The sequence below is a fragment of the Notolepis coatsorum genome (genome assembly GCF_963971535.1).
Source record: "Notolepis coatsorum genome assembly, chromosome: 2".
In the NCBI taxonomy this organism is placed as follows: Eukaryota; Metazoa; Chordata; class Actinopteri; order Aulopiformes; family Paralepididae; genus Notolepis; species Notolepis coatsorum.
Genome location: NC_140166.1, coordinates 182,006,157 through 182,147,314, shown reverse-complemented (window position 1 = coordinate 182,147,314; position 141,158 = coordinate 182,006,157). Strand labels below are relative to the sequence as shown.

General features: G+C 41.4%; 14 protein-coding genes across 17 annotated transcripts in view; 6 read left to right on the top strand and 8 right to left on the bottom strand.

Moving 5' to 3' along the window:
• dhcr24 (24-dehydrocholesterol reductase) overlaps nt 1-1,500 on the top strand; it is a 42,521-nt gene extending 41,021 nt beyond the window's left edge. Inside the window, exons 8-9 of the mRNA XM_084307443.1 lie at nt 1-12; nt 137-1,500. The exon at nt 1-12 is cut by the window's left edge and continues 167 nt beyond it. Of these exons, the coding sequence (XP_084163569.1) occupies nt 1-12; nt 137-290 (166 nt within the window). The 3' untranslated portion in view covers nt 291-1,500. The remainder of the gene's footprint in view (nt 13-136) is intronic.
• Nucleotides 1,501-1,996: 496 nt separating this feature from the next.
• Nucleotides 1,997-9,671, bottom strand: LOC311223635 (ciliary microtubule-associated protein 2-like; the record flags this gene model as incomplete). The annotated part of the gene is made up of 10 exons (XM_084308409.1): nt 9,578-9,671; nt 9,057-9,182; nt 8,825-8,926; nt 8,328-8,483; nt 6,549-6,668; nt 4,768-4,908; nt 4,520-4,663; nt 3,585-3,755; nt 2,290-2,403; nt 1,997-2,128 (listed from the first exon to the last, which is right to left on the bottom strand). Exons 3-10 carry the CDS (start codon nt 8,837-8,839, stop codon nt 1,997-1,999), a joined length of 993 nt encoding a protein of 330 aa, XP_084164535.1. The 5' UTR covers nt 8,840-8,926; nt 9,057-9,182; nt 9,578-9,671.
• A 1,635-nt stretch (nt 9,672-11,306) lies between these two features.
• LOC311248849 (transmembrane protein 205) lies at nt 11,307-17,891 on the top strand. Its single transcript, XM_084338079.1, has 4 exons — nt 11,307-11,366; nt 13,112-13,376; nt 16,982-17,145; nt 17,270-17,891. Exons 2-4 carry the CDS (start codon nt 13,277-13,279, stop codon nt 17,570-17,572), a joined length of 567 nt encoding a protein of 188 aa, XP_084194205.1. The 5' UTR covers nt 11,307-11,366; nt 13,112-13,276; the 3' UTR covers nt 17,573-17,891.
• A 6,124-nt stretch (nt 17,892-24,015) lies between these two features.
• On the bottom strand, nt 24,016-36,682 carry LOC311248598 (nucleotide sugar transporter SLC35D2-like). The gene is made up of 12 exons (XM_084338020.1): nt 36,535-36,682; nt 36,009-36,042; nt 35,576-35,662; nt 35,410-35,477; nt 35,230-35,301; nt 34,994-35,062; nt 34,665-34,767; nt 33,194-33,286; nt 32,320-32,387; nt 30,050-30,128; nt 29,877-29,959; nt 24,016-26,023 (listed from the first exon to the last, which is right to left on the bottom strand). The coding sequence occupies exons 1-12, from the start codon at nt 36,642-36,644 to the stop codon at nt 25,918-25,920; spliced, it is 972 nt and encodes a 323-aa protein (XP_084194146.1). The 5' UTR covers nt 36,645-36,682; the 3' UTR covers nt 24,016-25,917.
• A 10,695-nt stretch (nt 36,683-47,377) lies between these two features.
• aqp12 (aquaporin 12) lies at nt 47,378-48,786 on the top strand (the record flags this gene model as incomplete). The annotated part of the gene is made up of 3 exons (XM_084309351.1): nt 47,378-47,972; nt 48,431-48,547; nt 48,659-48,786. The coding sequence occupies 3 exons, from the start codon at nt 47,378-47,380 to the stop codon at nt 48,784-48,786; spliced, it is 840 nt and encodes a 279-aa protein (XP_084165477.1).
• A 32-nt stretch (nt 48,787-48,818) lies between these two features.
• On the bottom strand, nt 48,819-55,311 carry rpp21 (ribonuclease P subunit p21). Of its 2 annotated transcripts, XM_084309134.1 has the most exons (6): nt 55,138-55,311; nt 54,921-55,021; nt 51,945-52,027; nt 51,692-51,826; nt 50,087-50,227; nt 48,819-50,047 (listed from the first exon to the last, which is right to left on the bottom strand). In XM_084309134.1, the coding sequence occupies exons 1-5, from the start codon at nt 55,192-55,194 to the stop codon at nt 50,130-50,132; spliced, it is 474 nt and encodes a 157-aa protein (XP_084165260.1). In that variant the 5' UTR covers nt 55,195-55,311; the 3' UTR covers nt 48,819-50,047; nt 50,087-50,129. The 2 variants fall into 2 exon arrangements, with proteins under 2 accessions (XP_084165260.1, XP_084165261.1); XM_084309135.1 differs by lacking the exon at nt 48,819-50,047 and having other exon boundaries at nt 50,083-50,227.
• Nucleotides 55,312-58,078: 2,767 nt separating this feature from the next.
• pak2b (p21 protein (Cdc42/Rac)-activated kinase 2b) lies at nt 58,079-75,805 on the bottom strand. Its single transcript, XM_084308739.1, has 15 exons — nt 75,143-75,805; nt 73,401-73,766; nt 72,703-72,809; nt 72,075-72,225; nt 67,290-67,321; nt 67,073-67,186; nt 66,822-66,954; nt 66,642-66,705; nt 65,379-65,427; nt 64,821-64,933; nt 64,235-64,352; nt 64,015-64,114; nt 63,664-63,860; nt 59,348-59,485; nt 58,079-59,179 (listed from the first exon to the last, which is right to left on the bottom strand). Exons 2-15 carry the CDS (start codon nt 73,588-73,590, stop codon nt 59,093-59,095), a joined length of 1,593 nt encoding a protein of 530 aa, XP_084164865.1. The 5' UTR covers nt 73,591-73,766; nt 75,143-75,805; the 3' UTR covers nt 58,079-59,092.
• Nucleotides 75,806-76,437: 632 nt separating this feature from the next.
• On the bottom strand, nt 76,438-81,913 carry pigx (phosphatidylinositol glycan anchor biosynthesis, class X). Its single transcript, XM_084308838.1, has 6 exons — nt 81,791-81,913; nt 80,137-80,218; nt 79,401-79,536; nt 79,076-79,289; nt 76,952-77,052; nt 76,438-76,820 (listed from the first exon to the last, which is right to left on the bottom strand). The coding sequence occupies exons 1-6, from the start codon at nt 81,906-81,908 to the stop codon at nt 76,683-76,685; spliced, it is 789 nt and encodes a 262-aa protein (XP_084164964.1). The 5' UTR covers nt 81,909-81,913; the 3' UTR covers nt 76,438-76,682.
• Nucleotides 81,914-82,211: 298 nt separating this feature from the next.
• cep19 (centrosomal protein 19) lies at nt 82,212-87,213 on the top strand. The gene is made up of 2 exons (XM_084338065.1): nt 82,212-82,344; nt 83,705-87,213. The coding sequence occupies exons 1-2, from the start codon at nt 82,215-82,217 to the stop codon at nt 84,049-84,051; spliced, it is 477 nt and encodes a 158-aa protein (XP_084194191.1). The 5' UTR covers nt 82,212-82,214; the 3' UTR covers nt 84,052-87,213.
• Nucleotides 87,214-88,029: 816 nt separating this feature from the next.
• Nucleotides 88,030-95,704, bottom strand: ing5a (inhibitor of growth family, member 5a). Of its 2 annotated transcripts, XM_084338018.1 has the most exons (9): nt 95,284-95,704; nt 93,402-93,473; nt 93,064-93,230; nt 92,807-92,918; nt 92,605-92,704; nt 90,371-90,506; nt 89,891-89,952; nt 89,236-89,307; nt 88,030-88,659 (listed from the first exon to the last, which is right to left on the bottom strand). In XM_084338018.1, the coding sequence occupies exons 1-8, from the start codon at nt 95,318-95,320 to the stop codon at nt 89,268-89,270; spliced, it is 726 nt and encodes a 241-aa protein (XP_084194144.1). In that variant the 5' UTR covers nt 95,321-95,704; the 3' UTR covers nt 88,030-88,659; nt 89,236-89,267. The 2 variants fall into 2 exon arrangements, with proteins under 2 accessions (XP_084194144.1, XP_084194143.1); XM_084338017.1 differs by having other exon boundaries at nt 88,030-89,307; nt 95,284-95,703.
• A 4,723-nt stretch (nt 95,705-100,427) lies between these two features.
• On the top strand, nt 100,428-108,040 carry plekhb2 (pleckstrin homology domain containing, family B (evectins) member 2). The gene is made up of 8 exons (XM_084309111.1): nt 100,428-100,514; nt 101,143-101,193; nt 103,015-103,167; nt 103,276-103,378; nt 103,582-103,621; nt 105,541-105,627; nt 105,972-106,086; nt 106,788-108,040. The coding sequence occupies exons 2-8, from the start codon at nt 101,157-101,159 to the stop codon at nt 106,925-106,927; spliced, it is 675 nt and encodes a 224-aa protein (XP_084165237.1). The 5' UTR covers nt 100,428-100,514; nt 101,143-101,156; the 3' UTR covers nt 106,928-108,040.
• Nucleotides 108,041-108,742: 702 nt separating this feature from the next.
• On the bottom strand, nt 108,743-119,867 carry LOC311223140 (vacuolar protein sorting-associated protein 4B-like). Its single transcript, XM_084307889.1, has 11 exons — nt 119,681-119,867; nt 119,249-119,360; nt 118,638-118,782; nt 118,483-118,541; nt 117,971-118,090; nt 115,925-116,081; nt 115,677-115,825; nt 115,473-115,554; nt 115,083-115,302; nt 113,937-114,077; nt 108,743-110,115 (listed from the first exon to the last, which is right to left on the bottom strand). Exons 1-11 carry the CDS (start codon nt 119,693-119,695, stop codon nt 110,014-110,016), a joined length of 1,302 nt encoding a protein of 433 aa, XP_084164015.1. The 5' UTR covers nt 119,696-119,867; the 3' UTR covers nt 108,743-110,013.
• A 501-nt stretch (nt 119,868-120,368) lies between these two features.
• Nucleotides 120,369-127,628, bottom strand: ankrd29 (ankyrin repeat domain 29). Of its 2 annotated transcripts, none has more exons than XM_084309128.1 (10): nt 127,497-127,628; nt 126,700-126,810; nt 125,264-125,362; nt 124,836-124,934; nt 124,263-124,361; nt 122,861-122,959; nt 121,944-122,042; nt 121,463-121,558; nt 120,879-120,977; nt 120,369-120,731 (listed from the first exon to the last, which is right to left on the bottom strand). In XM_084309128.1, exons 1-10 carry the CDS (start codon nt 127,506-127,508, stop codon nt 120,648-120,650), a joined length of 897 nt encoding a protein of 298 aa, XP_084165254.1. In that variant the 5' UTR covers nt 127,509-127,628; the 3' UTR covers nt 120,369-120,647. The 2 variants fall into 2 exon arrangements, with proteins under 2 accessions (XP_084165254.1, XP_084165255.1); XM_084309129.1 differs by having other exon boundaries at nt 126,632-126,810; nt 127,497-127,513.
• A 538-nt stretch (nt 127,629-128,166) lies between these two features.
• On the top strand, nt 128,167-137,037 carry cts12 (cathepsin 12). Its single transcript, XM_084308987.1, has 8 exons — nt 128,167-128,288; nt 130,233-130,381; nt 131,433-131,555; nt 131,768-131,938; nt 132,079-132,300; nt 132,412-132,580; nt 132,966-133,071; nt 134,015-137,037. Exons 1-8 carry the CDS (start codon nt 128,261-128,263, stop codon nt 134,112-134,114), a joined length of 1,068 nt encoding a protein of 355 aa, XP_084165113.1. The 5' UTR covers nt 128,167-128,260; the 3' UTR covers nt 134,115-137,037.
• The last annotated feature ends 4,121 nt before the right edge of the window (nt 137,038-141,158 follow it).

The following is a 141,158-nucleotide window of genomic DNA, read 5'->3' as shown; positions in this document are numbered from 1 at the left end:
AGAAGTGCACGGGTGAGTCTCACGCACTGCTCAGAACCTTCTGATCAGCACATCACCATGATGTAGCATGAGCTGTGAGAGTTGTTTTTACACCGTATCCTCTCCTGTTGTTTCCATGGCTACGGTCTTCCCGCAGGTTCCAGATGCTTTACGCAGATGTGTACATGGACCGGGAGGAGTTCTGGGAGATGTTTGACGGACAGCTGTATCACCGACTGAGGGAGGAGCTGGAGTGCAAGGGGGCGTTCCCTGAGGTCTATGACAAGATCTGCAAATCGGCTCGACACTGACCCCTCTCGTGGGCAATAAGACAAACCGCCAAGCCTTGTTCCTCAATCAGAGATAGACTGACCGCTGGTGCCTTCAGCTAACAGCTGGTGGTTTAGAGGGGTTTGCTCAAATAAAAAAAGGCAGCTCCTCCATGTGGTAATAGAAGGTTAGCTATCAGTGTTGTTGGGGAAACAGTGCATACAAGGTGACAGGTTTGCAAAATTAGAGTTTTACCCAGGGGGCTGTCTGGGGGTTAAGTTCTGCACAACCATCAGCTCAAATACATATATATTTTATTGTTTGATAAGCGGACTGTTTCTGCATTTGCTCTGTCTATTATTATATGTATACGATCCAATCGGCGTGAATATGGAGAGATATGAAGCTGTGGGGCCGTGCAGAGAGGGACCACGTCTCTCACACGATCTCCAGCACCTACTTCACACCAGCCTTTTCATGACGCCAGCCTTAACACCTTTACCCAGCGTTCTCACTGGCCAGTGCCTGTGAAGTACTCCTTAATTTAAGCACATTTTGGCAAATTCTAAATGTTATTTTTCCATGTTTTAATCATCCTGTCCTACTATTAATATTAATATGACTTGTGTGCTTTCCTTTGATCTGTTTGATGCATTACATTTGAACATAAAACCTCTGCTCTAAACATGACTGTTGCCATTTACCAGACCCAGTAATAGTGTGGCTCACCTTAATTTCTGTTCCACTGATTAATGAATCACTGATAATTATATTATTATAATTATATAATCATAAATGGTAGCCTACTTATATATTCCTTTTCTAGAACTCAAAGTGGCTTTACACTAAGGGTGGTGGTAGTGAGACAAACATAACACCAACACTCCAGGATGGATGGACTCCAATCTAATGTCTTGGGGCAGGGAGTTTATAGAGCCTGGGAGCTGCCCTGGAGAAGAGCGCTGTCCCCGCAACGGTCACAGGAATCAACCTATCAGGTCACCTGCTAAGAATTGGGAGTTATTGGTCAAATGGCCATCATGTTGTCTGTGCATCCTGACCATAAAGTAAGAGTATGTCTGTGTCCAGCCTTCCCCGGATCTTGTGTTTACCATTCACCTTATATTTACCATTTGATCTCATGTTTTCCATTTGATCTTATGTTTACCATTTGATCTTAAGTTTACCATTTACAGACGTTTTATGACTTTTTTTTATGTCTCTTGTTTATTAAAAGTCTCACCCTTCGAATCACGTGCCATAATGCCTATGAACACAACTCTTTTTTTCATCAACATCAATTCCTGACATAAATGTTTGTATGAAAGAAAAGTGTTAAAAGAATACTTGTGTAGGGTGACATTGTGTTTTGGTAGGGGAGAGGAAGGCAAGCAACCATCATGCTGTCATAACTATGGCTTTATTGATGAATGCGTGGATACAAAAAAAGATATCTTCTGTTTTTGTTTTTTTCAATCCAGATTTTTCACCTTGTTGACAAACAATTGGATATGTGTCTATCACATCGTTTCCATTTGTCCTCGACTCGGTTGCTGAGCCGATTCGACCAGCAAATTCCTTCCAGATTGTCCATTAGGGCCTACCCAACAGGAAACTATGTCTGTCCGTCGGGACATTAACCGCCCGCAGCCGCTCCCTGAAAGAAAGACAGACACACACACACTCTCGGAGTCAGAGCTATAGTCTGCTGCGACGCATGTATAAAAAGGCAACAATTTGACAACTCTTACTGCATGTGTTTGTCCCTGAGGAGAGATGGGAATCTCTGTGTTTGGGATTTGAAGACGGTTGTGGGACCCTTGAGATATTTCTTCTGATCCTTTAGTTCAATATTATAGTGACCAGGGCCAACAGTGATCTGAGGGTGGGAAAAGCTACTGCAGCCATCACATTCACAATATAATACCATGGCATTTCTTCTCATCTAATGTGATCCTGATTATGTACATAGGTTTTACAAAGATAAAAGATAAATAAGAAGTGGAAAAGATAGGAGTTATGTGAAGGCGATTCACCCACGTCGTTTCTAGCCGGCTGCGCATTGCGGGGCGCGGAGGAGAGGAAGGGTGGTTGGGTGTGACTCGCGGTGCGGCTGGAAACAGTCACTTCATACGTCCCTGGACCAAGTGAGGTCTGATGGGGCAGGGAAACCAGAGTAATAGGAAATTATTTAACATCTGCAGAATGGGTACAATACGAATACGGTACGGCTCAATACAAACAACTGTTAAGAGGATGCAGACCAGAAAAATACTTTTGTCTTGTTTACATCAGGGTCCCCATTTCCAATTCATCAAGACATTTATGACATACAGATATACAGTACTGTTTCATCAAGACATTTATGACATACAAATATACAGTACTGTTTAAGAGAAATCATAAAAAATATATATACATTAGAAGGGGAAGAAACTACATTGGAGGGGGGGGGGGGGGGGGGTGGACTTACCGGGCCAGTTTCTAATGGGTGCTCTTTGAGAGCAGTTTTGAAGGAGGGTAGGGATTCACATTATTTCAAGGCTGTGGGTAGGGCGTTCCACATTGTTGTGGCATAATTGCTAAACGTGTTTAGTCCCTTGTTTGAGCCGAATCTGGGTTGAACATGATTTGTAGAACTCCCTCTGGTGTTGTGGTCGTGGAATTCACTGACCTTTGGGAAGTATTTCGACATGTACATGGGTATCTTAGTGGTGTAGTGTATCTTGTAGACCAGGCCCATTGCAAGTTGCTGTACTGTTGTCTACTCTAAGCCATCCTAGGTTGTCAAAATTGGCAGGGGTGAGGTGGATTTTAGGAGGGGAGAGACTGATTATGAATCCACTGGATTCGAATGTATACCCCAACTTTCCCTCAATTTTTTTTTGCAAAACAACTTGTCCCAAATCCGATGGATAAAGTCAACCAAGCTCCGGACCTAGTGTGACAGGGCCTTTTCAGTAGCTGCTCCCTCCCTCTGGAACACCCTCCACGTCCACATCAATCAACCACCCTCCCCTCCTTCAAACAGGCCCTCAAGACCCGCCTCTTCTCGACTTGCTTTCACCTGATCGTCAACTTCCCTCCAAGACTCAGCTTTACATATTAATTACATTTTATTGTTGATAATTCTTTGTTATGTTTTACTCTATTGTGTATATATTAAATTATTGTGTGTGTGTGTAAAGCGACTATATAAATTGAATGTATTATTATTATTATTATTATTATTATTATTAGTAGACTAGTAGTAGTAGTAGTATCTATCTCAGAAAGCCATGTGGATGACCTCTTCTGAATGGGAAAAAGGCCTGATGTGTGTAATGGTAGCTCACCAGGGGGCGGGGACACTGGGCCAGGGTGCTGTGATAGATCCTCTCTGTGGGTTTGGACGGGTGCTGCTCCAACCTGCTGAACACGCCGTGCTTCTCCTTCCGCTTCAACCCGTCTCCAAAGCCGTCCACGTTGTTGTTGTACTGTCCAGGAAACGGGCCCATGCTCCTCTGCTGCCGAGACACGTGCAACACACACACAGACACATTACCAATGATTATTGCCACCAACAACAAGATATGACAATTTTTTTTATGTTCCAAAAATATCACAAGGGTGGATAGAAAATTTGAATTAGAAGTGGAGAGGAAGAGAGTGCTGTGTGTGTTTTGATTGATTGATTGAAAACTTTATTAACAGATTGCAGAATGGGTACAGTACAGTACAGCTCAATACATACAATTGTTAAGGGGATGCAGACCAGAGAAAGACTTTCGTCTTGTTTACATCAGGGTCCCCCATTTTCAATTCATCGTAACATATATGACATACAGATAGACAGTTCTGCTACATCTATACATTTATGACATACCAGATTTGCAAATACAGTACTGTTTGTGATACGAAAAGAGTCCAGAAAAAAAGTATATACATTTGACGTAGAAACTGTACATTGGGGGGGTGGGGGGTACTGTACATTGGAGGTGGGTGGGGGGGGGGGGGGGTTGGGTAGGAGGAGGGGTGGGTGGGGGACACTGTACAATTGTACAAGCAAAACTGTACATTGGAATATTGACAAGACCATATTGTGGGTGAGAGAGAGAGCTCGGTGTGTGTGAGAGAGAGAGCTGCTGGGTGCACGTGTGAGTGTGAGAGAGAGAGAGCTGGGTGCATGTGTGAGAGAGAGAGAGCTGCTGGGTGCACGTGTGAGTGAGAGAGAGAGCTTGGTGCATGTGTGTGTGTGCACGCACATGTGTCTGCCTATAATGTGAGTTACCTGAGTGGCAAAGTAGCCAGACTTCTGAGGTTGGTCTCGTGATCCAGTGAACACGTCGTAGGGTCCCCTGTTACTGACGCGCCGGCTCAACAACGTATCAATGTTGCTCTTCAGAGTGTACGTACCGGGACCCGGCCCACAGTTCTGCACATGTCAACAACAACAACTCTCTGATTCAGCTCAGCGTTCGTACACTTCACATGGTCAGATGATTTGTTTGTATTTGTTGTACAACAGCGTATTTTTACCACTGCAGGGATGCGTGGGCAGCGACTCTCTCTGGTGCTGTGTTCCATTTTGATACATCCTGCAGAATGCACCTTCTTCTCTTCCGAAGCTGCCCAGGGTATACCAGCCTTACCATAGCTGCCAGGGCCTGGAGTACAACTCTACACACACACACACAATTTATTAACTGGATGATAGTGACAAATACTATTTTCTAATTTGTGTTTCATGTTTGAATGAATGAAAACTGTATTTAACAGATTGCAGAATGGGTACAATACAGTACGGCTAAATACACACAATTGTTAAGGGGATGCAGACCAGAGAAAGACGTTTGTCTTGTTTACATCAGGGTCCCACATTTTCAATTCATAGTGACATTTATGACATACACAACATACATGACATCATGACATTTATGACATAGGGACATACATGAGTAACATGACATACAGGTACTGTTACATTTGTGACATGATATGCAAATATACAGTACTGTTACCCAGAGATCCTAACAGAAATATATGATGGGGAGGAGACTGTACATTAGGAGGGGTGGGTGGGTGGGAGAAAATATATACATACGGTCAGGGGCGTATTTGACGCCGGGGACGGCGGATAGTGTCCCCCCCACGTTTTACCGTCCAAAGAGCTGAGTCTGACTACCTGTTCTATTATTATGCAAAGAGCAGTAGATGGGGGTCGCATTCTTGCCCTGCAAGGGCCAAGTACCCACTCGCTAAAGTACTTGTCTTTGCATAATAATAGCTCGGGTCGTCAGCCTAGGTGTGTGTTAAAATACGTCAAACATATTGTTTACACTGTCTTTCTTCTATTATAACCCTCCCAAATCATATTCAGAAAGTATCACAGAGACTTCTATTGACCAAGGAATTAGTTATTATTTCGCGGTTTATTCACATAACGTTATATTGTTTACACTGTTTTTCTTCTATTATAACCCTCCCAAATCATATTCAGAAAGTATCACAGAGACTTCTATTGACCAAGGAATTAGTTATTATTTCGCAGTTTATTCACATAACGTTATATTGTTTACACTGTCTTTCTTCTATTATAACCCTCCCAAATCATATTCAGAAAGGCACACACACAACATATTCCAGTTAACGGTATATTTTTTTAATGATTCGTTATGGCGTAATCAATACTTCCATGCGTATAAATTGCGTTCGCAACCTCCGTGTTTTGGGGGTAGTCATCAGAAACCTCGGATCCGGGATTCGCTCCCATCCGTCGGGCAAGAACTGTGGGTTTTCAGCCTCTCTCTCTGGAGCTTAACGGAGTTTCTGGAGGAGTTTCTGGAGGAGCTTGTCGCGGCTCATGCGCATGCGCACGCTCAACCAATCAGAGAGGGGCTTCGCTCAACCAATCAGAGAGGGGTCTGCAGAAATAGAGTTCAACCAATCAGAGAGGGGTCTGCAGAAATGCGGCTACGGGCCCTAACCCCCCCCCCCCCATCGACGTCACTCGCCACGCCCCCAAATCTGTCCCCGGCACACATTGAGAGAGAGTTACGCCAGTGCATACGGTAGAGAGTAGACTGTCTATTAGGAGGGGTGGGGGGGGTTGGACATTTACGGTGGCCAGTTTCGAATTGCAGATGCTCTTTAAGCGGCTTTAACCCGTCTTTTGTTTGTGTGTGCGCAACCAGATTTTCACTCTAGAGTCGATACTATTTATTGTGACATGTCAGCAGGTAACTATGGAGTAGGCCTACTTGTAGCTGACAGAATGAGCCAGTGTGTGCTGCCCTCTAGTGGAAGGAACATGTTCACACCTGCACATCCCTGAACCTCTTCGCAACGCTGTCACACACGCCTCGGACGCTGCACGGCTTCTTCTCCAGCTCTCGTATAAAGTCTGTGCTCTCATAGGTGCCAGGACCCACTTTGGTTTTCTACAAGTGAAATGCAAGAACCATAGAGATACATCTGTTTGGTTTGTATGGTAGAATCATTATTCCAATTAGCCAATGGCGAATCAGCCAACCCTTAATGTAATGTAACCGTAAATGCCCAAAACCCCCACCACCTCCTAATAGACAGTCTCCTCCCCACCGCATGTATATATTCCCTCCCCGCCGTATGTATATTTCTCTCACACCCACCCACCCCCCCCTAATGTACAGTCCCCTCCCCATCATGTATATACTCTGTCAGGATCTAGGGGTAACAGTACTGTATATTGGAATACCGTTTATGTCACAAATGTATCAGTACTAAATACCTATATGTCCCTATGCCATAAATGTCATGTATGTTGTGTATGTCATAAATGTCTATATGAATTGAAAATGGGGGACCCTGATGGAAACAAGACAAACGTCTTTCTCAGGTCTGCATCCCCTTAACAATTGTATGTATTGAGCCGTACTGTATTGTACCCATTCTGCAATCTGTTAAATAAAGTTTTCATTCATTCATTCATGTAGTCGAGTAATCTTTATTTATTTATTTATTTATTTTATTTTTAAAATAATACATCCACAGAGCTTCTAGAAAGGTGTGGGATAAAAGTATTGCTTTTCCAGCAATTTTTTTTGATTGATTAATGAATTTATCATTTAAAAAAATTTGGCGGGTCCAAAATGAATGTTAATGAATGTCCCCTCCCTACTTCCTATTTCCCCATGTGGAATGCACCTGATTGGATAAATGACATGCTGGTGCTCTAGTGCAACATCGAATGGCTGAATGTTACCTTTAATGTTACCGTGTTCGCAGACCTTGTGGAGAGAATGCTGTGTGTAAGACTAGCGAGTTTCTGAATGAATGTAAACTTTATTTAACAGATTGCAGAATGGGTACAATACAGTAGGCCTACGGCTCAATACACACAATTGTTAAGGGGATGCAGACCAGAGAAACGTTTGTCTTGTTTACATGATGCAGACCACATTTTCAATTCATATGACATTTATGGCATAGGAGGGACATACATGACATACAGGTATATAGTAGGCCTACTGTTACATTTGTGACATATACGATATGCAAATATACAGTACTGTTACCCATAGATCCTAACAGAAAATATATACATATGATGGGGAGGAGACTGTACATTATGAGGGGGTGGGTGGGAGAAAATATATACATACAGTGGGGAGAAAATATACGGTGGGGAGGAGACTGTCTATTAGGAGGGGGGGGGGGGGTTGGACATTTACGGTGGCCAGTTTCGAATTGCAGCCTCCCGTAGCGTAGGTGCTCTTTAAGAGCGGTTTTGAATGGATTCACATCTTTTTACAGCTGTGGGTAGGGCGTTCCACATTGTTGTGGCATGTACATGGGTACCTATGTGGTGTAGTGTATCTTGTAGACCAGGCCCATTGCAGGTTGCTGTACTCTGTCGTCTACTCTAAGCCATCCTAGGTTGTCGAAATGTGCAGGGGTGAGGTGGGTTTTAGGAGTAAGGTCAAGCAGTAGTCTGACCAGTTTGTTTTGTGATGTTTGTAATCTTGTTTTTAGCGCCTTTGAGGTGCTTTGGTACCATGAGGTGCAAGCATAGTCGTAGTAGTACCCTTCTGTGGTTCTCAATGCCAGCAATGACCCACCAGGAAATCTTTGTTTGTCCAGGCCTCTCTGTACAGGTGTGCAGTTTCAAGGGTTCTGCGCCAACCTGGTCCTTCTGCCCTCTTGGCCACAGCTCGGGCGCTGAAGTCCACTCTGTCTGTGTCGGCATTGTATGTCCCTGGGCCTAGATTCCTTTCCTGTGCCAGACAAACATAAATACAGACTTTTCATGAACAATCTTTCACAAAATAATGAACATGCTGGTGAACACACAGTGAACTAAAATGTCCATCCATAACCATAACGCTGTAAAATCATTGCTGCATCAAGACTCAGCTCCTTCCTCATCAGCTCCAATTCTGTCCTCCACAAACAAAGCAATTTCTCATAGTGCAGTACCCCTTAACCCCTCACCCCGCACACCAGTAGAGTTGACGTTGACACACACCACCACCACCAACAACAACAACAACAACAACAACAACAACAACAACAACAACAATCATGATAACCACGGTAAACCACCACCACCACACACCAAGTCGCTGGTCATCCTCCTGCAATAGGGAATCTGTATGTAGGTTCCTTCCAAGTCCAACTCTCTTGTTTGCTGGATGGACAGCCGGCCGACACATCAAACCTGCCCAAAATACAACATTGTTCAAATTGGTCCAATTACATACATAGTTGTTGTTGGTAACAGGCTAATTAGGTGCACCACAGAACTTTGTCAGAAGGTGGATATAGTAGCCAGTAGGCTAGCCCCTTACGTGACTGCTAGCGAGCCTGGGAGCCTGTAGAGAGGGGGCTACCAGTAGGCCTACCTCGATCCCCTGGCAAGTTCCAAACGGAGCTCCTTTACATTTCTTCTCAGTCATCTTTTCAGATTTATTTTTCTCTCGGGGACAACAGAAAATAACGTTAAATGCTTTGTTTTTAAAATACGTAACTATGGTAACAATGACGTTGCCATTATGTTGATGTCGATCCTAGCAACCCGTATGTCATTTAATTGTACCACAGCTCGGTTGTCAGTCCGAGCAATCCAGCATGCAGAAATTATAGGTTTGCCAAAGTGAACCCGGTCTCCTCACAACTGGCCAAAGTAAAATGTAGATCTAAACAGTACACTACAGTAGTAAATATACACCGACCGCCGCCTAGCCTACGCATACACATACATTAGGCGATGTAATAGTAATATAGTTATAGTTAGACAGACGTTATAACTTATAGCGTTTTTATAACATGAAGGGCTCCACTAACTCCACTATGCTAGATCATAAATCACCTTTTTGTGAATTGCATTCAAATTAGAAAAATACAACTAGAGCAATTTGTTTATTTTTCCTGAGCAAGTCTGGCATCATGTCACCCGCGGCTGCGCCCCACTGAGCCACCCTCTTCAGCTTTTGGAAAGTGAACGTAACTAGTAGCGTGCTGGAAACTGTGTCAAGCTTGCTTAATTAAACTAAAATAATACTTCCTTTGCCTTCAAAATAAAAGTCTGGAAATTGACATTGATTGATTGATTGATTGATTGATTGATTGAAAATTGTATTAAGAGATTGCAGAATGGGTACAATACAGTACGGCTTAATACACACAATTGTTAAGGAATGCAGACCAGAGAAAGACTTTCGTCTTGTTTACATCAGGGTCCCCATTTTCAATTCATAATGACATTCATGACATACATAACATACAGATATATATCATGACATATACAGTACTGTTACATTTATGACATACAATATATACAAATATACAGTACTGTTTAGAGATCCTGACAGAAACTATATACATTCGAGGGGGAGGAAATTGTACATTAGGAGGGGGTTGGGTGGGTGGGTGGGTGGGGTGATCAAGTGTCTGGCAGTAAAGCACAATAACAATCATATCACAATATTCTGGGGTGTGTAGAAAAAGCTGCAGAACATTTGTGAAGTAATTATGGTGACTGTTATCATGTATACTAGTCTAAGGCCCGTTACTGCTGGTGTGCTAGATGTAGAGGCCTTATGAAAAGTGGAGAAAAACAACACTTGGATACAAAACATATACCAAATGATACAGGAAGCTCTCTTATTTCATAAACATCATAAATTTGATATATATGTTCTGAACCAGTTTAATACTTTTCCAGATGATTAATTAGGATAGCATGGTTAATTGTGCCGAATGCTGCACTTAGGTCTAAGAGGACACGAATTGAGACCTTATTTGTATCAGAGTTTAGTCTGAGGTTGCTATTATTTTAGTAAGAGCAGTTTCACTTTCTGAAGCCTGATTGAAATTCCTCCAGGATGTTGTTTTCTTTAAGAAAATAGTTTATTTGGACTGAGACTGAGACTTACTGTCTAGGTTTTTTTTTTAGTAAGGATTTTTAATGTCTTTAAGACATGACTTGAAAGTTGAAACACTGTCAAATATCCATTTACAAATGCTGTAGATATAGTCAAGAGGTGGAGGAGTTACACTCCATGACCATTTTATAGAGCTCAGTTGATGTAATGCACGTGCATTTCCCCATGGTTACATCTTTTTCACATGTTTTGCAGATGTTATCTGTGTTTGCATCAGAAGTAATGCTGGCTCTGATTGATGTTATTTTGTTATTGAAGAACAATGCAGAGCACTGTGGAGGGGTGGGGGCAGTGTTGAGTAGTTGGTAAATAAGCAGAGAACAATATTCTAGAATTTCTGTGATAATCTTAGAAAATGTATCCTTTCTTGCCAACAAACTCAAATTATCTCGTAATATTATAATACTATTATTATATAGGCTTATAACTGGGATTTACATAACATATTAAATTAATATACAATATACATAGGTATCATTATATCATGATTTAACAGATCTGTCATCGTTCATTTGCTTTCCTTTTCCTTTTAGTTAATACATTTCACTCAGAAAACGTTCTATAATATAATTGTGATGGCGACCTTTATTTTTATATTTCTAGTCCATTTCAGACCGGAAATAGAATTCCTTATTTTAACCTGCCTCGACACTGATGTGGTTTCTTGATTCGAAGACGCCAAAAATATCGTGCAGTTTCAAGTTACAAAAACAGGTAGGTAGGCTAGCCACGTCCTTACATTTAACGTTGGAAAATGTTATTGCTATTATAAAAGTTATTGGGGCACGTTGTTGGGTTGATTTCGTGTTTTTTTTTATCAAGACTGGGTGAGATTTGATGTTTAGACTTCATCTCGTCAAAAGCAGGATCTAACTTCATCAACGTTAACTTTACTTCTCCTCTTGCTGGTTTAGTTTTGTAATCTGTCAATTAACTAACGTTCGCTAATCCTTTTCGGTTTCCATATAATGTTTTAGCTAACGTTAGCTAGGAAGCATCTTTGCTGTATTGACGTTAGCCCGCTCTCTTTAGCTGCTGGTCGGTGCAGCTGACACTCCATCGCACTAGAGAGTAACGCGTTACATGAGCAGCTCTTTTAAAGTTTACTTTTGTGAAGGTGACTTTGAAGATCATGTTGTCTTGAAGCAGGAGGTCAACCTAGGTGGCTGGTCAGCTGCAAGCAAGTCAGTGAGTCGGAATCGGGGACAGGTGTTTTTTCAATGGCTATCGCCCGGCTAATGTTTATTTAACATACTGATGGGACATTCATTTCGAAACGCTTGCTATAAGTTATACTCGATTTTCACCCTGAAAAAGGTCAAGACAACCAGCAACCAAACCAGGTTAATCAAAGTTTCCTTGATGACAACACCGCGGAAGGTCTGCAACCTTGGTTGCAGCTCGGACATGCTTCGATCACCAAAGCAGTAGAAATAAAGGCCTGCCAATGAATGAATCAAATTAGTGCTGGTCCCATGTCATCGCTTTATTGCTTGACCTTTCTAGCTGGTCTACCTGGCCATGGCACCTATAATTCATATCATAATAATAATAATGCAGGACCTCTTGGGTCTTTAATGGCACCTATAATTCCACTGTCTACATAGACCTGCTATGCCAGGGAACCGTTGCCCTCTGCCCCACTAACCTCAAAACTGCTTGTAAGCGATAGGGCATGGAGTGCTGTGTTTGAAAACTACACAAATATCTTTAGTAGGCCTATACCTGGTATGGTCTGGTTATTGATTAATAACCACTCTGAAGTTGGGAGGAGCAGGTTTAACTTTTTCTGTAAAAGTGAGCTAATTAGGCATCTTAAATGAGACATGGCTATATACATGGCTCCAGGCTACTATAACTATCTATAATGGACAAAGAATGGATTAGGCTATATCTCAAATATCTTCTTGGAGTCTTGTGACTCCAAATTAATGTTCTCAAGCTTCAGTAAAAGCAACAGATCAGAACGATACCACCAATCGATATCAGCTGATACTTAGTTTAGAACTCTGAATTGTGTCTGCAGTGGACGTGGCCCCATATTTACCTCAGCACTGTCCAATAAAAGTTACGGGGGTGTGAGGCATACAGTACTGTATATTTGCATATCGTATATATGTCACAAATGTAACAGTACTATATACCTGTTTGTCATGTATGTCCCTATGCCATAAATGTCACAATGTCATGTATGTTGTGTATGTCATAAATGTCACTATGAATTGAAAATGGGGGACCCTGATGTAAACAAGACAAACGTCTTTCTCTGGTCTGTATCCCCTTAACAATTGTGTGTATTGAGCTGTACTGTATTGTACCCATTCTGCAATCTGTTAAATAAAGTTTTCATTCATTCATTCATGCCCTGTTAATGTACATGCAGTTCAATGGTACCACAGTGGATGGTGCGTTTGGACATGGATGACATTGCAGCAAACTGATCTTTTCTGTCTTTGCAGAGACTGGAGCAGGAAATAAATCTGGATATTTAGAACCCCCGCTGACGTCAAGACCAGAGAGGAGGAAGTGGAAGGAGACGCAGAGTGAGAGGCGTTGGAGGAGCGAGTATTACTGGCCTGGGGAGGGACGGTGGAGCGCAAAGGGAGTGAGGAGGAGTAAGAAGCATGTCCACTGACCGGGATCCCAGTTACACAGCGAAGCTACTGCAGCTAATGCTGCTCTCCACCTATTGGGGCATGCAGATTTGGGTCACCTTCATATCAAGTTTGTACCACACACACCCTTCCCCCTTTATAGGATATTGAGCAAAACAACATACTTCTAATAAGTGGGGCCTTGGTCGGACAATGTCAATATTACCAAATGGGGAAATGAGTGACGCCATCGATACTTGCGCGATATTTTTCAAATGGAAAACTGGCTGCCTGGGAGCCAACAGAGAGCCATTCACCAACTGTTTTAAGTTTGTAAATATCGTCTCTAAGAGTGATGATGACGCCATTTTGATGTCGTGAGTTCTAAGGCCTATAGTCCACACGTACACAGGTATTTTTGATATACAAATTTAAAAAGATCCCATCCACACCAATGTGTTTTAGAAAATGTCTCTCCATGCAACAACGCAAAAACACTCGCATAAAATGAGCTGGACGGGAGGCTGGAGGGAGCTCTCCGTGGTCCAGATTGCAGAGAAAATACCCAGGATATGTGTGGAGTCTGTGGACAGGGCCATTAGTCATGATGTTAGTGTTTTCCATAAGCTCCGGTTTCACCCGTCCACACGAAATACACGGTATTTTTAGAAAACGGGAGTTTCTAAAAAATCTTCAACCCGGCAGAAAACGGGAGTTTTAAAGAAAAGGTCAGGTTTCAGTGACCGAAAACGCAGTTTGCGTTGAGGACAAAACGACATGGAAAAAGCTACGTTTTCAAAAATACCTGTGTAGGTACAAGATCCAGACTGCAGAAACATCTGCACAGTGTCTCTATTTCAAATTTGTAGTACTTCCTGTTTATACTTTTACTTAATCTGTAGTTTTGACACATTTTTGCCTAAGGCTCTATTACAGTGGTTCTCACAATTTCTGGTTTGCGATCAGGTTTAAGAACTATAAAAAGGCAGCATGTGAGTTCACCTGTCTTCAACCAAAATGGAAGGAGAGTGAAGTACACAGAGAATGTGCAAATATACAATACATTCACCAAACACTACACAAGACAACCAATGATGCAGACTGATGAAAATAAAAAATGTCTCTCCATATACCCAAATCAGTCAACATGGAGAATCACTACAAAACATGTCCCAGTTTCCCCATAAATTCGCTGGCCAGATCCAGCTAGGTGAAGAGATAATGTCTGATATTTGCTGATCTTACAGTGTTATGCACACTACTGTAGTAGCATGAAAACTGGGAGATGTTTTGTTGTGATTCTCCATGTTGAAATGTTGACTGATTTGGGTATATGGAGAGAAATAAATTATATTTTCATCAGTCTACAGCATTGGTCTTGTGTAGTGTTTGAATTTATTGTATATTTGCACATTCTCTGTGTACTTCCCTTACGGTACTCTAATCACTGAGAAGTAGAATAGCTAAAAGTGTTTTAGGTTAAGCACAGCAGTGTGTAACTGGTTCAAACAGAATTAAGTCATATGAAACTAAATGTGTTTTTTTTTTTTTTTATAAATTAGTGTATCGTATTTACAGAGTGTTTCATTTAGCAAAGGATCTGAGGTGTTCTGCTAATTGTGTGTGTGGTTGTGCTAATTGTGTGTAGTGTTTTGAAACACCGGGCCCCGTTTTCAAAATTGGGTCCTGTTTTCAAGCAATCAAAAAAATATCCCCAGCAAATCTCTTAAGTACATCAATATTGGAGGTATTTGTAGGTTAAGTATTTAAAGTTTGCTATTGGCCATTTTTGCACACTTGTTATCAACCAGGAAATGCTTGAGAGATTGTATAAGTCAAGCAGTGTTGTTGTGTTTGTATAGACCAGCGCAACACTTCCGGGATTCTGAAATCATGGAGGAGAGAGCGGGGGGGAGAAAATGAATGAATGTGGATGAGAGCCTTGACATTAAGTGGTTGTAGCTAGCTACGGCTGTGGGGGTGCGGGAGACATGATCCAATAGACTTCAATACTTCAATAGACTTCCAATAGACTTATACGCCTGAGATTGCCCGCCCATCAATCTGCGCATGCATAGTTTGGGAGTAGGTGCGAAAAAGTGACTAGCTCGGCAGAGAAAGTGCCGATCGACTTGGGATTGGTCGTGCTGTGTTCAGGAGACTCGGGCATATAAAGGTCTATTGGATCATGTCTCCAGCACCCCCACAGCTGTAGCTACAACCACTTAATGTCAAGGCTCTCATCCACATTCATTCATTTTCTCCCCCACGCTCTCTCCTCCATGAGCTCAATGTAACGCGGAAGTGCTGTGAAGAAATGTTATTTTCAATGTTTGCTATTTGGACAAACTGGAATGTAGCCAAGCTTGCTCACTACAAGCCCAGCCACTGTTCTTCTCCGGGGAAGGCAGCGCCGGCAGCAGAAGCACGGTCGGCTCGTGTCACTTCAGCATTCCTATAATAGGCTACTGGCAGTGCAAATGCAAACATTAAAAAAAAAAAGCCCTGAAGGTATGTAGTTGTGGGAGGAGCTCCCCGGTTGATAGTTCCTCTCAAAGAGTTCTTCGAACCGTTTGGTCCAAAAACGCCTTTTGACAACTGATAAAGATTTTTATTTAACTTGATTAATTATTGGGGTGAGGGCTTAAGACTTCAAATATTAATTATTTCATAAGAAAAAAAAGCACATATTCTAAATATTAATATCTTCTCAAGACTCCCCAAATCATGTTGCCACCCCCTTGGGGGTCCCGACCCTCAGGTTGAGAATCACTGCTCTACTAAATGAGATCTGTGTCGTTTTGTGGTGTTGTCTTCCTTCATCTCTGATCCTTAATGCCGTTTCATAGTCCAGACGTAGCCATACATGGACTGGAGGACATCAAAACAATGCAATCTTTCTGTCTGAATCTAGAGTTTGAGTACTGGTGTCATAGAAAACATGGCTCGGCATGCACCAAATATCTGGTATGGCTGGACTAGGCCTGTCCCCGACTAAGGATTTGTATAGTCGACTTTGATTGGCCAAAATGTGCAGATAGTCGACTGGTAGTCGACTACAACCCCCCCCCCCCCCCCCCCAAATGCAAATTATTTTTTATCATTCCATTTGGGCTGTGGGGGGTGCTTAATGTCTAAAGGAGTCGACTGAAGGCTTCTTGTCCTCTGCAAAAGCATGCAAGTGGTCCACTGATGCAACTTAATATTTGTCTACTCGAATCTAGTGTATAGTGTATTCATTAGATGGGTGAAATCCTCTTTCTGTGCCCTCTTTCTGTTTAGTGAGGCAGTTAGCCTCACTGGTATGCGCGCCATTAGCATTAGCCACGCTTCTAGGCCTCTTTGCTTTTGGAAAGAATAATCCCATTCTTAAATGTTTTATTATTTTTTGCATTCGCCTAAGATGTTGGCAGTTGACTACGGCTCCTTTTGATCGATTAGTCGACTATTTGACTAATCGAGGTCAGCCCTAGGCTGGACTATGAAAGGCAAAGGACTGTTGAGCATCCGTCCACATAATGTGTACTATGAGCCCTGTACTTTAGTCCCTCCACCCCCCAACTACCTGTCTGAAAGGAGCACCCTGCCTGCCCTCATCTCTGACCCTCATTGCTTAAACACAGAACAGTCTTTACACCTACTGTACCTCCAGGCCCTACAGTAACCCCCCTGACCTGTCTAGCTCTTTAATAAGACTAACAATATTATCCCTGTATCTTCACTATCTCTGTGCAGGCTTTGTGATGGACAACCACTTGAACAGACATACATATGGGTTCATTCAGAGTCGTCTGGTCCCATTCTACCTTCACTTGGGTTCAGCTTGTGCCTTCTTGAACCTCACTATGTACGCAGTATACCATCCCAAGGACCTGCTGGATGATAGGGAAGCCTTTCAGGTGTGTAAAGTTGGTACAAATTGATCATTTGCAAAACGAGTTAATGTATACAGTATGCAACTGTGGTTCTATGGATTCTAGAAGTTTGTTCAATCTTTGCCAATTTTTCCCCCTGCCGCCCCAGATCTTCATCTTATTTGTGTCGGTGACGGTGGCTGCCGTCAATGCCCAGTGGTTTGGCCAGATGACCTCAGAGATCATGGCAGACATGCATCTCGTCGAGCAGGCGTGCGGGTTGGGCCAGGATATTGGCTTGTCGTCCAATCGCGAGGCTTATGCCAAGCTGTGCGAGACGGACGTAAAGTACAGATACCTCAGCGGTCGCCTGTGGCTGTACAGACTGCTCTCCTCTCTCTGTAACCTCTGTTGTATAGCCTGCAACTTCTATAGCCTCTGTTACACGGCTGAGAACCTCACCACCTTATAACAGCTGCTAGGACGGTTATCCCATCAACAAACTAGTCACTCCTCCTCCTATACATCTCCACCTCAGCCAAGCAAATGGCCTGGAGATGTTTTTATTTTATTAAGTACATTTGAGTATATAGAAACAATATATTCTAGTGTACATGGACATAAAGATCCTCTTTGATAGGAGGTGAATTTACCCATCTCAAACCCCGCCCTCGCAAGTGGAGGATCATGAAAAGAGGGGCAGGGTTTGAGATGAGTCAGTTGTTTTGTTGAAAGTGCACAAAAGCCTTTAATTTTTCTACAAGAAGGGAATACTGCATGGAGGGATGTAGAGGGGAATACTGTATGGAGGGATGTAGAGGGGAATACTGTATGGAGGGGTGTAGAGGGGAATACTGTATGGAGGGATGTAGAGAGAAATACTGTATGGAGGGGTGTAGAGGGGAATACTGTATGGAGGGATGTAGAGTGGAATACTGTATGGAGGGATGTAGAGGGGAATACTGTATGGAGGGGTGTAGAGGGGAATACTGTATGGAGGGGTGTAAGAGGGGAATACTGTGGAGGGATGTAGAGGGGAATACTGTATGGAGGGGTGTAAGAGGGGAATACTGTGGAGGGATGTAGAGGGGAATACTGTATGGGGGGATGTAAGAGGGGAATACTGTGGAGGGATGTAGAGGGGAATACTGTATGGGGGGATGTAAGAGGGGAATACTGTGGAGGGATGTAGAGGGGAATACTGTGGAGGGATGTAGAGGGGAATACTGTATGGAGGGATGTAGAGGGGAATACTGTATGGAGGGATGTAAGAGGGGAATACTGTGGAGGGATGTAGAGGGGAATACTGTATGGAGGGATGTAGAGGGGAATACTGTATGGAGGGATGTAGAGGGGGATACTGTATGGAGGGATGTAAGAGGGGAATACTGTGGAGGGATGTAGAGGGGAATACTGTATGGAGGGATGTAGAGGGGAATACTGTATGGAGGGAATAGGGATGTAGAGGGGAATACTGTATGGAGGGAATAGGGATGTAAGAGGGGAATACTGTATGGAGGGAATAGGGATGTAGAGGGGAATACTGTATGGAGGGAATAGGGATGTAGAGGGGAATACTGTATGGAGGGAATAGGGATGTAAGAGGGGAATACTGTATGGAGGGAATAGGGATGTAGAGGGGAATACTGTATGGAGGGAATAGGGATGTAAGGGGAATACTGTATGGAGGGATGTAAGAGGGGAATACTGTATGGAGGGATGTAAGCGGGGGAATACTGTATGGGGGGGATGTAGAGGGGAATACTGTATGGAGGGATGTAGAGGGGAATACTGTATGGAGGGGTGTAGAGGGGAATACTGTATGGAGGGGTGTAAGAGGGGAATACTGTATGGGGGGATGTAGAGGGGAATACTGTATGGAGGGATGTAAGGGGAATACTGTATGGGGGGATGTAAGGGGAATACTGTATGGAGGGATGTAAGGGGGATACTGTATGGATGGATGTAGAGGGGAATACTGTATGGAGGGATGTAAGGGGAATACTGTATGGAGGGATGTAGAGGGGAATACTGTATGGATGGATGTAGAGGGGGATACTGTATGGAGGGATGTAGAGGGGAATACTGTATGGGGGGATGTAGAGGGGAATACTGTATGGAGGGGTGTAGAGGGGAATACTGTATGGAGGGATGTAGAGGGGAATACTGTGGAGGGATGTAGAGGGGGATACTGTATGGAGGGATGTAAGGGGAATACTGTATGGAGGGATGTAGAGGGGAATACTGTATGGAGGGATGTAGAGGGGAATACTGTATGGATGGATGTAGAGGGGGATACTGTATGGAGGGATGTAAGGGGAATACTGTATGGAGGGATGTAGAGGGGAATACTGTATGGAGGGATGTAGAGGGGAATACTGTATGGATGGATGTAAGCGGGGGAATACTGTATGGGGGGATGTAGAGGGGGATACTGTATGGAGGGATGTAACTTGGGTTTCACTGCTACTTTATGCCTTTATGTTGCAAGGGATTTCAGAGGGAGAAATGACATGAGCCCTGCTTCTGCAAACACTGCTTCATCTGGTATGACCAGTGGTGTGGTTGCCCTGCACTGTGGACTAGTAGCCTAGAGCGATTTCCCAGTTCCAAGATGTCTGTATGGTATATTGCAGAAGCTTAAAAGGTGCTATAGATGACATTCAGCCACTAGAGCACCAGCATGTCATTTATCCAATCGGGTAGTGAAAGTAGGGAGGGGATACATGCCTGCAACATGTAAATAACATTTATTTTGGACTCGCAAAACATTCTTAAATGATACATTTGTTAATAAATCTTTTTTTGGGGGGGTTACTCTACTGATTACTCTACATAGAAATGTTATCTATAGCACCTTTTTAAATTGAATGGGATGTTTTTTTTTTGTTGTTGACAATGTTGTTTTTCTTTGACCAGAGACGGCATACTGTGAAATGTCATAATGCACACTTTTTCTCTATGGATCAACAGTAAGATTTGTAACTAGTTGTTACGTCCACTGACTTTCCTCTGGCCTCTTTTCTTTTTTTGAAGAGATTCTCTCTCTATGTTTTCAGGTTTGCCACACCGCTCTTGAGTGCTTGGATCACCCACACCTGAACTTCATTTGCTCGTCAGTGGAGCCTGTATATCATTCCCCAAAACCAGTGATCGTTGCCATTTGGCCACTGGGCTATTTGTTGGGCTGGTGCTGTTGTTGTGGCGGCTAGTGTTGAAACTTTAGTACCTTTATACAGCTCGGTCTTTGCTGACTAGTTGGTAGAGCTGCCTGTTTGGACTAGTCTTGGTAACTTTAAGGAAGCCTTGTATAGGTTTTCTGCCTTAATTTAGCTTACCCCTTTTCCTCCTGTTTTGATGTTGGGGAGTTTAGTTACATACTGTTTGCTGCTGCTCAGCCTGTTAGAATAGGCCAACCTCCAGCCACACCTGGATCCTGCGTTTCCTGCTTGTCTGGCTTGAGTGGTTACCATAGGACCCTTTGTGGTCCCAGGTCTGAACTGTGGGGGAAAGTTACTTACTCCTTAATCCCTGTATACTGGAAGCTTTATGTACCCTAGATACTCCTGTACATTCGAAATCTCCTGTAAATTCTATCTAAAGAGTTCAATTGTTCAAATATTGTTTTGTTGTTGATAAAGAGGCTGATTGTAGTGTAGACAGATCACTGTGATAGTGGGTATCTATGATGGGAGGTGCCCATATGATTAACCCCAATGACAGCCGTATATCATCCAAGCAAGGGTGTCACATTAGTGCTCGTCTATACAACTAATACATGGCCTGCAAATCAAGTTATATAACAGTATAATCCATGATTACTAATCATGGCACGAGGGCTAATTGCGTTAGATCTTTAGTGTATTGATATTTAAATGTATACATTTAGGAAAGTGCTTAACTGGTATATATATTTAATACATGTATAGTATTTGGTATATATAAATCGTTTTAGCCCTGTTGGCTTCATTAGCACTGCTAATAACCTTGTTATATCCAGTCAGAACATTGAGGAGTGAGCTTTTGTAGACTGAAAAGACTCCCCACTTCATGATGAAGCATATAGGCTGAACTTAAAATACTTTTTTGTGTTTTTCCTTTTGACTTAGAATAGTTCAGCTTATGTTAGTAAATATTCATAATTGTGGAGCAGGGTTTGTCACGGCACCTGGTTTGCATTCTTATATATAAGGACCATGGTCAGCAGCACCATTAGCACTGGAAAAGCAAGTTAATTTGGTGTGAGCGTGAAAAATCCTTACATTCAGATCCGGTGGGGCAGTTCCAAGCCATCAGTTACATCTTGCCAACACCATAGATTAATCTTTGTTCACTGGTTTCTACCAGTGACTCTGGTCATTTTGACAATCGGATCCTTAAACGGAGTGGTGTTCCCCATACCCTCGGATGTCAGTGCTGAGTGGTGTTCCCCATACCCTCAGATGTCACAGTGCTGAGTGGTGTTCCCCATGCCCTCAGATGTCACAGTGCTGAGTGGTGTTCCCCATGCCCTCAGATGTCACAGTGCTGAGTGGTGTTCCCCATGCCCTCAGATGTCAGTGCTGAGTGGTGTTCCCCATACCCTCATGTCAGTGCTGAGTGGTGTTCCCCATACCCTCAGATGTCGGTGCTGAGTGGTGTTCCCCATGCCCTCAGATGTCACAGTGCTGAGTGGTGTTCCCCATGCCCTCAGATGTCAGTGCTGAGTGGTGTTCCCCATACCCTCATGTCAGTGCTGAGTGGTGTTCCCCATGCCCTCAGATGTCAGTGCTGAGTGGTGTTCCCCATACCCTCATGTCAGTGCTGAGTGGTGTTCCCCATACCCTCAGATTTAACTGTGCTTGTTTATTCCTTTTAAGGGTTGAGTATTTTATGGTTCCCATTTGTTTCTCAGTCAACAGAATCCGCTCAGTGATTTTGAGTACTAGTAGAAAGAAACCACTCCCTTCTGTGGAATGCGTGCTCACTCGCTCCGTGTAGCCTGAGGACTAAAAACCAATCTATTGGTGGATGCTTCGTTTTCTTTTGTTTCTAGATTTGTGTATGTAGGCCAGTGAGACCTATTTTATAGTATACATCTGGCAACTGAACACATACTTGGTAGCAGCACTGTATGCTTTCTGAAGCTCTTATTTCTCATGCTAATTTATTTTAAGTATGGATGTATGACGATTCTTACCGATCGTTCATGCTTGCCCTGGGCTGCCTTTGGTACATGATTGTACCAGCAAAGACAATGCAAGAATTTCTTGAAAGAAACCGTATCTATCCACCATTATATTTCTTAGCCTTTCTGCCATCAAGATAGTGAATTTTATTTCACATTGAATCTAAATGTGCCTTTCCCACTTAGTCTTGTCAATTTACATGAAAGCCATATTTATGTATAACTTAGGTACTGTAGCTTATTTCCATGTTGGGTGGACTTGCAGACAATGTATGCTAGATTGATACTTGAGTTACTGGTTTATAAGGGTTAAATTGTGCCTTTTTGAGCACAACTTGCAGAGTTGCAGCTTGAGAATACTAATATCTGGTTAAATATTAAAGACACTGTTAGGATCAAAAGCTGTTCTATCTGTTATGGAATTGGTTTTGTATCAGTGATCTTTGACTTGTCTTGATTTATTTTTGTATGAAATAAATGTTTGCACAAAATGACTACAAATCCAAATTTCTACGCTTCAGGCTGGGTTTTCAGTTGTGTAATATTTAACCATAGCAGCAGACTTTTCATTGCAAGCTAAACCATCAGATGTGGATCACACAGGGTTAATACAAACCAGATGAGTTTGATTAATGTGTAAATCCCAGCTGGAACATTAAACAAGATAATCGAATCGCCAATCTAACCATGTCATTGTGCGATGCATTCCATTCCGTCCAAATGGGTCTGACATACTGTAGGTTACGTCGCTGAAGCTCCTCTCTGTAATACGGAGACGGATCCAGAGAGTCGCAAGGACGGCAGAGAAGATCATTGGCTAAGAACTTCTGTCCCTTTCAGTCCAGGTGCAAAGCCCACTCAATCATCCCGAGACCCCAGGCACCCTGGACCACAGCATCCAAACACACAGGCTGCGAGCCTGCTGAACACCAACTCCTGAATACATGTTCTGGTATCCCATTCACACTTTATCCAATCAGGATAGAGAACTCAACACTGCAAAAATAAGAAATGGAAACTAGTTTTTAAGCAAATACGAGCTTGAAACAAGTAAAATAATGACCAGTGCAGTAAGCAAATTTAGCTTGGCAAGATTTCTTAGTCAAATATATCTAGGGTTCTCTCCTGGTTGGATAAAGTGGAAAATCGGAATGTAGAGCTATTTTACATTTCTTAAAGAAAATACCACTTAAATCACCTTTAAGTTGTACCTTCAACAATAACTATACTATACCATACTGATAACTACGCTCTTGTTTTTGCCACTGTAGACTAGTAACTATACTTTCTTCCTGCAGTATTAATAATTGTTTTGTATATATTTATTTTTCTCCCTCATATATATAAATAAAGGTAACTTTATCGTGTTATCACTATTGCTTTTTGTATTCCATTGTGCTGTGGCCATGAGCGGCGTGAGCATACCATTGTACTCATTACATATGGCAAAACATATTTAAATCTTTAATCAAACCTGTGCTGTTAAATCAGAATCCCAGATGAAGCACTTTGCCGTGATTCTATATCTAGATGACGGCCCGGGAGTACAAGCAATGCTCTTGTAAGTTCCCACACATGGCCTGCAAATCAAGTTGTATATTATAACATCTTACGTTAAACACCACCCTTAAAGTACAAACTAAATAAAAAGCTATGTCGACACATTATATATTATGCAATATTCAGTAGGATGGGCAGCCCTAGTACAAACCTTGAAACGCATGCAATGTCAACAGAGGAGCACATCAGACGGTCTTTTTTTTAATGTAAAAATAATTGGAAGAAAATCTGCTCTGATCTCATGGCTATTTACGTTCAGGACAGGTTGGCATCACAATTAACTCTGCTTACAATATTAACATCAGTAAAAAGAATAAATACAAAAAAGTATGAAGTACATCCATCAGTAATGTGATGCAGACATGTCTGATAGAAATGTAGAAAATGTGAAGATACCCGACTACTCAGGGACAACTGCTTGTAAAATTGTAAAAAACCCTGAAATGTATATAGACCATTTCTTGAAAGTACAGTAACCTCAGTCTCTCAACACTAAACGGAACCCAAGAGCTGCAGCACATACGGTTTTAACCCTTTCACCATCACTAGCTAGAAAACAGTTAAAAGTGCAATAGAAACATTAAAAGTTATACACATAAAACATAATTACTGCATGTTGTCTCTGCATAGAGAAGCAGTTACAGCTTGTGATAGAATCCATGACAAACATTCTGTAACACTGAAGGAAGACCAACGTAAACAGTTATTTCGGAACATGCCCCGAACAGACATGGGCAGCAAATACATTTAAAGCCACAATCCTTAATTTGAATTGGCAGCCTTCTGCCCCAGCCACTTTGCCTATCTGGAGGATGAGGTTATGGAGATGTTTGCATTTCAATCTAGTACCAACAGTCTGTGGTTGTTTACAACATGTTCATATTTTTTTAAGGTTGTAAAACAGTGTTTACAAAACACGCTACATGAAAATGGAGTGACACAAAAAGATATTATTAGGTAAAGGTAGGTTAAGAGCATCTCCCAGAGCTCGGAAGGTATTCTTAAGCTACATTCCTCAGGAATAAGCTGAAATTGGGTATGCAATACTGTATTTAAAAAAAAAAGGATTGTGCCTTTAAATGATCGTAATTTTTTATATTTGCAAGCCTATCCAATCAAAGCACACATGTGATCCGACAGACAATTCCAGCTGACCATTCCCATTTTCAGGAAGCATTCTGTTCAACATTCAAGTTGAATATTTCAGTTTGTTGACGGGGTTACCCGTCTCCATGACACCGGTACCGTAAACAATGTAACATAGGCTCCATTTCTCCCTTCTTATGACTACTCACAAGTACAGTAACTCCACTTAGAGAAAAACAACAAACACTAATTGAAATTGATCCACGTTATAGACCTCTCACGGTTAACATATTTCCGCTTGCTCCCATCTCTAGAATCTCCTGCAGCCATAGAAAAATTAATGGCCCATTAATAGATCGCTCCTAGCTTCGTCTGTGGTTCATACAGGCTGGTTCCAGTGAACAAGGCCTTCTAATATACATTTCTCTCTCCAATAAGGCGGGTGATTTGGAATTTCGAAGCGGCAGTTAAAAAATAGCTAAGCATTGCAGATCAGGTCACCAGCGTCAGTGCATTCTCTGCAACATCCGGTCATTTAGCGTTAGCAATTTGGCTTTAAAAAATTGGAACGTTACAACAAAACAAAGTCCTTTGGTGAAACACAGTTTACCCAATAACCCCACATGGAGCATCAAGGACAAACTTACTGGTAAACAGGAAAGGAAAAGACAGTTCATTTTCGCCATAGGTGAAAAGAAAGGCTCGTAAAAACGCGTGAGAGGTCTATTGGACCGATTCAAGGTATAGAAACTGAACCTTTCAGTTGCCAGTCCGGACTCCTCCCTCTTGGGAGGATTTTGTAACCATGGCAGCTTGGTGAGCGTAACCATGGCAGCTTGGCCACGCCTCACACAATCAAAGAAGAAATCAGCAGGACACCAATCCCATGGTTTCCAAGCCACGGCTGCTAAAATACCCAATAAATATAAACTGTACCAAAAAATAAAATTATCTCTTGTTCATTGGCATTAAAAATAAAAAATAAAAGAAATCCAGTGTCTTGGTCATACGACGACCTTGCCCTTAATTTCCAACTTTGTGTTTTCACTCGGTTTACTGCACCGCTCCTCTGTGAAAGTGATGTACGAGTACACCAGGCTCCCTGCAATACTGAAACGACACAGACGGCACCCGTGTTAAGACAGTTAAAAATACAAAAATACACCTGCATTTTGTTTGTACATGGCACAAACCTGCATGCATTAGCGTGCACATGTTTCATCAAGCCGTCCCGATGTGTTGGTAGTCAATCTACAGCTCATGTGACAAGTGACAACCCGCAATTAACCTGGGATGTCAGGGTAAACATGTCACAGCAAACAGCTGTCATAACTCAGGACATCGGGGTGAACGTGTCACAGGCAATAGCCTGGCGATAGTTCCAAACAAGACCCAGCATGCACTTAACACTTTAAGGACCAGCCACGAGTTTATACGTGTTACGGTGCCATGCGTTGTGGACCAGAGCCACAAGTTAACTTGTGGCAAGTTGTTATTGTTTTATTCCATATTAATAAACGGATCAAGGTCCCCGATCGGCTCTGCAGATTTACCCGCCAGATTTAAATCCGCGACATGCAATACCGGCCAGATCCTCTTAGGGGCGCCATCGCTCCACTGCAGTATCATTGAGGCCGAATGGGGAAATTATTTTTTTTACTGTCTGTGGGCGTTTCATATGAGCCTCGATCCCAGCCGAACATACTCCATCTTTGATCACGTTACCGAACGCAGATTTCAGCCTGGAATAATGGGATTTATGATCAGCCAATGGACATATCAATCTACCAGATTCCGATGACTAATGACGAAATGCTGCCGGCGGTCACATGGGCTGACGGTAGGATACTATTCCTCCAAATTACAGCTGGATTGGACATTGTTGTAACACGCAAGTGATCGATCAGTGAAAATGGCTACTTGAACGCACACTGTATTGCTAATCAATAATACTGATCGGCATCCCCCGCCGCCCCCATTTCATCCATATATGCTCTGTAATAGTCCGGATGTTACGCAGTTTGTTTTATTTCATTCGTATATATACAACAGAAATGGCGTTTGATATAACGTGACTAGCCTTTAGCCTCATATCTAGCTCCCCAGAAAAAAGACGAGGCGAAAACTGCGATAAACCTTATATTCACGGCGCTATAAAATGACAACCAACCGATGGATTTTTATTTTCTTTAAGCCATTATGAAGGCACGGTTTATGCACTCAAGTGACAATGAGAATGGACAGATAGCAATACTATAAAGTATATATATAGCTGTTAGAAAGTACATCGGTTTGTTGACAAAGCTCGGTCCTCTGGACTATAAAACGCCACGGGACTCTGGTCGCCAAAGTGTTAAGGATACCTGCAGATCTACGGATGATAGGCGCGATAGCCTGACGTAGGGCTGGGCGATATGGCCAAAAATGATATCGCGATAACGATATCGATAACAATATCATATCACTCGATATTCAATATTATCGATATTGTTATAAGTATAGTTTTTTTTTTTTTTTTAAACAACATATGTATGTTTATTTTGCAGCAATTCTTTGTTGTTGCCGCCATCTTTAATGTTACATCCCCTCCCACTCCAGTTCTCAGGCTGCAGCTGGTTTGAAAGCGAAAGTAAACCGGCTTCTCTGCTGGCTGTGGCTCCAGGGGAGTTGAACAGTTCTGGCTCTGCTGGTTTCTTTTCTATCTTTTGGCACTTTTTGGTGGACAAACCACCGCACATGTGCACCGTGACTGGAGTCTAGCTCTACTAGCACACATAGCCTACTGTGTACAGACGGTTTCAAACTGTATTTTATTTTTTTTATCTCTTTCTCCGATTTTTTTTCTGTTTTCTCCCCGTCCCAATTTAGTCGTTGTGCCAATTCCCCCCCCTCCCCTACCTGGTTGTTGTGCGCATGTTCTCCTACTGGTCGGTACAAGGGAACCCTGAAGTATCTGCACGCTTCCTCCGACACGTGCGGCGACAGCCAGTGGCTCTCTTCTCACCTGGCAGCGAGGGCTCTCATTGGTGAAGTGTAATGCGTGGGAGGTCACGCTGCCTTCCTCAAGTCCTGCCTCCGCTGAGCAAGCGCCCAGACCTGACCTGTAGGCGTCGCTGTCCACAACGCCAGTTTCCCACCCACGACTTCCCTCCCCCTAACCCAGCCAAACGAGTTAGTATAGCGATCAGACCAAGCCAAGGCAATGCTGACTCCGGGAGTCGAGACCGCAGCCTCTTGCATTGCTGACAAGCGCAATCTCCGCTATGCCACCTGACCGCTAAAAACTGTATTTTAAATTAGAAAGCAAACTAAATAAATGGACAAGAGAAAAATAAATCTCAATTTGGTCAGTATTGTCATTTGGACAAGCAAAGCCATTACTTTAAGTTGAAGGCAAGAAAGACAAGTCTGTCCACTGTCTCTGGTTTTAAAACTGCCCTGTTGCAGGTCACAATTTGGTTTTTTTTTTCCGATATTTTTTTTCCCGATATCGATTATTAAAATATATCGCCCAGCCCTCCCCTTAAGTTACTTCTGTAGAGAGCCTATAACATCAATTTCCGTAGGAAGTGCTATGATTTACTGAATTACTCTAAAGGAACATACCAAGCTTATGGGAAATGTGCTTAGTCTTCTCTAGAGTCAGACATGAAGATAGATACCAATTTCCTCTATGCATGGAGTAGAAAGCTATCCGTCTGCAAGCTAGCCTAGCTTAGCACAAATCAGTGGAAGCAAATATGGACCAGCTAGCCTAGTTGTTGGTCAAAAACAGCTCTCCCAGAGTTTTAACACTTTGAGCGCCACTCACGGCTAATCTCGGGTTTACGATTGTGACGTTGAAATTAAATTAATGAATTAAAAAAAAAAAATTATTAGCGATCTGAAATCATATTGCATCACGCGAGTCTATCGTTGGAGATCCAGGGGCCGCCGGCGATCAGATGTGAAAAAAGCGCCCCCTAACGTCTCCCAGATGGTAAATCACACTTTTGGAATGGACTCAATGAAAATGGATGGGGAAAAAAACATTCCAGTCCACATTTCACTTCTCACCCATGCAGCCGGAGTTACCAGAGTTCATTCTGGAGCCTCTGAGCCGCGGCGATCATGGGTTATACTGTACACACGTTGAATCAATATACTTATAGATTTTTTTCGAATGGTGATCAGGAATTGGAATATACCATTTAGATACCATCTGATGTCAGGTAAGGAATCTATGTTATCAGTGTTAAGATAATCAGACTCGTTTTCATGGAGATATAAGCGTTTCCACTATATGTGATATGGCTGTTTCACTGTAAAAGCCATGAGGAAATAATAGCAGCGATTATCAGCGCACGGCACGAGCGTGCGTGCGCACACATATACTATCGACCATCTAGCGTTTATTTGAAAACGATTCATAAATAGACTGACAAATGATAACGTTCTGGAATATTCCAGTAAAAGGCGATTATCAGGGAATGTGTTGTTTTTTCTATGAAACCGAGTGGTTTTCAAAATGCTATAAAAAGGAAATGAAGCGATAAAAACACAATCTGCTTTGCCAATGTTGACTGGAAAATAATTTGATAAGCGATGGGCAGATTAGACACATAGCATAAAACATAGATTAGGCGATATTAACGTTACATGGGCCGTGGCATCAACAGGGTAAAAAGGAAAACACGGCCCGGCACTGAAAGTGTTAAGCTAGACTAGTGGTCCATATCCGCTTCCATTTATTTGTGGTAAGCTAGGCTAGCTTGCAGACGGATAGCTTTCTACTGAAGGCACAGAGAGGAAATTGTTATCATATCTTCTTGTCTGACTGTGGAGAAGACTGTAAGAGAATTTTCCCATAATGTTGGCGTGTTCCTTTAAGTGGCACAAAGGGAATGTTGATGAGAGAATTAAAAAACAGACCCATAATATTGATAACAATATTGTTATAATAATATTGAATATAGTTCGGTACCTGATATTCAATCCGATGAAGTTAGTCCATGAGAAAATGTAGTCCACACTAAACACCATTCCGATGTATGTCACCAGGATATTCTGCAGAGAGAGAGAGAAAGAGAGTATGGGTGGTGGTACAACAAATGCCAGTTTTACTACTTCACTCCGACACACTAACGGGAGGCTCACCTTGATGCAGCCCACGATGGTGGTCGTAAGGGCAGAGTTGTATTGTGTGCAGAGCACCGTGGAATACATCAACACAAAACTGCAACATAAAATGGAAGCATATTAACCAAATGTACCGACGACCCATGTTTGACCATGACATGGCATTACAGCACATGGCTAATGTGGCTCTTAGGCAAGGTGGCTAAACGCACGATGACACGGACACAGTGATAGTACAGAATTACCCTGATGATTTTGTGCATACAAACCTTTGTGTATCTAAGGCCATGTCTACATGTTATACAGGGTTCCCACAGACATTGCATTTCAAGTTCTTTTCCAAGCACTATTTTTTATTATTGCAAAACAAATTATTAAAAGTCAGTACTCAACACACAATGCAAACTAACAATCAAACTATTTTTCATTTTAAAAGGATACAATTAACTTTTAAAACCGTTTTTTTTTATAGACCGGATCCAATATTTATGGCTTAAAACCAATTTCCGACAATTAGTTACACTTTAAATTAAAAAAAATTAATTTCTTGATTCAGAACAATTTGATCATGGATGAACAAAACTGTCAATGTGAATGGTTGATTTGAATTTCAATGGCTTTTTAAGCACCTTGTTAAAAAATTTGCTGTTTTCAAGGAATTCCAGGCCTTGACTTTCTTTTGTAAAAAATCAAGCACCTAAGCACTTCCAAGGACCTTGTGCGAACCCTGGTTATAGCATTTTCTCAGCCTCTTGGCCTTCAGTCCACACAAGAATGTCAGAAAGCTTCCTTCCAGGATGGAGATTTTAAAAACTCTGTTTTGCCTGTATATACATGTGGATGGGTGAAACTGAGGTTTTGGAAAACGCTAACATCATAACCGGCGGCCTCTGTCCACACACATATGGATATTTTTTTTAACTGTATTTTCTCTGCAATCAGGACCACATAGAGCTCCTTGCAGCCTGCCATTGGGTCTGTTCATGTGAGTTGTTGTTGTTGTGAGGACGGAGAAGTCTTCTAAAACACAGCTGGTGTGTAGAGGAATTCCTTTTAAAAAAAAGGGGTGAAAAACATCTTTAGAAATATCTGTGTATGTGTGGACATGGCCTGAATCATTCATACCAGCTTGACCAGGGCAGGGATACCCAAACCTTTTGACACGTAGGGCCAAGGATGAAACATAACATGAGTGGAGAGCCATGTGGCCAAACATGTCAGAAATATAACGAGGAATTTGTTTCTTAGGTCTTATGTCATAATGGCATTTATCAATATGCTGTGTAATAAGCAAAGTGTATCAAATATAGTTAAACTGCATCAAAAATGGACCAATCAATATCTTTGAAGGGCAAAAAAGGTGGTGGTGGGGAGTGAAATTTGGCCCTAGTTTGAGACGCAAGACAAATTCTTGATTGCTCTCTCACACACACCCTTTTATTAATATACTTGGCTATATATAATAACCTTATATATAATAACCTTAAACCATAACCCTAATTCTAACCCCGACCCAAACACTGCCTATTTCTCTGTTGTTCTTGTTTTGATGTAGGTATGTTACTGTGTTGAATGTATTGTCTTGTTCATTATGTCTTTGTTCATATTTCCTTTTTTTTGTATCTACTTTTTCTCCCATTTTCTATTTTTCTCCCATCCCAATTTCGTATCGTCCAATTCTACCCTCCCCTGTCTCGAACGCTGTTAGGCCATGCCTCCCACAAGCCGGCTGCAATGTGGACGAAGCCTTACATCACGTGTCCCCTCCGGTACTTGAGGAAGCAGCAGTCGCATCTTTTCACCTGCACAGCGCAATCTCTCAGCGTCGGGGGTCTGCGTGGGAGGGCACACCGCCCCCGTCGCTTCCCGATTCTGCTGCGCAGGCGCACCAACCGACCTGTAGGAGTCGCTGTCCACAACGTCCAATCCCCACCCATCAGCTTCCCACCCCCTAATACTGCCAATTGTAGTAGTATGTAGTAGTATGAACGACCAGCCAAGCTGATAGCAATGCGGAGAGCTGGGCTCGTCTTTGTTCATATTTCCAAAAAGAAAAACGGCCTATTTCAAATTGAGGACAAATTGTCTTCACTTCCCCAAAAAGTCCTCACTTCTTATGTCTGAACTGTCGACAAAACTGTATCGGGACCCTTTCGTACCAGGTAGGTGGAGAGGACAGATCATTGGACACACACAATAGCCATAGCCTATGTCTCACCCCACAATACAGGAGGAAGGAAGGAAGACAGACAGAGACAGACCGACAGAAGCCATAGCATATGTCTCACCCCATGATACAGGAGAGGATGAATTGTGTGAGGAAGAAGGCATCTGACCAGCCATCATATTCCACTGCCTGTTGAGAGATCAATAGTGAGCTTAGAAACAGAACCCCTGCCATTGTCATGTGCACTACACACACACACACACAGACACACACAAATTAGGGTTGCACTGATATCAGCAGGCCATCAGTATCAGCAAAGTGGGCTTTATAAAGCACAAATCAGATATCCATCAGATATCAGACTTTTAAAAAGATCAGTGCATCCCTAACACAAATGCTGAAATAATAAGTAATGCTACAAAGGTCCATAACCAGGCATGCAAGATGGTGTCCATAATAGGCATGCTAGGTTAAGTTAAGACAGTCTGCATCTCCACCGTGGCTATTTAACCTAGCAAAGCTGGAAGAGCCACTGTAATAAGTCTGCATGCTACATAATAGAGGCTTTGTGACTTTCTGGCTGCTGGCCTTCCACCTCTGGGGTTTGGCAAACCAGAAGGTTTCTACCCACTGTGCCCAACAAACATGACTAGCATACCATGCGCGCACAGACCAACACTGAGAATAACATTGGCAAGAACTGAAATACCAAAGCCATTACATCTCCATCTGTAAGGCCATCAAGCAGCAATGTGTAAATAGTATTACCACTTAATTTCCACTCACACTGAAATGTAAGGATGATCAAATGAATAACTATTTTGTTTCATACGTCTCGTATTTTCAGTGTAGCTTAGTAAATCAACCATAATGTGTATTTCTGTGATTAAGAGGTGTAGAGGTTTGAATAAGGACAGACATCCAGAGACAGATGTCAAGATGACAGATAAGACTGTTGACAAGACGGAGAGCACAGATATAGTGACAAGACTCACCCTCTGTATGTCTCCAGTAACATGTGCCAGGAGTAGTGTGGGAATTATCATAAATAATGCATTATAATACAGCAACCCATACTTCCCCAACTCCTACGAGAGAGGGAGAGGGGGGGGTGAGAGAGGAGGGGAGATAGAGAGGGGGAGTGAGAGGGAGAGAGAGAGTGAGGGGGTGAGAGAGAGGGGGGGTGAGAGTGTGTGTGTGTGTGAGGGGGGGGGGGCAAAAGGGGCAGGATAAATAAGGGAAAGAGGGGAGAGAGAGAGAGAGAGAGAGGCAAAAGGGGCAGCATGAACAGGATAAATAAGGGAAAGAGAGAGGGGAGAGAGAGAGGCAAAAGGGGCAGCATGAACAGGATAAATAAGGAAAGGAGAAAGAGAACAGTGTTATTCACATGGTGTGGACATTCCTCACTAACCAGCATACAGATGTCGTGCTGTATGCTTTACTACAGAGAACTTCTCACTAGCATTCAACTGTGTGTCTTTCTCCTTTCACACACTCTCACTCACACACACATCCCTGCCATGGGCGGAGGCATGGGGGGGGGGGGGGGGCTACCTGAGCTCGAGCCCCAAATGTTTCTCAAAATCCCTGAATGTTTTCATTTGTGTACAATTTGTGTAATTTCCCATCAAGTCTCTCTCCTGACTGGACCGGCAAATCAATGGAGCAAAAATTCTATTACTGGGGAAACAGTAACCATCCAGAGAGCCTGTGTTCCCCAACCCCCCCCCCTCTATTTACATGAAATGGTTCAGTCCCGCCCCCCAGAGATGCTGGTAAATCCATTTGATCACTTGTTCTCACTCGCCTCTGATGCACCTTAAACTATAGCCGTTTGTCTATACAACACAGGTGCATTGATTATTCATGGCATGCGACAGTACTGCTTTTCAAAATATACAGACTAGAGCCAAGTCGATACTACATACACGTGCTTGGGACTTCTATTTTGAAGAGCAAGTGCACCATCATGTGCCAGAAATAATAAAAGCGCCCCTGCGTTGCATTGACAGGTAGGCGCACTCTACAGCCCCACTCAATAGGCAACAGAGAATAAAAGTGAATAAAAGTGATCAAATAGATTCAATCTATGGACCTAACAATTTCCTATGGATTTATCCCCAACCGTGTATGACCAGGGGGCCACATACAGAAGGGTCTACTGACCAGGACAACACAAAATGATTATTCATAAATCATCAATAAACACAATCTTCACAAAGTCAAATAATAACAAAACTGTCTCACAAAACACTGACCAGCTATATTCAACAGCTAAAGACAAATAAGAGGTCAAAAGAACGAAAAGAAGACCGAGCTACAAAATATTTGTGTTCACAGTTAGTTCTCTGAAGCTATTCAGTCGAGGACAATTTGCTTTACTTATAGTCAACATCCATCCGCTCAAGGCCAAGATTCCTCCGGCAAGACAATGGCATCATTCATCTGCCGGCACAAATCACATACCTTGGAATCTAATTTCTGTTTCACATAGGCTCCGTTGGCTGCAGTCAACACGTCATTCATGAGAATGAACACATAGCCTTGCATGTCGAAGGACAGGTCTGCGCTGTGGAGGGTGAGATAAGAGAGAGAGAAGAGAGCCTCAGGGAACTAAATGTGTTTTACTGTTTAATTAGCCAATTAGCTTTGGGTATGCAGCAGGGAGTACCTTTGACAACACACACAAAATGTTTCTAATAACGGCTGTGAAGACATCACTATAGGCCGGCCCTTTGTAGTAAAGGTCATCTGGGCTCTTTACAGCTGGGACAGCTGGATGTAATAGAACTTACCTTGCGGCCACAAACGCCCCCAGGATCATTGTAAATACTGTCAACTGGACTGGCCTGGAGAATTTCTTCCTACAAAGTCCCGGAGGGGGGGGGGGGGGGGGGGGGGTTAAAAAAATCAATTTGATGGCATGACTATGCATATAACATTGGAGTGAGCTTTGACATACAGGATTAACTTCTACAGGAGCTGTAGCCCTTTGGATGAAAATGCAGTGGGCTACTTGTAGAAAGCTTACTTTAGTAGACAGCCCTCTGCCATCATGGTGAATAAGATGGAAAACCTCCTCAGGACAGTGAACATCGGCAAACTGGCGAGAGGAGGAAACAACAGCGACATTTAACAGGACGTCAAGAATTCGCTAAACTTCCGTAACGCGATAATGTGAGCTTCCCATTTTAGGGAAAAGGTAACTTACTTCAGCCGTTTAGTTCCAAACAGGCCGGTGATTTGATTTCCCACAAAAAGCAGAGGCAGAGGGAACGTCTGTGATGGCATAGTAAACACATTGTTTCAGTCAACATTTTAAGTGAGCTGGGGATATACATTTAAGAAACGTGTCACAGGGACGAGAGAGGCATCACCTTGCCAAGTATGCTCTCATCGAAGTCCGGGAAGCTGATCACCCTCGCAGCCTTGCCCACCCACAGCACGACCACTGTGGCCAGCATCTGCACACAAGTTTTATGTTTTATTTGTCACATAATATATACATTTATATAATAATACAGTACACCATATGATGGACATTACAGTGAAAGGGTTGGTTCTGTATGAGCCCCCTGAGATTGTGCTTCAAGTTCATATACAGTAAAAAGTCAAACGAATAAAGGCCAAACAACACTATACAAAATATACAATACTTAAGTACAAAGAAGTGAAGTACAAATGCAAGCTTTTTAAAATGCTAATAATAAATAGATACACATTTAATAATTGGGACTTTTTGGGGGAGCGTGTGATGCAAAATAAAAATATAAATAAAAAAAAAATCAAATGAAAAGGCACGTAACTTACCTGCCCGATGCCCACACAGATCGAGGAGGGGAACCTGTAACAACATGGCAGAGTTACACGTTAGAGCCCAACTTGTACCCTGTGTGTTAATACACATTACTGCCAAATCAATGCACATTAATATGGCATGTTGTTAAACTGGTCACTTAGATCTAACCAACACATATGTTGTCAAGAAACGTTATGCAAACACCGGACTGTCCGAGAGAGAGGCGGGTACAGTTAGGGGCATACAGTTACAACAACAGATACAGCTGCTAAAAGTTGGTGTTGTTGGCAGCTTGCTAGCAAGTGGAAAATTGGCAACAACAGTCCAACGATCGCTCTTAAAGAAAAGAGGAAGAAGAAGTATATTATTAACGACACTAGACAGGTTGACATGTCTGCTGAATATACGCCCGGCGCTGTGGAACACTCGATGGAAAAGTTAAGTCTCCACTCTCTGCTCCAGCAACGGGCCAGCAGCACAGCTAAGCTAAGCTAGCCAGCTCCTCAAGTAGCACAGTTCACAGTCCAAAACATTTACCCATAGTTAGTCAGGACGCTTTTGTTCACCACCACGATGAAAAATGAACTCAGGCCGTAGAATCCTGCAGCGAATAGCTTCAGAAACACCGGTAAAGATTTGTCCGCCATCCTCCCCAAGACGCACTCATTCCTCCCTCTCCACTCCGGTCTCTGCCATAGCTCCGCGTCGAGCACCGCTCCTCTCTGGCGGCAGCCGTCAAGTCAGGTGGAACAAGCATTGGCATTTCCGGTGTAGAACGTTCAAAACAAAAGTCCTCATAACTGGCCTGGGTCAAATTAATTAACAGCGCTCATAATGCTGATGACGAAGACTTAAACTTGTATGTGATGCATGTATTACATAACATCACATACATGGTACATGTTTTGTATCCTATTCTTATGCTCTGAGTATTTAAAAGGTCCAATCAGTAAACCAAATCTCAGGAGGCTCATAGTTACAGTCTAACTTACAGAACCAATTATTTCACTGTAATGGACATGTAGGCCTACGTACCTATATGTGACAAATAAAACAAAACTTGAACAATTGTATTCACTCACTGTATTGTGAATCTACATTGATAATATTAGTGAATTCTGAAGTCAAATGTATCAATATTCTAATTTACAATGGGTTAAGAAAGTTCCAAATGGTGTATTTTCCAATCTACAGATCAAACTCTTCAAGAATGTATACCCCACATCGATATGATCAAAACGTCACAGACTGTTTTTAACAGTTCAATATATCTGGCATACTGGGCGGTGAATGGGGTTAATTGGATTTAAACTGATTGTGAAAACTGAAATCCTCCAAGTTTTGTGTCCAAAATATATTACTCGTTTTTCTTGTGCTTGTATCTTCAGGTACTTAACCTAAGTTTTCATCAAATTGAGTCACGTTCCACGATTTTATTTTGAAGGCAAAAGTTCTTGACAGGAAGTCTTATTGTAGCTTACAGTTGGCACTTTGAGTTTCACAACTTCCGCCCGAAGCATGTACCAAGAGGGATTGATTGATTGATTGATTGATTGAAAACTTTATTAACAGATTGCAGAATGGGTACAATACAGTACAGCACAATACACACAATTGTTAAGGGGATGCAGACCAGAGCAAGACTTTCGTCTTGTTTACATCAGGGTCCCCCATTTTCAATTCATCAGGACATATATGACATACATGACATACAGATAGACAGTACTGCTACATCTATACATTTATGACATACCAGATTTGCAAATACAGTACTGTTTGTGATACAAAAAGAGTCCAGAAAAGGGAGTATATACATTTGACGTAAAAACTGTACATTGGAGGAGGTTGGGTGGGTAGGAGGGGTTGGGTGGAGGGGGTTAGGTTGGGGGGGGAAACACTGTACAACTGTACAAGCAAAACTGTACATTGGAATATTGACAACCATACGAGGTAATTTACTGTACATTGGAGGGGGTTGGGGGGGGGGCACTGTACAAACAAGCAAAACTGTACATTGGAATATTGACAACCATACTAGGTAAATTACTGTACATTGGAGGGGGTTGAGTTAGGACATTTACAGGGGCCAGTTTCGAATTGCAGTCTCCCGTAGGTGTTCTTTGAGAGTGGTTTTGAAAGTGGGTAGTGATTCACATTCCTTTACAGCTTTAGGTAGGGCGTTCCACATTGATGTGGCATAATTGCTAAACGTGTTTAGTCCCTTGTTTGAGCCGAATCTGGGTTTAACATGATTTGTGGAGCTCCCTCTGGTGTTGTGATCGTGGTATTCACTGACCTTTGGGAAGTATTTTGACATGTACATGGGCACCTTGGTCGTGTAGTGTATCTTTTAGACCAGGCCCATTGCAAGTTGCTGTACTCTGTCGTCTACTCTAAGCCATCCTAGGTTGTCAAAGTGGGCAGGGGTGAGGTGGGTTCTAGGAGTAAGGTCAAGCAGTAGTCTGACCAGTTTGTTTTGAGATGTTTGTAATTTAGTTTTTAGCGCCTTTGAGGTGCTTTGGTACCATGAGGTGCAAGCATAGTCGTAGTACCCTTGAATGAGTGCTCCTGCCAGAGTCTTCAGGGTATTCTTGTTTACCAGAGAGGAGATCCGGTACAAGAATCGAGTTCGTTGGTTGACTTTTTTTATTACATTGGATGCCATTTTGTCACAGGAGAGATTAGCCTCTAGGATGGAACCCAGGTAGGTAATTTCATCTTTCCTTGTGACAATATTGTCACCCACTGTAACTGAGAAGCCGTCGGTCTTGCTTAGTTTGTTATTTGAACAGAAGAGAATGGACTCTGTTTTGCCCATGTGTAATGATAGTTTGTTATCAGCGAGCCATATGCTTTAACTCCATCTAGCGTCAACCCTATGTAAAATTGGCCCCATTCACTTTGAAAATTATGAATGGAGTTTACACCAACAGAATGTATTTGGAAATTATTACACAACACAGGTCTAAATGGTATCCATTATATTGCAATATAACAATAGACAGTTCTCTGTCTCCGCAGGTTGGGATGCGTATGGCATGGCATGCCTGTTGGGCAGTCGCTTGGTGGAATCAAACAGATTCCTGTTTTTTTTATTGCTCTGCAGGGGCTTGGGAATTAACAGGAAGTCCTTCTTATTGCCATGGCTGTTGCCACTAATTAGGGGTCTGAAAGATTCTCGAGGGTTCATCCCATTTAGTACAGGCCCTACTGCCTTGAAGGGGTCGCGCCTACGCGTGGGGTGGGGTGGATCATTGTTAGGGGAGTCGTTAAGGGAATGCCTGGGGCCTCCAGTGGTTTGTGAGGGGACCTGCCAGTGGGGGGTGGAGTGGCTGGGAAGGATGAATTAATGAAAACTTTATTTAACAGATTGCAGAATGGGTACAATACAGTACGGCTCAATACAGGGGATGCAGACCTGAGAAAGACGTTTGTCTTGTTTCCATCAGGGTCCCCCATTTTCAATTAATATAGACATTTATGACATACACAACATACATGACATTTATGGCATAGGGACATATAGGTATTTAGTACTGATACATTTGTGACATAAACGGTATTCAAATATACAGTACTGTTACCCCTAGATCCTGACAGAGTATATACATATGATGGGGAGGGGACTGTACATTAGGAGGGGGTGGGTGGGTGGGAGAGAAATATACATATGGCGGGGAGGGAATATATACATGCGGTGGGGAGGAGACTGTCTATTAGGAGGTGGTGGGGGTTTTGGGCATTTAAGGTGGCCAGTTTCGAATTGCAGCCTCCCGTAGGTGCTCTTTAAGAGCGGTTTTGAATGTGGGTAGGGATTCACATTCCTTTACAGCTTTGGGTAGGGCGTTCCACATTGATGTGGCATAATTGCGAAACGTGTTTAGTCCCTTGTTTGAGCCAAATCTGGGTTTAACATGATTTGTTGAGCTTCCTCTGGTGTAGTGGTTGTGGTATTCACTGATCTTTGGGAAGTATTTTGACATGTACATGGGTACCTTAGTCGTATAGTGTATCTTGTAGACCAGGCCCATTGCAAGTTGCTGTACTCTGTCGTCTACTCTAAGCCATCCTAGGTTGTCAAAGTGGGCAGGGGTGAGGTGGGTTCTGGGGTTCAGGTCAAGTAGTAGTCTGACCAGTTTGTTTTGTGATGTTTGTAATTTTGTTTTAAGCGCCTTTGAGGTGCTTTGGTACCAAGAGGTGCACGCATAGTCGTAGTACCCTTGAATGAGTGCTCCTGCCAGAGTCTTCAGGGTATTCTTGTTTACCAGAGAGGAGATCCGGTACAAGAATCGAGTTCGTTGGTTGACTTTTTTTTATTACATTGGATGCCATTTTGTCACAGGAAAGATTTGCCTCTAGGATGGAACCCAGGTAGGTAATTTCGTATTTCCTTGTGACAATATTGTCACCCACTGTAACTGAGAAGCCGTCGGTCTTGCTGAGTTTGTTATTTGAACCGAAGAGAATGGACTCTGTTTTGCCCATGTGTAATGATAGTTTGTTATCAGCGAGCCATATGCAGATTTTGCCTAGTTCCGAGCTGAGGGTTTTTTCAACCTGCAACTTGTTCTTGTCAGAGACCAGCAGGGCTGAGTCGTCCGCAAACAGGAACAAGTTGCAGTCACAGGCTGACGACATGTCATTTGCATAAATTAGGAAGAGTAGCGGTCCTAGTATGCTTCCTTGTGGAACACCACAGCTCACTGTGAGGGGGGGGGGATAGAGTACCGTTTACCTCTACCATCTGTTCTCTCCCCTCCAGGTAGGATTGCATCCAGCTCACTGATAGACTATCAAAACCAATTGCTTTTAACTTGTCAATCAGAATGGAGTGATTGACAATGTCGAAGGCCTTTTGTAGGTCCAGCATGACCATGCCGCAGTATTTGCCCGTGTCCACCTCTTGTTTGATGTGGTCGTTCAAATAGAGGAGGCATGTGTCAGTGGAGTGGGACGTTCTGAAGCCAGCTTGTTGCCACACAGGGCGAATCGTCCTGGCTCTGTGACCTTAGCAACATTTGCGTCAGCAGACAGAACTCTGAGGTTCATGCTATGAGTCTGTGAGACCTCTCCCAAGGCCCCAATAGACAACCTTTCCTCCTCCTCTCTCTCTCCTTCCTCTTCTTGTCTATGGCCTTTGCCTGGAGGGATTCTGTGATGCAGACAATAGCGGAGTGGACAGTCCTGCTGGAAGCAGACGGCTGAGGGTGGTTTTGGGAGTGGAATCCAGATGAATTGTTATTGAACAGCACTGGTTACGTCTCACTGATTATCTGTGGGAACACACAATTACAGTATACAATGTTGGAATTGTTTAAAAGTACAGGGAAGTAGCCTACTGTTCAGAGCAGGGGGGCTGCCCACCATTATGTACAAAAAAAACATGTTTTTATCACTATGGGGAAACAGTCTTAATTGAAAACAGCTACAATCCAGGAGACCTGGTCATACAGAAAACAATCTGTTCTGTTACTTCAAAGTGTAATATACAAATTCTACTCACTGGAAGTGGGGCATAAACCGAGGTGGCCCTGGGTGTGAGTATTTTCACCGTCTTCCTCTCCAGCTCATCTGAGAGACAGAGAGGCACTGGTTCTGTGGTGGCTTCATCTCCATCAGAGACCTCGCTCACGGAAGACTCCCCATTTCTAACAAAAGAAACAGTGTAACAATTACCCAGGAATTAAACAGTATCAGATATACCTTATTATTATTATTATTTATTCTTTTAAGACTGGTGGCTTGCCTCCTCGGGTGACTGGTGCACACATGTACAACATTCCCCTGCTGTAGCTGCTGGCACACCACTCTCTGCACAGGCTCAGGCAAAGAAAACTCAGAACCATCTTCTGTAGAAACACAAACACTGCTTCAGACCAGGGTGGTCAAGTCAACAGGAAATATGCCGTGAGGCTCATTGTTCCTGGGAGAGCATGCCGGGCAGTACCTGTGAAGGCAGTGAGCGGTGCGTCTCGGGGGGAGGGCGATGTGCACCAGTTTGATGTATTTGTGTAGCACAAAGCGCCACCCACCAGAGCTCTGCTGTTGTCTCCGCCCAATCCCTGTGGGGAGATCCCTTCCACCTTGAGGGATGCAGATACACAATCGACACAAACACCAGAAACACATCATGACACAAACACACCACCAATCTGGCACACAGTTACACTATGCATACACAGGGATCAACTATATATGGAGGAAATAAGAATAAGCAAAGACTTATTCATGTACAGTAGATCACAGGTTTACTATAGTCCCTTTTTCTTCTTCTTTCTGCATATGCTATTCAATAAGATTGTTGTTTTATTTTTCTTGTTTATGATGTTACAGTTGTAATGGTAATTACATCAGCTGTTACATCATTTGTACAGCTTATTGGGCATGTCCATAGCTCTGTTTAAATACATATTCTCTGTACAGCCTTGACTAGTTAATATATAATATCCAGGAAGAATAGTCTTCCACCCATGGGTGTAGACTAATGGGGATCCATAAAATAAACAAATAAACAAATAGTATACAGCTCAGACACTCGTGTACCTTTACACGAGTAGGGGTGTAAAGGTACAGCCAAGGCCCAGGACAGCTTGACTTAGATATGACAATTGGCCATGTCTCCAGTCTTTGATTGATTGAATTGATTGATTGATTGAATTGATTGATTGATTGATTGATTGATTGATTGAAAACTTTATTAACAGATTGCAGAATGGGTACAATACAGTACAGCCCAATACACACAATTGTTAAGGGGATGCAGACCAGAGAAAGACTTTCGTCTTGTTTACATCAGGGTCCCCCATTTTCAATTCATCAGGACATATATGACATACATGACATACAGATAGTCAGTACTGCTACATCTATACATTTATGACATACCAGATTTGCAAATACAGTACTGTTTGTGATACAGAAGGAGTCAAGAAAAGGGAGTATATACATTTGACGTAGAAACTGTACATTGGAGGAGGTTGGGTGGGGGGGGTTGGGTACATTGGGATATTGACAACCATACTGGGTAATTTACATTGGAGGTGGTTGGGGGGGACACGACAAAACCCCTAAACCCATCTTTTGTTTAAATTTTTTCATCTTTGTTTTCATTTGTCATTCCCAGCTGGTATAATTGTAAGTCTGACCAGAGCTCTGGCTCACTTTCTGGTCAGACGCTTGTGTTACACTTGTCTCTGATTGTAAGGATACTTTTCTGTGGCCAGAGAAATAAAACTATGTTCTTTTTATACAATTTGACTCATCTGAATTTCTACAGTTGACTGTCTTGGCTCCTTTAAAAAATTCCACAACACAGTCTTTGCTTCTTTTTTGTGTGTGAGTGCATTTCTGTACGTGCGAGTGTATTGGTGTGAGTGTTTGTGAGTGAATCTGAATGGCTTCTCTATATTTGTGTACCTCTCTTGACCACCTTTGTCTTCGGGGAGAATTTTTTTTTTTTTAAACTTTATTTTTTAGCGTTTATCGCTTTTCTGGTCAAGCATGACCGACAGAAACAGGTTGAAATGGGATGTAGAGCAGGGGAAGACATTCTGAGAAATGACGGCGGGTCCGGGAATCGAACTCGTGTCCCCCAGATCCGTGACGAGCACGGTTTTCCCCGACGCAGAGATAGCGCCGAGATATGCGGTGAGCTACGGGAGCTCCCCTTCGGGGAGAATCTTTACTGGTCTTGGAAGGCATTTGATTATTTTTCACCGTAACACTCTCTTGGCCTGTCAAAACAGTAATGGTGAATGATGACGAGTAGGGGTGTAAAGGTACACGTACAGTATCCGTACCGAACTGTTTCAGTACTGGACCTTCGGTTCAGTACGGCTGTGTACCGAACGAATACAACGGTACGTTAACCACTAATGAACGCACATGCAGAACTTTTTTTTGCGTGCAGAATTTTATTCAAAACTCCCAAGTTCACCCCTTCCCAAAATATAATTTGCGCAAAGGGCCGCGTGTTCATTGAAATTAACAAGTCGATTATTAATTTCAATATAGAATATTCGTTGACAGCCCTACAAGTACAATTAGTTACTGCACACTACATCACCCCTGAGTGGAACATGGAAAGCCAAACTTTCCCCCACTGTACCGAAAACCCGTACTGAACCGTGACTTCAAAACCGAGGTACGTACCGAACCGTGATTTTTGTGTACCGTTACACCCCTAATGACGAGACAGGTTCATGGCTTCAAGTTCTTCTGCTTGAGAGAAATAAAACCCACAACAGTGGCGTTTGCAGTGTATGCCCGCTACAGGATGTGCCAAACTATTAGGCTGCCTGAATGAAAACGAATACTAATCTGTCAGTGAATAATAGATAAGAAGGTGAGAACAGGACAGTATCAACAATGGTTAATTTACAAATGGAAGCACCAGACGACAAAGGCGGAGTTGTACTGTTCTCTCTGGAGGTACTAAAGACAAACAATTAAATGGTGCTTCCTCTTCGATAACTTGAAACTAGGCATCTCACATACTGTGCCCAATGAGGCGTGAGGTCCAATGAGGTTAAGGTTAAGGCTGGGTTTATACATGAGATGCCTGGCTTTAAGGAATCAATAACTACAGTCCTCTCAATACCCCCAACTGATCTAATCATCTATTAAAAGAGAATCAATCGAAGATCATCAAATTGTCAAAAAATGTCTAGCCTGTTGTGAGTGAAAATATTATGTTAATTCATTCTATAAACTCTAACCTACTTTTCAACAGTTCAATCTCCCTAGCCAGGTCTTCAGGGTCACTGAAGGGTCGCACATTTACTCTGCTATGCCTGGCTTTGTGCTCTGGCCTGCGTGTGGGGTCTTCTCTTGAGGTGGCTGGCCTAAGACAGTCCATAAATATTAGTGAACATGAACAACTCTTTTCTAAATCCCCAAACTAGAGTCCTACTCAAATTTGTAATGTCATCAGGTCTAAAGTCTGAAGCTGCTCCATATACAGTGGACTGGGAGATATGACACTGTGAACACACATGGGGGAAGTTCTGAATATATGGGTACATGTTCTGTTTCAAAACTGAGAACACTACACTAATAGAATAAAGCTCATTTGGATATAGACCATTTCACTTGGATTATGTTGCTACTGCTATAGGGAACAGTTTGGACCCAAGTGTATTCCTTGTCAACTATTGCATTAGAAAACATTGCAATAGGAAATAAACGTTGGCGAATTTAGAATGTTTCTAAGAAGTTAAAACATTTTGTGTGTCTACTTTTCTATGGAGCAGCTTCATATTTCATCACAAGTTTGATTATTTTACTTCTCTGGTTTCTGGCTTTGGTATAGGTCATGTTGACAAATTGATTGAACATCCCTTGGTTATGGGAATAACATACAGTATTTTAATTCTTAATGAAAATTCTCCGCACAAGAACCAGCAGGTTCAGGGACAGCTTTTTCCCACAAGCCACAACTTCCACAAGACTCCTGAACAAGAACAAGAACGGAAGATAGCCCTATTAAAACACACACACACACACACACACCTCACAAACTCTTGAACATACACATACACACACGACACATGCACCTTAAGATGCACATACACTTTTACACAAGACACTTTCTGTAGAAATGTACTATTTTATTTGACCGTACCTCATTTTGATATCTTGTTTTATTTATCGTACTACTACTACTTATTGTTATTGGACACACACACACACTGCACCTCATCATGCACATACACTACACTTGACTCAAGACACTTTCTGTAAATAATTGATTATTTTATCTTCCTCATTTTATATTTTATTTTGATGTTACAACTACTACCTATTGTTACCATTCTTGTATTCATTGACGTTTCTTAATTGTGCACTGTTGAGTCTGAGCTCGAAACACAAGAATTTCATTACCTGCAATGTCCCCTGTATTGTTGTGTATTTGACAAATAAGGAACTTGAACTAATGCAGGTAGTTCACTTTAACCCCTCCCCTACAGACAAAAGAAACTCAAGTGCAGGGCTAAAACTGTGTACCTTAATTTGTTATTCTGAAGCTCTTGCTTCTTTATCTCAAGATTTCGTTTCATATTTGGAGATGCTGGTTCCTATGTCACCGGGGAGGGCAAAGTCCCCATCACAGTTTATGGACAGAGTCTCTGGTTTCTGGCTGGAGGTGCAGTACACCACAGGCAACTGACCAAGAACTCTATTCTTCTAATGGAAACAAGATTTTTTAAATTAATATCAGTGGACACTTTTAAAATGTAGTGTGCATCATAGCTAGCAGATAGTGATCTTACAGATAGCCTAGTCACCCTTGCATGTTTATTCCTGATATCTTTAGAGTAGTTGTCCAAGACATTGAATGAAGCGAGAAGTCTGGTTGTCATTTCAGCACATCCTGATGGTAGCTTCGATAACTTATATCTATCATCCCGTTAGCCCCAAACAACACTAGCAAACCACGTTAGATAAGACACTAAAATAAAGGTACATTTACGGTAAATTGACTTACTTGTGTCGCGAGGTTAGATTGAAAAATGTCACAGTAATAACGTTACCTATTTATAGTAAATTATTCCAATCTTACCTTCAAACGTTGCAAAATTATGTAACGGTATACTGTATATGGAAGGGGAAAAACAAAAACTCTTTTGTTACCATAGGAACATCTGGGGCGCGCTTATTTATAAGGGAGGGAATGTAGTATATCAATGTCGTTTTTCCTTTCAATATAATATTAGTAATTGTATTTGCATTAAACTTTTCCAGGGACAAACATTTAACACATAATTCCTGACCACAAGATTTGTAAATCCTTGCTCTATAAAGCAAAACAATTTAAGGGCACTGTCCTGCTTTCGCCATGAACAGTGAAATTAAAGGAATACTTCACCAATTTCAAGAAGCTCATCTGATAACATTTGAATCCGTTCAAAAAGCATTTGCACAAATCGTTTTTTGAAAAATGGTTAGTACAAAATTCTCATTTAGTTGGAAATGGTAGTGGAGGTATTTTCACGTTTTTCACAATTGCTCACACATAGCAGCACCGTTGGATTTGGTGACAAATCAGATAAGCTTCTTAAAATGGGTGGAATATCCATTTAAAGCCAAAATACAAAAACAACAAAAAATTACAAGAGGTTTCACATAAGCCTTACATATAATAAGGCCAGTAGATGAGGTACAGGACTTTCCCCCTCAGACCAAGGCCAATTTTCTGACCTGACCTTGAAAGGGCCAGTGTGTATTTTGGCAGGTGGCTATAGGATAAAAACCTGGTGTTTCTCTGATAAGAAAGGTGCGTCTCCGTGTGCCACGTTGTCATACAGAAAGAGAATAGTCAACAGCAAATTGATCCGTCATTCATTCTTCGCTGCAAAGTGTATAGCATCTGGTCTGAGACATGTCTGGGTTGAATGCCTCCCTTGGTTACTTCCTGGCTGTTGTGGCTTTTGGGGCCTCAATTAGAGTGCTGCTCAGGAAGTGGCCACGTTTTAGCTTTGTGTTGGAATTCTCTGCGTCCTTTGTACTGGTGGCATGCTGGCTGGAGGTGCAGACAATCATAGAGGTGGGCCAGTGGGCTGGGGGCCTGGGGCCGGATGTCACCGTAACCATCCTGTTTGTGGTGCTTCTCACCCAGGGCATGATCTGTGGTACTGGGTCAGGGAATCCCAGCCTGGCCCTGATGAAGTTCCTGCAACTGGAGACCAACAGCCTGGCAACTTTGCTGGCCGTCACTGCTCAGTTTCTAGGAGCCTACGTTGGTATTCTTGCTGCCGTGTACTACTGGGACCTGGAGCTAACGGACATGCACATGATCAAAAACCTGATGTATAGACAGTGCAGCACGTCCCTGCAGGTGTCTCTGCTGCAGGGGTTCTTTACGGAGGGCGTGTGCTCACTCATCTTTCACCTACTCTATCTGAGCCTTCGACGGAGGTCGGCACTGATCCGGGCGCCCCTGGTTGCGGTCTTGCTCACCTTCCTGTCCCATACAGGTAAGCATCTTCATAATCCTCGACAGATTTCAGTGAAATTAATTAACATGAGTATTTTATAAAATTACATTAGAAATGCACTCCACTTCTGTATTAATCATGTCCACTCTCTCCATTTCATTAAGGCTCACAGAGGATGAAATAATGAGATTTGAGCCGCACCTTAAATCTTATATTGTTCTGGCTGATTTATTTTCCTCCAAAAAAGAGTAATTTAATTATTCTGAGGAAATGGGCTAAAACACAGTATGAATGGTTTATTACAGGCTTCAAATAAGGGACAAAACAGGAAACATTCATGTCAAGTCTCTAAATTAGTAATATTGTACTTTATGATTCAGGGCCATTCCATTTGAGAAAAAAGACAAATTCAGAACTCCTACCCATTTCTCTTCATGTCCATGGGGACATGTCCACCTCAGTGGGAAACATCTAAATGTCCCCACTTTGTGTTTCAGCCAGCAGCTACACCTCCGCTTACCTGAACCCATCTCTGGCCTATGGTCTAACCTTCAACTGTGCTGGATTCACCTTCTTGGAGTATGCACTAGTCTACTGGCTTGGACCCCTTACAGGTAAACCCACATCAAAATAATAATAAATGTATTCATGCCCTTCACCATCTGTAAATTGTTTTGAAGCAAGCATATTGGTAAAGTGACTTTTTGTCTTTTCTTTTTTGGCAGGCATGATCGTGGCCCTTCTTTTGTATATGGGCCACATTCCAAGACTTTTTGCCAGGAACTTGCTTTACTCTCAGAAGACTCGTTTCAGAGTGCCAAAGTGGGACCAAGGAGAGAAAAAGAAGATGTGAAAGTATAACAAAAACTGTATTCATATTTTTTATTGACCAATCAGGAAATAAATATTTGACAAAGAACGGGTGCAAAATGTATTGCTTTATGTCATATGTACACAATCACATTTTATAATTTAGGAAAACTGTTTAATGATCAATAATAGGCATTTACATAGCATGAGACACATGAGTTTTAATTCCACTCCTATCAATTGTTTTCATTTGTGCCGTTGCAACATACACCCCTCTCCTTGACTTTATTATTACAGACCCAAACCAGCTTCCCTGAGTAGTAGAGGAAATGGGCTGAAGAAAATCAAGAGCACACATTTGCTGATTGGCAGTGTGGTGGAAGGCCGTCTGGCTCTTCCCTCAAATACACGTTTCTCCACCTCCATCCCGTCACCCATACCCTTTCTCACTCCCACCTAGGCAGGGCAGGGCAGACCAGACCCCCCCCCCCACTCCACTTCCCCAACCCAATCAACTAGTGATGGGTCGGTCATGAGCGACTCGTTCATAAGAGCCGAGTCATTGCCGTGAGCGTGAGTCGAATCGCTCACGTCTGATTTTCATCTAACATTGTAGATGATCGCAATGTTTATCCTTTGTATATAAGGAGGAGGACCTTGAAATCAATTCTAAATGTTACCGATGATTACTGATGTAAACAGGGGGATCCTGATGTAAACAAGACGAAAGTCTTTCTCTGGTCTGCATCCCCTTAACAATTGTATGTATAATTGTATGTAATTGTATAACATCGGCCAAATTTTTTTCCCGTGCGCGCTGCGCGCTCACGCTTCATATCTTGGCTTACAGAACTTCCTCCGGAAGTGTCAATGATCCGTGAGCCGTGAGTCGCTTACGTGAATCGGTTCATTGCGGTGAGCGTGTATCGAATCGCTCACTCACTGAAATGATCCGTTTGGCACATCACTACAATCAACCCATTTGACCTGGACCTACGGTTTACTGGATTCTTGGGGCTCTTTGGAGGGATACTAGGGCATGTCACTCCTGGAGTCATCAAGCAATAACTCTAGTCTCAACCTATTTGTACTTGATACCCTGAGCTAAATAAACCTGTGTTCTACATCTGACTGACTACATCCTTACTCTTGGTAAATTCCTCCACAGCAGCAAACATAATAAGCAATAATATATAAAATCCAACGAGAAATGCTGACAATGATGATAACACCGTAATTATAATTCATTTAAAAAAAGTAAATCGTGTAGGTGAGGTGTTAATACATAAGGATTTTTTTAATATTATATATATATATATATATATATATATATATATATATATATATAAACTAAGTCTTTCATATTTTGGGATTGGACGGAGCCAATCACTGCTTACTAGTGGAAGGGCCCACGTTGGATTTTGGACAGGGGGTCTTCACCTGCTGTGGTCTTTTGCAGTTCGTAGTAGCAGGGCCTGGTGGATCTGTGAAAGAAACAATGAAGGTTAAATGACAATACCAGCATCATAGTCACGTGTTACACCATTCTTGCTGAGATAGGAATCAATATACCTATCATTATGTGGAATTTGATTGCCATTGCCAACATATCAGGTAGCTGGTTTGTGCCAACTCATAACACAATAGGAGTCATCTAAAGATGTATTCATATCACTATGGTGTACATTGCAAAATTCTCATTTCCTTTGAGTGCTCTGAATGGCCCACGACTTTTTTCGTCTTGATTAGTCTGTCAATTTCTCAGTTTTCTGAAACATACCACAAAGAAACTACACCCATTCACAGGTGTTGCCTATTGAAGTGATGTCACCCAATCATATATGGACTGTCATTACATGTATAAAGGTCTCTTGGGACCGATATGTTGCACTTTAAACTAGGGCTGGGCGATATGGCCTCTAAATGATATCACGATATTTTTTGGCTATGTCACGATACACATCACGATATTTTGACATTTCCTCTAAAGTCCTTAAAAATGCTTGATTTAAAACCCTTTGAAGTCTACAGTCACGCCAACATGACGATTAAAATAGTCCCTGCAACATATGTCTGCATTAAACCATGAAGATTCTTTCAAAAATAATTTAATTAAACATTTCAAAAAATCTAAAAGAGTAGTCTACTGTACTGACACACTAATACAGAACAATGTTCTAAGACAATTTATATAAATACTCTTGGGTGCCTAAGACTTTTGCACAGTACCGTTTTCTATCCACTTTAGCCAAAAACACACACACTACTGTGAGAAAATAATAATCTTGTAACCAAGGAATGGTCCGCCTATACTTTTAATATATAGTAATATAAAATCACAGGAGACTTGATAGCTTAGACTTATGATTTTTATTATCAGCAATGTTATAACATCCTACTGGTAAACAAAACACTGTAAATGTGTGTGTGCATCATCATATATATATATATATTTACTTTTTAATTGCATTAAACATTATGAAGTATTCTCTTATGCCGCTTTTCCACGGTCTGCATGGTCCCCTACTACCTACTCGACTCGGTAGTACCCCCCCATAGATTAGATAGATATAAAGACGGTATCCCCCCCCCCCCCGTCATCATCATCGTCAACGTGACACACGGATTTCGATGCTAGCTAACAAGCTACTGTATGAATTCAGTGCCTTATTAGCTCATTTGCGCCAGCCGCAATGCTAACGGTTAGAATGCGAGGCTACTACCAGTTCATCCACCTCGGCGCCTCCATGTTCAAAAGTTCATTGGTCCTGTCTGATTGTGAGAACAGCGCCGAAATAGATTTATATTCAATAAATCCAAATCCAAAATACCATTATACCATGTAAACTAAGACTTGAGATATAATATTTTTCCCATATCGCCCAGCCCTAGTGTACATGTAAACATACTGTAGCCATTGTGTATAGCAGTGAGTTGCCATTTGTCACCTGGCTTAGGCTGGTTCTCCAGCTGGGCCTCAGACTGGTCTACCCAAAGACGATGCTGTGAATTATTCAGAAATGTCCTGGTCTGCCCACAGCTGAGGCATCTCACCACAGTAAAGCGGTTGTTGCCATGTTTCCCTTGCAAGACAAAAGAGTGCATAAAGCAAATTAGTCACATCCATAAACACAACACCCTAAATGTTAATGATGTTTTGATTTCGGAAGCAATGATTTGTCTTTGGTTGTGTTGACTTACTTCTCTGTCTTGATGTAGCCGTTACACCCGGGACAAGCAAAGAGCAGCACTTCTTGCATAATGTTCTTTTCACTGAGGGGTCTCTGCAAAAATGATTAACCAATAACAGACATGTAAAACCCTATTTATACCGAACTAGTGTTTCATGGGGACCTAAGGGATTGAGAATTCCCACCTATATACTTTTTTTTTTTTTTTTTATTATCTTTTTCCCCCTCCTTTTTCCTCCGATTTTCTCCCATCCCAATGTTAGTCGTTATGCCAATTCCCAATCCCCTTCCTGGTCGCTCCGCACTTACCTCCCCCAGTCGGTCTGGGAGAGTGGAGGCTATCACGTGCTTCCTCCGACACACGTCTAGCCAATCAACCGCTTCTTTTCACCTGGCAGCGCAGACTCTCACTGAGAGGGTGTAACGTGTGGAAGGATCACACTACCCCCCTTAGATCCTATCCGTGCTGAGCAGGCGCCCCGACCGAACTGTAGGAGTCGCTGTTTACAACGACCTAGACCCACCCCGCCAGCTTTCCCACCCTCTAATACAGCCAATTGTATTAGTGTGAACGGCCAGCCAAGCTGGTGACAACGCCGGAGCTGTGAGCTGGATTCGAACAGGCGAATCCAGCCACTCCGGTGTTGGTGACGAACGCAATCTCCTCTACGCCACCTGACCGCCCCTATATACCTTTTCTAACTTGACAATAAACAAACATTCTAAATTGTACTTCCTGTTCAAATGTTTGTTAATACAGTTGCTGACAGGAAAAAAAATTGGCTGGTGTTCTGCCGAATTCTGCTGCTTTCTCAAAAAAATGCATGTCGTAGTGCGAATCAATAGCCGCGTCTGCCGATTTCTGCCGTTTTGTCGAAAAATGCATGCTGTAGATTTCTGGGGTAGCGTATTTCCATAGACTAATATATCTCTATCAAATAATGCTCCCACTACAGAATAATTTTATATTACCTCACCACTCACTCCATGTAAACTGTATGCATATGAAGAGCATATTTTTATACTCTATCATAACATCTTTATGTAAGATTTCTGGGGTAGCGTATTTCAATAGACTAATATCTCTACATTTTAGATACTCACCTTTTAGTGTGAATTTGGAGGCATACCTTCTTAGGTTCAATTTTGGGGATTTATCATACCCGCCGTCAGGGTATATTCTCAGAAAGAAAGGTGACCAGCTCAGTCCACCTATTCTCCATTGCTATACAGACCAGGGATAACACAGATCGCTCTTGAAAAAGAGATTTGAATCTCAATGATGCTTATCTGGTTAAATAAAGGATTTGATTGATTGAACACACAAGTGATGTTTGATGCATAAAAAAACAAGATAAAACGCTCAACTCACGCCTATATCTTTTGACAGCTGGGTGCTGAATCCTAAAAGTAGTAGTTGATCATTTGAAAGAAAGACTAGGAAAGCACTCTAAAATGTACTATTTTAATTGCCACGCAACAATGACGTAATGGCAATCACTAATGTTGTAGCCAATTTGATGATCTTTCTGTGGTTACTTTATTGAATGAAGGCGCTGTGTTATCGTGAAGGTGTCTTGACTAATTAGCTGGGCAGTGGGCATAGGAGGCGGGGCTCAGATGTTCTCGGGCACAGCCTATTTGTATGTGTGTCACAGGTGCGCAGCGGGAGGGAATTGGGGAATAGTCACAGGGAAGCCACACAGTTTTTCAACTGTGCATGTTGTGTTTGTTTTCAGTAGTTTTGAGTTATTTTCAGGTTTATTTTGCAACACTAGTTTACTTGTTTAAGTTACAGTTTTAAGCACCGAGTTTGTTATGCTTTGCTTTTCCACCTTGCAAGAGAAAATAAAACTTGTTAAATGCACTCAAAGAGAGGACCTGGTTTACTATCAACAAGCATCACGTGTTGGAAAGAGCTTCTTACCTATTCCCTCACTGGCATCTTTTTGTTGTTCGGTTGCCCTTACAACTAATACATTAATTTACATTTAGTAATTTAGCTGACTCTTTTATCCAAAGCGACTTACATGTTCTGTACGACAAGTCATCAGGAACAGGAAGGGCACAACTATATCAGGTGTACCGACATTATCATCTACTTTATACATTCTGCTGCAAAGCCATGAGTACATGCAAATATTTACATGCTTATACAGTTCAAAAGGTGCAATAAAAAATATATGTTTAAGATATTGCTCACCATCAACAAGACTTTCGCCAGCAAGGTAGCATAATATTGATGGGTGAAAAAAACTTTGAAAACGATTGTTGGTCAATTCGGCAGAACACCGGCCAATAGATGACTTGCACAGGATGTGTCTTTCTTCCAGCATGGCTGTCTGTAACATTGCAACAAAAAAATGGTACATGCCAATGGTTGATATGTGCAAAACAATGGTTGCTAACATTGATATATGATAAATATATAATCAAAAGTATAACTTGGTGTCTTATTAATGGATCTTGTAAACAAGTCACAGTAGAACAGTAATACCAGGCTTTTCCAATGTTTTACCTACTCTTACCACTGCACAGAAAGCAACTAAAGTGATCACCAGCAGACCACGCAATTCTGTAACACAAGCATACACACTGACAAACGTGCATCAATTCATCGTCAATATTATAGCTTGGCGTTCTTTTGCATTTTACTTTGTCCAGCAGTAAAGCACAGAGCGTTGCTTTAGTGGCTGTGTGGTGGATTAGTGGTACGTGGGTGTTGGCTATGGTATATACACATGGTTGTTTAAGGTTACATGAATAATAATTAACAAACATGTATCCGGGTCATACTTGTATTATAGATCATGGTCGCAACTCGCAACCCATACTGTAGTTTGAAGCTAGCCCCTTTCGTGACTGTGTAACACGCCAACAGGGTTTGGACGAGTGAATCTAGTTTGAAGCTGGGATGATCATCCGTGTAAATGTTGTCAAGACAACAAACTCTATATGTCTCATATAAATAACTATTTATACTCACTGTCTAAGAACCAAACGTCTGGCAATTGTCTTCTGGGTAAAACCGTAAAAGCGAGCCAGTTCCACATTCTCTGGGTTTTGAGCTAAAACACAATGGGCCGCCTGTAGAAAGAAGGTGCAGACAATCCCATTATTAGCGGATGAGCTCATGGTTGCTAACAATATTAGCAGCAATGCTCGCTGACAAATCCACGTGAGAAGCAGTCAACATTTGGTACCTGGTAGAGATAGTTCAGTCTTTGGTACGTTTCCTTGTCTTTTATGTGTCCTGCCATTTTCGCGTAGGGGTGAGACACGTATAGCGAGGGCTTTAAATCAGTCGTCGGTCTGTTCCAAAAAAAAGAATCACATATTATACTAACGTTAGTTCAAAAAGCAAGAGAGGAAGAACGCCTCTTCTTCGCGCTTCCGTGTTCTAAAGTGCACTGGTCCTGTCTGATTGTGAGAACAGCGCCGCCATCTGACCGCCATAGATTTATATTCAACGTGATCGCGATATAAGCGCGTGGGTTGCTTTCTAACAGCGGAGGAGTGCAAGAATGTGACAATTTGACCATGTGACCGCGGCAGCGCGAGAGAGCGGCAGTGCGGAAATAGGCTGTCTATTGCCATTCTCTAAGACAAACGCTAACCTTAACCAGCTCCTTAACAGCGCCTAAACTTAACCGTTCTAACCTTAACCAACTCCGAAACAATGCCTAACCTTAACCATGCCTAACCTTAACCTTAATCATAGAAAGAATATTGCTAAGACAAACTCTAACCTTAACCAGCTCCTTAACAGCGCCTAAACTTAACCGTTCTAACCTTAACCAACTCCGAAACAATGCCTAACCTTAACCATGCCTAACCTTAACCGGCGAAAGAATACACGTTAACTTTTTTTTTATGGGATTCGAACTTGTCAACAACGGACCGCAGGACCGCTGAGCTGCCAGGTGAGCTGAGCTTCGAAAAGCTCTGCCGCTCCGCTCTGCGGTTGCCGCGCCTGCCGCGGGGCGTGTCGCAGCCAATCAGGGAAAACGCGGAAGCAACGGCAGCACTGCTCCGCTGTTAATAAGCAATAGGCCACCGAGAGAGCGGGCGAAAGCGCACGGAGGAAGGCACATTTACATTGGAAGAGCTGTAAAATGCGCAGTCAGTTCCCGTTTGAATATATATATATATATATTAAAAAAATAAAGATTTCCAGTTCCAGTGTTCTATTGTCCATTTTGCATGTATAACCAGTTATTATATAATTAATTAGAATGTTAGAATTCATTTTAGAATGATGAAATCAGTGACTGTACTCCTGAAAAAGTATAGTATGGTTTATTTGTATTGGGAAAGATACACAGTAGCTGGTTGAACAACATCTATATATTGTGTGGCAGATATTGAGTGTATTTCTGTGAAAATGCACGTGGCGCCAGTGGCGAATCCTTGTGGAAGCCAACGGAAGCCATGCCTCCCTATAAATTTCATATCAAATTATGAAATATGAAATATGAAAAAAAAAAAAAAAAATTAAAATATAAATTTTTTTTAATATAGTTTACATTCATTTTCATCTGTGGATCTGTGTTTTTTTTTTTTTTTTTTTTTAATGTCTCCCTCTTCTCCTTCTCACTCCCTCTAACACACTGTCAGACTGTGCTCACTACTGCAGCTAGTATAGGAGAGAAGCAGTGGGTAGGTCTCTTTCTCCAGGCTTCCAGCATTATAGAGTGAGTCCAAACTCCAAATCCGATCCTAGCCAATCAGATTCGAGCTGACTGCCACTGGGCCACACCCTAAAAGTTTAAAACGGAGCTGGGAGGAAGACGTTCAGCATAATATTCCACCTGGAGGCGGGGCAGGTGCCATATTTTCCCCTCTGCACTCTGAACATTGTATTAACCCGTAACTGTTCCCACGGGCCGAATATTGCCCCGATCCTCGCGAGATTAAATCCACGGGGACCTCTCGGCGTGCCGAAGCTTTTCCTAAATCACTTCCATCATCGAAAACGAGGGAAAAAGGTCGGCTCGCGACCCTGAAAATGTCGCGTGATTTTAAAAACGCTGTATTAAGTGAGCCTATTATGGGATCCACGCGAGCTTTCTATCGTGGAAACATCTGGGCGTCCCGCAACTTTTACTGATTCACATGTAGCCCCTAAAATGCTTAGAAAAGGAAAACAGAAAGCGTGGAATAAACTCGCCGAAACGGAAAAGTGTCCCACGGGCGCGCCGTGATTCCGATCCGCGTGAAAATATTCACGGCCATAGAGGAGACAGTGGGACACCTTTTTGCAACCGAATATGTGTCTCGAATTTGCTCCCACGCGGCGCGCAAAATCGCGCAAGGAAAAATCGGACCAAAAATTAACCAATGCTCCAGCAGTATTAATGACCCTGATGTAAACAAGACAAACGTCTTTCTCTGGTCTGCATCCCCTTATACAATTGTGTGTGAATGAATGAATGAATGAAAACTTTATTAACAGATTGCAGAATGGGTACAGTACAGTACAGCTCAATACATACAATTGTTAAGGGGATGCAGACCAGAGAAAGACTTTCGTCTTGTTTACATCAGGGTCCCCCATTTTCAATTCATCGTAAATGTGTATTGAGCCGTACTGTATTGTACCCATTCTGCAATCTGTTAAATAAATAAAAATAACGTTTGACTGGCCGCCGAGCCATACTGTAGTGTACATGGTGACTGCTTGACTTAAAAAAAAAAAAAAAAATTATTAATAAAAATATTTAATAATTTTTTTTTTAATAATTTTTTTTTGGCTTCCCCTGTTATTTTACCCACGCGACGCCACTGCGTGGCGCACGCCTGAATCCAACCAAAGGGATTCAATTCGCTTCCTGCACGCGTGCGAACAGCGACGCCTATATTAATCAGCGCTTCACTTTCGCTCCCATGTAAACAGGCAGAAAGTATCTTGTAATACAAAACGATCCATGAGCTATGGTTGCTTGCTACTACATCCTCGTTGCATCAAAATAATGACCCAAACCAAAAAGTCTAATAATTGTGCTGGCTCCACCCTATCATCCCTCTACTATTGTAAAGAGTATGACATGGTATTAATTAATAGTCTGATAGACTATTCAGCATTTCCCCAAAAAAGTTTGTCATAAAATGTGGATCACTGAAAAGTGTTAAAGAATCACAAAGTCAAGAACAGCTGCATTTATTTGAGTTTGCAGACAAGGTTGTTAGTTGTCCAGGAAGATAAAGAAACAGTCCATAATACGCTGCTTTTACCTACAGCCATTGACAGCTAACCAGCATGATATATTCACTGTTTTTCAACTAGCTTAAAAGTACATAATATACACATGGAGAGAAGAAAAAAAGCGCATTTGTTTAGCTACAGTCCAGAATAATGGACAGAATTCAACATACAATAGTAATTTTTTTAATAAGAACAATGAAGAAAAAAGTATAAACCCTGTCATTCTAATATTTGATTTGCCTGTAAGGTGCACCTCTTCTATCAAGAGGATAATAATACAGGGGAAACCGTACAGTAGGCTGTCCGGTGTGACAACCCTATGACATCATCATGATCATCATTGTTTAGAAATGATGGAAGTGTACTGAAATGTTTTTTCTCTCTCCCTATAACAGAAATGTCCATAAAATATGGGTCAATGTGGGAATAACGAGTTTTCATTGAACAAGACCAATGATATAACGAGGGACAAATATGAAATTCAAGTATCAAAATAACTAAGACACTGACAAGCTGAAAAGGTCAATTACAAAGATAGTAAAAATCATGGGAAGAGAAATAGACACAATCAACAATACATTAGGCAACATTTTGCATTTGTTTAAGGCAGTCGATAAAAAAAAACAGAACTAGGCATCTTCTTCATTCCAAGTTAAATACAAACCTAGCCCCAACGTGTCGCCCCAAAAAGTTTTATTGTACAAAATAACTAAGCCCGACTCTGAAACTAAGCACGTTCGTTTGACTTGTCTTCCATCATCCGAGTGAGAATAAGAGTTCATGTGGCTGGCGGTGGCGTCGTGCTGCATGTTTTTAGTCTTCTTCACAGTGAGGTTTGCTGCATGAAGAGCATGGAGGCGCTCTACTGTCTGTTCAGCACAAAACCGAAATAGTTGGCAGCACCGATCCGTGTGCACACAGCATGGAAAGGCAGGGCAGCTTGTTTTGCTCGACTAACGGTTGCCCTTCATGGCCTCCTTGGCTGCCAGGATGAGCGGTGTGAGACTGGAGAGGGGCTTCGCCAGCTTCAGGAAAGGATGCTGAATGAGACAGATTTAAGAGGATGAAGCATAATGGGGAGAGGGGGAGGGGACATTTGTGTTAATGCCATTCCAACAACCTAGGTGACACAAAGATTACTTAAAAACGTGTAACATTAAAAAAAATTATAATAACTAGGAAAATCACAAAGGGAGAGAAATATTCACCTGTAGCAGCTCCTTCCCTCCAAATCTTTTCTCCACATCCATTTCCAGGCAGCGATTAAGGAAGTCTCTGAAGATGGGAGATAGTTTCTCTGGGTTCTGAAGCTCAGGGGTGCCGTTGGTGGCAATCAGGTACAGTGCCTGGCAGGGGGAAGATAAGAGATGAAATCTCCTGTACAGTCTTACCAATTCCAAACTCTCCAACAAAAGAGACAGGCAACTGGATACCAGTTATTTACTAATACACAGCATATAGTGCCATAAATCCTTCATGCCATATAGTAGGCTCAATAAAGATGTTGGAACATAGTTCAGATGTAAATAGTTGGGGGGGGGGGGGGGGGGGGGGGGGGGCATGGCGGTGCAGAGAGCATGCATGTCATATACAATAAAATACTAAAATAAGTGGCGTTACATTTTTCAAATCGACTTCAGACCCAAATTGACCGTTGCTCAATATACATAGAGCATGTCATGAAATGGATTGTTCAAAAGATTTCACTGCTCGAAGGATCCATCAGATATCCCACTGAGAGACATCCGATCTTTATCTTAATACATACTTCATCGATGCTAACTGCGAAATGTCACATTTTATTCATAGAAATAGCTTCCGTTTCCTGATAGCAAGTTTCCAAATAGGTCACGTTTGAATAAATGGGCTCAGCAGTAACAATGTAGGACTAGTTTGCATTAACCTAGATTGCTGTTAACTCTTTCCCTGCCAACGACGAGTATACTCGTTATAGCCCGCCAATTGCTGGACACCAACAACGAGTATACTCGTTATTACGATCGTTATTTCTTTTATTAGCTATTTCCATTCATAAATCATCCAGGTATGCTGTGGTACTGTGTGGCAATGTGTCTGAGATCGCAACGGTCCGATACCGCCGCCTGGTGGGGCGGTACCGAATAGGGCTGTACCGAATTACATTTTTTAACATTCAAACCTTCGATTGAAGTATTCGAACGAAGCTTCGAATGTCTATATAAAAAAACAACAAAAAAAAAGTTTTATTTTTTTTTAACTGAATCCTCAATTTGAATAAAGTGATTAATCTGATTAAATTAGTATTTTTATTTTATTAAATCAACTTTCTTTAATGAATATAACTCATCAGTTTCGTCAACATAAATAATCCAATAAGGGCACGGTTGGTATGAAAGTGATGGTGACGTCTTATAGTATAATATTAGTGTAGCCTAATCTTTAACTGCAACTGTGAAGAAAACCCCCATTGGTTTAAACAGATTGAATAGACACATGTCAACATTATGATCGAAGCTTCGAAGCATTCGGTACAGCCCTACATTGAATCGTCAATCCGATGCCGGATTCATTATGCTGTGGGGGGTTATGGCGTGGGCCAAATGGACATACGATCTAGCAGATGGCAATCAAATAATTGGAATATTCTTTTTGGATCATCATCGGCCACAGGTAAGAGCAATTTAACGTCAATTTCAGCTTGGTTGTCCATTGTTTTCATAGCCATTGCCCTGATCAACGTATGCTGTTGTACTAACGAATGCCGTTATTGTCAATCAATTAATCATAAACGACCCCCCCCCCCCTTTCATGCATGCATGATGGAACATAATATAACGATCATATGCATTTGAATTTTTAATTGTAGCGTGTATAGGGACGAAATGAGAATGGATTAAGTATAATATGCGTCGCAGGCTATTACTAGCCTTCCAGGAATTACCCCAAATCACTTTAAAAACACTTATATTCACCACGGTATAAAACGAGAATGTATGGATGGAAAAAATATTCCTTTTTCACATCTTGAACGATAGATACTCGATGTCAAATGGGCCATAGTATTGCATAGCTATAATATTTAAATAGTTATAGCCCTGCAAACAAGGTGAGCGACTCCCACCGTTTACAGTGATGGCGGTAGCTACTATAGGATGAGGCTAATGCATGGCATCCAATGAGTTAACATTTATTGTACAAAATACTGTGTATTAAACTGAAAACCGCTTAGTTGGTCTGCAGCTTGTTCACCTTAGTGGCCAGATGATCTCTTCAGTTCCTTTCATCACAATAATGTCTGACCTCCCTCTCTTGACCTCCCTCTCTATCCGATTGTCCTATTTTTTGAATGTACTGTCCTGTCCTGTTGTGCTTTTTTGTATTTGTGTATTTTATAGGACATTGATTTTATGCTTTGACTGTACTGTACATCACTTTGGTTGGCTCTCGAGCTTTTAAATGTGCTCTATAAATAAATTACTTGACTCTCTGATGATAACACACTTTCTTAGAAGATTAGCTTCAGGGGGTGTTTGTCACAAAAAGTTAATGCAACCTTGCTGAAAGATCCTCTGTGTGATCTACCTATATTTTTATTGAGCAAAATAACACTTGCTTGAAATGTTAGCCATGTCCTCAGCATGATAAATCAAGCTCTTATCAAGCGTGAACTAACACATTCTCTCCAAACACTGCAGTGCAGTCATTTGCACTTATTTAAAATGCCTTTTGAGATGTCCAATTCGGGTATAAAAAGATGCTGTGGCTATAATACTAACATTATTGTCCTTGCGTCGTTTGCGATTGTACTACTAAAGAGGCTCTTAGAAACACGCCTGAGAATAATCCTCAAAAGTTGATGGGACTGATGGGTTTTCGTCTTATCAGAGAGGGTTGGCCACATGTTGTCCTGGTTGGGGATGAAAAAGAACAGCTCAAGATTTGTGGGGTTTTTATGACCTCATGTGGCCAAAGTAAACATCACATAACCTCTCAAACTATACGTATTAAAGAATACATTTGTAAATAACAATCATGTAATGGGAAATAGTCTATAGAAAATGTAAAATATATAACATAATAGTGCAAAAGTGTGATTACAGAAATGAGCCAAAAATAATGCTTATTTTCCTTTAACTAGCAACGGCCCGGCCCCGGGCCCTCTTGAGGACGATTTGCCCACCGATTTGTTGCCGTTCGAATGCCACCTCAGGCAACAAAATCCGTTCAGCGGTTCTCGGGTTACATACCGATATGCGAGGCATGCGCCATTGTACACGGCAGAGTCAGTTTACCACCCCCGACTCCCGAGGCTATAGCTCCGTCAATCATTTGCCGATCTCGAAAATTCATTGTAGCCAATGAATGTGGCTTTCCAATGATACCCCACGTGGGGATGTGCGAATCAGGGATCTAGGTGAAAAGTTAGGAGCGAAAACTGGAAGAGAACAAAACGCAGAATTGGATTCAATGAGGAAATGGAATCCTGGAAAGCTTTCTTTTTTGTACATACCGGTAGTTTACCAAAATCGCTCCTAATCACTCATTTCTGAATGGATTTATTTAGCTTATACCAACTTTTTGGGATATACTATTTTTGGATATTGCAACTACTCTATTTCATTAGCACTAAAAGTGATCCTTCTTTATTGTATTAGAAACTTCAGAATGTTATCTTTCAAAAGTTCAAGTTCTTTAGTTCAAGTTCTTTAATAGTTGTCATACAGAAGTACAGAATACTTTCATACAAAATGCTTCTTACTGTTACGCTCCAGAGACTGTGCTAGACAAGATAGTATCAAATAACATAATAACATAATATAGCATGAATTTAGAAGAAGAATGAGGTCACAGTTGTTCGGTATAGACATATGTACAATGTTCTGAGTTACCATATAATATACAATACACAATACTATGCAGTGTACTAATGTACAGTACTATCTAGTGCAAAGCAGAAGTGGGATGAGGTACAATTTTAGGTACAATTTACAGTAAGGTGTACGAGTTGTAGTGCAATCCTTCATCCATAAATATAAAGTGTGGGGAGTGGGTGCTACAGTGTGTTTGTTTAAAGCACCCACTCCCCACACTTTATATTTATGGATGAAGGATTGCACTACAACTCGTACACCTTACTGTAAATTGTACCTAAAATTGTACCTCATCCCACTTCTGCTTTGCACTAGATAGTACTGTACATTAGTACACTGCATAGTATTGTGTATTGTATATTATATGGTAACTCAGAACATTGTACATATGTCTATACCGAACAACTGTGACCTCATTCTTCTTCTAAATTCATGCTATATTATGTTATTATGTTATTTGATACTATCTTGTCTAGCACAGTCTCTGGAGCGTAACAGTAAGAGACCAGGCTTATGCATGTGCTATAAGTATAAAGTATAGTATTTGTTTGCAAAAAAAGTAACAAAAATTGCCACTTTTTGGGGCACCCATTAAGAGGTTAAACCTAAACATATGTATGCACTGCAAGTGAGGGAAAATGTGTTTGTGGAAGAGAGATGATGTAATTACTTACTCTTAGTGGGTTCTCATTCAGGTATGGCGGTTCTCCTTCAACCATCTCAATGGCCATGATACCCAGGGACCAAATGTCTACTTTAGGTCCATAGGCTTTCCGGGTGACCACTTCAGGAGCCATCCAATAAGGAGTGCCTACCATGGTGCTACGCTTGCTCTGCTCTGGGGTGATCTGGGCGCAGAAGCCAAAATCGGCTGTACAAGAAATTGGAGACAGTGTTAAGGTCTTATATAGTTAAGAGTGAGATAAGATAATTGATCTGAAGGATTCAACACTAACAGTGGCATAAAATTGCTCATGGGATTACTAATGGAAGACTGTTGCCCTAAGGCCATAAGAAGGACTCACTTAGCTTGACAGAGCCGTCCATCCCCAGTAAGACATTGTCACTCTTGATGTCTCTGTGGATGACCTGGTTTGCATGCAGGAACTCCAGTGCTTGTAAACACTGCAAATATACAAACAAAAGAGAGAATATGAGAAAGAGAGCAAGAGCTTTCTTCATACTGCCACAGTTTTACAGGAAACAATGAGGTGATATGCAGTGTGATGCTTGAGAGCCTATCACCTCTCTGCAGACAGCAGCTATCTGGGCCTCATCCATACATGTCTCCGTCACCACGTCTGTCAGGGAGCCACCAGCCAGGTACTCCATCACAACAAATAGCTCCTCTCCCATCAGGAAACTGAGACAAACACAGTGTCAACTACACAGCAAAGCCAGACGAATTACATTACTCCCTTCTTCCAAATCCTTTGGCTCAGATTTCGCTTTCATTTTACATCAAAATATGTTCCAACTCCCATTTCTATAATAATTCTGTTTCACATGACTTAAGTTTTATTTGAGTTCCGTCTGTTACTTAATGATGGTTTTATTGCTACCCGTCTGTTACTTATGATGTAGTTTTATTGTTACCAGTCTGTTACTTATGATGTAGTTTTATTGTTACCCGTCTGTTACTTATGATGTTGTTTTATTGCTACCCGTCTGTTACTTATGATGTAGTTTTATTGTTAGCCGTCTGTTACTTATGATGTGATTTTATTGTTACCCGTCTGTTACTTATTATGTAGTTTTATTGTTACCCGTATGTTACTGATGTAGTTTTAGTGTTACCCGTCTGTTACTTATGATGTAGTTTTATTGTTACCTGTCTAGGAAGTTGACAATGTTGGGGTTCTTCAACTCCTTCATCACTAGGATTTCGTTAATGATCAACTCTTTCTTCGGCTGCTTTTGGAGGTTAATCTGTTTAATGGCAACCTGTGAAAAACAACATGGAAAACGCTGAAGTTGATTTTATTTTGTTTAATCCTATAATATCTCTCCTCCGATAACTGTAAACTAGGGATGTCCGAAATTATCGGCCGATATCGGCAATAAAATGTGATATCGGAAAATATCGGTATCGATTAAAAAAAAAATGCATATATCGGCATCGGTTGATATCAGTATCGGAAATTAAGAGTTGGACAATATCGGTATAGGTAAAAAAGCCAATATCGAGCATCCCTACTGTAAACACATTTTAAATCTGTATATTTTATGATTACTGCATTGATACATTAATAAGCATTATCCCTATATCACTTTATAAAATTAGAAAACATATATAAATGGATGTAAATATGTATATACATATGTAATTCACACTCTGGTTATTTGTTCCAGTCTACACATGGCATCACATCAACCAATCATATTTTACCTCCTGTCCCGTGGCAACATCGATGGCTGTGAATACTGTTCCTGAGGCCCTATGAGAAGAGACGTTAAAGATGATTTTCTTCTATGCACATTGACATGCATGCACTGACAAACATACATACACATAAAACTCATCACTTATTAACTCATTCAGTGCCAACCACGAGATTAGTCGGGTTAACTCGCCATGCGTTGCATGCCAAGACCCGAGAAAACTCGGGTTTTAATCGTTATTTCTTTTATTAGCGATATCCATTCATTTTTATCCATCCAACCTGATGTTATCATTGGGAATGGGTCTGAGCTCGCAAAAGGGCAAATACCGCCGCCTATCGTCTCCCGGATGGTATTGCACATCATTGGATTGGATTGACTGGGAATGTGCATCGAAAAAATAACTCCGGTCCGGGTCTTGCTTCTCGGGCATGCAGTATCGTGTTACCAGATTGACTGAGGACCCTCAGAGCAGCATCGATTATGTGTTTCGGACTATAACGTTGGATCAATAAACGCGATCGATATTTGGAATGGCGATCAGGAATTGGATTAATCTTTTTGCAGAACATCTGATGTGAGGTAAGGAATTTATGTTACGAGTCTTGGGGTAATCAGATGTTCCTATCACCGCCATCGCAGCGCGTGTGTGTGACGTTAGCGCTGACCAGGTCACGGATAATCGATTTTTCAGCCCGCTTCTCTAGCGTGCATAAGGACACAAATACCATAGATAATTTAGCGTTTATTTGAAAACTATTCATAAATCAGCCGAAAAATTACAACATGTTTTGTGTATTCCACTAAAGAGCTATTATCGCGGATTTTCTCTGGAATTACTAGAACTCTCCAAAACTATACTCGTATTCAAAACGGTATAAAACGGATATGTACTGATGAAAAAACAATCCGTTTCGTACATGTTGACTGCAAGCAAGTCATTGATAAGCGACGGGTGTATTAGACCCATAGCCATAATTTAAGATATAGTTTAAGCGTTCGCAAATTTCTCCGTCCTCCCATCGACTAAAGCGCTGGCACGGAACAGCCTATTTGGGCATAGGGGCGTGGCTCTGAATGTGTTAATGTTGAAAATGATTTTGAATACCCTGACAGATGTTTGATGATGGAAAATGAGTGGTTTGATGATGGAAAATGATTAAATTAATAATGAAATATGAATTAACGTATTAATGCATTTCAATCTTTGCAGTCCCTCTACTAAACATGTATTAAGTGCGTTAGCATTTCAAGATAAACCTGCACTTACCCTTGGCCAATTTTCTCATATCTCGTGTACTTCTTTTTGGGATCCCCGATGCTGACTATGGTTCCTGTAAACAATAATCATAGGTAAGATAAATGGGGACTCATTCTAGACAATGAAAGGTTTTGAGTTGCAACATTGTCACAACATTTTAAGTAATGTAGTGATATTAATGAGCTTTACTCAGTTTGTCCATGATTTCCTCATCAGTCATCTTGCCCTTCTTCTTCTGTCTGTCCACACCCTTGGAAGCAGCGTCTCCGTCTGGACACGTGACTGGAGCGGGGATGGGGTCTATGACGGAGCGAGTATACACCTATTGGACACACACATGAAAGGCAAAGTAATTAACACAAAACAAATCTCCAGTGTCCAAAGAATTTACCTGCAAGCTAGATATAATAACGCCGACACTTGTGACTGGTCACACTCACGCTCTTAGTGTGCTCTGGTCTCGGTGCGACAATGGGAGGGGGCGCCTCATCATCGTCGTCATCGTCAATGTCCTTGATATTGGGCGACGAGGGTTCCGTGCCCTTTTTGACAGGCTAATTCAGAGTGGAGGGGAAATTTGGGATAAAAAATAGTGAAAAAGGGGATCAGAATTTAAAACCAAATTTGAACACCTTCCAATAATGTTTGGATACTTACAGACTGGGGCCCCGGGGTGAACGCATCTTTTTCTAAAGATCAGGAAAAGAGGAAAGGAAAAGAGTAAAAACGTGCTCTGCGGTGCCATTTGATTTGAAATCTTTATTTCAAACATGTAAATACAAACTATATAAAACAAAAACAAATCATTGATCTCTAGCAATAATAAAATTAAAATTAAAATAAAAACATAACTCAATTTACATGTTCGAAAAGGAGTAGGAAGAAGTACTTATTTAATCCTACCCATTTTCCACTACTCAAATGAATGTACTAATTTAAAACAAATATATATATATATATATATATATATATATATATATGCAAAACAAAAAAAAACATGTAAAACGTGAAAGAAATAAAATAAAAATGTAAACACCCGTGAATGTCAAATCCCTTCCTCATCCCTGTACCTTGTGAAAATTATTTCTTTATAATTCAGTTTGAATTGTCTCATGTTTGGACATTGCTTTAGCACCAGCTGCGGTTAGACACAGGGGTATTTTCGTTTCGTTTTCAAGGTCAGTTTCGCTTTCCAGAACGCAATGTAATGGCAGGCATGTTAGACATTGGTTTTGCCTCCTGAGCACAGTGATGTAGTACAATGCCAAAGCAGTAGGTGGCAGTAGGTGGCGAACATGAAGGCAATTTTCAACCAATCAGAAGTTGAAATGTGCCAATACACTTCCTGCAAAAAAAATCAACAAGCCACCATCTTTAAATGCCTCGAGTGCCTTTGTTGATGAAACAAAACTAACATCAACACAATTGACCACCAAGAGTGGATAGTTTAGTCTCACAAAAAGATCGCCGATGTTGTTAGCTACATGCTAACTAGGGATGGGAATCGAAAGGTTCCTAATTGTCCGATGCCTGGAATCGCGTGCCTCCCGTGACTTTCGATTCCCTTATCGCTGCCAGGTTTTCCCGACCGTTGCGCATTTCAAAACAATAACGTTAGCGTTAGCATGTAGCCATGGCAAACTATAGTATTTGATTCCTTAACACTTTGAGTGCCACTCACGAGATATCTCGGGTTTTTAATAGTGACGTTGAATGCCACTCATGAGATTTCTCGGATTTTTTTTTTTTAGCGATCTGAAAAATTATTGCATCACCCGAGCCTACCCGAGTATAGCCGAGCGGCGCCGGCGATCACTGTGGAAAAAAGCGCCCCCTGTCGTCTCCCAGATGACATAAGTGATTTTGGAATGGACTCAATGAAAATGGTGGGGAAAAAAATCCGGTACTCCACATTTTCCAGTTCACTGATCCAGCCGGGGTTACCACAGTTCATTCTGGAACCTCAGATCCCCGCTGATCATGGAGTTCTACAGTATCGTGTTGGATCCATACACGTATCGATTTTTTCGAATGGTGATCAGGAATTGGAATATACCAGTTGGATACCATCTGATGTCAGGTAAGGACTCTATGTTATCAGTGTTAGGATAATCAGAGTAAGTTTGATGAAGATATAGGCTGTTTTGTGAAATGTCTTCTTTCGGTTTCACTGTAAAAGTCCGAGAGGAAATCAACGAGGCGATTATCCGCGCGCGGCCGTAATGTGCTTGCGTGCACGTATAATATTGATCATCTAGCGTTTATTTGAAAACGATTCATAAAAAGGCCGACGAATATCAACGTTGTGGAATATTCCACTAAAAGACGATTTTCATAGAATGCTCCAGAATTAGCTGTTTTTTATATCAAAACGGGGGCTTTTCTAACTGCTCTGAAACTGAAACGACGCGATAAAAAAACAATCTGCCTTGACAGCACTGACTGGAAAATAGTCTTTGATAATGCGATGGGCAGATTAGACACATAGCCATAATTTAAAACATAGATTAGGCGATATTAACGTTAACATTGGCGCCGATGGTGGCATTCAGCCGGTAAAAAGGAAAACCAGGCGTGGCGCTCAAAGTGTTAAGGGCTCGAAATTGCCTTGGTTTTGGTCATATGCTCCCGAAATGCTCCCGCTGTTTGGCTGCTTCTATGTGCAGTGAAAACTACTCGAATGCTTTAGAACCTAGTCATTGATTTAGTTCAGGATAACCTAAGATTAGCCACGGAGCTAGCACTAGCTAACGTGAGCTAACGTTAGCTAATCAAGCTCACAGAGAGAGATAAACAGCTGACAGCAGGTAGTACAGGTACAAATACAATAAAACAAGGGGTGGGGGCTGTTGTGTAAACCTTGTACTCTTTAGTTCACATATAATAAGAGACGGAGGGTTGACTGTGTTTACTAGTAGGTACAGTGCAACATACAAACAGGTCCGTGTAGCAACACAAGCCCATAGCTTACAGGACAGGGGCCCGGGGAGGGAGCGCTGTATGTGTGTGTGTGTGTGTGTGTGTGTGTGTGTGTGTGTGAGTGAGAGACAGAGAAGTCAGAGGAATAACGACCTGTTGAATGCAACTACGGTTCAATAGATTAAATTAGTTTAAGATATTGAACTGTAGTTACATTCAACAGGTCGTTATTCAATAGATTAAATTAGTTTAAGAATAAAAAAATAAATACATTTTAAGAGAATCTCAAATACATTATTTTATTTAAGTGTAGGCTATAGTTAATGTTTTATTTTTTTTTACAGTTTTTGTATTTTTCTGACATGGGGGCTCAACAATAAATGACAATCAGAAATGTCAAGTTGCATGTTGTTATTCTAACCAGCTTAGTTCTGTTGCATTTCCAATTTATTTATTTAAATTATAAATTTATCAGGAATCGATAAGGGAATCGATAAAGAATCAGATCGATAAGCAGAATCGATAATGGAATCGTATCGATAAAATCCTATTGTAGGAAAGCCCTGCTAATAAGACTACTTTGTTCTGTAATAGCCCTTTAATATGTTGTTGTTGACAGGAAAGGGTAATTGATTTATGCCAGTGTAATCGCCCAGCATGATGTGCCCAGCTAGTGTTGCACTCTAGTCTTCTGATAACGTTACTGGCCCTTTAAGAGTTTCTCCGTCGAACGTGTGCACAAGCTGTTCTCTGTGCTGCTGCCTGATGGTGCGGCTGCTGCAGCAGTAAGATCTGTCCCTTTGAGGAACGTGTGCGTAAATGACACGCGAGTACGGTACCTATGTTTAGTCCTGCCTAATTCATTACTTCAGCTTACTCTACCTTTACAGTATGTTCACATTGATCTATTCCTGTCGACGCTGTTTCTCTCTGTTCTCGAGAGGCTGCGCCGTTAGCTTAGCCGCAGGTTAGCCAGTCTATGCTGCCTGCTAGTGATGCTGCATGGTTAGCTTAGCCGCACGTGAGCTAGCCTAGGCTATATAACTCACTCACTACCTCTAGTGAATAGAATGTATCTTTACACCCGGTTTACAGTCCGCCTACCTATATATTGTTTACATGCACTGCATGAGTAATCCCCCTGCATAGGCTATGTAGGTTATATATAATAACTCTGGTTAAGTGAATGTCTTGGCTACTAGTTGCACTGTATTGCTAATGAATATTATTGCAGCTATAGACCACATGTTTATGACATTATGTTTATGTGCGCCACTACTGTGTTTACTAATGTATACTGTATTGTATTCCTTTGTGTTTACTAATGTATACTGTATTGTATTCCCTTGTAGACAACCACACACACCTTTCTGTTCCCAAATACAACCAATAACTGCAGCCTCTGTGTGATTCTTTAATCGGAGTTACAACGCCATAATGTCCGCCAGCTCTATCAAACGCAACCCGTGGAGGCCCTAGCCCTCCGTTTCACCTATCAATTCCCATCCCTAATGCTAACGTGAATGGAATATGCCAGTACAACAGTATAGCATTGTGGCTAGCAGCTAACGTTAGCTCACGTTAGCCAGCCAGCACCAAACTGATGATATCAGGAGCTATTAGTAGCTAGATAACATTAGACAACGTATTAAACAAAGGTGAATAGATGACTGGGCCATTTTGTTTAATGCTTGTTAAGATTGAAAGAGGAGCTCTGAGCTAACAGGGTCTGGTAGCTAACGTTAGCTCACGTTAGCCAGCTGCTCATGCAATCGTTAATGCTAGCAGAATGAATGGATGTAAACTTTATTCAACAGATTGCAGAATGGGTACAATACAATACGGCTCAATACAAACAATTGTTAAGGGAATGCAGACTGTTGTAGCTTGGACTGGGCTCCTTATAACAATAACTTGACAACACATGGTAGCTGCAGCTAATTGGGACAGCTCTGCTGTCTGTCGTCACCGGACGTTGGTGAGGGCACGCAGATGTCGGTATCTACTGCGCATGGGCGTTGAGCAACAACAGCTCCGCGCAGATGATCCTGCCAAAACGGCATTTCTATTTAACTAGGACAGCAAAAGTAATCATTCAGCAACAAAACAAAAACAAAAACACCTAGTCTAACCATGGCCTCAGACTGTTCCAGTTTCACTCCACATATGTAAATGCAGTGTCTTCTCCTGGTAGTGCGTACACTAATTGAGTTCTCCCCTCAGATTATAACCCCCCTCTCTATCAAAGAACAGTTCTTGAATGTTTCCTGGAAGTAAATTACCTTTTGCTTTATACATTAATTCTGCCGTTTTAAATTCCACAAGATCACTTAACTTGAATGTTTTTGACAATATGTTTGTGTGATCAATGTTTGTGTGATCACGATAACCTGCAATGTGAACTATCCTTATGGCTCTTTTTTGGCTATATTACAGAAATATTCCACAAACAAACTGACACACTCGTAACACAATCTAGGCATGCAAAAACTCATAATGGCACAACAGAAAATAGAGGCTCACCAGAGGAGGAGAAACTGAGGTACTTCTGACGGCTGTTGCCCGTAGAGTCGTAGAACTTTAGGACATCAAGGACAGCCTGGGGGTTCTTCTTCTGCTCCGACTTGGTGATGTTTGATGTTTGGAGGAGCCGAGCCCACTGCTCTGGCATGCCCTGTGCAGACGAGGAGGAAGACGACAGAGGGAGGCGGGGTCTCAAAGGTTAGTCCATGTGGGGCAAAGCAGATTCAATCAATCAATTGATTCAATCAATCAATCAATCAATCAAAGGTGTGTATTTGTGTAAGTGCAGACATCGGAATGCTGTGTAATGTCCTATGCATGTTGTGGTGAATGATCTATGGTTTTGCTCACACAGGAGCTCTGGGGATAAAGCTGGTTGAGATAGAGCCATGTCTTACAGATGTGAAAGAGGCAAACGCGTATAGAGAAACAAGGACACACAATGTCAAAGAGATGCAAAGCTAACTCGTCTTACACAAAAAGCAATGCCTGTGAGCCACCACTAGGGGCAGAGTGGCTAACCACAAGTGTGTGACCGACTGTATGTGTGAGTGACTGAGTTAGTGACATTTCAGGTCAAAGAGGTGCTTCGCATCTAAGAAAGGAATGAGAAAGTGGTCAATCTCACAGTGAACTCTCCAGTGACGGCGTCAAAGCCCACATGGATGGTGTGCTCAAAGTCTGAGGGCGGAGAGATCTCTGGTCGTTCTTTATCCCGGTCTTTCTTTCTACCACCTGAAAGGAACCAAACACAACTCTATTTTTCCATAACAATACAAAGACTAATTATGAATAAATAATAAATACATAAAAAAATATCTTTAATACTAGTTGAAGAACACTTGATTATACTTAAAAAGCTGCTGTAAGTGGTATTTTTTTTGTTTGTTCAAATAAGTGGTCTAACATGTTAAAATAATAGCTCTACACTCCCGACAGCCATTACTGATATAGATTGTCTGGTCAGTAACATTGGTCTCCCAGTCCCTCCACTCTGCAGTAAACGGAAGATACATTGGCAAAAATGGTCTGAAACTAGTTTTAAGCAAATGTATCATTGAAACAAGTAAAATGATCTACCAGTGCAGTGAAATAAGTAAAAATATCTAGGATTCGCTCGTGATTGGATAAAATGGGAAGGAATACCAGAAAATGTATTTTCCATTTACTGCAGAGCGGAGGGACAAAGACCCATGTTACTGACCAAACACTGTATCTGTGGTGGCTGTTGGAATGTAGAGCTACTTAACATTTATTTTAACAAAGAAATACCACGTACAGCACCTTTAAAATCCCCACAAAGTGCCAAACCTCTTGTAATCTCACCCTTTTCAGCTCCAGAGAAGATCGAGATGATCTTATTACGGGGTTTCCTCTCCTCCGGGACAGAGGGCAGGGGTTTGGAGCTGTGGTTGGCTGAGAGCGAGTCTTTGCTGGAGCCAGTGCTGAAGATGGTGCTGCTCATCCTGACCGGAGGGGCAGGGGGTTTGTCCTCGGGGTCTCCGTTATCGCACATGGCTACGGGCCGATTGGGAGACTCACGAGGTCACAGAGTAAAAGGTGACAGACCGGGAGGGAGGGAGACGGCGCTCACATCAGCGAGAGGTAAGAGTTGTGGTTGTGCACAACAGCTTGAAGGGATAAAGTAGAGGCACGCCAGAGACAAGATAGAATGGAAGTGCAGAGTAAAATCTGAAGAAAAGAAGAAATCAGCATCTAGTGAACATAATTCACAGCACACAAAATATGAAATAATAATAATAAATTACACTTAAACAACTCATGTGGCAGTGATGACCATTGAGTGATTCTTTAATGAATAACTAGTGGTTCCACTGAGAGGGATCCTTACAAAGCATTTTTAAACACTATTTGATCAATACGAATATTCCAAGGACAAATACTGAATACACAAATCAGCTGCACTGAGAGGATGCAGTAGAGTAACTAGTGTGACAAGGTCATTGCATGCATTGCTGCTAGAAACCAAGCTCTACTTGGAAAACGTGTGGGCTATTGAAAAGCTCAAGGGAACTGCTACACTTGAGAGCCTGCTTCACATTAGGCAACCATTGCAAATGCAGCATATTTGACACAGATTTTTACTCTACAGTTCTATTATAATGAACTGAGAATGATGAGGTTCATATATGAATGCTTAGAATGAATTATTTTATTTGTGAATGTTTACACAAATAAATAAACAAACAAATAATTGTTCAAACTTTTTTACAAAGAGGTGCATTGATTGATTGGTTGAAAAGTTTATTAACAGATGCAGAATGGGTACAGTACAGCTCAATACATACAATTGTTAAGGGGATGCATATAATATATATAATATTTATGCCTCATAATAGGTTCCATCCGCTGCCTGTCTCCCTAAAGAGCTCTATTGTAAACTGAACAAGTTAGGACAACATAGGACAATTGATTGATTGAAAACTTTATTAACAGATTGCAGAATGGGTACAATACAGTACAGCTCAATACACACAATTGTTAAGGGGATGCAGACCAGAGAAAGACTTTCGTCTTGTTTACATCAGGGTCCCCCATTTTCAATTCATCAGGTGGGTAGAAAAAGGGTAGAAAAGAAAGATTGTGCTTTCAGTGCAGCTGATGCTGAGACGAGCCGGAGTATTGTTAGGTTAGAGCTTCAGTAGCTCTATTGATACAGAATTAAGAATGGTGGAACAGAATAATGTATTATATATCCTGTTCAGTGTGTTGTTGTTTATTTATCGTTTAACCTATTGAGAAAATACCAGGCAATTCATCTATATTAGTGTGTAACTACCATCCAATGTTAACGTTAATTGGCCAACAAGTGTGCTAGCTATGCTAACTTAGCTCGCGTTAGCATAGCAAGCTAAGGTAATGTTAGATTCTAGGCGAGTTCAGGTTTATAATAGCCAACTAGCGAGCCAGACAGTCGTATCATGGGTGTCTTCCAAAAGATCCAGTTTACTTACAGGTGTATAAAGCAACACCCAACTCCTGACTAACTCCCCGTTACTCTTTAGTTGCATGCTAATGTAGAACCGAGCCGCACAACAACAACTCACCAGACTCCCCACACCGCACAGCTACACTTCAACACAACTTCACTCCCGTCCCTCGACGCTTTGAACACGTTTATAAATCCGTAAAAGTATTAGCAACGTACAGTAGAGTCTATTATAGTCTGTAACGAGCACAAATAACTTAAATTCGGGGGGGGGGGGGTCAACTATTTACAGTGTAACTTTTCTTCTATCTTGTCGACCCTGGGATAATCCCGATGGCGAGAGGGAAGCGGACTAGCGACCCAGCCCTAGCGTGTGTAGAGAATTGATTGATTGATTGAAAACTTTATTAACAGATTGCAGAATGGGTACAATACAGTACAGCTCAATACACACAATTGTTAAGGGGATGCAGACCAGAGAAAGACTTTCGTCTTGTTTACATCAGACGTGTGGAAACTACCCTCTCTGCTCTTTCACTAATCTACTAATTACATTCAATCATCTACAGGCAATTGCTTACACAAGATATGAATCACAATATCCTCTCTATGGAAAATGTGAGGAAGAATTTACAAGTTCAATACATCGAAAGGCATTCTAGGTAATGTAGTTCCAGTATTTGACCACCGCAACACTTCCGGGATTCTGAAATCGGGGAGGAGATAGCGGGGGAGCATATGAATGAATGTGGATGAGAGCCGTGATGTAAGTGGTTGCAGATACGGCTGTGGGGGTGCTGGAGACATGATCGAATATACTTGTATGCGCCTGAATCTCCTGAACACGGCGCGACCCATTCCTAATTGATCAGAACTAAATCGGCAGAGAAAAAGCCCATTTTTAAGCACCTATTCCCCATGCACACCCGCCCTGGACTGTTCCATCAGAGGGGGGAGCTTCGGTGGTAGTGTGAGTGGCTTCGGTGGTAGTGTGAGTGGCTACAGACCACTGCACTTAAATATAAACATTAGTCTACCTGGAGACTCAATGAGGTAATTGTAGATGTCGCCATAAGACGCGTAGACCTGGCCATTTAGTGGGATCATTGTTTCATTATCCTGTTCGGCTGAAAGGACACTACCACCGAAGCTCCCCCCTCTGATGGAACAGTCCAGGGCGGGTGTGCGTGGCGTCACAATCCGTGGGCAATCTGCGCATGTGCATGGGGAATAGGTGCTTAAAAATGGGCTTTTTCTCTGCCAATTTAGTTCTGATCGATTAGGAATGGGTCGCGCCGTGTTCAGGAGATTCAGGCGCATACAAGTCTATTCGATCATGTCTCTAGCACCCCCACAGCCGTAGCTGCAACCACTTACATCACGGCTCTCATCCACATTCATTCATTTGCTCCCCCCGCTATCTCCTCTCCGATTTCAATGTAACGCGGAAGTGTAGTGGTCTATTACATGTAGTGTTTGTACAGGCACTTATTTGGAACACACTTGTTTAAATGTTTTATTTACAACTCTACAAATCCAACAACAGTCATTGTGCAAAACATACCAACTGTAGTAGTTTAATATACAATAATCATAGCCTTTATCCAAGGCAATGTTTTCATTTACAGTACAACTGATATATTTACACCTTCTCGGTCTTAAAAAATACCATGTTTCCAGATATTTCTTGCGAGTGCCACACAGCATATCAACGTGACTAGAAGGGTTCCAGCACATACAGGTTTCATCACAGACCCGTCGCCAACTGGAATCAGCAAACTTACATGGCTCTGTTCCTAGAAGATGCAAACATTTGGAAGTGAAAAACAACTTAACAGCATCATAGACTAAGCATTTGTATAACAAAAATGTAACGAGCAATTTGTCTCTTTCACACGATAAAAAAAAATTATATATTGGGAAACACCTGCTGATGCTGGATTTTAAGCCAATGACAGATGCTTGAGTTGTCAGCAGTGCAGGGGGCATCCACAATTGTGTGAGCTTGAAAGTGGTCGAGTTTTGCACCTTGAGATGGGAGGTCAGAATAAAACAAACAAGTACATTTTATTAATACCATTATTTCCATGATTTGATACATTTTCCATCCCGTGTTTGCAATGTGCACTATGAAGTGCTTTGTAGGAAAAATAAATGCATATTTCTTGAAATTGTACTTGTTTTGTTCAGAAAATAATGCTGTTGTACATGTAAGTGTAATTCCTGGGGAGACAGGGTTTATGAAGCTAAAGGAATCTGCAACAATACAATTTGGGAATCTCTGCCCTTTGACCTCGACTACTGTTTCAACCATCTGGAAGGGACATTCAAATGAGCCCTAGAGGTTATTGGCCAATAATCATAATCACTGAACCCAAAAGTGCTTCTACGGATATGTGTTGGGGGGGGGGGTTGTGTGTGTTTCTGGATATGTGTAGGGGGGGGGGGGGGTAATTCTGGATATGTGTGTAACGGTTGTGACAACGTCACCTCAAACTTCGATGCCCAGAGGGAGTTTCGAACACGGGTCTCCCACGCCGCGTGCAACAGCACAGACCGCTATACCAAGAAGTGAACTCACTGTTTTGTAACGTGTCTATCTGTCTTTTGAGGATGAGAGTGCGTTTAACCCATAGCAGCGCTACTCACCCCAGCCCTTTGTGACTGCGCTTCACGATGCCATCCGTTACACTCACCCTCCTTAAACTCACTCCACTCCACCCAAGGCATCCGGGTCAGTCGGCACCATTGTAACAGTTGTGACAACCACGTCACCTCAAACTTCGATGCCCCGAGGGAGTTTCGAACACAGGTCTCCCACGCCGCGTGCAACAGCACAGACCGCTATCAAGAAGTGAACTCACTGCTTTGTAACGTGTCCATCTGTCTTTTGAGGATGAGAGTGAGTTTAACCCATAGCACCGCTACTCACCCCAGCCCTTTGTGACTGCGCTTCACGATGCCATACGTTACATGTGCACAAACAAATTCTGATTACTGTGTAAATTGGCTAATGTATTCCAGCTGTGAGCTGAAGGATGGCTGGCTTGTACTACAAGTATACTAGCGCAAAGGCACTGAATCTCAATGCAGACGAGCCTGTACTCTAACCTCCCTTCGGCCTCCGCCCATCCACAATCATCTCCTCCACCCCTCTCAACATCACCACCTCCTCCGATCTTCTCACATGTCCAAACCACCTGAGACGTCCATATCACCTTGAAATCAATTTCCCTGACACCACAGATCTCATCCACCTCAGCACTGGTCCTCCCATCCTGCCATCTGACTCCCGCCACATACCTCAACATCTTCCGATCATGTCATTGCCCACGTTTCTGAACCATACAGGAGAACTGATCTCACACATGCTTCATATATCCCTCCTCTGATCTTTACATCTATGTTTCGATCCAACAGTAGCCTACTAATTTCCCACCACTTCCTCCATGCAAGGAACACACAAAGTGTTCTGTATTGAGAAAGGATATGTACAGTGCACAAACAAAATTCTGATTATTTTGAGGAAATTGGCAAAAGTTACTATAATATTACCAGTAACCTAATTTGTATTGCTTTCTCTCCCAGAACTCTTACCACTTGCATAATTGATTAACATGTCCTCTGCCCACGTATAACCACACGTTTCCAAAGGGAAGAGCAAGAAGTGAATCTTGCAATATAAAGTTCTTAAAATGAGACCAAAATATCATCTGACTACCACCTGACTTGGCTTTTATTTCTTTATTTTTACAAAAATAAAAGAATATCAGAAAATTGGTTGCCACACTTTTTTTTCAAAGATAAAGCCCAATTACTTTTATTTTTCCTTTATTATAATAGGAATCGGCTGTAACAGAAGAAAGGATGTGAAATAAATGAGCATCACCATACATGCTTTGGGTTGTCAGTTAGTACACAACATACAACCTAACACGCCTAACACAGGAGACTGACTCATTTGTAAACCAGTAAGAGTTTTCTCAGCAGGTAAACTGTGGCATTATGTGACATTTGCGAGACTGGAGAGAGAGAAGATGAGATCACTCACATGTGTCGATGCGCAGCAGCAGCTCTGGAAGCTCTAAATTGACAAAGACAGCCTTTTCATTGAGAAAAGAGGGCTCATGGTAACGGCCATGGATTGGGACTGGTGCCTTTAGAAGTGTGGGATTTTGTCCATCCAGCGGGGGAAACACAAGTGCAGAAAGTCCCACAGTCTTGTGAGCAGGGGCTTCTAGATCAATAGTTGAATCTAGTAATATCTGGGAAAAGTGAATAAAATATACATGTATTTCAAAGGCAGAAGCATATGTTCTTCTATGTTTCTGTTTGCTTACTAGAATTGACAATGAACCACTTTTAACATTTTTTACCTGCAAGTCACTGTGCTCACTTAGTGATGCTAGTTGGTATGGATCAACATAGATTCCTCTCGGCAATCTATGAACCAGCAAAACCTTGAGGCCATCAGGAACACCTTGGCTGAACTCCACATTGGTTACCAGCTCCCTAAAACACATTAAGCATTATATTGTCAATCAGGGCGGCTAGGTGGTGTAGTGGGCAAGGCACTCGCCACCAATGTGGAGACGCTGGGTTCGCGTGTTCGAATCCAGCTCTCCACATTGTTTTCAGTTTAGCTGGTCGTCCGCAGTAATACACATTGGCCGTATTACGGGGAGGGAAAACTGAAGGGTGGGGATCGAACGTTGTGAACAAGCGACTCCTACAAGTCGGTTGGTGCGCCTGCGCAGTAGAATCAGGAAGTGTCGGGGGCAGCGTGAGCCTCCCACGCGTTACTCCTCGACACTGAGAGATCGAGCTGCGCAGGTGAAAAGATGCGACTGCTGTTACCTCAAGTACCGGAGGGGACTTGTGCTATGTATGACTTAGTCCACATTGCAGCCGGCTTGTGGGAGGCAAGAAACAGCGTTCGTGACAGGGGAGGGGTTGAATTGGATGATACGAAATTGGGATGGGAGAAAATATAGAAAATGGGAGAAAAAGTGGATCAAAAAAAAAAAAGCATTATATTGTCAATCATACATTACCATTTATAACGTGATGACTTGAGAAGGAAACCTAAGAAACGCCATTGGAATGCAGTACCTGTGAAATCCTTTTTTATTTAACTCCATTGAAACTGATGCCGATTCGACCCATTGCCTGGGAAGACCACAGATGACCTCATCTGGAAAAAGGTACCACGAGTCACGATCATACAATAATTGCTGAAGGGGAAATGGCACAGATTTCACATAGACTATGTTATTCCTGTGCCCCAGCACAGGACAGTTCCACCCAATATTTGTGAACATGCACCACCTAAAACTATACATCAGAAAGGGAACCCTCAAATTTGTGATGGCAACCGGATGTAAAATCTGGGGCTGCTCCACAATAGACAACTAATGGGACAATGACTTTTTGGATCCATAAAATGTTGAGTTCTCCCTCCTAAATTAGTTTTATATTAATTATATTATTGCTAAAAGTTCTTAACCAGATTTTAAATTCCATTTAGGTGTAACAAAATGGAATATCAAGGGTTATCACTCTTTATTTCTAGCTAGGAGAGTGGTGCATTTTCACAAATATTAACTGTGGAGCACCAGTGTCCTTCTCCTTTGATTGATTGATTGATTGAAAACTTTATCAACAGATTGCAGAATGGGTACAGTACAGTACAGCTCAAAACATACAATTGTTAAGGGGATGCAGACCAGAGAAAGACTTTCGTCTTGTTTACATCAAGGTCCCCCATTTTCAATTCATCATAACATATATGACATACACGACATACAGATAGACAGTACTGCTACATCTATACATTTATGACATACCAGATTTGCAAATACAGTACTGTTTGTGATACAAAAAGAGTCCAGAAAAGAGAGTATATACCTTTGACGTAGAAACTGTACATTGGAGGGTAGGTGGGGGGGGGGGGGGGGGGCGGGGGACTGTCTGGGTTTAACATGATTTGTGGAGCTCCCTCTGGTGTTGTGATCGTGGTATTCACTGACCTTTGGGAAGTATTTTGACATGTACATGGGTACCTTGGTCGTGTAGTGTATCTTGTAGACCAGGCCCATTGCAAGTTGCTGTACTCTGTCGTCTACTCTAAGCCATCCTAGGTTGTCAAAGTGGGCAGGGGTGAGGTGGGTTCTAGGAGTAAGGTCAAGCAGTAGTCTGACCAGTTTGTTTTGTTTTGCTTTAAATCAACTAGTACCGTATATAATAGTAATAATACAATAAGAGACTTTATTACGCATTTTTACCACAGCGTTTTACAATTAAAGGAAGGGGGTAGGAGGATTAGAAGAAAGGTAGTAGATTTAACTTGACCAGGGACAGTCTATCAGTATCAGTACAGTGTCCCCCCCCCAATGTACAGTTTTTACGTCAAATGTATATACTCTTTTCTGGACTCTTTTTGTATCACAATGTTGTTGTCATAAATGTATAGATGTAGCAGTACTGTATATCTGTAGGTCATGTATGTCATATGTCCTGATGAATTGAAAATGGGGGACCCTGATGTAAACAAAACGAAAGTATTTCTCTGGTCTGCATCCCCTTAATAATTGTGTGTATTGAGCTGTACTGTATTGTACCCATTCTGCAATCTGTTAACAAAGTTTTCAATCAATCAATCAATCAATCAATCATATGAGACAGACACAGCGTGTGTATACGTGAGGAGAAGCCATATAATTGATTTCCTATTTCTACCTTGAATGTAAATCGTCGGTTCACCTACCTTTTTCGTTCGAACAATGACAATAAATCAATAAATACGGTAATACAATAAAGAGTACAAAATACATGAGAAATCTGGTAGATAATATTTTGCGACGGATCTGAGGACGGACGAACATGGACCTCCTTGTTTACGGAAGAGAATTCGAAGGACCCCTGGTCATTCACTGGCAGCTCCACAGATGCCGAAATAAAAGCAAAACAAAAATAACACGAACAGAAAAGATGAATTAAAGCAACAATTTGGACAAATGTATATCTGTGGAGAAGAAACTGTTATCACATTCAGAAGGAGAATTCGATAGATCAGTGCGCGTTATTATAATACTTAAGCACAGGCATTTAAAACAGTAGCCCTTGATATTTATGTATGAGCCAGGTCGTCGCTTGTTGACCAGTTGCTAAGCTATCTAGGGGAAGAAAACATGTCTTTTGAGGCGAGACGATGTGGGGTGCAGTTCAAACCTCCTTCGATTATATTGATTTATGAAAACGAAGAAACAAATAAAGTGCGCAAAAGAATAATTCCTGTGTGCAACTTCTCTAAATTTTCAGGTAGGACATGATAACTGCTGCACTTCAACTAGCTTAGCTGAGTTTACTAGCTAGAGATTGGCTACTCAAGTCGGTGCCTTTGATTGATTGATTGATTGATTGATTGATTGATTGATTGATTGAAAACTTTATTAACAGATTGCAGAATGGGTACAGTACAGTACAGCTCAATACATACAATTGTTAAGGGGATGCAGACCAGAGAAAGACTTTCGTCTTGTTTACATCAGGGTCCCCCATTTTCAATTAATCATAACATATATGACATACACGACATACAGATAGACAGTAGTACTGCTACATCTATACATTTATGACATATCAGATTTGCAAATACAGTACTGTTTGTGATACCAAAAGAGTCCAGAAAAGAGAGTATACATTTGACGTAGAAACTGTACATTGGAGGGTAGGTGGGGAGGGGGGGGGGGGGGGGGGGGGCGGGGGACTGTACATTGGAGGAGGTTGGGTGGGTGGTACAATGTACAACTGTACAGTGGGTTTCTAGGAGGAATCAGAATATGGTATTGGAAGAATTATTTTTTAATATCAGGTACTTCCCCTTGAGATCCCTTGGACTATGTATTGATGAATTGAAATGGGGGACCCTGATGTAAACAAGATGGAAGTATTTTTCTGGTCCTAGCAGCTGGTGTTCGCAGGCGTCTGCCTGACCTGAGCAGCATGAACAGGCTGTTGTTGGGGTGGTGTGGGTCTTTCATTATTCTGCAGGCTCTGGATTTGCACCTCTTGTTGTATAGAACCTGCAGGGGTGGTAGTGCAATACCCGTGGTACGCTCGGCTGAGTTTCCAGTCAAGATGCTCTCTACAGCTCCGGAGTAGAAGGACTGGAGTATCTTCCCAGATACTCTGAACTTCCTTAACTGTCTCAGGTGGTAGAGGCGTTGCTTCGCCTTTTTTACGACTGAGTCTATGTGTGTTGTCCATGTCAGATCCTCTGCGATGTGGACCCCCAGGTACTTAAAGCTGCTCACCCTGTCCACGGTAGCCCCGTTAATCCTCAGTGGTGTGTGTCTAACCTCTATCTAAAGTCATCTGCAAGTAAACTGAATATCATATTCAGAAGTATATTTAAATGAGGTCTTCAACATGAAGGGAAGCGAATGAGCAGCCTGACATCTGGGAGGAATGGTGGTGTTGATAGTGGACACAGGGACAGCAGTGTGTGGTCCACTAGCATACTTAGATAGAGGTAAGACTGTCGCCAACTTGCAAAGTCATAGATCCTTGATTAGGGTGAATGTGTAGCGATGCTCAAGAAAAGAGGGTGGGTTTGATAGGTAAATTCTAATCTCAATGTGACACCATGTCAAGAGATGCCTCTTCTCTTCCCTGCCAGACTGCTGCATGGCTGCTGAAAGAATGAAGAACCACACTCGGCACAAGGCGTACCTGGAGGGCGTATCCCTAAGCCAGCTGGAAAGGCTTCACGTTGTACTGCGGGACCACATGCAGGGCCGCAGCCTGGCACACAGCGTTGCCTCATTCCGTCTGGACCCAGAGGAAGACCTCAACAAGCTGGATGACGTGGAGCTGGCTCGCAAGAAGGGGCAAATGGACAAGCTCTTCGAGCGAAACCGCAGGCACAGAGAGGATCCGGACTTTGTTTATGACTTGGAAGTGGAATTCGCTGAGCCTGATCAAGAGAAGGGCAGCTGGGATGAAGAGTCTGATGATGGGTTTTAAAGATCCCCTCCACACACAAAAATAAACTATTTTTTTAAGTCCTCTTGGAGGCATGCCTTTGACTATACAGGTTGTTATTTGTGCAGAACCTTGTCACCAGAACACACATTTTCACATTCTTCCACTGGAGGTGGGGAGCTTCTCTATACTTATTACTTCCTCAAAATCTGAGCCACCTGTGCGATGCACGTAATCCTGCGAGAATCCTATCATGGTCGCCATTGCCCAGCTGGCCACACTCGTCCAAGAAATGCTATAACTACTAATGTGAAACTCATATTATAAGTTGATGGGCCTGTGATCTATGCATGAAAACAAATGACAAAAAACAACTTTGACCCACTACTAGGCAAAATCTCAGCGGATGTGGAGAGATTGGCTCCCCTTTTCTTGTCACTATGGGGCAAGGTCAATGTTCTTAAGATGAACTGCATTCCCAGAGTAAACTACCTCCTCCAGTCACTGCCGATAGCAATACCTAGCAAGTATTTTAAACAATTTGATAGAATATGCAACACATTCCTGTGGAACGGTAAAAGACCCAGGATGTGTATTGGTAAACTACAACAGCCTGTGGACAGAGGTGGCCTGGGTCTCCCCAAATTATTATTATATCATTATGCTTACAGTTTCAGACATATGACACAGTGGGCCCTGCCCCCTGAGAGAGCACCTCCATGGTACATAATGGAGCAGTCGGTATATACACTGCTGCCCCCACTGTCGTATATCACAGTTATAAATTACCACCAACTGCCCGAACTCACCCTATTATCTCTCACTTACAGGCCGTATGGAAGAAGGTGTCTCGCATCTTCCATATCAACCCACATTTAAGCCTGTCAGCAGGTTTATGGGCCAACCCAAAATTGTGTATAGGCAGATCCCCCTTTATGTGGAAGGAATGGATAGACAAAGGCATCCTCACCCTGGGGGACCTTTATGAAGACGATGCATTAAAATCATTTGAAAAACTGATTCAACAATATCACCTGGCCAACAATCAATTTTGGAGATATTTACAATTGAGGCATCTCCTCATAGGCACATTTGGCTCTCCACAGACCCTCCCCCAGGGTACAGACCTGCTGAAAAAGATTTTGGCTATTTCTGGGTTGGGACATGAGGCCTCTGTTTACTATTCCATGTTTATCGACAGGGAGGGCAGTGGGATATCCTCTGCTCTCAAAATAGTCTGGGAAAATGATCTAGGGGTCACATTTGAGCAAGAGGACTGGGATATAATCTCGGGGATCCCCAAACAGGTGTCCAGGGATATTAGAACAAGGCTAATACAATTCAAGATCTTCCACCGCATTTATTGGACCCCCTCTAAAATGTATAGATTGGGCCTGAAAGAGAACCCAGATTGCTGGAAATGCCAGACAGGGGAGGAGGACCTAGTCCATGCACTCTGGTCATGTCCGAAAATCAGAGACTTCTGGAGTAACATACATGACTACATCACAGAGGTCACAGGGAAGGAGTATGATTTCTGCTCTGGTTTATATATCCTGGGGGATCCCTGCAGTCTTAGCCATATCGCAAAGCCCCTAGCGGATTGGATTCAGACTTGACAGACTAGTATTATGATAGGCAAACAGATCATAATGAGGGGCTGGAAGGCACCAGAAGGCCCGTCATTCCGAGAGGAGTGGAGAACTGGGTAGGGTAGCTGCTTATGAGAAAATATCTTTTAGTTTAGGAGAGAAAGGAGAAAAATATATTAGCAAATGGGGGAAATATCTGCAATTTCACTCACTATAAATGGAGGGGGGGCACACTTGCCTAAGACAGCGACGTTGCACATGAGTATATAATACCTGACAAATGCACCATGTTTATGTCGACAAGATAGGCTCTATGTTTTAATGTAGATTTATTTTTTCGGTTTGTGTTGTTTCTTTTGTTTTGTTATTACTTTCCATTCTATTTTCTGGTTTAGTTTTTTCTTTTTTTCCTTTAGTAGAATTTTTCATCTGTTTATTTTTACAATTTTTTGTTTTGTTTTTGTCTTCCCCCCCATAGGGGGGTGTCATTGTAGCCTAGACGTTAGTAGTCTATGTGTCTGTGTTGTCCTTCAGGACTGACCCATGTTGATACAAAATATATGTCATTCATTGTATTGTCCTGAAGTACTGTGTGCAAAAAGAAAAAAAAATACTCAATAAAGTATAAGTCATAAAAAAAGAGAAGGGCAGCTGGGATGAAGAGTCTGATGATGGGTTTTAAAGATCCCCTCCACACACAAAAATAAACTAGTTTTTTAAGTCCTCTTGGAGGCATGCCTTTGACTATACAGGTTGTTATTTGTGCAGAACCTTGTCACCAGAACACACATTTTCACATTCTTCCACTGGAGGTGGGGAGCTTCTCTATACTTCCTCAAAATCTGAGCCACCTGTGCGATGCACGTAATCCTGCGAGAATCCTATCATGGTCGCCATTGCCCAGCTGGCCACACTCGTCCAAGAAATGCTATAACTACTAATGTGAAACTCATATTATAAGTTGATGGGCCTGTGATCTATGCATGAAAACAAATAATCAGCTAATCTCTTAGTTATAACACAATTGTATAAACTACGGGTTGTTTCGGTGAAACAAATTCTTTGGCAAACCTTTGAGGTAGAAAAAGAGAATGTTAACCAGCTTGGGGGGAAATGTGATGGGGCCGGGGCGTTCATAGATCCTTGCATTCTCAATGAGAGCAAATATGTGTAAAGATGCTGCCAAATGCTCCCAATGTACAAATGGGGACGAAGGGACATTTATGCACATGTATTGGGACTGCCCACCAGTTAAGGCATTCTGGAAAGATGTGACCCAACAATTATCAAAACTCGTATCTTGGAATATACCTGTATACCCCTCGGTATTACTATTGAATGATGTTTTTGAGTTTGCAGTGAATCCACAGCTAAAGAGATTGGTTTTATCGGGTATCACAGTAGCTAAAAAGCTGATCGCATCACGCTGGTTTCAACCGGAAAAAATTTGCCGGAAAGTTTGGTTTCTTACATATCTCGATGTGATTTATCAAGAAATATCTACAGCAAGAATTCTGGGTCTCAATGAATCCAAAATGTCAATGTGGTTAGAAGTGGTGGAGAGAATAAAAGCTAGCTTATAATGGTAGTGTCTGTTTAGGTGCGAGGGATAGTGGAGGTACTTCCCAAGGTGGGGTCCGGGAGGGGGGGGGGTTCGAGCTGGAGCATATGTGTGTAGGTTTTTAGATAACAGGTATTAGGGGTATATCTTATATAAGACAATTAACTAAAATGTGATCTCATTGGATGTGCTCTGACAATTAATGCTTGTATATCTTATCGTGTGTTGTCATGTTTGTTTATGCGTTTGTTTAAAAAATAATAAAAAAATAAAATACAAAAAAAAAGATGCTGCCATTTTTAAAGTGTTGTACAGCTCAGGCTCATTGACCTTGTTTGAGAGTGCAACTTGTCAGTTGGCATACAGGGACCATGTAGTTAGTTAGCAAAAAGCTGGGGTGGTAACTGCCACATCTAATAGCTGTATACAATTATATTCTAAAGCCAGATTGAATCTGTGGGGAACAAACCGATTTCTATAATATGAACATAAGAATCTTAAAGGTATAATCTGTAATGACATCAAATGGCAACCTTTAGGCAAAATAGCCGTTTAGTATTGCACTTCGTTAAACTTTTAGTTTTGGTCTTAACCTATTTTACTTTGAATTTCTCTTTTGTTAGGGCCTAAGCAGTAGCAACTCCTCCCCTATTCCCTCAACTCCAACCCACATATCAAACCAACTGTAAACAAAGCATCTTTTTCCTAGAGGTTGCTGTTTGACGGCATTACAGATTATACCTTTAAAGGATATTTGTTTAGGGCTACTATTGAGTAGGTTGCATTTTTAGAGTTGGGTTGGCAGAGATATCATGGCCTCATTTTACACACTCAAGTCAAAACTAATAAAACAAATACAGAAACAACAATAGTTATGTATGTTTATTTGATATAAAACTCGAATTTACAAAATACAAAGACTTTGGCTCCTTGACCTCTGGCTTACATTTACATTACACATGATTGATATTCACAGTTGAATATAGACAGGACAAGTAGATACTAAAGTCCATTTAAATAATCATTTGAAGGAATCCTCACAGTAAGGAGGAGTAAGAAATGTGATGAATATATCTTTGGAAAGAAATTCTGTCCACAAAATATTGTTTTAATATATAAAATATATTTTTCATACTATTTGAAATGAAATACAATGGCAATTTTTTTGTGTGATAAATTAATAAAAGTCTAGTATCAAACCTCGTTATGGGCAAATTTCATCAAAAGTGCTTCAACGCTTCCATATTAAATTGACAAGACACTGATTAACTGATCATTAGTACCACAATACATTCAAAAATGTCGCAAGTTTTTTGCAAATCAATATAAAATGTATTACACCACCTGTAACCAGAGTGCTTGTAGGTCAAAACAGGACAGAGTGAATTCATATTTCTTTGCTTGTTTGGTTTCAGCTAATCAAAACACAAATTTTACACAGGTATCAATTGCAGTCGCTTACGCAGTGCTTCCTTATGTCCCGAGGAGGTAGGTAAACTGAAAACCAAACATACAATCCTTTAGCCAACATGATTTTAGTAAGGATTTAGGGGTGTTACATTGAAAATGTTCAGCAGGTTTTTTTTAATGTTTGAAAAATATAGTTATAATCTATAAAATTGACATTTCAAGTATGTTAAAGCCCCAATGTGGGATTATTTTTATACAACTAGATTATTTAAGGGTAGGACCTGCCAATGGAAAATAATCTATGAAACTCTCAGATCCTACCGCAACTCAAAGTACAATGACATTTTCCCCCAATGCATGTAAATAAAACATTTGCAGCTTCAAAAGACATTTAAACTCATGTTCAGCTGTAGCATATTGTCGGTCCTTGAATCAAAGAGGTCTGTCAATCAAGCCGAGTGGAAACATGGTCTTCAATGTTCAAAATAAAACAAAAACAAAGCCACTAGTTGGATAATGGAGGAGCGAGAGGCACAATACTCCACTTCTGGCTTGGGCCTTAAAATAAAAGCTTTCGTTTAAACCCACCATTTCTATGGAGAGTTATTATAAAAAGGAAATATATATATATATTACACTATTTAACTACGACAAAATACATACATTTTTAGAAAAGCATTTTGCAATATGAAATCTTATTTCTTCTTCTTGTCTTGGGTGCATCGAGGACAAAACCTAAAAAGAAGCGACAAGAAAGACAAATATCAAGATACTATACGAGTGATAAAATACAACTATACTGATTGGGTCAGATTTTCAAGATTTGTGTTTTTTTTTTTTTAAACTAAAGAGGTACAAAACCATGGATAGAAATGAGGGTAGCAGGCCACACTGATCAGCCACAAAACTGAGATAAAACAGACGGAATGTCTGTTAGGTTAAACTGTTTGCAGAAACAACAGCTTTGCTACAGACAGTGACATATCCCGTAAGTTCCAAAGGATATAAATCTGGCATAGATGGACTCATCATCACCCCTGTCCAACAAATTGATACTCCTCATTGAAAAAGAATTAACAGGGGCGCCCCAGTGGCGAACCACATAGCGCGCTCAGCCGCGACACGGGCGACCCGGGTTCGATTCCTGAATCCGTCGTTATTTCCCGAATGTCTTCCCCCACTCTGTCTCCCATTTCTCCTCTGTCTCTCCCTACTGGACTGCCCAGTAGTAATAAAGCGATGAAACGCCAAAAAATAAATCTTTAAAACATTTTTTTTTAAATTAACAAAACACAAAGGTAGATAGACGGTCATTTACCATTTCCCTTTGGGCTTTGTAGCAAGATCAACACAAGCAAAGTGAAACCACTCAATTGGACACTGAAAATGGAAAATGAAAAACAATTAATGTTATATCAGCATTTGAGATAACAGATCTTTCAGCTGAAACAGCAGCACAGATCAAAACAGGAATTCATATATTATGCTTTGTTAAAAGGGATACCTCACCGAAAAACAATGCCAATTTACTTTGCACATAATCTCACACATGTCCCTTTTGCACATTCATTTAGTTTGACAGTTATTGTCAATATTCAAACTCATTAACTCTCAATAACTGTCAAACTAAATGAATGTGTGCAAAACAGTTTAGAGCCTTGAGATATGCGAGAGTATGTGAAAAATAAATCTGCATTGTGTTTTTAGGTGAAACGCCCCTTTAAGATGCATCATGAAGAAAATTCTGTCAAATAAATTAGATTAAAGTTCCATTAAAATTAAATTAAAATAAACATACATCAGGGTTATCACATCCAATCATCTCTCCGTATGACACCTGATGGCACAGGCAATATGTGGGCTCGTTGGGATCAACAGGCATGTCCAAAACATCGGATGGCTGCATTGGAAGAAGAGCATCACTCAACTCAGGGCTGGATATAGAACAGAAGGGGGGAAAAAAGTTAGACCAACAGGAAATCTGTCTTCATCATCAGCGTATCTGAAAAAGGTTGTGCAAGACAGAAAATAACTGCCCCATCTCAAAAACCCACCTTCTTTTCTTGATCTTCCAATCACAACCGTTGCTTTTTTTTGTCCGAAGAAAGCAACGGTTGTGATGAGGATCAAGAAAAGAGGGTGGGGTTTGAGATAGGTCAATGGAGTCCATAGGGCTTGAAAGAATTCTTCCATTACCATTTATTGTTTTGACAACACTTGGCATTTCTCAAGAATGTTACTTCTTGATGATGTGACTATGCGGAGAAAGGCTAGATATAGAACAGAACACTTACAGTAATTATAAGAAGATCAACTCGACACCGAAACAGTTTTTCTTTCAGTTTGAATAATTGAATAGCAGGCGTGATAAATGCAGGAAGTTGGGATCCAATACTCGATTGATTTAATTTCTTTAGCAGTTGCATGAACGATACACAAATCCTGAGAATGTATGTTAATTTGGCTTGATTGGAGTATCCATTCTTTTTGTATAACATGATGCAGTATAACTTGATACAGTTGTGTGATGAAGGTTCAAATGAATGTGCTAGCAACATTAGAGCATTGCGTTTCTACCATACACTGGCATAAATAATGGCTTTCAAATGGTCTTTGAAAATGGCTGTTAACTCTTTCAGTGCCACTCACGAGATTTCTCGCGTTTTTTTTATAGGTGGTTGCTAGCCACTCACGAGATTTCTCGGATTTTTTTTTTTTTTTTTTGCGATCTGAAAAATTATTGCATCACCCGAGCCTACCCGAGTATAGCCGAGGGGCGCCGACAATCACTGTGGAAAAAAGCGCCCCCTGTCGTCTCCCAGATGACATAAGTGATTTTGGAATGGACTCAATGAAAATGAATGGGGAAAAAAATCCGGTACTCCACATTTTCCAGTTCACTGATCCAGCCGGGGTTACCACAGTTCATTCTGGAGCCTCAGATCCCCGCGGATCATAGAGATCTACTGTGTCGCGTTGGATCCATACACTTATCGATTTTTTCGAATGGTGATCAGGAATTGGAATATACCAGTTGGATACCATCTGATGTCAGGTAAGGACTCTGTTATCAGTGGTAGGATAATCGGAGTAAGTTTGATGAAGTTATAAGCTGTTTTGTGAAATGTCTTCTTTCGGTTTCATTGTAAAAGTCCGAGAGGAAATCAACGGGGCGATTATCAGTGCGCGGCCGTAATGTGCGTGCGTGCACGTATAATATTGATCATCTAGCGTTTATTTGAAAACGATTCATAAAAAGGCCGACGAATATCAACGTTGTGGAATATTCCACTAAAAGACGATTTTCATAGAATGCTCCAGAATGAGCTGTTTTTTATATCAAAACGGGGGCTTTTCTAACTGCTCTGAAACGGAAACGACGCGATAAAAAAATAATCTGCCTTCACAGCACTGACTGGAAAATAGTATTTGATAATGCGATGGGCAGATTAGACACATAGCCATAATTTAAAACATAGATTAGGCGATATTAACGTTAACATTGGCGCGGATGGTGGCATTCAAGCGGTAAAACGGAAAACCAGGCATGGCATTGAAAGAGTTAATGATAAAGATTTCAACAATTGTTTCCAACCGTGTGAAACCAGTTACCCGTTTTTTTTTTTTTTTTTTATATTTTTTTCAATATTCACAAGACATCTTTCCACAGCATAATATGCAACATCCAAGATTTGTCTTTTTCTTTTTCGTAACATCATACAAAACATACAAAAGACTCATACAAACACATTAACAACTGACATGGAAATTAAAAAAGCACTTACAAAAAAAAAACATTGCTATACATTGTGCATATATATCCCTGATGCACATACGTTACATGTAGACCGATCTACCTGCGAGCAGGTATGTGCTGCATCTTCTATCGGGATGCCATCTTTCTCCATAGTGCATGTGAGAGGATGCGTCTCAAATATATGTAGGTGTGCGTGAGAACATGTATGAATGTGTCTCAGATATGTGTATGTGGGTACGTGTCTCACGTAAGTATGTGTGTATGTCTCCAGTTACCTGTTCTTGATCTTTTTTTTTCGTGGAGAATCTTCATCAGAGCCTTTTCTGCCTCTCCCTCTGGATCCACGTTTCTCTCGCATGCCCCGTCCTTCACTCTCTGAGAAAAACATTTAGACATGTGAATTAAGTACTATAAACTGTACAAACTTTTCTGCTACAATTACATTTTCCAATTGTAAAGGCTTTTCAGCTGGCTTACTTTTCAGACTCCTCCCATCTGGACTCTCATAGCCGCTCACTTCTAGTTTTTCCTTCAGCTCATTCTCAAACCGAGCCAGGTCTGCGTCCAGCCTGCGGATATGTTTGTCCACCTATAAAGGATTCCATATAAAAAAGATCTTGAGACATTCAGATTCCATATAAAAAAGGCATTGAGACCTGCATTTGTCCAAATAAGCAAAGCAACAGAGGGGGGGGGGGGGACAAAATGGTGGTAGGGTGAGTAATTTCACTGACCATCTCATAGGTCTGCATGGCAAGCTGGACTTTGTCATCACTGAATTCTTTACACTTGCTGTAAGCGTTCTGGATCTTCTTCAGGTGTTCCACTCTCTGTTCTGAAGCCAAGTTTTTCACGTTGGCTATGTACTCTTCGGCCAGCTTGTCAATCTCTCCTTTTTTCTCTGTACAATCGCAGGGAAATGCCTCATTTGCATATAGAAACATAAACAAACTGGGAAAGTTTCATAGTGATATCTATTCAAGTATTTTTCCCCCCTATTAGGGGGTGCTGCCTCGCCTTAAACGCACATTCATGTTCCTTTTCAAGGTCAACGATTAAAACAAAATATCACCTTCAGTCCTATTGTCAAGGTCCCGCATCAATGTAAAGTTTCTCTGTAGCTCACATGGTAGATTCTCAATACCTTGAAAGAACAGGAGAACATAGTGTGTAAGTGGACATTAAGGGGGATAGGGGAGAAAACAATTAATATCCCAAAACATCAATGTTTTATATAAAATGAAATATATGGCATTGGAAGTCACCTTGACAGCTTTTATTGACATGCTTATCAGATGAACACAGCGGACAGTCCAGCTCCTCAAAGTGACAATTTCAATGTCTATTTTCTTATTCTAATAGTAATATCGAATAGTTGATTTTAGAGTGGTTTTGGACCCTTTAGTAAGGAAGGGGCCTGAGTATTAGAGTACTCACCGTTTCAACTGAACTTGTATGGTTTGAGGGTTCTCTATTTTAGTTTATTTTTTTGGTTACCACCCAATACAGCCCCAAACTAATTAAAATTGTAGACCCACAAAGGGGCTAAATAATTGACATACCACCTTTACTGTCATTGGCTTTTTCGTTCCTATCCTTGACAAAAGCAAATGTGATGTAATGATCTGTATATGTTTTGTTGTCTAACCTACCTACCGGGGTTTTTGTAGTCAGGAATTTTCAGCACTCTGTTACAGGTGGTGTTTTTTATTTATTTTTTATATAAGAGTTGATGCATGATAATTTTTAGAGGGGGGTACTTTTATTCTGCACCTTCCTAAAAACTATTTTATATATATAAAACAAACGATTACTCTACATACACTTTGAATCTATAGTATAGGCGTCAGCGAACATACTGATATACTGATACATTTTGTTTGTTAGCAGCTGCAGCTACACAACCGATGATTATTTTTGTCTGGTTGATTGATAATAAATAATAATAAAACTTTATTAACAGATTGCAGAATGGGTACAGCACAGTACAGCTCAATACATACAATTGTTAGGGGGATGCAGACCAGAGAAAGACTTTCGTCTTGTTTACATCAGGATCCCCCATTTTCAATTCATCATAAAAAAATCACTGGCTGTTCAAGGTTACGTGTTGCTGTTTTTTGGGTACTTGCACATGCACACAGCAGCATTTAAATAGACCATAACAGAAATAAAGACAGGTTATTCTCCATTATTAATGTGTATTACTTGTGTGACGCACGGAAATCAAATATCCCGCCCAGCGCAACTGGTCTACCGGGAAACCAGGTCACCAACACATTGTTGCAAATGCTTCAACTGTTGGCAAACAAAGATGGCCTGGGCCAAGTTTTGATTGATTGAACATTTTATTAACAGATTGCAGAATGGGTACAATACAGTACAGCTCAATACACAGTTGGGGGATGCCGTCTTGTTTACATCAGGATCCCGCATTTTCAATTAATCATAAATGACATGTGAGATTAACCCGAGTCTTAGTCCAAATTACCAGTTTGATAACATTAACAAAACGTTATGGCCGACATGTCTCCGAGAACATAATACATGTATATGCCCTAGAGACAAGTCTAAAGGAAATTGAAAGTGTTCGGTAACGTTAGCTATATCGCTTCTTAACACTGGGTCCGCGTTCATTAACGGCGATACCGAAATAATGTTAAACACTTAAAATGGGTCACCTCTTGCACAATGCGCTGTTATTGATGAATTTGTATTAGACTTATGAGCTTGCAATGCGCATCTAAACGTTTACGTTGCATAGGGAGAATAACTGAGCAAAATACCGTTAGCCAAGTTAGCCGCTAACCAGCTCACGTTAGCGCCTTCTGCTAACAAGTAACGTTAACGTTATTGATCATAGTCACGAGTGTGACAAAATCGATACAATTAACTACAAACTAGGCAAGTTAATACTTGATACCAGTCGCGTATTTGCTTAGTTAGATACTCACTGTCAAGGTAATGCTCCAAGTATATTGCCGTCGCCATTTCAGGCTAGCTATGTAGCGTTAGCCAACGAGCTTGTTAATGGTTGCGTTATGTCCCAAATTGGCAGCAGTGCCGAGAATGAGGTGCGTGCGATCTGTAACCTGCTGGAGTTGTGCGGTCAACCGATATGTCCCACCACCACCACGTTTGGCACGCCAGCTAATAAAACCTCACTTCCAATGCTGACTGAGAAACGACCGGAGAAGAGAACATAATAGTCACGTCAACAATGAGTAGAATTGTGGGTACACCTGCGCACTGCGTAGCCGCAATTATGACTGGTAAGGTAACTGAACTACTCCTAGGCCTTTACAGAACTATTCTGTTGCTATCCCGTTGCTAGGGGGAACAACTTTGGCCCCTGTTTATAAACGTCCGCGTTAAATGGTGCTCGTGGGGGGAGGGTGGAAGCCAGGGGGGAAAGAGAGTACGTCAAGGCGCTAATCAACATTCAACATGGGGGACCCTGGCCTGATGCAAATAAGACGAAAGTCTTTCTCTGGTCTGCATTCCCTTAACAATTGTGTGTATTGAGCTGTACTGTATCCATTATGCAATCTGTTAATTAAAGTTTTCAATCAATCAATTCATTCACGCTCCCCCCGCTCTCTCCCATGAGCCGCAACATACCGGAAGTGTTGCGGTGGTTTATTATTAACAAACATTGCAACCAATAGGGTATATCTGCAGAGCCGCAAGCCCAACGTCTGGGCGGGGCTTCGGGGCTTGTACTAGGTTTGAGGCGGGTCTTCGGGGCTTGTACTCGGTTTTACTGTGCGTGGGCGGGGCGTCAGGGCCTGTACCTTGTTTTGTTGGGCGGGGCTTCAGAGTGCCTATTGGCCATTGGCTGACAGATCTGTCCGCCCCCGCTGCTGGACTGTTGCGACCCAAGCGGGTTCCGTGCGAAAAGCGAATGAATGAATGAATGAATGAATGAATGAATGAATGAAAACTTTATTTAACAGATTGCAGAATGGGTACAATACAGTACGGCTCAATACATACAATTGTTAAGGGGATGCAGACCTGAGAAAGACGTTTGTCTTGTTTCCATCAGGGTCCCCCATTTTCAATTCATATAGACATATATGACATACATGACATACAGATAGTCAGTACTGCTACATCTATACATTTATGACATACCAGATTTGCAAATACAGTACTGTTTGTGATACAGAAGGAGTCAAGAAAAGGGAGTATATACATTTGACGTAGAAACTGTACATTGGAGGAGGTTGGGTGGGGGGGGTTGGGTACATTGGGATATTGACAACCATACTGGGTAATTTACATTGGAGGTGGTTGGGGGGGGGGGGGCGGGGGGCACACTGTATAAACAAGTAACACTGTACATTGAGGGGGGGGGGGAGGAGACACTGTACAAACAAACACAATTGTACATTGAACTATTGACAAAACCATACTAGGTAAATGACTGTACATTGGAGGGGGTTGGGTTAGGATATTTACAGGGGCCAGTGTTGAATTGCAGTCTCCCGTAGGTGTCCCTTGAGAGAGGTTTTGAAAGTGGGTAGTGATCCACATTCCTTTACAGCTTTGGGTAGGGCGTTCCACATTGATGTGGCATAATTGCGAAACGTGTTTAGTCCCTTATTTGAGCCGAATCTGGGTTTAACATGATTTGTGGAGCTCCCTCTGGTGTTGTGATCGTGGTATTCACTGACCTTTGGGAAGTATTTTGACATGTACATGGGTACCTTGGTCGTGTAGTGTATCTTGTAGACCAGGCCCATTGCAAGTTGTTGTACTCTGTCGTCTACTCTAAGCCATCCTAGGTTGTCAAAGTGGGCAGGGGTGAGGTGGGTTCTAGGAGTAAGGTCAAGCAGTAGTCTGACCAGTTTGTTTTGAGATGTTTGTAATTTTGTTTTTAGCGCCTTTGAGGTGCTTTGGTACCATGAGGTGCAAGCATAGTCGTAGTACCCCTGAATGAGTGCTCCTGCCAGAGTCTTCAGGGTGTTCTTGTTTACCAGAGAGGAGATCCGGTACAAGAATCGAGTTCGTTGGTTGACTTTTTTTATTACATTGGATGCCATTTTGTCACAGGAGAGATTAGCCTCTAGGATGGAACCCAGGTAGGTAATTTCATCTTTCCTTGTGACAATATTGTCACCCACTGTAACTGAGAAGCCGTCGGTCTTGCTGAGTTTGTTATTTGAACCGAAGAGAATGGACTCTGTTTTGCCCATGTGTAATGATAGTTTGTTATCAGCGAGCCATATGCAGATTCTGCCTAGTTCCGAGCTGAGGGTTTTTTCAACCTGTAACTTGTTCTTGTCAGAGACCAGCAGGGCTGAGTCGTCCGCAAACAGGAACAAGTTGCAGTCACAAGCTGACGACATGTCATTTGCATAAATTGGGAACAGTAGCGGTCCTAGTATGCTTCCTTGTGGAACACCACAGCTCACTGTGAGGGGGGGGGATAGGGTACCGTTTACCTCCACCATCTGTTCCCTCCCCTCAAGGTAGGATTGCATCCAGCTCACTGATAGACTATCAAAACCAATTGCTTTTAGCTTGTCAATCAGAATGGAGTGATTGACCGTGTCAAAGGCCTTTTGTAGGTCCAGCATGACCATGCCGCAGTATTTGCCTGCGTCCACCTCTTGTTTGATGTGGTCATTCAAATAGAGAAGGCATGTGTCAGTGGAGTGGGATGTTCTGAAGCCAGATTGGAATTCGTAGATTAGATTTTTTTCCGCTAGGTACTTTTCGACCTGTTCGTAGACTATTTTTTCCATGACTTTCGAGATGGAGGTGAGAATAGAAACAGGGCGGTAGTTGCCTGGGTCTAATTTGCTGCCCTTTTTGTGCAGAGGGGTCACCCTCGCAATTTTGAAGTCCTTGGGGACGTGTCCCTGTTTTATGGAGAGGTTTATTATGTGTGTGATGATTGGTGTGATGGCGGCTGCTGAGTCTCTGAGGAATTTGGAGGGGATGTTGTCATGGCCAGTGGCCTTGTTAGGTTGGAGGGCGCTCAGTTTATTGAGTACCTCATCTGTTGTTACCATTTCCAGCTTGAAGTCGTCCTTGCGGACCCCTAGGTTTTTGTAGTAAGCTACTATGTGTTCTACCCCATAAAGCCCTGAGTGGGAGGGTAGTTTGTTTACCAGTGTTGTGGCTATGTTTGTGAAGAAAATGTTTAAGTAATTGGCTACATCCAGCTTGTCTGTGATGAGCGTGTTGTCCGTTTTTATGTTTATGTTTGAGAATCTGGTTTTAAGTTTTTTACTGCATCCTAGTTGATTATTGAGTAATTTCCAAAGTTCACGTGGTTTGTTTTTGTTTTCCTCAGTTTTGTCATTGATGAAATTCTTTTTTGCAGTTTTGATCATGGAGTTTACGTCGTTTCTTAGTCTGTTTCTTTCTAGTTTGAGTTCAGTCACGTGGGCTTGGAGTTCACTGCTCGTGCTTTTAGTAAGCTTTGACTGACTTTTACGAAACTCAGAGCATTTTTTGTCTCTGGTTTTCATAGCGGCCAGTATTTCGGAGTGCATCCACGGCTCAGCGCGATTTTTTACCCTGGTGGTTCTTAGGGGGGCCATGTCGTTTAGTATTGCTGAGAATTTGGTTTTGAAACCAAGCCATGTTTCGTCAACCAGTGTACCATTGAGTTCATCTGACCAGTCCAGACTCTCCAGTTCAAGGTTGAAGGCTTCGCTAGAGTAGGTTTTGAGGTCTCTAGATGTGACTGTTTTGTGGCAGCCAGCCTTTTGTTTTAGTTTTTTTCGGGTACAGAATATCATTCTGTAGAGACGCGCCTGGCGTGAATGAATGAATGAATGAAAACTTTATTTAACAGATTGCAGAATGGGTACAATACAGTACGGCTCAATACATACAATTGTTAAGGGGATGCAGACCTGAGAAAGACGTTTGTCTTGTTTCCATCAGGGTCCCCCATTTTCAATTCATATAGACATTTATGACATACACAACATACATGACATTTATGGCATAGGGACATATAGGTATTACATTTGTGACATAAGCGGTATTCAAATATACAGTACTGTTACCCCTAGATCCTGACAGAGTATATACATATGATGGGGAGGGGACTGTACATTAGGAGGGGGTGGGTGGGTGGGAGGGAAATATACATACGGCGGGGAGGGAATATATACATGCGGTGGGGAGGAGACTGTCTATTAGGAGGTGGTGGGGGTTTTGGGCATTTACGGTGGCCAGTTTCGAATTGCAGCCTCCCGTGTAGGTGCTCTTTAAGAGCGGTTTTGAATGTGGGCAGGGATTCACATTCCTTTACAGCTTTGGATAGGGCGTTCCACATTGTTGTGGCATAATTGCGAAACGTGTTTAGTCCCTTGTTTGAGCCGAATCTGGGTTTAACATGATTTGTTGAGCTTCCTCTGGTGTAGTGGTTGTGGTATTCACTGACCTTTGGGAAGTATTTTGACATGTACATGGGCACCCCGGTCGTATAGTGTATCTTGTAGACCAGGCCCATTGCAAGTTGCTGTACTCTGTCGTCTACTCTAAGCCATCCTAGGTTGGCAAAGTGGGCAGGGGTGAGGTGGGTTCTGGGGTTCAGGTCAAGTAGTAGTCTGACCAGTTTGTTTTGTGATGCTTGTAATTTTGTTTTAAGCGCCTTTGAGGTGCTTTGGTACCATGAGGTGCACCGTGCACGCAGCTGAGTCCGACTTCAGAGCGCGCGGAAGCGCCACGGAGGAAGGCACATTTACATTGAACAGCTGTAAATGCCTAGTCTATATGCGAAGTCAGTCCCCTTTTGAATATTTTTTTTTAATTTCCAGTTCCAGTGTTCTATTGTCCATTTTGCATGTATAACCCGTTATTATATAATTAATTAGAATGTTAGAATTCATTTTAGAATGATGCGAGTCGATGTAAAATGAATTAGGTATATTGTTAGTAAGTTAGCCATGTAATAAGCGGGATAATGTATAGCTTTACTCGGTCATCATCGCAAAATAATTGACCTTCACTGACGTTTCCCTTCCCTTACTTATATCTATGATTACACACGCCCACCCGCCCACCCACCCTTATTATTTCCGTTTGGTCACGTGACTGACCACAGCTGGGCACCCAGTCTCGCGAGGTTTCTCGCTTCTCTCGAGTCCGGTTCTAGCTCCTGTTTACCTCGACTGTCACGTCAGGAGGACGCTACTCGGAATATACAGTTAACCAGGTAGTACCCTAACCACATCCAAGAGTTTCTATATATATATATATATATATATTTGGTTTGCATCTCAATTGCTATTTCATATTATTGTAACAACGGACTATGTGAAACAGTCGGATATGCTAACGGGCCTAACGTTATAGGCTTGGTAATGTACGGTTTTAGTTTGTTGTTCAGTAACAACTAACAAGTGGACAGTCATGGAATGTGTATAATATGTATATCTACACAACGTTAGTTTTCTTTCTAACTAACTAACTAACTAGACAATCGGAGTTCGTACTTAATGCAAGAGACCGACTTCTTTAATTATTCGACCAGAGAACGAAATGACTGCGAGATCAGTTTGCTGATCTTTATACACAGATTGTGATACCCTCGCTGCTTATAGAGTATACATTTAAAGGGAAAACACAATGGATTATACCAATAATAGGGCAATACGAATGTTACTAATGCAGTGCTTTATAAATGTAACTATCAATAGTTAGTTACCGTTACTAATACTAGCTAGTGGCTTTAGCACACACACACACATACCACACACACACACACACACCAGTCCATCACTGTTTCATATGGTTAGGCTAGTTGCTGTAACGTTGCAGATTTTCTTTTTGTGTTTTTGCAGGTGTTGCTCCTAACATGTCCATTGTGAAAAGCGGTTGGCTCCACCGACAAAGTGAGTAGGCTTAGAACAGTTTATGTAAACATCATGTATTTTTGGGACAGACTTACAGACAGGTATAGCAAACATATTCAAACTAACACCATGTATGATTGATTGATTGAAAACTTTATTAACAGATTGCAGAATGGGTACAGTACAGTACAGCTCAATACATACAATTGTTAAGGGGATGCAGACCAGAGAAAGACTTTCGTCTTGTTTACATCAGGGTCCCCTATTTTCAATTCATCGTAACATATATGACATACAGATAGACAGTACTGCTACATCTATACATTTATGACATACCAGATTTGGAAATACAGTACTGTTTGTGATACGAAAAGTGTCCAGAAAAAAAGTATATACATTTGACGTAGAAACTGTACATTGGAGGAGGTTGGGTAGGTGGGGGGGGGGGGGGGGTACTGTACATTGGAGGTGGTTGGGCAGGAGTGGGGGGGAGGTTGGGTAGGAGGGGTGGGTGGGGGACTGTACATTGGAATATTGACAAGACCATACTTGGTAATTTTTACTGTACATTGGAGGGGGTTGTGTTAGGACATTTACAGGGGCCAGTTTCGAATTGCAGTCTCCCGTAGGTGTTTTTTGAGTGTTTTTGAAAGTGGGTAGTGATTCACATTCCTTTACAGCTTTGGGTAGGGCGTTCCACATTGATGTGGCATAATTGCTAAACGTGTTTAGTCCCTTGTTTGAGCCGAATCTGGGTTTAACATGATTTGTGGAGCTCCCTCTGGTGTTTTGATCGTGGTATTCACTGACCTTTGGGAAGTATTTTGACATGTACATGGGTACCTTGGTCGTGTAGCGTATCTTGTAGACCAGGCCCATTGCAAGTTGCTGTACTCTGTCGTCTACTCTAAGCCATCCTAGGTTGTCAAAGTGGGCAGGGGTGAGGTGGGTTCTAGGAGTAAGGTCAAGCAGTAGTCTGACCAGTTTGTTTTGAGATGTTTGTAATTTTGTTTTTAGCGCCTTTGAGGTGCTTTGGTACCATGAGGTGCAGGCATAGTCGTAGTACCCTTGAATGAGTGCTCCTGTCAGAGTCTTCAGGGTATTCTTGTTTACCAGTGAGGAGATCCGGTACAAGAATCAAGTTTGTTGGTTGACTTTTTTTTATTACATTGGATGCCATTTTGTCACAGGAAAGATTTGCCTCTAGGATGGAACCCAGGTAGGTAATATCTTCTTTCCTTGTGACAATATTGTCACCCACTGTAACTGAGAAGCCGTCGGTCTTGCTGAGTTTGTTATTTGAACCGAAGAGAATGGACTCTGTTTTGCCCATGTGTAATGATAGTTTGTTATCAGCGAGCCATATGCAGATTTTGCCTAGTTCTGAGCTGAGGGTTTTTTCAACCTGTAACTTGTTCTTGTCAGAGACCAGCAGGGCTGAGTCGTCCGCAAACGGGAACAAGTTGCAGTCACAAGCTGACGACATGTCATTTGCATAAATTAGGAACAGTAGCGGACCTAGTATGCTTCCTTGTGGAACACCACAGCTTACAATCATAAACCTGGCTATATACCCCTTTTCACTGTCCATTTTGACATTTCATAGCAGGCTCATCACAGTTATACCAAATAATGAGTTCCATGAGCCAGGGATCCTTCTTGGGTTCACTGGAATGGCTCTGGCACACCTGAATGGAACTGAACCATAATTCATTAATTAATTACTGTGTTTACCCTCCTGTGACATGTGAAAAGGGCCTATTGTCAAACTGCGGAGGAGCATGTATATACATTTGTATAAAACAAGTATTTTTTTGTAAGTTGACTTGAATTTGGTTGTAACATTATTTCTATGGTAAGGTACCATATTGCGTCGGTGGAAGAGAAACTGGTTTGATTTGTGGGCCGATGGGCGACTGGTCTTCTACGATGACCAGCAACGGCGAGACATGGAGGACGACATCCACATGAGGGTGGACTGCATTAACATCCGTGGTTCCACTGCATGCCAAGGTACTATTCATGACATATGATCCATTGCATAGTGTCTGCAATTCACATTTTGAAAGCGGGACCCTTCTCCTCTTCTCGACTGACGGTGATTGCCCTGTGCACCTATAGACCTGAATCCACCGGAGGGGAAGAGTCGCGATGCCCTGCTCCAGATCGTATGCCGAGACGGACGGGTCATCAGCCTCTGTGCGGATAGTGCAGATGACGCCATGTAAGACGCTTAGATGTTCCAGTTGACATTGTGCCAATTTCGTTGTCCATGCACGATTTTAAGTCTCACTGTTTTTGTGTCTTATCCCTGTTTTACTATCTGTGAAGTGCAAGGCTCTTGTTTTTGTTCCAATTTTCATGGTAAAGTTGGCTTTATATTATTTAATTAGGCTGCATTTTTTTTGCTGTCATTTTTCTTTTTAGGGCATGGACCATGGCTCTTCAAGATGCCAGAATTAATTCGGTGAGTTACTGTTTTGCATCTTTTCTGCATCACTGGGATTGTTCTTTGCTCATTGTATTGTAAATAGACTGCATTTATATTATGCTTTTATCCAAAGCGCTTTACAACTTATGCCTCACCCATTCACTCACACATTCACACCCCAACGGCGGACCATGCTAGGTGCCGACCTGCTCATCGGGAGCAGTTAGGGGTTAAGTGTCTTGCTCAAAGACACTTGGACACGCTGCCAGGAGAAACTGGAATCGAACCGGGAATCTTCAATTACCAGACCACCGCTGTACCTCCTGACCCACTGTTGCCCCCATTTCATTAAAATAAGACTTTGAATATAATTTGTTAAAGGTCTCTGATTTGGCCTACTAACACACAAATTGTGAAATAAGACTAGATCCGTCCGCCTGAGACTCACTCCTCTTTGGGCTCCTGGGGGGTCGTTGAAACGAAGCAGGCTATTCTTTGTCCTGGCTCCACGGTGGTGGAATGAACTTCCACAGTCAGGACAGCTGAAACCCGCCAAATCAAAAACATTTAAAGACATGTTTAGGAGACCTCAAATATATATTTTAACTTGTTAATCATTAACAAGTTAAAATATATATTTGAGGTCTCCTAAACATGTCTTTAAATGTTTTTGATTTGGCGGGTTTCTCAAAGTGGGGGGCGCGCCCCCCAGGGGGGGCGCAGAGGCATGACAGGGGGGGCCTTGAGATTTATTACATTTTTTTTTTGGATTACAGAAAATTATCACTAAAGTGCTATCTGTTGCAGCTGCACTGTTCTCAATGAAAATACCATTTCTCAAAATCTGAAAATCATTATTTAATAAAACAGAAAAGGATCACCAAGTTACTCTGGATAAAAAAAACCTTTACAGACAACATTGAGACAAAGCTTCCTGACACATCTCCATCTAAACTCTTGGAAGAACTCTTTGAAATCTCATCTGATAGTGATACCACCTGGAGAGCTAGTTTCAGAGTGTGGTGCTGAGTACCAAGTATCTCATGATGTAGCAGTTAAGGTGTTGATACCATTCAGCATCACATATCTGTGTGAAGCTGGCTTTTCATCCATGACAGCTCTGAAAACAAAATATAGGGCCAAGTTGAGCCTTGTCAAAGACTGACAGCAATAAAGACTGTTTGCTTATTTCCTATGTTCGCTTTGTAAATTCCCAGTCACTGAGTGAAGATCTGCTGTTTTGCAAATATGTCAAAAACAGAGCGACAGCTGATGAGCTCTTCAAAATGATTGACAGTTACCTGACAGAACATGGACTGAAATGGGAGAACTGTGTGGGCTTTTGCTCTGACGGTGCGCAGGCCATGGCAGGGAAAAGGAGGGGGCTACAGGCGCTCATCAAGGGGGTCTCGCCAAACGCGCAATGGACGCACTGTAAATTCACAGAGAGGCGCTAGCGTCAAGCTGAATGAGGTTGTGACAGAAGTTATAAACGTGGTAAATTTCATCAAAACCCGACCCCTGAAAGTGCGCCTGTTCTCTGCGCTGTGTGAGGAGATGGGAGCTGACCATTCTGCAGTGCTGTTTCACAGCGAGGCAAGGTGGCTCTCGCGAGGGAAGGTGTTGTCGCGATTGTGTTATTTCAATCAATTTAAACATGGCCCATTTCATGACTATTTTGTTGGGGGGGGGGGGGGGGGGGGTCCCAAAATATTTTGGTCCGCCAAAGGGGGGCCTGACAGAAAAGGTTTGAGAAGCAACAGGACATTTTAAAAGAGTCATGTGTACAAAAGCTTTTCACAACTGTCCAATTATACATCATAGGTGTATAACACAGTTCAAAGCTGAAATTCAGTTGTTCTCAGTAATATTCTCCTAACTCAACCTGATCTTTTGATTATCATTCATAAAGTTCAGCCTAGATAAGGTATATATTTTTTCTTTTTGATTTTTAGGTGGTTAGTCCTCCCCAGATGGGTTTTGCACAGGAAGTGGTTGCATCTGCCCCTCCCCCCTACTCAGAATTTGCTGCCCCACCTCAGGTAAAGTACCCAGATATGAACAATAACTGACCTATCTCAAACCCTGCCCTCTTCTTTTTGATCTTCCAATCACAACTATTGCTTCCCTCGGACAAACAAAGTTTGCCATAGATGCATTTCTAATGAACTTATTAACTAACTTATTTCAGGAACACATTTAAGAAGAAATGGTACAAATACACTTGAGCTGTAACCTGTATTCATAGTATTCCATTGCAAAAATCTTAGGGTGACAAACGGGTGATTGTAATCAATGTGTCATATATGTCAATACTTGATCATATGGAGTGAGGCATAGCTGACTTATTGCTGCTGTTGTATCTCTGTGCATTATGTTCCATTAGGTTTATGCCCAGGGCCAATATGGAGACTATGTTGCAGCTCCACCACACTGTACACAGATCGTGTACTCGGCTGATGGGCAGCCTTATGCTGTCGCGTATCCCTACCAGTACCAAGGTGAGGACAAACTGTATGTTGATCTGTGATAGTAATCTAATAGAGATATCAGGTGGCTCTTATTACAGGTATACCTGATGCCGTAATGAGTATTTCACAAAAATACAAGCACTGCAAGATCTGTCTGTGCACAGATGAAAAATGCCTGCACTGCCATTCATATTGATAAGGAGCTTATTGTCTGCTTGTTCTGACTCATCATTCCAGTGTTTCTCAGCAGACGTGGCTCACTGGTAGGCTGTGTCTTCATAGGTCTTTTTAGTAGAGTGATTTGTCAATCTTGACGATACCTGCCTAGTCACTACAATTTGAAAATCATCAAAGTTTCATTATTTTCAGAACGGTTAACAGAGGCTCACAGTATGACAAATCAATGTGAATACATAATACCCCCCCCCCCCAAACAGTATAATAAATCATCCACCAATATAAAGATAGACTTTGAGGCACAGAAATGAAGTTCCATAAATCATGGTTATTTCTCTTACTTTTGGAGGTGTATGAGATGTCTGACTGCGCCAGTATAATTTCCAATGGTTTAAATGAAACGTTTTTGATAACTTCATCCTAAGCTTAGCAGTAATCAACATGACATGTCGGTATTTTCTTTTTTAATATATATATATATATATTTGATAAAAGTCTGAATTCAGTATGGCAAAACGCCAATCCAAAAAGCTGTTTCCTGTTGTGTTTCGCAGGAGCCTACCCGCAGCACGGGGTGACCAACCATGTCATCGTTGAAGAGCGCCGGCGTGACGACACGGGAGACATGGCCATGGGCATGCTCGCTGGGGCCGCGACGGGATTGGCTCTCGGCTCGCTCTTCTCCGTCTTCTAGTGTCTTCATAGGCGCTGTAACTCCACTGACACACCCACCTAGCAGCACAACATGGCACACTTTCGGCATTGTGTCTTCGTCTTTGTGCCGTCCCGCAGACACGGAGTCCAGTGCAAAAGTGTCGGTTGGGCTACTTCCACCTATGAGGCATGACTGTGATGTGCCAGTGATATACTCCTTTTGTGTCTTTTACCAAAGGCTTCTATGACATACTAAATGCTGTTAGCACTTTCTAATAGGCCCTTTTTTGTGGCAGTCCCCCCTCTCCCATTGTTTTTGTATGAATATGAATGTTAAGAGAGTTATTTAAAATGAGGAAATTAATTATGTTACATACTCCCTTCAGGTCATGTGCATTTCAGGTACAATTTTTTTTTAATGAGAAGGCAGAGTGGGGGAGGGTTGTATCTTTTTGTTGCTATTTCCTTGTGTACATTGGTCCATTATTGTTGCTGCAATTTCGTCTGGTATTTGCATTTGCTTTTTGCGGCTGCTTTCATTATTCCCGTCTACTTTAACACTTGTCCCACACGGTTTGGCAATTTTGATGGTGAATAAATGTACTGTATTTATAAGATATGTTATGGAAGTGAAAAGGGACTTCATTCACATCTCCAAGTCAAATCTGCATGCCATCTTTTCCCCACTGGCAGCTTTTTTCAGTCATACCTTTTTTCATTTTATTTCACTTCATCCATGTATGAATAGATTTTTCAACTCAATTTTGAGTTTCACCTAGTTAGGGAATGGTATGTATAAAGATTGGCAAATGGAATGACTGTTAAGCTATAGAAAGGCTAATGGTCTTTCAAGATACCATTCAGTTGGTCTCAACTTGATTTAATTTACACTCCTGTGATTTGTAAGTTCTTTTTTGCCAGTGTTTTTATTTATGATTGTATGCTCTCTAAATAATGACCCTTTTGTGTTGCGATTGGTATCTTAGTTAAATTTCATGCATATGCTTTCAATTTAAAATCTACTTCACTGTGCTAGTAGCAAAACATGCATTATCTTTAACCTTGGGGCTTATGAGTTTGTTAAATTAATTTACAACCTATACATGTCTGCTTATATGCTATATGTACTAATAATATAAATTCTCTGAATTTTGTTATGTTTGTCCATTAGCTAAGAGATGTATTTCAACTACTAAACATATTCACATAAAGCGACGAGTGAGTCCTGTATTTCCTACAAGCACCCTCGCATTTATGTGAAGACTTGAAGACAAGTTAAGGGCCTTAGTTCTTTCAAACTGTTTTAATTTGTCAATTTACATTGACCATCACACCATCCCCGGTAAACCGTTAATATGAATGCTTGGGCTTGAATACATTTCCATTGTAATACCCCATAGGCAAACATTCCATTCATAAACATACCAGGGAACAGAAACCATTAGTGCAAGGTAGAAAGTAAAAGTAGAGGTATTTAGTGTTTGAAAGCAGTTTAGAAGATATGTATAATATATACTTCCACTAATACCATCACCGTCTAGTAAGAATATTACATCTCACTATAGCCCTTAAAACGTCTAGGTTTACAATCACTTTGACAAAAAGCAAATAAGAGCAATAACAACCCCCCACAACTAAATTTACAACCTATACATGTCTGCTTATATGCTATATGTACTAATAATTTAAAAAAATATCTGAATTTTAAGTTATGTTTGTCCACTAGCTAAGAGATGTATTTTAACTAAACATTCACATAAAGCAACAAGTGAGTCCTGTATTTCCTATACAAGCACCCTCACATTTATGTGAACAGAACATGTGTAGTGTAGAATATAATAAGAGTCCAAAGCTATTTCAGCTCACAGTAGTTTTATTTGCATCCACCACAATATAAACTCAGGAAACCCTCCAAACCCTAAATTCAAGTACCGGCACCTTAAATTACCCTGAAGACAGTGCATATTTTCAGTATATTGATAATGGTCCATAAATAACCATATTAAGCATCACTAAGTTGAGGATAGTATTTTCAGAGAAATTCCAAGTCATAGGCTGCATGAAACAGATTATTTGTATGTATTTTGGAAATTGGAATCACAAACTGGAAGAGGGGGAAAAAAGGCACTTCATGTTAGTATTATAAACTGGGCAAAATATGGGCGAGGCACAGTCCAAATGAGGCAAGTAAAAGCTTAAATAACTATTGCACAACATCTTGCATTTCTCTTCAAGGTCAGTAACGAAACACAAACCTAGTGGTCTTTCTTGAAGTGGTCAATAATGTAAAATTTGTTCCAACAAAAAAATATATATTTTTGAGTTCCTCTTAATTAAACAGTGCTACCTAAACAACACACAACAACCCTTTAAAAACATTGGTAGAACACAGTTTAGCCACACTATCTCAATACTTCATCTACAGTCAAGTATTTAGGAGCAATTGGGGATATTGTTGCAAAATATCCTATGAGCCTAAACTAAACTCCATTGGACAGCCTGCTGGTATTATATTAACCTCTATGTGTGACAAACATCTAGAATGGCCTATTTGAAGACAAGTTAAGGGTCTTAGTTCAAACTGTTTAATTTGTCAACTTACATTGACCATCACACACCATCCCCGGTAAACTACCGGCAACAAACATTCCATTCAAAACATACCAGGGAACAGAAACCGTTAGTGCAAGGTAGAAAGTAAAAGTAGAGGTATTTAGTGTTTGAAAGCAGTTTAGAAGATATGTATAATATATACTTCCACTATTACCATCACTGTCTAGTAAGAATATTACATCTCACTAGCCCTTAAACATGTAGGTTTACAATCACTTTGACAAAAAGCAAATAAGAGAGCAATAACAACCCCCCACAACTCAAAGTAGTACTGTACATTTCATCCTGAATTAATACAATAAAGGATGATTGTTTGGCAGGGATCCAAACAAACCATATCAGTGTTAACTGCACCACCTAATACATTTGCAACATCACCTTGGAAAATGTATAATCCCTCAATGAATCCCTTCAATAGGAACATAATTTATCATCATAAATATTGTCAACAATGACCTCATCACCATATCACAGAATCCTGCCAAATTGGTAGTGAGTAGAGTTTGATTATAATTAGCCTTCTTGACCAAAGTCCTCTGTAAATTTCTTCAGCTTGTCCAAGTCCTGCTCATTCACTGTTGGCTTGGTGGTGGACAGCGATCTCAGCATGTCAGCCTGCACACATTAGAGGGGTCAGAAAGCACATTCACAAAGCCCACATAATTATAAACCTACCACGATGAAAATCAATATTGACTAAGGTACAAGAAAGAAAAAAAATACATGCATGATTGCCCCCCCCTGTTACCATTACAAATGTTAAAAGGAACATGCCAACTTCTTGGGAAATTAGCTTATTTGCCATATACCCTGGAGTTAGACAAGCAGATACACACCCTTTTATTCTCTGTGCATGCATTAGGTTTAGGAAACAGCCGCAATGTTAGCCTAGCTTAGCGTCATTCACTGGAAGTAGGTGTGCCAGTGTAGCCTAGTTCCCAACAATCACGAAATACACTCCAAATACAACTCCAAAACTTTCCTGTAAACATATTGTGACCTGTGTATTTACCATGTGGATAATAAAATAAAATAAAATTAGACATTTAGTTTAGATATACTTGTCTAATTGTCTATATATTGTCTATATATTTTTTGAAAAACTGTACTTTTGAGGTGATGAAATCACTGCACCCAGGCAGCAGTGATTTGGCAAAAAAAGAATTTACGTGGTAAATACACAGGTCACTTAGAAAAAAATATAGTAGCGCACACCCTCCGTTCCTTGGTGCTGAGCCAAACTGTAAAAACAGTAGTACATGAAACAAAGCGGGGCTTGCAACTCACTTTTGATGCTCCAAGGTGTTTTAATTGTGAACAAAAATAGCAGATACAACATTTCGACCCTTCCAATCTTTTTCAAGTAAATACACAGGTCACAACATGTTTACAGGAGTTGTATTTGGAGTGTATTTTCGTGACTGTTGGAAACTAGGCTACACTGGCACACCTACTTCCAGTGAACTAGATTCTTGTACCGGATCTCCTCTCTGGTAAGGCCTAACAAAATTAATAGTTGGTTTCAGGTTGGTTGTCAGTTTGGCCATGGGTAGGCAGGGAATTTATTTTATTTAATTTTTTTATTTTATTCTTTCCCACGGCGACTATGGATAGGGAATTTCTTTATTTAATTAAAATGTTCACAACAACATGGATGCATGTACTCTGCCAGCATGTTTAATATCCATAATACTAAATGTTTGACTAAGATTTCTATGAAACTGTATTCTAAAAAATAAAAATAAAAATAAAATTATAATTTCTTTTAAAAACTCATAAAATATATTGGGTCGCACCTAAATCGGCAGGGTCGGTCGGCAACCTGAAACCAACTATTAATTTTGTTAGGCCTAAACAAGAATACCCTGAAGACTCTAGCAGGAGCACTCATTCAAGGGTACTACGACTATGCTTGCACCTCATGGTACCAAAGCACCTCAAAGGCGCTAAAAACTAAATTAGAAACATCCCAAAACAAACTGGTCAGTAGGGCTGTCCCTGACTAAGGATTTAGATAGTCGACTTTGATTGGCCGAAATTAGCCAATAGTTGACTATTAGTCGACTATGAAATATTTATTTAAATTTTATTTTTTATCATTCCATTTGGGCTGTGGGGGTGCTTAATGTCTGAAGGAGTCGACGGAAGGCTTCTTGTCCTCTGCAAAAGCATGCAATTGGTCCACTGATGGATACATCTTGATATTTGTCTAGTCTTCATTAGATGGGTGAAATCCTCTTTCAGTGCCTCTGTGCCTGTTTTCTTAGGCAGTTAGCCTCTGGTATGTGTGCCATTAGTGTTAGCCACGCTTCTAGGCCTCTTTTCTTTTGGAAAGAATGATAAAAATAATAATATATATATATATATATTTATAATAATATATATATATATATTTGTTTGCATTCGACTAAGAGGTTGGCAGTCGACTACGGCTCCTTTCGATCGATTAGTCGACTAATAGGGGTCAGCCCTACTGCTCAGACTACTGCTTGACCTTACTACTAGAACCCACCTCACCCCTGCCCACTTTGACAACCTAGGATGGCTTAGAGTAGACGACAGAGTACAGCAACTTGCAATGGGCCTGGTCTACAAGATACACTACACCACTAAGGTACCCATGTACATGTCAAAATACTTCCCAAAGGTCAGTGAATACCACGAACACAACACATGAGCTCCACAAATCATGTTAAACCCAGATTCGGCTCAAACAAGGGACTAAACACGTTTCGCAACTATGCAACAACAATGTGGAACGCCCTACCCACAGCTGTAAAGGAATGTGAATCACTACCCACCTTCAAAACCTCTCTAAAAGAGCACCTACGGGAGACTGCAATCCGAAACTGGCCCCTGTAAATGTCCAAACCCAACCCCCTCCAATGTACAGTCCCCCCCCCCCCCCCGCCACCCACCTCCAATGTACAGTCCCCCCCCCAACCCCACCTCCTCCAATTTACAGTTTCTTCCCCCTCAAATGTATATACTCTATTTCTTAGACTCTTTTTGTATCACAAACAGTACTGTATTTGTAGATCTGGTATGTCATAAATGTCTAGATGTAGCAGTGCCGTCTATCTGTACGTCATATATGTTATGATGAATTGAAAATGGGGGACCCTGATGTAAACAAGACGAAAGTCTCTGGTCTGCATCCCCTTAACAATTGTGTGTATTGAGCTGTACTGTATTGTACCCATTCTCCAATCTGTTAATAAAATGTTCAATCAATCAATTCAATGACGCTAAGCTAGGCTAACGGTGTGGCTGTTCCCTAAGCCTGCATTGCACAGAGTTCATTGACTCTCCAGAGTCTCCTTGAACGCAGACAAGACCAAGGAGATGATTATTGACCCACAGAGGAGGAGTGTACAGTACACACCTCTGTAGGTGAGACAGAGGTGGATAGGGTGAACAAAATTTAAATTCCTCTGTAGTCTGTACCCACATCAGCGAGGACCTCACCCAACAGATAATAAAAAAATCCCACCAACGACTGTACTTCCTAAGAAGGCTGAGAAAATTTGGCATGCCACCCAAAATTCTCAGCAACTTCTATAGAAGTACGGTTGAGTGTCCTTACCAGCTCAATCACGGTCTGGTATGGAAACTGCACTGCTAAGGAGAGGAAGGCACTCCAGCGAGTGATTAAAATAAAACTGCTCAGTACAGCAGAGTAGAGCAGAGTAGAGCAGCCTTCCCCTCACTACAGGACATTTACTCTACCATGGCCACCAGGAGAGCACATAACATAATTAAGGACAGTACACACCCCCCAGCACAGACTCTTCAACATCCTGCCATTAGGTAGGCGACACAGCCAGAAAGCCAGAACTACGAGCCCCCTGACAAACAGTTTCTTCCCACAGGCCATGAATGCCAGCTCCCCCACCTAGACCCCCCCCCCCCCCCACAGACACACATCTCCTTGAAACTGATCCCCCCACCCGCTTTTGTTCCAGGCAGACACTCTGACCTGAATGCTGCTGTGACCACACTGTCACCCTTCCCCCGAACTATGAATCACTAAAGACACTTTTTTAACTGCTGCTGTGACCCACTGTCACCTCCATGTAAATTGTAAATACTGATCGGAATGTGCAATGTTACTCACTGTGCCTTGTATATATTATATTTATCTATTTTTACCTTATTTTCTAGCACTCACTCGTATTTAAATATGTTTTAGTTAAGTGTGATTTTGTGTGAAGGGCGGACTAGCAAAGTAAGATTTTCATTGTATGGCAAACTGTCCATTTAACTGTGCACATGACAATAAACAGTCTTGAATCATGAGAAGAAACTGGTATGTATCTGCTTGTCTAACTCCAGGGTAGATGGCAAATAAGCAAATTTCCCAAAAAGTTGGCCTGTTCCTTTAAAAGAGTATTTGATTTGCAGACAGGAGACCCTTATAGTGTCTCTCTTCTTACCATACAAACAACTGATTCCAGAAGTTTCTCCCCGGCAACATCCATCCAGGTCATCTCCAGGGCCCCGGGGTCCCCCGGTGAGCATGGGGTCAGGAGGTCTTCAACCACGACGCCAGGATTGTTCCACGTTGACCCTCGAACCTAAATGAAGAGGGACAAATGAGGACATAAATGAGACCTTATACACTCCGATTGGTGCGTGAACGTACCAGAGAATTTGATGCAGCGTGGATCTTGTGAAGAGATTCAAGTCAAAGTGAATTTCTGTGCCAAGAGTTTTATAAGCAACCTATTCGCCTATGGTCCAGCAAGAAATATAAATTCCTCAAAAGGCCTATATGGCACAATGCACTCTCCATGGTGCGGTAAGCGCCCAGTAACAACTATAAAAACATAATTTTTTATCAGCCTACAATATCTGTTCTGTTCTGCAGTGTTTCTGCTGCTTAGCCATTTGGCCTATTTTACCTACTTAGCCTACCGTGCTTTTAAGAAATTATAATTAATTGAAATGCTTATATTTAGATCAAATGTAATGTAAACCTTTATATTGTATTCAGTATTAATTTACTGTCCCACAAAATCAGCATGCTGTCCTGCATTTAGTCAAGCTACAGTACTCCAAACAGTACTGTATTTGCAAATCTGGTATGTCATAAATGTATAGATGTAGCAGTACTGTCTATCTGTATGTCATATATGTTACGATGAATTGAAAATGGGGGACCCTGATGTAAACAAGACCAAAGTCTTTCTCTGGTCTGCATCCCCTTAACAATTGTATGTATTGAGCTGTACTGTACTGTACCCATTCTGCAATCTGTTAATAAAGTTTTCAATCAATCATACAAGATAAAAAGGGAGCAGCAAACCATTGCATTATATTTCGGGAAGCATCCATTTGAAAGTAAAACATCTGCCTGTTGAGAATAGGTTAATTTAATCTCTTTGCAAGTGCTTGAGGGCAAATGAAAACAGACAACAAACAAACTAAACAGAAAATTACTTTCTGTTGCATTGTATGAGATGTGTGAGTAATATGGATAGGATTCCAGCCCTATAGGATTTGAATGAATAAAGGAAGGAAGCCTTATTGAGGGTTTGACACAAGACTGCAACAGTCATCATGACCTACTTTCACATTACCTTTTTGAAGTGAGTGGCTGACTGAACCTTCCTGATGGGTTGCATGAGGGCATCCCTGACAATAACGCTGATGTCAGCCCCGGAGTAGCCGCCCGTCTTCTTGCCTAGTGTGCGGAAGTCGGGCTCTGTCAGGTCGTTGGGAGTGGACCCCAGATGAAGCTTGAACATGAAGGAGCGAGCCTGCTCCTCAGGAAGAGGAATGTAGATCCGCTTCTCAAACCTGAGAGACACAACGACACAAGACTTTTGTGACAGCTGGAGAAACGTGTGTCGAATTGTGTTCATCTCTTTTGATGGATTTAAGAGTGGTCTGAACTCAAGCTATCAGGGGTAAGGTATATGAAGTAGGAGAGACTAACTTCAGTGCCATCCAGTTTATTTCGCTCTTACCTTCTCCTGATAGCAGAGTCCAGTGTCCATGGTATATTTGTGGCTCCCAACACCAGAATTCCTTCATTGTCATTCCCAACACCTGAGAGGACATGAATACCTTAATGGGTGAAGTGGTGATATTGCAGTATACATATGTGTACTAGAAGGGAAAGCAGGAATAGCAGGTACAACAGTGTACACTCAGCAGCTGGTCTTACTCACCCTGCATCTGCACAAGGAATTCGGTCTTGATTCTGCGCGCTGCTTCACTCTCATTCTCACTCCTGGAGCCACACAGAGAGTCAATCTCATCGATGAAAATGATAGATGGCTTGTGCTCCCTCGCTAAATTGAACAGGTTCTTCACCAACCTAGAGAGAGAGAGTAAGAGGCAGGCGATTATGACAGCGAGAAATGTTGTAAAGTGTGTGTCAAATATCCTGGTGTCAAGTGTCAAATTTGGGCCTCACTTTTCACTTTCTCCCAACCACTTGGACACCAGGTCTGAGGAGGAGATGGAGAAGAAGGTGGAGTTGTTGGCTTCTGTCGCCACTGCCTTCGCCAAGTAAGACTTCCCCGTTCCTGGAGGGCCAAAGAGCAGGATCCCCCGCCACGGGGTGCGCTTTCCTAGACGACACAGAACAAACGTACTGTGATATTATTCAGAAACACACATGCTTTGTGCTGGTGTATTATAACCAGGAGTCTAACGATTCAATCCAACCATTTGGATCCACTTATTTAGGCAAAATAAATCAAATGCTTAACTCTTTCAGTGCCACTCACGAGATTTCTCGTGTTTTTTTATAGGTGGTTGCTAGCCACTCACGAGATTTCTCGGAATTTTTTTTTATTTTTTTTTTTTTGCGTTCTGAAAAATTATTGCATCACCCGAGCCTACCCGAGTATTGCCGAGCTGCGCCGGTGATCACTGTGGAAAAAAGCGCCCCCTGTCGTCTCCCAGATGACATAAGTGATTTTGGAATGGACTCAATGAAAATGAATGGGGAAAAAAATCCGGTACTGCACATTTTCCAGTTCACTGATCCAGCCGGGGTTACTAGAGTTCATTCTGGAGCCTCAGATCCCCTCGGATCATGGAGATCCACTGTGTCGCGTTGGATCCATACACGTATCGATTTTTTCGAATGGTGATCAGGAATTGGAATATACCAGTTGGATACCATCTGATGTCAGGTAAGGACTCTATGTTATCAGTGGTAGGATAATCAGAGTAAGTTTGATGAAGTTATAAGCTGTTTTGTGAAATGTCTTCTTTCGGTTTCAATGTAAAACTCCGAGAGGAAATCAACGAGGCGATTATCCGCGCGCGGCCGTAATGTGCGTGCGTGCACGTATAATATTGATCATCTAGCGTTTATTTGAAAACGATTCATAAAAAGGCCGACGAATATCAACGTTGTGGAATATTCCACTAAAAGACGATTTTCATAGAATGCTCCGGAATGAGCTGTTTTTTATATCAAAACGGGGGCTTTTCTAACTGCTCTGAAACGGCAACGACGCGATAAAAAAACAATCTGCCTTCACAGCACTGTCTGGAAAATAGTCTTTGATAATGCGATGGGCAGATTAGACACATAGCCATAATTTAAAACATAGATTAGGCGATATTAACGTTAACATTGGCGCGGATGGTGGCATTCAAGCGGTAAAATGGAAAACCAGGCATGGCATTGAAAGAGTTAATAGTCAATGTATTCTTACATTTTGACCATGGTTTAATTGGATTCTATAGCTTTTAACAAAGTCATAAAGAATTGCTTATTCAGTCAGCAATGGGTGAATATATGCAATTAAAACCTTTCACGCATGGTATTAGTACACAGTTTTTTGTTTAGAAAGAAAATGTACATTTACATATATTGATTATGATTAATATTAGTTATCAATTTCACATATATCGATGCAGCAAGATTCTAACATTCATATCGATACATCATGATGTCTTGGTTTTCTTCGTCCTTTTCCTAACCTAAATTCACTTTGTTAAAATTAACATGTGTACAGAGTACAATGAAACAATGCTTGCATCTAACCGGAGTGCAAAGGAGCAATAAAGTGCATTAGTAATGTACATGTATAACATGCATATGAAAACGCTACAGAGTAAATATGCTAAGCTAATGTACAGTATTATTCCATACAGTGGCACAAGTATGAATACACTATGGTTAGAATAACGTTCCTGGCCAAATTCCCAATCAGGTCTCTGACATCAAGGCCACCTAATCATCCCTTCCCCTTAATTGACTGATATCAATCCCCGTCTCCTGAGCCGTTCAGCCATTGTGTAGTGTGATGTGTACCGGGTGCCAGTGAGTGTATGGTAGCCATTGAGCCTGCGTAGCCCAAGGTTGGGTGCTACCAGTGGTGGTGAAGGAGGCAATTTCCACCCTACATTGTAAAGCGATTTGAGTGTCTAGAAAAGCGCTATATAAATGAAAGTAATTATTATTATTAGCCAGTTGTTTCAAAGTGCCGTGACTTCATACCCGTGAAGAGATGAGGGAATTTAATGGGCAAGATGACGGCTTCCTTTAAGGCCTCTTTTGCCCCCTCCAGCCCTGCTACGTCATCCCACTTGATGTTAGGTTTCTCCATCACAATGGCACCTATCAGAGAAAAGGGGATTGAATAATAAAAAGAAAAAAAAAGATTTTGGATGATTTCACAAGATTCAGTGCTTCATATAATGGTAAATGGACTGTATTTATATAGCGCTTTTATCCAAAGTGCTTTCATTTATGCCTCACATTCACACACAGACGGTGGAGGCAACCATGCAAGGTGCCAACCTGCTCATTGGGAGCAGTTAGGGGTTAAGTGTCTTGCTCAAGGACACATCGACACGCTGCCCAGGAGGAGTGGGAATCCAACCGGGAACCTTTCCGATTACCAGACAACCGCACTACCTCCTGAACCTCCAAGATGCTTAGTGGTTGTGTTATTGTGAGATTTTGATATTGGGTCTGTCCATATTCCAAGTTCTGACAGGGTAGTTCACCTGATAGTTGACTTTGGAACTTCTTCTTCTCCGCATCTTCTCCTTCATCGCTTTCAGTCCTGCAATGAAACGGACCACATCATTAAGACATTTTGATGAAGTTGACATAATGAATAGTACTCACATATTACACAATCCTAATGCCCTCCTCTCACCCTTTGTCATCAGACTCCTTGACAGGCTTGGCCGGAGGAGCATTCTCCTTCTTCTTCAGAAATTCCTTCAGCTGTTCAGCTCTGCCCAGGTAGTCTGCACACTTGGCCCTGATGCTCTGATTCGATTTATCTCCCAGAGCCTCATCTGTAGTATGGAAACACACACATGAGTCTGCCATGTCAAGTCAATTAATTGAGGAGCAACGTCCTGTTTGATTGAAAAGTTTATTAACAGATTGCAGAATGGGTACAGTACAGTACGGCTCAATTGTTAAGGGGATGCAGACCAGAGAAAGACTTTCATCTTGTTTACACCAGGGTCCCCCATTTTCAATTAATCATAAATGACATACAGATAGACAGTACTGCTACATCTATACATTTACGACATACCAGATTTACAAATACAGTACTGTTTTTGATACAAGAGTCTAAAAAAGAGAGTATATACATTTGACGAAGAAACTGTACATTGGAGGAGGTTGGTAGGAGGGGTGGTATGTGTTTGCTGTATAAATGAAAAGCAGGAACGTGCCATGCAAGAATAATTGAAGAGGTAAGATTACAAGTTGCTCACATGCTACAAGAACATGAATAAAAACGTTACCCACACTTAACAACATGAAGGAAGTATTGCACCGAGAGCTGATACATTCGGAGGGCTTCTTCATAGTGTTTGGCTTTGTCCTCCTTTGCAGCTTTGGTAGCCAGATCTATAGCTTTCTACGACAGAATCATAACAAGAGGGATACATCATAATACAACAGAACGCAACAGGTTGTCATTTTCGTTATGGCCGCGTGTCTTAACTGTAACGTCGCTGTGTATTTCCTTTAAACTCTCCTGTACACATTTACATTTGTAAAACTTCATAACGTGGTTTCGAGCGGTGAAGCTGATGAATCTATGCTGTTTTACTATTCATTATCAACCTTTCTATCATCACCATCAATCAAGAAAAGAAACCAAGGCTTTAATAGTAACTTACATTCACCTGTCTAGCTTGTGTCTGTCAGTTTCCTCGTCTTAATTAAGTCACTCACCTGTAAAGTGGCCATAGCAGGTGTTGTTCGATGGTCAAATGGTTCCACTTGTTTTGAATAAATGTGTGACTATAATGTCTCCTAATCTGTTTTATACTAATAATTAGTGTGAGGTTGTGACTAATATCGGTCCATTTCAGGAAAACTTGAACAGCAAACAAGTTCTTCACTTTCTAAAAATAGTTCTCTTCCGCATGAAGATGTTGACTACTTCCGTGGTCACGTGACAATGTTATTGTTCACTCTCGCAATCTCTGACCAACAGCTAGCCCACTGCAAGTTGGTACCGCTGGGTTGTTGGCTTGTTGCACCATTTATATATCTTTCAGAGGGCACAGTATTACATATTTTCCTAATTATATCAATACATATAGCCTAGTATATTCCAGAAATCTAAACAAACTAAGAATTATTAAACAAATGAAGGCTCAACTACAAATGCAATGGAATCTAAGTATTATGAGAAATGTCTTGGGTACACACTGACCTCTATAGGCTATATGGATAATTACATGTAGAATCTCACTGGTAAGCCCTAATGCAGTGGTAAAACAAATGTAAAACAGTCATTTATTCATTAACAAATGTACACTTTATTACATTTATTAAAAAGGCAAATAAATCTTTGCAAAATATTTAGAAATATTACAACACTCAGGGTAAAATATTTAAATAAAAATACACTGCGTGACATATAGAACCACAAAACAACGGGAATTATTCGCGTGGCAAATTAACCCTTGGTACAAACAAAAACATTTTGGCTGCACATTGAACTAATCTCTTTGTTTAGTCCACGTTTTCATCCAGTTAAGTGTAGTTATGACCACTCCATTTCAGCTGCAATCAAAAGCAAGCACCATGTAAATCAGGTGGTTGAATATGTTTGAAATATTGTTATCGTTTTCTGCCCTCAGTGCATTTCTCCACAGTACAACCATGGCCTAAAGGCGGGCACCTGGGGTTATCATCTATCTCCATTTAAGATTGTTGGATGTAGAGCCCTTAGGATTCGATCACTCCTTGTAAGATCTGCAGGAAGTTCGTTGTTCTGAAAAAAGAAAAGAAAAAAGAAATATATATATATAAATAAATAAATAAATGCACCAAAAAGTTAGTTGATATGTAATTAAATGTCCTGATGTTTCTGCTAATGTACATGCTCATCGTTCTCCATCTTAAAATCAAAGTGACCTACCTGGTTGGGTAGCAGAGGGTCTGCATTGGCCCCGACCAAAAGTGAAACTGTTTTGTGACTCCCACCCATGACAGCAGCATGAAGAACTGTGGAGCCATTCTGGGGGTATATGTAGAGAGAGAGAGAAGTTGTAAATAAATAAATAATAACAATAAAAACGGTCCCTTATCCAGTATTAGAGTAGGCCTGCTATTCAAAAGAAGTCAATAGATTGATAGATTTTATTTTGACAATATATAAATAAACATGTGACAGAAGCACAGTCTGGAAATACTGCCAAGGATAGACACAAAAAATCTCAGAGCTTATTTCGATTGTGGTCCTTGTAGGGGGGTAGGGGAACGAAGTGTTCAGACATGCATCATACAGACATCGTAAAGACACATGACATCACAACACATCACATAGACATAACATAGACACATAAAATCATGTAAAAGTGGTGTGATATCATCATGTTAATCTATACCATTGCACAGGTAAGATGTGACATCACTTTAACCTATACAGTTGCACAGGTAAGACGTGACATTATCTCAACCTATACAGTTGCACAGGTAAGATGTGATTGTATCATCCTCTACCTTGAGAAGGCCAAGAGAGGGAGAGAATTTGAGGAGTTCCTCAATGACACTGTTGTGTCCTTTGAAAGCTGCCTTGAACAACGCTGTGGACCCATCCTTCAAGGGCGTAGCGCGTAGCGTGAGGAGAGGAAACATGGCACGACACAAGAATGATATTTCAGTAAAATATTCATCATCCCTGCCAGAACAGCACAAGGCAGTGAGACACTATACAAAAATATTTGTGTTGATTCCTTGTCTCTGCAATTGTAATGTAATTTGCACCTTTTGAAAGTTAGGGGCTAGGGATCTTACAATTGACCGGGTAAATAAAGACAGTGGCCTTTTGGTTTGATGTCATCAACTCTTTACAGTGAGGGAGAGATGAAGCCAATGCATTCTACTCGTTGCACAGTGTGACAAGGCTGAGAGAGCCCCTATCCCTATGCACTTGGTCCAGTGATGTAAGCCTCTGACAAAGGCGTCCTAGAGAATAGCGTACTTGTCTGTCAGCGTCCCGATCTGCGCCACGCAGGAGCAGGACTTTCACTACTTCACTGTGACCCATCTGGGCTGCCATCCACAGGGGGGCGGTGTCATCCTGCAGAGATGGGATGAGGAGGAGCAAAAGAGGAAAAAGAGAACATTAGCCAATCAAGTGAAGCGTCAGGGTGGCGAACACATCATGTTAAAGTAATAATCTCTAACATTTTCAAATAAATAAATGTCCAATTTGCCACTCTCTGTATTGTCAATCGATATAACACAATAGTGATTCTACCTATACTCAGTTTATGAATGCTTTTAAATTTGCTGTTCAAAACAGCACACAGGAACACAGGAAGGAGTGGTTTTAACATCGCCATCAGCAACAGCAGTTTGTTTGGAATGAATAGAAGATTAACTCAGTAGTTAGCATGCATTTTCAAGACGGAAAGCAAGTCAATACAAGCTTATCACAGATGTTGCCAAAACAAACAAAATTAGGATGATCACTTTAAAAGATATGAATGAAAGATTAGAGAGAGCGTGTGTGTGTGTTTCTTTGATTAAGGTCACCCGTTGCCATCTTTACACAGTGGACCTTCTAAAAAATACAGTACAGTATGGATAGGGATAAACTGCACCATGGTCATTCTCAGCACAGACGATGCAACCCTCCTTTTTGACTAATTCACTCTTCTCTAATTCACACAGACTTTGAAACAGTCAATTTCTCAGTACAAGTGATCTATATTCTATGCTATGATTATTATCAGATAATAACTTTTGTTAGCATTTAATAGGATATATAGTAAAGATGAAGAAAAATAAAGATAAAACATAGGCAGTAATAAACACAAGATATACTAAATTTAGTGTAAACAAAATGCCTGATCACTTATCATCAATATACAGATTTCTACACTAACAACTCACATCCCTTGATTGGTTAACTTTGGCTCCAGATGACAGCAGTTGACGTATCACAGTCACATGACCCTCCTGGGCTGCCAGGAATAGAGGTGTGGCACCATCCTGAAACATTATATAAGAGTGCATGGGTTGTTTGATAAATGGTATCATACAGAGAAGCACAGTTATGAACTCAGCTACCATATTACTGCATAGTAGTTGAAATACCGTTTACCCTGTGCCAAACAAAAAGTTATCTCAAAGGGAAAACGTTTTGACAAAACGAATGTGTCACTGTCTGATATTATAATTGATATTACCATTAACTGACTCAGGAAAAAACAAGGACAGTGTCATAGATGCAAGGCACAGACTAAACTGGTCTTCCCGTGAGCTGCCATGCCTGTGAGCTGCCACTAGGGGCAGAGTGGCTAACCATGAGTGAGTGAATGAGTGAGTTAGTGAAATTGTCAGTGTATAAGGTGCTTTGTGTCTAAAAACAAGGACACATGGTGTCATAGATGCAAAGCACATTGAACTGGTCTTACACAAAGTGCCATATCTGTGAGCCGCCACAAGGGGCGGAGTGGCAAACCATAAGTGAGTACGGTATGTTTAAACTGGACTTTGAAGAAGTCTTTATTCATTGTACACATTGGCAATGTCGTCATGCAGCGACACACACATGTGATGGGCAGCACACACAGGAACACAGGCAGAGCCCGGGGACCAATCCAAGTGCTCCTGTCCGTCTTCGTCAGGGACGCGACAGCGTTAGCGATCTGTTCTGCATGTCTTTCCATTGGGTTCATATTCTGGAGGGGAAACCCTTGCGAGCACAGGGGGAGAACATGCAAACTCCCCACAGAAAGGCCCAGGAGATACCCCACCTGGGTACCTGGCAATGCGGAAACCTGGTCCCCAAGCGGGAATCGAACCCTGGACCTTCTAGCTGTGAGGCGACAGTGTTAACCACTACACCACGTGAGTGAGTGAGTGAGTGAGTGAGTGAGTGAGTGAGTGAGTGAGTGAGTGAGTGAGTGAGTGAGTGAGTGAGTGAGTGAGTGAGTGAGTGAGTGAGTGAGTGAGTGAGTGAGTGAGTGAGTGAGTGAGTGAGTGAGTGACATTTGCCAGTCTATGAAGTGCTTTGCATCTAGGAAACATTAAACATTAGTCTGCATAGTCAAGCCATTTTTGTCTACTAGCAAATTGAGCTGCGTCCAAGGAGAGAGACCCTGGTCCTGCAAATATGCCTGAGTCAGTGGCCAGGTGTAACATGAGAGGTTGGATGTCAGCCCGAAGGACACCGTGTATAACTGTAACACCACGCTCATAGCTGCCCCGACAGACAGAATTATGAAAGACCATAGAAAGGTAAAGGCAGCAAGAAGAGATTAGTCTCTATGAGGATGAAGAGGGGTCTCACATCTAGCTGGTCGTGGACATTGGCTCCATGCTTCAAGAGCGTGTCGACCACCTTGGAGTGGCCGTACTGACAAGCAACAGTGAGAGCTGTGCCACCGTCCTGTCAAAACACACGTGAAAGAAAACACATACATTAGAAGCTGTATATATTCATTGTATCTATACTGAGTGCATTCACCGGCACGATATGAAACCTTCCTGTTACACTACACGCCACACTGTCACTTCAGTGTAAATAACACAGGGGAAATAATAATAATAATAATAATAATAATAATAATAATAATAATAATAATAATAATAATAATAATAATAATAATAATAATAATAATAATAATAAATATCCAGATTATTTTTAGACCGATCTCTAGGGTCGCCTACCCAGGACGTATATAATGTCTGGATATGAAACAGACCTACACCGGATTCTAGAGAGGTGTATTCACTTATTTTCGTAGTCTCCCCATAGTTTCCTCTGAGTCATAGTCTGAAGTGAGGAGACAGCAGTATTCTCATTCACCACCGTCCACCACTATTGAAATGTCACACGCCACCGCCACCTACAACAACATACCTTTGTCTGGAATTCTGTGGAGGCACCGAACTCGAAGAGGAGCTTCACTGTGTCATGGTGTCCCTGCTGGGAAGCCAAGAACAGGGCAGTAGAACCTGTCTGGAGGAGATCACAACATGTTTGGCAATTCCATCAAAACTCTTTGAAATAACTGGTTAATGTGGGATTATGGGGCCATTTGTATACAATAATTTGTATTTCTTTCCATTTTCTTTCTTTCTTTCATGGGCATTTCTTTGCATCTGAAACCCCAATTTCACATGTACTTTGTGCATTTGTGCATTTTCATCTCAAACCCCACCCTCGTATCTTGATCCTCCAATCACAACTGTTGCTTCCCAAAGTTTGTCAGCGGGAGGCAAGACAGTTGTGATTGGAGGATCAAGAAAAGAGGGCGGGTTCGAGACAGGTCCATTAATAAGCCATACCTCTCTCTGGTAGTTGATGTCTGCTCCCTGCATGATTAGCTCCCTGACACAATCATAGTGGCCACTGTCCGAGGCCACCATCAAGGCTGTGGTGCCATACTGGGAGGGGGGGGGGGGGGAAGAAAAGGTAAACAACAAACAAAAGTCCCTGCTAGATCCCTCTGGATCCTTGGTAGGGATGGGATGATGTGCTTATCTCACGACACCATTCAATACACAATATGGGCTTCATGATTTGATACAACCATGGTATGCAGAAGTGCAGAATCAGCATCAGAATATTTTATTGTCACATCACAGCACAGTTTGACAGCGCAAGTTATTTTGTCTTTTGCTCTCTCGACCTTGCAGCAGCAACAACAATAAAAACAACAACAAGATAGGATAAAATTAAGAAAATTGAATAAAAATTGAATAAAGATGAGTGAGATAGAATAAAAATAGAAATGGCATGGAATGGCAGCTGGGCACAACAATAGAGTAGCCATAAATTATAATCCAGTGGGCTATGATAGTCTATCATTATAATACAATAGTCACAGTATATTGTGTGTGCAAAAGATTATATATAATAATAATAATAATAATAATAATAATAATAATAATAATAATAATAATAATAATAATAATAATAATAATAATAATAATAATAATAAATAATAATAATAATAATAATAATAATAATAATAATAATAATAATAATGTAATACAGTGGTTACAGTGTGTAAGTACTGTGTGCAAAGTACAGTTTTCAAAGGAGTTGATGTTGTAATGTTACATCAAGCTAAATCTATTGCATACAGACTGGTGATTGCACACTCTGCTATACAAACTGTGTAATGGGCGATGGAGAGCTTGTAAAAGCGATAGGCAAGTCATCTAATTTGTGATTAATACTACAGCAGAATGAAATGTACATGTGTATTTCTGCCCACGATACGTATTGTCACGTTTTTGTACTGCAATATATTGATCCCTAGTCCTTGGTATATAATTACTTGTAAATTGTACAAAATGAGATGATGAGATGTTTTATTATTGATCCGATTTGAGTCCTTGGTTATAATTACTTGTAAATTGTACAAAATGAGATGATGAGATGATTTTATTATTGATCCGATTTTCCATGTTATTACATTATCGATGAAATAAAAATAAAATACCATGAAAATCAAATACTTTATAATAATGGGGAAAATACAATACGTACACACACATGTACGGAATTGTAGGCTACATGCACACACACACACACACACACACACACACACACACACACACACACACACACACACACACACACACACACACACACACACACACACACACAGGTTAAAAAAAAAGGTTGAAGCTCTCTTTCTCTCCTACCACAGGTGGGTTATGGTTAAAGCGTGCAGTTGAGCAGCCAGGACAATGTGCTCATGCAGTGTCCGTACACTGTCTCTGCAGTCTGCATCCACACGCCCGCTGTTGAGCAGCAGTTGAAGCAAGGCCAAGTTCCCCTTCCGAGCTGCCCAAAACACAGCATTAGCCAGGGGTGTTTCCTTCTGTAGTAGAAATACACACAACAAACACTGACCTGAGACCAGTATCACAGTACTAAGGACATTCACAGCAGGATAAACACAAACACAACAGCACAACCAGAACCTGACCCAGTAGTGTAATTTCAGAATTAAGGGTTTCAGTGCAGGTTCAGTTGGGTTTAGGTGATTAATGATGGCTCAGGGAAGATTATGTCTTAACAGGCCAATCAATCCATCCATCAATCCATCCATCAATCAATCACATTTGATCTGCATTATTACCTTCCTCTCTGTCTGTCTGCACTACATGCACGCACGCACACACTACTATTTCAAGTTAATGAATCTAGCCAGGCCACTGGCCTGTGGAATGAATTCCAGAAGCCATAAAAGATAGGATGCTTGACAGACAGACACGCATACACAAGAGAGCATGAGAGCGCACGGCGCACGACTGTCCAGTTAAGACTATAGCTATGGACTCATTGAAGGTCGGGTGACGGGTCATGTATTCAAGATTAGACCGATATCCGATCTGAGATTGAAATATAGACCCACCTTGTTGTCATAGCAAACCCAAAAGATGATGGGAAGTAGTCTGCACTTTCAGATGTAACAGTATGGCCTACAGAAGGAATGATCTTTTTTTCTTATCCATAATAAGCTTGCTTGCCGAGTGTGCAGGAAAAAGTAATCCAGTGATTTACCTTGAACGACATCCTGCAGACCTCATTCGTGACTCATGTTTCTTCTTCTGGCGTAGTCATTCATTAAAAACGGAGGTAATGTAGGGCTTGGGCCACACTCAAATGATGATCGCCACTCGCCTATTTTGCCGCACAGTGTTTGGGTGTTGGCGCCGCCCGCTCGGCATAATAATAACACACTCAGCTGAGCGAGCTGTCTCTCTGCAGTGCTGCACAGGAATCGGCACGGTCGCTGTTCGGCGCTGTTGCACCGTTTTGGCCATGCTCCTCTATCAAGCGTTCAAATATTTTCTTCTTCTTCTGTGTTTTCTTTTACGAAGGGACCTCATAATGGTTGGAACATTGCCATGCCCCCCCCCCCCAACATTTAAAATACATATGTCACATTAGTCACATTATAGATTTTTTACAGTATGACAGAGTGCAAAAGCATCTCCTCAGAGAACCTGCTGAAAGCCTGGTCTAGATTTATGTGAATCCAGATGGGAAGTTGATGTCAGGTCACTGGTGTGTTGTCGTGCTACATTTTAAGCCTGCAATTAAAGTATTTGAGGAAAAAAACAGTTTTTATAGGCTTAGTGTAAATAAGCAGGGAGGAGCAAGGAAAACCTCTCATTTGGTTGACTAATGTCTCTCTCAGTGTTGGCATATAGCCGGTAAATTGGAGGTACACAAACATACTGTGAGAACATGCACTCCATGCAACGCTATAAAAGACAGGTTGATATCATGGCTGTATCACAGCACAGAGTTACTCTCCCAGCATGTGGACAAAACAGCATCTCCCCGAAGGTACGTTCATTCTTACTCTCTTTTCTTTTTCTTTTTTTTTATAAATCTGAAATTCAAATGCAATAGGCCTACAAATGTATTGGCTTAAAGGGGAATACCACACCATTTGTGGGAATATGTGTTCGATACATTTTTGTGGAGATGAACAAAAAAGCCAGAATCCAGAATATGTAAAATCTGGAGTTTTAGAGAATTAATTGTGAAAAGGGTAAAGGTGAGAGCATCCTGTTGGATTTTCGGAATCAGAACTGGTAGCACTATGCTGATTTGGGTTTAAAAACTCAAACATACAAAATGTTCATGTTCATTGTCTATGGAGCAGCTTTAGATTTAACATATTATATGACATCAGAGAGGCTCATATCATAGTTATCTGTTATATTGACTGCACTTTCCTAGATCAAAGGAAGACATGAAATATTTAGATTATGTGGTACTCTAATGGTACTTTAAAGCCTCGGTCCGGAATTGCTTTGATCCAAGTATGGGGTGTATTACCATGCATTCTTGAGTTAGATTTATAGATGGAAAATACTGTATGTACCCACTGTATTGATTGATTGATTGATTGAAAACTTTATTAACAGATTGCAGAATGGGTACAGTACAGTACAGCTCAATACATACAATTGTTAAGGGGATGCAGACCAATGGGGTCCCCCATTTTCAATTAATCATAAACAGTAAATGAGTGTCAGTAAAACTGTCTGTTTCACTTAAAACATTTACCAATGTCAACAAACCCAAAATGCACCAAATACGTATACAATTCCAAACTCAGATTGTATCTCTTGTTCAGTGGTACTCCTTGTACCAAGAGCTCAGTCAATCAACTAGAGAATAGAAATATGTCCTATTTTTTTTTGTGTTTTATTTTTTTATTATTTTTTAAACAAACATATAAACAAACATGACAACACACGATAAGATATACAAGCATTATTAACAGTGCACATCCAATGAAATCACCATATAGTTAAATGTCTTATACAGGATATACCACCAATGCCTGCTATCTAATACCCTACACACATACTCTAGCTCGTACCCCCCCCTCCCGGACCCCCCATTGGATAATGATCCATCCATTATCCCACGCTCCTAACCAGACACTACCATTATATGCTAGCTTTTATTATCTCCACCACTTCTAACCACATTTTCATTTTTGATTCATTGAGACCCAAAATTCTTGCTGTAGATATTTCTTGATAAATCACATCGAGATATGTAATAATCCAGACCTTTCGGCAATTTTTTTCCGGTTGGAACCATCGTGATGCTATCAGCTTTTTAGCCACTGTGATACCCGATAAAACCAATCTCTTTAGCTGTGGATGTACTGCATTCTCAAAAACATCATTCAGCAGTAATACAGAGGGGTGTACAGGTATATTCAGAGTTAAGAGATTTGATAATTGCTGGGTCACCTCTTTCCAGAATATTTTAACTGGTGGGCACTGGGCAGTCCCAGTACATGTGCATAAATGTCCCCTTGTCCCCATTTGTACATAAGGAGCATTTGGAGTCTTGTTTAAGACCCATTTTTTTCCAGTCTTATAGGAGTCAAGTATGTCCTGTGAATATAGTTAAGATTTATTTGTTGATGGTCTGGGTTCCTTGATGTAAATCGAACATTTGCCCAGGCTTCTTGCCAATCAAAATCGCTTTCCAGGTCTGGTATATCCCTCCTCCAGACGGAGTCTAGGTGGAGGGTTTCATACGAGGACGTTAGTAATTGATGATAAAAATCTGAAACAAAACCTCTCGATGTCTCTCTTTCATAGAAGAATTTGTGGTATCTGTGGTGTTCAATTGGTATCTTTATATATATGTCCTATTTTGTATTTTTTGGTGGTGGGGCCACCTATTTGTTTACATTCAGATTACAGATTGGGGCTGTAAATTGTTTGAAAATGTAAAACATGCTGTTCATCCTTCCAGGCCAATGGACTGGCAACACAGTGAGGGCAGCGCTCCTCTATTTCCTCCTGTGTGGACCACTGCACGTGTCGTCTGCAGACTCAGACGAGATGGTGATGTCTGACTGGCAGATATGGAAGCACTCCCATAGTGTGTCCCATGACGAAAAGGTTAGTCGTCACTCTACAATACAAGCACCAATAGGCATGTGAGGCATCCATGTGTGATTATATGTTTTTCTTCACTGGAGGCACACACATTTAGAATTACAACCACATTGTATTTTGATTCTGCAGAATGAAATTGTATTTTATTTGATACATTATGACTATCTATTACAATCTTTAATATATATACTGTATATATCTTTTCTTTTTTTTCATAGACTTTAATGACAGAAATCTATTTCTAATCTAATATATTTCCGAGAAGTTTTAATATCTTTCTGCTCATTCTATGCCTGTCTATAATTACGGTATGCCAATTTTATGCTCATTTTATGCCTATGTCTATTTTGTGTCTACATCACTGCTGTGAAGCACTTTCGGCTACAATTCCTGTATGAAATGTGCCTTACAAATAAAGTGTATTAGTTATTATTATTATTATTATTATTATTATTATTATTATTATTATTATTATTATTATTATTATTATTATTATTATTATTATTATTATTATTATTATTATTATTATTATTATTATTATTATTATTATTATTATTATTATTTATTATTTATTATTTATTAATTATTATTATTATTATTATTATTATTTATTATTATTATTATTATTATTATTATTATTATTATTATTATTATTATTATTATTATTATTATTATTATTATTATTATTATTATTATTATTCAACCAAGTACAATGAATGCAAAGGTATTTGTCTTGGTGACATCGGAGAGATGCAAGCAATGACTTACGTGCTTTTCACAGTACATAATGACACACACCCGGTACACATAGTACAAGACGACATCACAGAAAAGTGCAGGCCATGGATTAGATGGTTTCAGAAGAATACCGTTGCTAGGGAAACAGCTTGGGCCCCAGACTATTTCCTGTCAGCTACTATATCAACAAACACTACAAAAGGAAATACATTTGGGCCAAAATAGAATGTTTATGAAAAGGTCTCTAACAGTCAATACTACTGTATGTACACGAATGGTCTGTAACAGCTGTGGTCCGTTGTGTTCTTTAATGCAGCTGGAGGACAATGAGAGGCAAACCATTTGGGAAAACAACAACAGAGTGATCGAGGACAACAACTTAAGGTTTATGACAGGGACAAAGATGTTCACCATGGCCATGAATAAATATGGAGACTTGGTAATAATTACTTACTGTTTAATTAACATTAAACATGTTTTTATTATTTGTTTATGATTATTTTATGATTCCAAGTAATTTATCAGTTAGGTCTGGAGGTATATTTGCTCCAGTTGTACGCTGGTGAACGTTTCATTGTTTTTGACTGGCAACAGCGTAAGTGAATACATGCAACACAATAGATATATTGTGTATCTCTCCTCCCTGTGTAGACCAGACAAGAATATCAGACGCTGCAAGGGGCAATGATAAATGCCCACTTTGTGAAGAGAGGGAAGAATACTTCAGCTCGAAAGCTGCGTCATGCCGCTATTAGGTTGGGGGTTGGGCACGCAGAAGTGGACTACAGGGCGATGGGTTATGTCACCGAGGTCAAAGATCAGGTGAGACATTTCTAAATATCATTTGAAGTTGCATTTCAGGAAAACAAAGTATCATCATCAAGTACCTTCAAATGTGTGTTTCAATTTCTCTTCTGGATACCAGACATCCGCCAAAATGTGTTTTCATCTATTTCTTTTAGGGCTATTGCGGTTCCTGTTGGGCTTTTAGCACTACGGGAGCCATTGAGGCACAAATGTACAAGCAAACAGGCCAGCTAGTGTCTCTGAGCGAGCAAAACCTGATAGACTGTTCCAGATCTTATGGAACCTATGGCTGCAGTGGAGCCTGGATGGCCTATGCCTATGATTACGTGATCAAGAAAGGTCTGCAGTCTACAAGCTCCTACCCTTATACCTCAGTGGTAAGACCCTTCCGGAAGGCTCTGCCTCCATCAAGCTAACCACAATACATAAGGTCAGTGTCCATGTTCTGAATATGGCATTTAAGTACACCACCATCTTTCTGTCTACAGGACAACCAACCTTGTTTCTATGACAGCAGCCTGTCAGTTGCCCAGATCTCAGACTACAGGTTCATACCCAGGGGAGATGAGCAGGCGTTGGCTGATGCCGTGGCTACCGTCGGCCCAATCACAGTCTCTGTAGACGCAAATCATGCAAGCTTCCTGTTTTACAGCTCAGGTTTGTTTTCTAACATAAATGGTGAATGGACTGCATTTATATAGAGCTTTTAACCAAAGCGCTTTACAACTTATGCCTCACATTCACTCACACATTCACACACCGACGACGGGGGGGCGACCATGCAAGGTGCCAACCTGCTTATTGGGAGCAGTTAGGGGGTTAAGTGTCTTGCTCAAGGACACTTCGACATGCTGCCGGGAGGAGCTGGAATCAAACTGGGAACCTTCTGATTACCAGATGACCGCTCTACCTCCTGTAGCCACTGTCTCCCCAACATCACACATGCCTGTACAATTAACATATTAACCGTGGAGAAAATACATGTTGACTGTGAAAATAAAAAGTGGAAAAAGTGGTATTTTATTTTAAATCTGTTCAACAGGAATATTCGAAGAACCCAACTGTAACCCAAACAACCTCAGTCATGCAGTCTTACTGGTCGGCTACGGCTCTGAAGGAGGCCAAGACTACTGGATCATTAAGAACAGGTAGGTGTCTCACCAGCTTGGCTGGCCGTTCACACTAATACAATTGGCTGTATTAGAGGGTGGGAAAGCTGGCGGGTGGGTCCGGGTCGTTGTAAACAGCGACTCCTACAGTTCGGTCGGGGCGCCTGCTCAGCGCGGATAGGATCTAAGGGGGGTAGTGTGATCCTTCCACACGTTACACCCTCTCAGTGAGAGTCCGTGCTGCCAGGTGAAAAGAAGCGGTTGATTGGCTAGACGTGTGTCGGAGGAAGAACGTGATAGCCTCCACTCTCCCAGACCGACTGGGGGTAAGTGCGCAGCGACCAGGAAGGGGATTGGGAATTGGCATAACGACTAACATTGGGATGGGAGAAAATCGGGAAAAAAAAAAAAAAAAAAAAAAACAGGTAGGTGTCACAACAATCCTATCAATTGTTTATTATTGTTTATTAAAAAGGATCCCCATTAGCTGATGCCAATGGCACCAGCTAGTCTTCCTGGGGTCCAAAGTCCCACATATCAATATATACAGATGCAAATATACACACACACACACACACACACACACACACACACACACACACACACACACACACACACACACACACACACACACACACACATACATACATACATATATACACACACACTATACATACATACATACATACATACATACATACATACATATACATACATACATACAGTATACACACACACGCACACATACACATATTCAGTATATACACAATACAACAACCTAACTTATTACAATCATCCAAATTCTTTTTTACAGATGACATGGTTTAGTTCTCACAATAATAATAATAATACATTAAATTGATATAGAGCTTTATCAGTGTGCAAAGACGCAATAGTATCCTAGTTGTATATCACTTGTAGGAGGTGGTTCCTTTTTCATATTGATTTCTATGAATCTTCTCTTGTTTTTGTTTCTCTCTAGTTGGGGCACCAGTTGGGGCGAGGGTGGCTATATGCGAATGCTCCGGGATGGCAGCAACACCTGTGGCCTTGCGAGCTACGCATTGTACCCTATTCTATGAGTCAGATATATTTGAGGCAATACCTTCCATATCTTGAGTTTCTTTTATCAATTCCTATTGGGCGGTCAGAAAGGAATGCGATTACTTTCACATAGATCATGCATGTTAACTCTTTGACTGCCACGCTGTTTTTCCATCTTTACTCCCTGGAGCCAGCTTTTTTGACCATTTTCACGATGTTTGCAGACCCATCGTATATTCTATATTATAGCTATAGAGACAATAGTATGGCTAATTTGACAGGCACTATTTATACTCCAACAGGGAAAAAAACATTTATTTCTACATGCCTTCGTTCGTTTGCTATCCCATGCTAAAAATCATCCAGTTTAAAAATAATCCAGTCTCGGTTTTCTGGAAAGCGAGTTATGACGTGTTTTGTGCAGCATGCATATTTGCCTGATGCTTGCCTGAAACCTATATTGTTTCCAGGTCAAAGGTAAACACGACTATATGGAATGTTTCTTCTATTCACAAAGCCACCAAGGGGGGGGGGGGGTCGTTATACGACGCTGGGATAATTACAAAGGCATGTTTTAGGATGGGGTTCGGTTAAATAGACGTTACCTTTTGTCAGCAGGTCCACCAAAACCCTGTCCTCTCTTGTTCCAAGTGTCTTAGGTCAGAACAGGATCAATAAATATAATGTTAGTTGGCCCGTTAGCAACGCCAGGCTAACGTTACATCCAGGAACGTACATCCAAACAGCCTGTTTGAAAATACTAGAATCCAACATAGTCTGGTGAAAACGCACCTTATGTTATGGATGGATTGTTTGTCACCGATTGTCCTCTTCCTCTTCATAATAATCTCCAATAGTTCGCTCTAGGCGATCACCATTGCTGAACGTTAGTTTGCTGTAGTCTGGGGAGCTCTCAACTCGGCGACAAATAATGTTACCGCCTCGGCCGGTTTGACTATAGTATTTTTATGATTTACCAGAAGTGCTGAGTCCAATGTAGTCTGGTGAAAACGCACGTTATCATCCCTAAGTGTGATTGTTTTGTCCTATTCTAATAGTCTCCACAAGTCGCGATCGCCATAGCTCACTGCTGCTCGCTCTCTAGTGCTTTGAGTGCTAGACAGCACTCCCCACACTAAACTAGCCCAGTTCAAAAGGTAGGCGATACTGCCACCTGTCGGGATTCGATCGTCATTTCAATTCTAACTTAATCAGAGGTGCCAGGAAGGTCCTGTTACAGGAAGGACTGTTTAGAATAATAATAATAAAAAAAAAAGAAAAACTGAAGAAAAAAAACTAGATATCTCGTTTTTGGCGCTCAATGAGTTAAGAATGTCACAAGTATTCTTATTTGGTCTTCCATGCTGTATTTCCTCTTTTTCTGTTAGCAGTGAACTTGTGAATATTCTTTAGAAAATATATTTTTGTGAAGACCGTTTGCAATAGTCTGCAGCTATAGCACATAATTATGAAGGAGCTGAACCCTAGGCCTGAGTAAAGGTAGGCTAACTACATATTGATTTGGCCTATTGTGACAAAATCCTGACAGAAAATGAAAATTGGCACTTTGTGAGACATTATTTATAGAGTAGTAGGGTATTAATTTCCCTTGGATCTTGGAAAACCAGGTAGTCTGTCTATAGTAATTTAGCTCTAAACTGAATTTAAGTATTAACTAAGTATATCTTTAAAATTTGAAGGCCATGGTAAAAGGCATACATCTGTAAAAATTTGCTTTATCCTAAAACCTAGTAGACACCCGATGACACTGATGACTTATTGACAAATAATTACTGTCTGATGACAATTACCGGTAGTGTAAGTAAAATTACACTTTGCCTTGTTCCCTGGCTCAAAACCCCCTATCATGTACTATAAAGACTGTATGTCCCTAGATATATCTATAAAAAAAATATGGATGTAATTGCATGTATTTGCCACAGACATAGTCCAGTTTGCTTGATCAAGAACTACAATCCCCACCAAAACATTATTGCATGACCTCACACACTGTTAGCAACATTTATCAAGTAATACAAATGTAATATATTAGCAGTGTTTCCCACAGGATTTTCAGAGACTATGGGGGGTGAACCTCCAACCCTCTAGGGGGGTCCGGGGGCATGCCCCCCCCGCATTTTTGTTTGTTTGTACATTTTAAAGTGAAATGCATCAATCTGGTGCACTTTGAGAGCAAAATAAAGAGGCTAGATCTATGATGAACTTTGTGCTCAAAACACAAAATCGACTAAACTAGTGCTTCCCAATCCTCTCCTCGAAGCACCCCAGCCTTCAATGTATTTGTTAAATTCCACCACCAGCACACCTGATTCAACTTAACTAGCCCTTTATTAGTTGAATCAAGGTGTGCTGGTGGTGGAATTGAACAAATACATGGAACGGCTGGGGTGTCTCGAGGAGAGGTTTGGGAACCACTGGACTAGAGCATACATTTGAGCCATCAAAGAAATGAAGCAAAGGTGGTTACCTGTGTTGAACTGGTTTATTTTTTAGAAAAAATATAGTGGATTACTATTTACGACTACTACCACTGCCAATACTACTGATACATCCCTATTGGCAAACTTTATAGATGTAATAAAAAAAAATGTTGGTTCATTATACAACTGTGGCGGGACTAATTAGACCGCCACAGTCTAGGTAATTAATGGGAAACCCTGATCTTAGTGAACACTGACCTTTCAAAGCATTTTGGTGTCATAGGTACTTATTGAGCTCAGAACACTTTTGTAGTTGTTGTTGATGTTGTTGTTGTTTATAACTATGTAGACGATGATAGGCGGCTACGTGGCGTAGTGGGCAAGGCGCTCGCCACGAATGACGGAGACGCTGGGCTTGCCTGTTCGAGCCCAGCGCTCCACATTGCTTTCAGTTTAGCTGGTCGTTCATACTAATACACATTGGCCGTATTAGGGGGTGGGAAACTGATGGGTGGGGATCGGGCGTTGTGGACAGCGACTCCTACAGGTCGGTTGGTGCGCCTGCGCAGTAGAATCAGGAAGTGTCGGGGGCAGCGTGAGCCTCCCACGCGTTACTCCTCGCCACTGAGAGATCGAGCTGCGCAGGTGAAAAGATGCGACTGCTGTTACCTCAAGTACCGGAGGGGACTTGTGCTATGTATGACTTAGTCCACATTGCAGCCTGCTTGTGGGAGGCAAGAAACAGCGTTCGTGACAGGGGAGGGTTGAATTGGATGATACGAAATTGGGATGGGAGAAAATATATATAGAAAATGGGAGAAAAAGTGGATAAAAAACAAAACTATGTAGACGATGATGATGAGAATGATGCCTTAGCTTTTGGGGATAAAGTTCTTTACTTTTAAGAGTATATAATTTTTTTCTGTAATTTCTCCTTTAAATTGATAGACAATTACCATAATCGACAGAAGATGTATTCATTTAAAGTATTCATATTAATCAAATTAAATAACTGCTACTGTAGAGTCAACCACATTTGCCTAATGTAAAATGTAAGGCATTTTAGACCACTTCTTGAAAAGCTTGACACAAAGCACAGAAAAAAGATTATATACCAGTTATTTGACACTGGCTGATTGGCCAAATGTAGACTCTGAACATAGCAATCCCTCCTTCCTAAAGCATCGGTTTACTTCTCTTACATTCTGTTGCAGAGTGAAACAAAATGAACTCATAGCCTCTCAACATAGTTTGTCACGACTACATCTGTCAGCAAATGGATTTCACTTGAATGGTTCCATTTTGAAGACATAGTCAAAAGTCTATTTCTGAATTTGCACTGGATTGCATCACCATGTGTTGGAAACCGCCTATTGGATAGGCTATTCAAAATTAACTATACAAGTGACATCCCCAAAACTGGTGACTTAAGTTATACAGTATAAGGGTATACATGACGTGGTATACAGTCTAAAAAGTGAACATTTCCTACTTTCTATTTTTTACTAGACTTTCTAAGTAGTATACATTTTCTCTACTGATTTTCTTTTTCAAGAATCTTGAAGGTCTTGAGATCATAATGATATTTATATGAGATTTTATATGAGATTTCTTAAAATCTTTGGTCACTTATTGTTTCCTAAATATACAAAAGCACTGCTCCTGATGGTATGATGAACATTCCATCACTACAAATGTTATTCTAGAATTTTCAGTGTAGCCTTACATGTCCGACGTGTCTGTGATGAAACTGTGTGTTGAAAGCAACACTGTGTCAGAGAAGATTATCCTGGTTTCCCAGGACTTGCAAATCTGTGAAATTCCTTTACACTGGGGGGTACGGGTGGAGTGGGTCAGGGTGAAGGGGGCCTCTATGTCATCATGTCTCAAGGCCTTGGAGAGCGTTAATCCGGGCCTGTAACCTTGGGACCAAACGGTTTGGTTGTTTTACAATGCCAGTTGAAATAAATATGAGATGTGTTATTTCAGATTTCATGAATTGGGTATTTCCATTAAGAACGTACCATAAACTGTGTAATTGAAATGTTGTTCACCTATTGACTGCTCAGAGAAAAAATTAAATGTACAACTTCTACTTCCATTTTGTTTTGTCATTCGTTGTACGTGCCTGTGTTTCAAGCACTTTTACTTGTTCCCAGTTTGGTACACAGTTCACACACATATCTATGCCATGGCTGCTGCATTATAAACACCAGCGTGTGCAAGAGGCGCCACACCTTGGTGACCTTTGAACCTCATCATGTGTACACACTCCTTACTACTGAGTTCTATCTGCCCAGTGTGTTTTCCTGTATGTATGTCAGTGTACTGTCAAGCACGTTAGAGATAAGGACACACGCACACACCCTCTACTTCCAAGGCTTACAGGAGAAGGTGGAGTTCTCCATTGTCTGACCCTCGTACGTTCCGCCACTGAGCGCAGATGACTGTTGGCGCATCGAGTGGCTGACAATGCCGAGCAATCTTCTGTGGCTTTGGGGTGTATGGGGAGCGCTCTGCCTCTGCTGTGGGTTGTTTTGCCCCAGCAGCACTGGGGAGAGATTACCACATAAACGTGCCATCCGGAGAGGAGACAATGGACTGCACCTGGGGACTACTGGCTCTAAGACATACTGCTTGCACCAGACAGCAGGCGCAATCACTCGGGTAATGCAGCTCTCCGGACTTACTTTGCTTGGTTTGATTTTACTTACACTTTTGTCACAGTTTCTCTTTATTGAGCGGTTTATGCTGGATGTAATTCAGTTTCTATCTAGTTTTATTGCACTCAAGATTTCACTATAAGACATTTCTACTCAGATTTAAACCTTTTGCCTTTAGTCTTATTGTAGAATTCCTAATATTCCTGTAACGGTATTGGAAAATTATCTGTGCTGCTATAATTTTGACACATTCTAAGACGTGTTCTTCAGTGTTTCTTATTGCTCTCTCAGTATTCCGTCAGAGCACACGTTTAATGGTATAAACGAACAACACAAAACAATAGCCTATGACTATGTACTGTATAAACGTGATGCCTGTTCCCAATGAAGACAGGAAAATACTGACTCTTCTGCTCTCCTCTCTTTTATTGTCAAAAAGCACCGTTTCACAGCTACCTCTCCACTCATCAGCTCTGGCGCCTGAGGTCAACGCGACCTCTAATCGAACGGGTCCAGGAACCCTCTGTTCTGACAACACTGATAAATGTAGACAACTGGGAAGTGTTTTGCAGCCAAACCTGTGAGAAACTAGGGAGAGTGGAATGCAGAAAGGGAGTGAAGAGACTGTGAGCATTCTGTACACCAGTGCTTCTCAAACTTTTTCTGTCAGGCCCCCCTTTGGCAGGCCAAAATATTTTGGGCCCCCCCCCCCCTCGCCCCAACAAAATAGTCATGAAATGGGCCATGTTTACATTTATTGAAATAACACCAATATCGTGACCTTTCAAATTGTGCAACCACTTTACAACTGTGCAATTGTGCAACAACATAACAATACAGTCCAATACACACTCAAAGACTGTGCTTTTTAAAAAATAGAGACATCTTGTAACATTGCAATACAATTCAAGGACACTGCTTTAAAAGAAAAGAGATATAAAACTTTGTGAAAAACGTGTGAAAGAACTTTGCAATTTGTGCAAAAAAAGAGAAAATGTAAGTAAATTATGTGAGTCATCACAGCATTAGTGGCTGCAATGAGCCTGTTTTGCACTGCACATCTTTTCAAAACGAGGTTGCAGGCTTGATACTGCCACTCTCAAGTCATGCTCAATGTTGAGCTTAGACCTGTGCTTTGTCTTCAGTGAAGCAACAGCTGAAAATCCAATCTCACAGAGATAGGATGTGGCGAAGGGAAGAAGGATGCCCACAGCCCTCTGCCCTATGAGTGGATGCTCCCTCTCCACACCAAGCCAGAATTCACTCAGTGTCTGAGCGTCCATTGCGCGTTTGGCGAGACCCCCTTGATGTGCGCCTGTAGCCCCCTCCTTTTCCCTGCCATGGCATGCGCACCGTCAGAGCAAAAGCCCACACAGTTCTCCCATTTCAGTCCATGTTCTGTCAGGTAACTGTCAATAATTTTGAAGAGCTCATCAGCTGTCGCTCTGTTTTTGACATATTTGCAAAACAGCAGATCTTCACTCAGTGACTGGGAATTTACAAAGCGAACATAGGAAATAAGCAAACAGTCTTTATTGCTGTTAAGGCAACACGCATGTCATCCTCAAGGCTCAACTTGGCCCTATATTTTGTTTTCAGAGCTGTCATGGATGAAAAGCCAGCTTCACACAGATACTGTATGTGGTGCTGAATGATATCAACACCTTAACTGCTGCATCATGAGATACTTGGTACTCAGCACCACACTCTGAAACTAGCTCTCCAGGTGGTATCAGATGAGATTTCAAAGAGTTCTTCCAAGAGTTTGGATGGAGATGTGTCAGGAAGCTTTGTCTCAATGTTGTCTGTAAAGTTTTTTTTTATCCAGAGTAACTTGGTGATCCTTTTGTGTTTTATTAAATAATGATTTTCAGATTTTGAGAAATGGTATTTTCATGGAGAACAGTGCAGCTGCAACAGATAGCACTTTAGTGACAATTTTCTGTAATCCAATTTTTTTTTTCTTTTTTTTTTTTTT

What these genes read in the sequence shown, in the direction of transcription:
- cts12 (XM_084308987.1), top strand. Translation starts at nt 128,261, where the DNA reads ATGTGGACAAAACAGCATCTCCCCGAAG. An exon ending in CCTACCCTTATACCTCAGTG is followed by an intron (nt 132,301 to 132,411) that starts GTAAGACCCTTC and finishes TTCTGTCTACAG; the next exon opens with GACAACCAACCTTGTTTCTA. An exon ending in TACTGGATCATTAAGAACAG is followed by an intron (nt 133,072 to 134,014) that starts GTAGGTGTCTCA and finishes GTTTCTCTCTAG; the next exon opens with TTGGGGCACCAGTTGGGGCG.
- LOC311223140 (XM_084307889.1), bottom strand. An exon ending in GTTCCAAAGTCAACTATCAG is followed by an intron (nt 118,091 to 118,482) that starts GTGAACTACCCT and finishes TTTCTCTGATAG; the next exon opens with GTGCCATTGTGATGGAGAAA. An exon ending in ATTCCTTGTGCAGATGCAGG is followed by an intron (nt 115,555 to 115,676) that starts GTGAGTAAGACC and finishes ATGTCCTCTCAG; the next exon opens with GTGTTGGGAATGACAATGAA.
- cep19 (XM_084338065.1), top strand. Translation starts at nt 82,215, where the DNA reads ATGTCTTTTGAGGCGAGACGATGTGGGGTGCAGTTCAAACCTCCTTCG. An exon ending in CAACTTCTCTAAATTTTCAG is followed by an intron (nt 82,345 to 83,704) that starts GTAGGACATGAT and finishes CTTCCCTGCCAG; the next exon opens with ACTGCTGCATGGCTGCTGAA.
- ing5a (XM_084338018.1), bottom strand. Translation starts at nt 95,320, where the DNA reads ATGGCGACGGCAATATACTTGGAGCATTACCTTGACA. An exon ending in CTTGGAGCATTACCTTGACA is followed by an intron (nt 93,474 to 95,283) that starts GTGAGTATCTAA and finishes TGTTCTTTCAAG; the next exon opens with GTATTGAGAATCTACCATGT. An exon ending in AGATGGGAGGAGTCTGAAAA is followed by an intron (nt 92,705 to 92,806) that starts GTAAGCCAGCTG and finishes TGTTTTTCTCAG; the next exon opens with AGAGTGAAGGACGGGGCATG.
- rpp21 (XM_084309134.1), bottom strand. Translation starts at nt 55,194, where the DNA reads ATGGCAGGACACATAAAAGACAAGGAAACGTACCAAAGACTGAACTAT. An exon ending in GGCTACATCAAGACAGAGAA is followed by an intron (nt 51,827 to 51,944) that starts GTAAGTCAACAC and finishes TTGTCTTGCAAG; the next exon opens with GGAAACATGGCAACAACCGC. An exon ending in GGAGAACCAGCCTAAGCCAG is followed by an intron (nt 50,228 to 51,691) that starts GTGACAAATGGC and finishes TTTCTTTCACAG; the next exon opens with ATCCACCAGGCCCTGCTACT.
- ankrd29 (XM_084309128.1), bottom strand. An exon ending in CCTCTCTTGGCCTTCTCAAG is followed by an intron (nt 120,978 to 121,462) that starts GTAGAGGATGAT and finishes ATATACCCCCAG; the next exon opens with AATGGCTCCACAGTTCTTCA. An exon ending in ACCCTCTGCTACCCAACCAG is followed by an intron (nt 120,732 to 120,878) that starts GTAGGTCACTTT and finishes TTCTTTTTTCAG; the next exon opens with AACAACGAACTTCCTGCAGA.
- pak2b (XM_084308739.1), bottom strand. Translation starts at nt 73,590, where the DNA reads ATGTGCGATAACGGAGACCCCGAGGACAAACCCCCTGCCCCTCCGGTC. An exon ending in TATGAGAAAATTGGCCAAGG is followed by an intron (nt 65,428 to 66,641) that starts GTAAGTGCAGGT and finishes CTCTTCTCATAG; the next exon opens with GGCCTCAGGAACAGTATTCA. An exon ending in GAGGGAAGGAGCTGCTACAG is followed by an intron (nt 59,180 to 59,347) that starts GTGAATATTTCT and finishes TGTCTCATTCAG; the next exon opens with CATCCTTTCCTGAAGCTGGC.
- LOC311248849 (XM_084338079.1), top strand. Translation starts at nt 13,277, where the DNA reads ATGTCCACTGACCGGGATCCCAGTTACACAGCGAAGCTACTGCAGCTA. An exon ending in TTGGGTCACCTTCATATCAA is followed by an intron (nt 13,377 to 16,981) that starts GTTTGTACCACA and finishes ATCTCTGTGCAG; the next exon opens with GCTTTGTGATGGACAACCAC. An exon ending in ATGATAGGGAAGCCTTTCAG is followed by an intron (nt 17,146 to 17,269) that starts GTGTGTAAAGTT and finishes CTGCCGCCCCAG; the next exon opens with ATCTTCATCTTATTTGTGTC.
- pigx (XM_084308838.1), bottom strand. Translation starts at nt 81,908, where the DNA reads ATGTTCGTCCGTCCTCAGATCCGTCGCAAAATATTATCTACCAGATTT. An exon ending in AATAAAAAAGGATTTCACAG is followed by an intron (nt 79,537 to 80,136) that starts GTACTGCATTCC and finishes AATGTGTTTTAG; the next exon opens with GGAGCTGGTAACCAATGTGG. An exon ending in TTAAAATCCAGCATCAGCAG is followed by an intron (nt 76,821 to 76,951) that starts GTGTTTCCCAAT and finishes TGCATCTTCTAG; the next exon opens with GAACAGAGCCATGTAAGTTT.
- LOC311248598 (XM_084338020.1), bottom strand. Translation starts at nt 36,644, where the DNA reads ATGGCGGACAAATCTTTACCGGTGTTTCTGAAGCTATTCGCTGCAGGA. An exon ending in TCTGTGTGGGCATCGGGCAG is followed by an intron (nt 35,663 to 36,008) that starts GTAAGTTACGTG and finishes ACTTGTGTGCAG; the next exon opens with ATGCTGGCCACAGTGGTCGT. An exon ending in GGGGCGTTTGTGGCCGCAAG is followed by an intron (nt 34,768 to 34,993) that starts GTAAGTTCTATT and finishes CACCCTCCACAG; the next exon opens with CGCAGACCTGTCCTTCGACA.
- plekhb2 (XM_084309111.1), top strand. Translation starts at nt 101,157, where the DNA reads ATGTCCATTGTGAAAAGCGGTTGGCTCCACCGACAAA. An exon ending in CGGTTGGCTCCACCGACAAA is followed by an intron (nt 101,194 to 103,014) that starts GTGAGTAGGCTT and finishes TTCTATGGTAAG; the next exon opens with GTACCATATTGCGTCGGTGG. An exon ending in AATTTGCTGCCCCACCTCAG is followed by an intron (nt 105,628 to 105,971) that starts GTAAAGTACCCA and finishes ATGTTCCATTAG; the next exon opens with GTTTATGCCCAGGGCCAATA.